We start from the raw sequence: 123849 nt of genomic DNA, 5'->3' as shown, positions 1-123849 counted from the left end.
CTTGTGGAACAGAGTAGTTTCTCTAACATTTTTCTCTTTACAGCTTTTGTTGCTCTTTTCCCTTCAGTTCTTAAAACTTACTGTCCTTTTAGCAACACAACTTGCTGTGTGGGAAGATTTGTTTTGGGTGTCCAGACAGTGCAAGTGCAGTTTAAATGAAATACTGTCCATGCATTCACTTTCTTTCCAAAAACAGAGCAGAGGCCCACCCTAGGCTAATTGCTTTAAGGATCATCTCACTTTGCAGCTTGCTGCTTCAAATACTATGACTTTATGTATTAGCAAATTGTGATTAATCAGTCTCAGATGACAGAAAGATCTTCCTTAGTAAGTGGCAACAAATCCAGCACTAATACTCAGAACTAAGAGAGCTGTGGAATCACGATGTCTTTACTGCAGTGCTGTGTAAAGCCTGTTTTTCACATCTTTAATTTTTAAATTACACACTGTATAGTTAGATAAAACAGCTCTTGTATATCAATTTCCCACATTGTTAAATACAGTCATTGTAATACAAGAATAAGGATTTATCATATGGTTATAAATTACAATGTAAAGAGTATTCCGGTATGTTCTGGAGTGCTGGAATGGCATACGTAGGTGACAAAGATTTGATCCAGAAGTGGAACTTCATTGTGACCAGTGTCTAATTTTAAGTAAAGCCAAATGTTTTTGTGCGTTTGATAGGAAATTCAGAAATAATTTGCTTCAGAAATAATTTGCATTCTGTCGTTATGTAAGAGACAGAGATCGAAACAATTTCCATAATTATCATGCAGAATAGAATACAAATTTTACAATCAGATTGCAACAAAAAAATCATCAACTGTGGTAGCATAATAAACTTCAATATACTCAGCAATTCTGCTAGTATTAATTTTCAACATTTGGTTGTACATTTGTGAACAGCTACAGCTTAAATAGTGAAAATTAAAATTTTAATATATATTTTTAACATTTGAAATGTTTATTTGTATTTTTGATTATCGTGCACAACGCTGTGTTTGTGACTAGCAAATCTTTTCCAGTAGAACAAAATAGACTCTGTTTCCAGCTTTTTAAGGAACTATCCAGGTTTAAAAATAATAATAATAATAACTAAAACTAAACCAAGCTCTGCTCCATTTTAATTTAATTTTTAAAGTATTTTCACTGTATTTTAATTGAAATATCAGGAAAATTCTGAGTTTTCTTTCAACAAAAATCTAAGACCTGATTCTGCTAAAATGATGGCAAAAATAAACCCACCATTGGTTTCACAGGGAGCAAAGTGGGCTTTTTTAATCTGAGGTTTGGGACTCTTTTCAAGTATTCTTCTAAGATCCAGCATGTTTTCTATTAAAATGCATGAAAAAAAAAGCCCTGTGGCATTTTACAGGAATTGGATCAGGCTCTCGATGGTAGAATCAGTTCTATTTATAACTGCCATTGATGTGTGTGAGAGACAGACTCACAACCCAAAGGAGCTGTAAGAAGTGATGGATTTTCAGAGAGGTAAGTCAAGTTGAAATAATTACCAGGGCAAAGAGCAGCTAAGAGTTGTGTGAAACAACCCGTGGCTTTGTAACATTTTGAAAGGCCAACCTCTGTATTTCACTGGCAGAGCAATGTAATTGTGCATCTGTAGATATTTTCATTTCTATAGAAATTCTGTAGATATTTTTCATATCTGTAGATATTTACATTTTCTGTAACAGCTGCATGAGAACCTGTATGCACTAAGGTTCTCGTTAACATTTCTCCTGGCATGGAAATGCTGCTTCCTTTGTTTCTGTATGGGACCTACACTTAGGTAACGCCCTGCTGCACTGCTCCAGTGTTCTAGTAATATAAGCAAAGCTACATGGATGCAAAAACAAGATGCAATGTAATTTTGAATCAGCTCTATGCCAAACAATAGCTAAGTCTAGTAGGATGATTAAGTTGTAGCTCAGTCTTTCTTTCAAGTTTCTCCTGCTATTTTTTTTTTTTTTGGTGTAGCAGTTGATATTTTACTTCACCTATTTTCTTCTTCTGTACTGCATCTTACATCTTTCTGTGGGCCATCCAAGATGTTTAAATACTTTACCTGTACAGTTATTACTGTAATTGCCTTCACATAGGCAATCTAAATACATTTCATGCAGGCAGAAATCTTTCTACTGATTTTGAAAAGAGCTGCAAAGAGCTCTTTTGGATTTCTATTGAAAAGAAATGGATTTCACAGGTATCAGTGTCTCATGTGTTACACATTTGAATGTTCTAAGATTCTTTGTTGGTTTTTTTCATGCTTACAGTTCTATCAAGATGGGTTAGAAGTGTGATATTTCTCATGTTTTCAGTATATCCACTTTTGTCATAGATCTAACACCCTAGAAATATCAACAGGGTTTAGTAATCTTTCATCAGTAAGCCATCTGGAAAAAGCCAACATAAAATGACTGAGCTTTTTGAGAGTACAAATCAATAAACATATTTTCCCAGTAATTAAACATATTTATTTCACATACTTAATAATTTCTGATTAGTTAAAAGTTGGATTAGCTTGCATATTAACAAAAGAAATTCTGACCTTTGCTTTATTGATCTGTTTTTCAGCTTGAAATCTGCTTCCTCCAACATAGCCACAAACAAATTGAATTTTCATATATCCTCACTAAATAATCATATAATCATAGATTGGCTTCGATTTGAGGGGAACTCAAAGCCCACCCCCTCCCACCTTCCTGCCGTGGGCAGGGCTGCCCCCCACCAGCTCAGCTGCCCAGGGCCCCATCCAACCTGGCCTTGAGTGCCTGCAGGGATCGGGCACCCACAGCTTCTCCGGGCAGCTGTGCCAGTGCCTCACCACCCACTGAGTAAAGAATTTTTTCCTAACACCTCACCTAAATCTCCCCTCTTTCCGTTTAAATCCATTCCTCCTTGTCCTATCACTATCAGACCATGTAAAAAGTTGTTTCTTACGGGAACACATTAATGACTTGAAGCAGAGATTCTTGGCTTGTATGTAGTCATATCCAAAGGCTATGTAGGCTATGAATATGTAGGCTTATGTGTAGCCACACTCTTCTCTTTCTTATGATGGCAGGGGGCCTGATCCTAGTGAGAGGAGGAAGAGGTAGTTAACTGTTTTGATGTTGGGCTGAGTTACTGAGGAAGGAAGACAGTGGATTTGTTGGGTCTTGGAAGCAGAAATATGACTGACATAGCAAAAAAGGCATAGAGAAACAAGCATTTGGGGCAGCTGATGCTTTATGGATTAGTGCTATAATATCCACAGTACCTCACCAAGGTTAGGAGGGAACTGATAAAGTGGAAAGGGCTGAAAAGCAGTCATGTGAGTCATGGTGGTAAGAAATGGCCAAACATCAGCCATCGGATGAAAGAGATGCGGTTGAAAGAAACCTACATCAAAAGAAAACCCACTTGTGGTTTCCAGTGGCCATAGGAGATGGTTCTGCTTCTGGAGATCTGCCCCTGTGGCCTCAGTGGTCATGATGAAGAGTGTGGCCCATGAGGCATTAGGAAGATCATACATACTCAGAGAAAGTAAACGGATTTTGCCTCAAAAGATGGTGGCCTACAAGTATTGAATCCACATAACTGATTTCAACATTCTTTTACAATCACATCTGGACAGGATTAATTCTAATAGCCTCTGCTCCTCATGGACATGTTTTAATAATTGAAATTACCTTGTCAGTAATGGATCGTTGTCAAGACACTTAGCAATGACTGCAATACAACTACTCTGATACTGAGACATAACTGCACACGTATTATTCATTTAAAGTTATGAAGTATTACAAATCATATAAAAACACTCACACTTTTGTGTTAAAATACTATGGCTAGTCTATCACCCATGAAATCTCAGCTTGAACTTATTAATACGTGGTAAGATCATAGCAAGTTCATACTCTTCTATCAAGAATGCTGGATTTAACTCAAGGCTTTTTTTCCCCAGTGTTTTTTTTCCCCATTCCCAGGCTTTCTATGGGTTAAGGAACTGTTCTTGCTGCTGCAGCCTTTCCATGAGTCTTCTTTGCTGTGTGTTGGTTGTTCTTTGTATCCTTTTGTTTCTCCACTATGGGGATTTCTTTTGAATCAGGTGTCTCTTCTGTGGCAATAATTTCCTGTACATGTGGCTTAATATCTAATTTGGGAGAAGTAATAAAATTTATATTTACTGTGCTCAGCAACATGGAGGTACGTTCCATTCCTTTTCCAACACCCATTTAAAGACATTCAGTATCACAAATAGTAATTTTCAGAGAGCTAAAGCAAGCCCAAGTATTTATGGTCTCTAATTAGATAAATTAATGGATAGGACCTGCAAAATATGTACACACAGAAATAATTGCTTCTCACGTAAGTAATCGCATTTACAGAACTGCTTGGAAATGTCCAAGTCACCCATGCCAGCAACCAAGAGAAGAAAGAAATGCGGTTAATTACTGCTTCATGCTTTAGCAGCAGGAAGGGGAGGTAATAAGAGTATTAAATGGTCTGTCAGTAATAATATAACATTTTTCAATTTTTTTTTTTGTGCAAATGTATGTAAACAAAAAATATTTGCGCAAAGTATATAAAACAGATATTCTGACAGTGTTGGAATTTAAGCCTGATTTGGAGATAAGATGCTCTACATGAGGGAAATATAACTGTGAAGAATAAATCAATGTCCAAGCAGCAATTATATAAGAGTCTAAAACAAGGGTAAAAATCTGTAATATACAGGATAGCTGAATCACCAGAGACCTTTTTTTTTTCTGCCCTTTCTCTAGACTGGGTGGAAAAATGGTTGCATTTCCAACTTTGACATCGAATACAGAGATATAAAACCAAGAAAGAACAATTCATTGATCCCAAATGGCAGCTATGTGGTCAGAAAAAAAACCCTAAAAACTGGTCGAGAAAATTAAGCCATTTTGGCACCGATGGTCCCTCAATTAGCCTGGCCTATTTTTTTTGACAGTGCTATATATCTAGCTGATAAAAATAATCTCTGTATTTACATGCGCTTTCCTCTGCAATCAGCAATTTGACAGTATTATTACAGTTTAAAAGCTTTTATCATCCAGGTAAGCCAAGATGGTAGCTCAGTGGGACAGGGATTTAAAAGTGTTGATCTAAATCTCACTGGGTTTTATTTAACCTGGCATTTCCTACTTTGCGCTCATTGCCAGTTAAGAGCATGCATGCTGTAGATTGGATTGTTTGGGACCTGAGAGGTAATGATTGGTATCATTGCTATTATCGCATAACATTTAACAATTTTTCCCTTGGAGCAGCTGTCTGTAAAGGTGAAAATGCTCTTACCTTTCTTTTCCTCTTCCTGATGAGGTTTGCTTGTAGCAGTTGTTATTTTCTTTTTAGACACAGTTACATTATTTTGACTTTGTCCTGAGATGCTGACAGCATGCTTAGCTGTGTCAGTCTGGCCTGACACAGAAATCACAATCACCTGAAGCAGAGCAAGAACAAAGTTGCACGAGCAAGAAATAGGGATATGTGACAAATTTTGTTTGAAATCACCATAGCTGAATCTCTGGAAGCAATATGTATAGCAGCAACTGTAATTTCAGGGCACATACACCTTCTGAACCAAAGGGATGCAGAATCCAGATTATCTGGGAGGTGGCCCACTTCTTGTATTACCTTGCAGCTCTGCTGAATGGATAGAGGGAGGCAGACAGATTTTCAATGATGAAGTAGTAGAAACAAGCTACTGCCAAAATACAATCCTTATTTTAGATTGTGCTGATGCTAAGTAATAAACGTCTTGCAAGGAGCAAGTCAGGTTCTTATTTGGGTTTGGAAAGATGGACAAGAGATGAAACATCGTTGCTTTTTATATGTTCTGGGACCAGGACAGAATGACCTACTTTTCATCCTTAGACTGGCTTCAGATCATACTAAGTAAAATTATGAAATAATTTGACATTTCTTCTTTAAACTCAGAAAGTTTTCTGCATCTCCAATTACAGATATTCTCCTGATTGTATTTTGGAAATTAACAATGAATTCATTTTACTTTGAAAGACAGCTACTGTAACTAAATAGTCTGAACTATTTTTAACTGAGATCGTGATTCATTAATGTATATAATTGCACATTTAAGATTGCAAGAATCCCATTAAATATTTGAGTTTGAAATATTTTAGTAGATAAGACAGTGTAATGACCGAATACATTTGCTGTTTATGTGAGATGCTGAAAACACAGTAGTTTTATGTAATTTAATGCTAAAAATCCCTCTGATGTGAAATTAAAGCCAGAAGAAAATAAATTTATACCAGATAGAGGTAGCATGTAGTACCTTTCATGGTACTGGACATTAAGAAATCCCTCACACATCCACTTGGTCTTTATCATTAGCTATGGCTGGCATTAAGCCTCACATGGCAAGGATTTAAGTAAGCATGAGTTATGCAGCACTTATTAGTGTCATCTTCACTGAAACATGGAATCATAGAATCACCAAGCTTGGCAATGACCTCTGAGATCATCTAGTCCGACCCTCCATGTACCACAAATATTACTCATTAAACCATGTCCCTAAGTACCACACCTACCCTTTCCTTAAGCACCTCCAGGGATGGTGACTCAGCCACCTCCATGGGCAGCCTATTCCAATGCCTAGCCACTCTTTTGGAGAAGTTTTTCCTAATATCCAACCTGAATCTCCCCTGCTGCATCTTTAGGCCATTCCCTCTTGTTCTATTGGTATTACCTTTGAGGAGAGGACAACCCCTACCTCGCCACAACCTCCTTTCAGGTTATCGTAGAGGGCTCCCTAAGCCCTCTAAGGGGCTAAATGGACCTAAAAAGGTCTCCCTGAGCCTCCTCCATATTGAACAATCCCAGTTCCCTCAGCTGCTCTCCATTGGATGTGTGCTCCAGACCCCCTACCAGCTTTGTTGCCCTTCTCTGAACATGCTCCAGGGCCTCAATGTCTTTCTTGCAGCAAGGGGCCAAAACTGGACACAGTACTTGTGGTGCAGCCTCACCAGTGCTGTGCACAGAGGCACGATCACCTCTCTGCTCCTGCTGGCAACACTATTTCTGATACAAGCCAGGGTGTCATTGGCCTTCTTGGCCAACTGGGCACACTGCTGGCCCATGTTCATCTGAGCACTGACCAACACCCCCAGGTCCTTTTCCTCTGTGCAGCTTTCCAGCCACTCTGTCCCAAGCCTGTAGCATTGCCTAGAGTTGTTGTGACCAAAATACAGGGTCTCATACTTGGTCTTGTTGAACTTCATCCCACTGGCCTCAGCCCATTGATCCAACTTGTCCAGATTCTTCTGTAAGGCCTTCCTTCTCTTAGGCAGATTGACACTTCCCGCCAACTTGGTGTTGTCTGTAAACTTACTGAGGGTGCTCTCAATCCTCTCATTCAAATCATCAATAAAGATACTGAATAGGATGGGCCCCAATACTGACCCCTGGGGAACACCACTCGTGACCAGTCGCCAGCTGGATTTAACTCCATTCACCTTCACTCTCTGGGCCCAGCCATCCAGCCAGTTCTTTACCCAGCAAAGAGTGTACCTGTCCAAGCCATGGGCTGCTTGCTTCCCTACTGTCAAAGGCTTTGCTAAAGTCCACATCAGTAGCCTTTCCTTCATCCCCCAGGCTGGTCACCTGGTCATAGAAGTAGATGAGTTTGGTCAGGCAGAACCTGCCTTTCATGAACCCATGCTGGCTGAGCCTTATTCTCCTTAGGCCTCCCCTTGTAAAAACATTTTTTGTTGTCCTTTATCACAGTGGCTATGATGAGCTCATGCTGGGCTTTAGCCTTTCTGATTTTCTCCCTGCATATGCTAGCAACTTCCTTATACCCTCCCCAAGTTGCCTGCTCCTTCTTCTGGAAATGCCATTATTGCAGTAAAATAAGTGCCCAGGAAACAGTGCTGTTTCTGCAGTTGCTGTAGTTAAAAATGACAAGGGAAAGTATGTGAAGGGTGCACCCAGATACATCCTTATACAGAACACTGAAAATACATACAGCAGTTCTTTTGCTTTTGATGTGAAGAACTGTGCTATTGTGAGACTATTCTGAAAAGAATTATTAATATGGCACATTATTATCCTAGTTAGCAATTAGGCTGATAACAGCTTATGAGCAGATATCATAGAATCATAGAATGGTTTGGGTTGGAAGGGACCTTTAAGATCATCTAGTTCCAACCCCCCTGCTGTAGGCAGGGACACCTCCCTCTAGACCAGGTTGCTCAAAGCCCCATCCAGCCTGGCCTTGAGTGCTTCCGGGGAGGGGGCATCCACAACCTCACTGGGCAACATGTTCCAATGTCTCACCACCCTCACAGTAAAGGATTTCTTCCTAATATCTACTCTATATCTACCCTACTCCAGTTTAAAACCGTTTCCCTTATCCTGTTGATAAATACCCTTATAAAAAGTCTTACGCATCATATGATAAGTACATATCCAATGGAAGGGAAATAGATACATGTTCCATCGTTATTCCTCAGCTAATAATCAGTGATATTGTTGCAAAATGGCTGACGAGGAGCTTTTAATCTATAGAAGTGTGTTCTGGATCTGGACGAATGGTTCTGAAATATTTTTGGGTCTGGATGAAAGGTTCTGAAATATTTTTGCCTGAAAAAACCTTCCTTTTTTCCAGTTTCCAGTGAAAATTATTTTTGTATTCTCGAAGGATCTTGAAGAAGTATGTTATTTCTGATCTCCAGTGTTAATTATAGATGAAATTATCTGAGGTTTCTGTTTAACAAAGCACTTACCTAACACCCTTCAATCAGAATTCATGATCAGACTCATTGAACTGCATGAAACTACTCCTGTGGCTGAATTGGTAAACATGCCTTGTTGAGTTGAGTTGTAAAGCAGTGAAGGTCTGGACAGAAAAATGTGAAGTGATGCCATCAGGGTTTTGTGGTAAAAGGTTAAGTGAAGATTAATGTGGATCTAAAGGAAAGCTAAAAGTAAATATAGTGGAGAAAGTGGTAAGTTGGTAAGGTGATGTGAACAACCAGGGGAGCTGTGACCTGTAAAACATGACACAGTGAGACAAACTCGTGATAGAATGAAAGAAGTGAATCCATTTATTTGTGAACATAGAGATCATACATTTTTGCAGACACACGCACACATTAGTATTCTGGCCTCCTAAGTCTAGTTTTCATTTATATTACAGTACTTTTACCCCAACTGGGCAGATTAAACAACATTTATGGATGTAACCTACACCCATATTAAGGCCTCTCTAGATTAATACAGCAATACAGAGGGGCCTTAATGTAGACGAAGACCAGCACTAATTTCTCCGTGGTTTGAATTCGCTAACGCATTCCATCTATACTACATTACCAAAGTTGGAACAAATCTAAACTGCTGCTCAAAAATGCCTTGATCATTTTTCAGTCTTTCCATCTATCTTGTCAGTTGCCTCCACTCAAATGTTTCTTCACTCTGTTTGTGTTGGGTCAAACACTCCAGGAACGAGGTAAAATTGTGCGGATGTGTTTACAGCCAGCATGCATTTGGCCTGGGTGAGGATGGCACAACTAGGTTTTGTGAAGTTAGCAGTAAGGAAATATTTAGGAAAGGCACTATTTTCCTTGGCACAATTGAGCACATTAGAAACACAAGTGAAGTGAATGGAAAAATCCAAGGCTACCTGCTAAAACAGAAAGCCGTTTACACACACACTTTATGTCAACATTGTCATCCAAAATCTCCCCCACACTTCTGTTTCTACTCTTAAATTCATGCTTTCTTTTTCTTATCTTCATTATTTTTCTCTTGCTCTTCCTCCGGTATGAACACACTTACAGTGACATCGCTGGTCTCCGTGCCATACTTGTTCTTCACCACAAGGCTGTACTTCCCAGAGTCGAGTGTGGACACAGCAGAAATGGTGAAGCTGACGTTCTTCCCAGATTCGAATTTCAGGATGCAGTTAGCATCTGATACAAATGATTTTTCGTTCTTCAGCCATGAGACTTCTGGGGTAGGATCTCCCCAAACAGTGCAAGACAGATTGAGTGCCTAGAGAAGAAGTACAAAAGGGTTGTATATAAGTCAATAAAGATTCGCTGTGATTTTTGATGCATAATTTTACAGATGTTCCCTCTCCCTGCATTTCTTTTCCTGCTTTTAGTAGATGGATGCGCATCATCATCAGCGATCAAGAGATGGACTGACTTTTGTCAGTCTCCTCTATTATAAAGAAAAAGAAGGAACTCAATTCAAAAACTCCATTACAAAGTTTTCAATATTTTATGCACCTTCTTCTCTTTTCTAATACTGCTTATCAGGGCTTTCTCCATGCATAATGTTTAGTATAAAATCAGATAATACCCGCATTTTTATGTAAGACCAGAAATAAGAATTTGAGGACCTATCAGACAGATTTGTTCAGGTTGAGCTCACTATATATTTGCCATAGAAGTAAAGCAAGCATCTTCTTTTTCGAAATAATAACTAAGGTCAAAGTATCCCTGGAGTATTTTGTTCAGTTCAGGATCTTTTCATAGTATGCCCTCACAGCTCCTCCAACAGGCTTGAATTGTTTCATTCACTCCCATAAAACTGTTTTTTAACTGAAATCAAATAAACTTTACTGTTTCTTTGCTGCACGTGTGAATATTTTGCTTTGATGCTAGTAAGGTTCTAAGCCCCAACATACTGAAGGAACCATCCTTGCAGAGAATCAGTTGTTCAAGAGTTCAGTAGCACACAATGTTCAGATTTCATTTTTTTTGTTGTTGTCAACTGAGAAATACATGTTTGAGAGGCACTGTTACACATGGACTGACAGGATGCTGTTATCTCTTCCTCTGGTCACAGTGCTGTGGGAATATTCTCACTGAGTTTGCCAAAGCAAACATCACATAGAGTCAAATGTGAAAAGTGTTCACATGAAACCTCAGTGGTGCAAATGCCTTTCTCTGGAGCTTTATTTAGGAATGAATCGAGTACCGAACAGTGTATGGGCCCAAACCGAAAATGTTACTCAAAGCAGAATGTAACTTTTTCTCTAGTGGAATTTGAAGGACTTTTACTGCAGAGATAAAGGTGTTCAGTGATACATAAGGAATGGCCATGGCTCCACCTGACTGAAATCAATTTTCTCCTCCGTTTTTCTTAAAGCCTCTTGATAAAAAAAACATCCAAAATAGAAGCAACTGAGAAGGACCCACATCTCGGCAATATATGCTGTCACAATAAAAGGCCAACGTGAGCAATCAATGTCACATGCTACCTTCCCTTCACTTCTCTGCCCCTTATCTGGTAGTGTGACAGTGGAAGATGGGACAGAATAGAGGCATCCAGAAAGCTACTGAAATGAACAGACAGGGTAAAAATGGAGATCTCTATTAAAAATATATATATATTGTACCTTTGAGAACAAAAATCACACTAACATAAATCCCACATCCTCGAAAGATTAAAAAGAAAACAAAAGCGAAGGCAAAATATTTCCTCCACCACCAACGCATATATCTTGGTACTGATGGAAAGACACGTTCTGGTTAAAGCCTGGTGGAAATGGCTTCTATCTGACTTCCTGCAGGACCTATAGTTGATGACAACTTGGGGACTGTGAATGCCTTCTCTTGTAGCCCACTGGTGAGAATGTGGTTTTGATCACTCTATCAGTCCGTCCTTTTGAAAAACATAGGGAAAACAAATGGTTTTACATTTCCCCCTTTTCCTTAACATTCTCAATACAAACATGCCCTCAGCTTCAGTCTCAGCCAGGCACTGCACACGTGTCCCTTACAGTACTCAGTATTTCTTTACTGTGTTCTAGTTTTCTAGCAAGCATGAGATCATCTCTGAGTTGTCCCAGCTGCCACTGCAAGATACTAATGAGCTTATGTCCTCATCCAGACTGCTCTGTTAGTGACATTATGCAAACCTCAGGTGTTTGAAGTGGTGTCAGTACTCCTTAATTCAAAGAGGTTCAGTAGCAAAAGAAAGAGTCATCACTGCTAAGTCATTCCTCAAAATAGCCACATTTTGCTTAACCTTGCATCACTAGCTCCCGTTTGACATTGGTGCTCCTCTTGATGTTCCCAACTCTTATTGCTGATTTTCCAGCAACTACTGTGCAGAGATATATCTTATAATTCACTATGTAGATGGCAAGATCTTTGGTCATGCCAATGTTTTTTTGAAGACAATTAAATGATTATGGCACCTTAGCCAAATGGAAGTGGTTACCCACTGTGACTGTACCTATCTGCTTCAGATTTTCTGTTATTTGGGCAGGAGATGGTCTTTGCTCATGTTCATATCTTTATTAGGACTTATAACATGTCTAGATGTTATGGCATCTATCAGGAAATCTGATCTATCTGAAAAACCCTGTATGAGCAAATGTCACCTCTTTGAACCAGATCTCAGTATTTCAGAGCTCCACACACAAGTTCACAACCTAAATCTGCAGCTGGGGCACATATGCCTGTGCACCTGGAGCAACTAGGTGCTGCAGGTCCTTTGTGCCTCTGCTTGTCTTTTCTGCCTTACCCTGCAGATTATCATGAGTAGGGAACTACAGTGGCAGAGGGAAATGTGTTGCAGTATTTCAGGTACTGCCATTCTCCCTGCATATTAGCATGTATGCACATTCATGGGTAGTTTGGGCAGCGTGTGAGCTAAAGCAGCAAAGTTATGGGAACCTGCTCCCTTCTTCCAGCCTACCTGTGGAGGCTCCAGTCTCCAGCAGAAGGGGAGAATGGGGAGCTAGTGGGCAGAGGAGTGTGATGTACTGCTTCCATGTCTGAAAGAGCACGTCTGTCAGGATCCAAACTCTTCTTGTAAAAATAACCCCCTCTTAGTTTTGATAGAACAGCCACTTAGGTTAATTTGGCTGTCTGTACACAAAACTTGTGCTAGTATTTTCTGTCAGTTAAAATTCCACCCTAACATGAGCTGACACTAAGCCTTTTCCAAATTATATCCCCATGCTGAAGTGCATTTATGTCTGTCAGCGGAAGCCTCTTGGGCCATCTGGAGCACTGTTTGATCAGCTCTGGTAGGTGCCAGTTTGTGCATTCTCACACATACCTTCAGCTCACTTGTAGAAAGCCAGCAAACAGCATCACAATCACAACATTAAGTCTATGATCGAGATATATATATGCTTCAAGTTCAATACAGCAGTACCATTCTGCTCATAGAACTCAGTAGTTATGGCTGAACTTCTATTCAGAATAAGAGCTTGCTATCACCAGTCTTCTGCTACCTCATTTACTCTTTTTCAAAGCCGCGGTGATTGTGCAGTTTGCATAGATTACACAACAGACGCAGAGAATTGCCTTCCCCTTTCTCCGGTGTGTATGCAAGCAATAGGCAGATGAGCCAAAAACACCCAAACAAGCAGTGCTTTCCCCAAACACTCTGTCCTACTCTGTTTCTCAAAAAAATCATCTACAGCATCCAGAACCATCAGGTCAAGGATATTTGTCTCGAGTTTGTGGAATTTTCCATTCACTTATTCAAACATCACAAATGTCCTTGCTTTCAAGGGCAGTGTGTGTCTGGGTAAGATTTTGCAACTCATTTTTTTACAAATTCCCTTTTTGTCAAATTTACACAATTTGCTTTAGTGAGCTTATACTCAGCTTTGATGCTCTTTGGCAGGGAGCTAAACACAATGATAACAAGCACCCAAATTTATTCCCTGCCAAAGCAGGATGAGAAGCTGCACAAGCAGCATTAGCTGAGATTCTGCAAATGCATTCCATTTCTTTCTGTACTCTACCTACCGTCAAAATACTTGTATGAATGCTGCTTGTTTTTACAGCATTCCCTGAGCTGCTAAATCATTCAGTGAAAAGTTTTATCAAATGTTTTACTTTACGATGCCAAGATGCTCAGTGTTCCCTGAATTGTTGTAGCCCGCTATCTGATGGCCACGAATTGCACTGTTAAGAGACTCAGACCAAGATTTTAGATTCTTAACACTTCTGCCCAGCTCACTATCAATTACCTCTAACCCAGCTGAACCGCTGCCAGCTGAAAGTGGAAATATCAGGAAGCTGTTTAGCTGTAGTTGTGATGTTACAGGTTTTCAGCTGCCCTCATATGCCTCACTTTGGTGATCGCCCACAAAGTGGCTGGTCGCCGAGCAGGGGGAGGTGAAGAGCAGATGCTTTTGGTCTCAGTGCTATTGTGCTGCATCTTGTAGAAGCAGAGTGCTGGGGAAACGTTATGGGATTACAAACTGACCTCCTGGGGCATTTAGTCTGTGCCTGAGCAGCGGCACAGCCGTGTTCCCCTGAGAGTGCCTTACAATAATCTTTTTGCTAAACTCTGCTGACATAATCCAGTGTAACACCAGTGCCTTCCGACTTCATTCCCTCTTACGCTGATGAAATAAAGAAAACTTTCTCCTTTGGTCTGGAAGAGAACTGAGTTAGAACAGTTTGCTAGTTTTACACTGTTTTAAAGGCAGACATGATAGGTCTGACTGTAGTGCCATGTTGTGAAAAAGTTATCTCACTCCATCAGGTACAGAATAAGTAGCCATCCTATAAGAAAAAGGGAATTAAAACACTCCCTGGTGTAGCCTATATCAATGGCACCCTGTTAGTAAAAATCTAACTGTGAGACCCGTGTATGAATTTTTAAAGATCTGGTTACATAAGGAGTTTGAATCACAGCTCACATTGTTGTCTCACTTTTATCTAATGCTTAAGAAAAGACGCTGCCCTAAATAAATAAACCCATCTGTGCAAGACCACTGAGTTACGTACAGAAGACGGGGAATGAATAAATAATGTGACAGATTTCATAGATGGAATCTTTAAAAATAAAATAAAGAATATTTTGCTGTCACTGAAAGGCATTCAAGCTGTTTGGCTGTTGGGTAAAGCTTCTTCAGTGAATTCACTGTACCTTGCCTTCCTGGATGGTGACAACATCGGGCAAACCTCCAAGCACCCGGGCGCGATCTGAAAAGAAACGAGCATAATTTTCTTTAGTGTCTTAAAATCAACTGTGTCTCAGATTCTGTTCCCCCTCCAGTTCTTTCCTCTTATCTTATTTATGTACAATTTGTCTCTGATATCTGTGCTGGGAGAGAGCTACTCAGCATTCTTAGCACACCATTTGGAGTTTAGAAACATTCCATTCACAGCAAAAGAAGCGTTAACAGCTGGTGTCAGTCACCTACTGGGCAGAACTAAAGTCCGCCTGGCGAGTCCTGCACATTTTGCCACCAATTCAGTGCTACTTGTGATTACATTCAGAAAATAATAATACTGATTTTTTGAGATCCAGCGCTGTAAACGGTTAGTGGGATAGACGAGAAACGATGTTTTTGAGAAGAAATGAATGGCAGCTACAAAAGTGCTGGAGCTTATGCTTTGATCTAAAAAAGGCATCAGTCTCGGTGACAGCAGTGAAATTTCTCTGCTTTGCATGGATCCGCGTGTAAACAGGATGGGTATCTGGTCTACAGCTTTAAGCTCAAAGTCCCATAGGAATCTTACATAAATACAAATAAGCTGATCACATGCAGGCTTTGATGCACTTATTCTGGGACATGGATTATGTTAGTTATAATCTTGGTGGAGCCTGGCAGAGTAAGGAAGGGACAATAGAGAATATTCTCCTCTAATGCACTCTGTAAAATATGCACTCTGCAGTAAATGACAGCCCAATGGAGCATGACTATGCTGATTTGCCAGCCTCGTATGAATCATACAGAGTTAGAAATGAACTGCCCAGGGCAGGGCTGTTACTGGTCCTTCCCTGCCATCTCAGCTGGGCCTACCAGTAATTGCTGTACTTAGCTTAGCCAAACCCCTTTCTCTTTGGAGTCTATGTCCAGTAAGGAGTTAGCTCCAGTCCATCTACCCATTTTTCTCTGTTTTTCTTAAACTCCAGTTCTGCCTCTGTTTTTATTGAGGTCTGAAAATCATCTACATTGGCAGAACTTTTTGTTTTGTTACATTTTCCCATGGATTTTTCTGTTAACAGGAAAAATATTGACCTTAATAATCCAAATTGAATTCTAATGATTTATGCCTTAAATAATTGCTACATACTTTCGTTTTAAGTGTTGTGTTAGAATTCACATGTATCTAAAAGTGTCAGGAGATGCAGGGATCTGTCTTTAAACTATCCAGAAGCTTCTGCTGCTTTCTTACCCACCTCCATAATGCAGAGCCATTTAACATTTTAGATAGTTCAAAACCAGCCGAGTGATTTCCTCCATCTCAGAAAACAGTGACTTTTGGGCAGAAAACATCCATGAGATATCTCAACAATTGAGGTGATTTTTGGATAAAGCCAACTGGTAAAGAGAGCAAGATCTTAGGCTGGAAATGTCCACACAACCCACATTTATAGTGTCATTAGCTGCAATGTGCAAAATGTTAAATCGCTCTCCTTGCTTCCCCTTGGTGCTAGGCCAACCAGGGTTATGACATGCACATACACGTACACATGCATACATGCCCTCTTTCTCCCAACAGGTAGCCTTCCTGTATAGGGAGAGAACCTTCACAAACCATTTATTGCAATTACGGTCAAAGAAGCCTCACTTACTTTTCTCTGCAATCGCAGCTTGCCTGGATTTAAAGGAAACAAAGAGAAAATTCAATTTCATGTAAGGTTTACTTAGAGTGATTGAAAAATAGATAGCTTGTCTCTTAAACTGCCTTTGATCAGTTAAAGAAAACGCCTCTCATCGTTTGGCAATACTGCTTTTTCTTCATTACCTAACTGTTGCAATGCAGTCACATGCATAACTCCTACAGACTTCTGTAGGACTAGGATTTGCTTCATACTGTATTTTTAGCTCTAGCACAAAACAAACAAATACCATTATTATTTTATGGGTTCCACTGCTGGGTTGCAAAATACTTACTTTAATCTCTGGAACTCGGCAAAGGCTTCGTCAAATGCTTGGTAAAGAGAAAAGTTGATTTTAAAGGGAGGTTCAAACATAGGCCATCACAAATGTTACTTTAAAATGTAGAACTAAATTTAAAATGTAGACATCATTAAAGAAATATTAATATTAACACATGGATTCATGCTGTGATACTGTATAATCTCTACAGAGGTAAATGGTTCAACTAATAAAGGCAGTCTTGTATACGGCAACTATTATACGCACATATGCATGCATAAATACACTTCTTTTTTCTACTAAAAATCAAAATTTAGCTCAAAGACACAGGAGGAGAATGTTAGGTTGAAATTACCTCATGAAACAGAGGAAGTAACCCAAAATATACCACGCTAATGTTATTCAAGCTTTTTTGATCATGTCCTCTTATTAGTAAAAACAATTTTGAGCACACACACCCCAATATATAAATATGCATTTATTTATAAATTATATACTGGGGCTACTGAAGTTCTCGTGTTTTCTTCCCACAACCCAGCAGATTGTCTTCTGCACCTCACTTCACAGACCACTGGCTTATGGATACAAGACATTTACTTTTTCCAAGTGCTTTTCACATCTTCTCTGAAGCACTGAACTGATGGCCATGACCAATTTAAACAGAAAACTCTTGTCTCCTCCATAAATTCAGGCTAAGCTAATGTCACACGGTTGGTCAACATCTCCCACTTTGAAAGGGAAGAAAAAATTTCTTTTTCTCAGAAAGTGGGGATAGAATACAGAAGGAGCGACCTGTAGATGACTGTAAGGTTATTGCCCTTCCACAGGGCTTACAGGCACAAAGCAAAGCTTTAGTGATGGGAAATGCTGGAGATGGGAAGCCAGCCACTCTGAAGCAGATAATCTGCTCCCTGGAATGTGAGAGCTCTCTCAGAGTAAGAGCTTCCATCAGTCAATCAAATTAATTTTATATGTTCCTGAAACATTCCTTCATTGTGCTGATGAAAGGGACCAGCCTTGACATCTCTGAAGAATAAGGAGCCCTATTATATCCATCAAATAAATACAGTAGGAAAGTAACAAAACAAACCTGCCCTTCACTTCCTCTGCCAAATATTACTTGAAAGGAAGAGACAGAGAAGGCATTCAATGCTACAACTTGTGTTTAACATTGCCAATCAATGCCACCAACACATGGGATTTTGTGGGAAAACTCAAAAACTGGGCTGACATCTCAGTAGGCAACTCAGAGTCAAGCTGCAGGCTGGTATTTGGAATATGAAAAAGTCAATTATAATTTATAACTTGAGAGCATAGTATGGGGCAAATGGATGACGCTATCTCAGGGTGCCAAGCTGCAGGCACCTTGCAGAGACCCTACAACCCAAATGGTACCAGGTCTGTAGCAAGTGCCTACTCTACCACAGTGTTATACCCACGTGCAGGTAATATTAACAGTGTGAGCAGCCTACCTTGCCCAGAAAGATCCACTGTCTTTTTGTGTCCAGTTTTGCCATCAAAGAGTTCCATTGTGTATTTGCCTTTGTCTTGTGGAGTTGGCTCATTGATCTGCAGCCAGATCTGTTCTCCAGTGACACCAGTCTTCACTCTGTCCGTATACCTAATCTGGGTATCACTGAAAAATACAAAACAGTGTTACCCCTTTATTTCAGTGGAATATAAACAGGATTTTCTGTGAAAAATGTGTGCAGTTACTAAATGACTTCCAAGGTAGCATAACTTAGCATAAGTTTATTTCTGCTTGGGCACTGCAAAACTATATAAGGCTGTACATACAACAAAACCTCACTTTTGTTACAAGTAGTGTTTGCCTAGTTTGAATGTTTTCTCATGTTCTGCCGTGCTTTGACTTTTACAGTCAAACACATTTTGACATGAGTACATCTTCTTCCACAAAAAAGATCAATTTTTCAGCCTCTTAGCTAGACAGCTAATTGCCTTGGATGAAGGATATGATATTTGTCAAGCAAGCTGTTCGTTTTCTTTTTAACTGATAGCTTTGAATATGCTAGAGAGTCAAAGAGCAATTTGATGCTTTTCAAGAGTAAATTAATTTCTAAACATTACATGGAGAAAAGAGAGAAACTAGAAAGAAAAGTAGGAAAAAAAAAGAGAAAACGAAGAGAGAAAAAGAAACCCAGAACAATTCCTATTTCACTTCCAGTTTTGAAATGTTTGAGACTCCTGGAGATACCGAGTCAAATGGGTGCCAAGAAAGGGGAAAATCTCAAACTGTTACCATGTCCACAGGAAGTGAAGCTGCAAGAATATTAATAATAGATTTAAAGTAAACTGAGTTGTTTACTTCTCCAAGTTTTCCAGTACAAGCTGTTTACGCTGACAGAGAATTCAAAGCTGTCTCATGGATTTGGATACACAACTCCCATTAATTTTATGGGGAGCTGGGCATTCAAGTTCATTTTCAGAGTCTCAGTTCTCCTGTCTGTCCCATTTAGGCGCGTAGAACTCACAGGAGGCCCTGTCTGGATTTTACTACCCCAGGCACATGTTAAAGCTTGCTTTGCCTCCAAAACGTGAACCCATGCATGAAGAGGATGTGCCCTTTTGCCTTGGTTCCTGTGAATTATGGCTTCTAGACAAGCAGGCCTCCAGGCTAGGTATCTTCGAACCAGAGGCACTGATCTCTAACAGAGCTTGCCAGTGCCACAGATTATACATGTGTCACTCCTCAGAACCAGTCCAGAGGAAGAAACAGCTCCCACCCAGGAGGTGGAAGTTCTCTGAAGCAATGCAGCCCTGACTCATGAGGGATGATGGAAAGACAACTGGGCCTAGTCTGTCTCATACGTCTAGCTTCTTTCTGAGTCTACAAACACCAAATCACACTGACTTTTGCAAAGCTTTGGCATACTTACTTGTGCACCCAGCCTACTCTCAGATCTTCCACATAATAGGTGACAAAGGAGTACAGTCTGATGCCCTCAGCTGTGCTCTGGATTTTCAGATCCGTTGCAGATAAAGCTGCAAGAAGAGCACATCTTTATATGCAGCCATTCGCTGAGTGTCACAATGAGTCATTAACCGGAGAAGTGAATTAAATGCTTACCAATCCTTCTGCATACTTCATTCATCAGATCTGCAAAAGCTGTGGAGACAAAATCCATAGACTAAGATTGAGTCTGCAGCTCAATCACAGTCAATCATAGGACAAACACTGCCTCTGAAATAATTTCCCCAGGAGGTTCCAAAAAATAAATCAGATCTACACTTTTAAAAGTATTAGAAATCTAAGTAATGCAGAAATTTGCCTGTTATTCCACAGTTTCCAGACTTTCTTTTACCTTGATGAATACTGCTGCAGCAGAACTAAACTCTGCTCTTTTTTTCCGTATGAATATCCATATTCAGTTGGAATGATAACCCATCTATGTACATTACAACAGACTTGATTTTTCCCCAGCTGCTTGGAAAATTAAGTATAAGTGAAATTTTAAAAGCACAGTGGTGACAATGAGTGGAAAGGTCTCAAAATATATGAATGCAAAAACATAAAAAAGTGAAATCTTATAAAAATATCTAGTTCTATAATTTCTTATGATTGTTGACTTACACTACTGATGAGCCCTGAGGAAACAAGTTCTCATCTAGCTTAGCACTAGTCATCACATTCTCCCAAAATGATACATGCAATAAGGCATATTCAAATACTATTCATACTGAAAAATCTGCATTTTTCTAGTGAGATGATCTTTATGCAGGAGGAAGGAAACCACAGGAAGGTGACGCATGCAGCTGTCTGTATTGCCTTGACCTCACATACGGGCTGCTTGGCTTACAGCATGCAGAAAGGGCTCTGACCTGTGTCCGTAAGCTTTAGCTCACTGGTGTCCTTTCCTCTGTCATCCTTCAGTATAACTTCATAAATTCCAGTGTCTTTCTTAGAAAACTGTAAAAACATTATTCAGAATAGTTTCTGTATAAAAGTCTAGATTTATGTCCTAGCCTATCCTCACCCTGTCCCCATCCCCAAGGAGGTGCCTGATGTCTGAGGCTGCCCTGGTGCCCCCAGTGCCCTCCTCCTGGCTGGGGCTCTGGGATGGGGTCTGGCAGCTGGGCTGTGCCTTGATGGGCTCATGGAAGGACTCATTCTGCACAGGTCTCTGATGCTTATTCCCTTTCTCAGCTAGAAGAACCGAAAGCAAAGAGATTGAGTGGTTAATGCAGGTCAGACCCCACGCCTTGAGACTGAAAATCTCAAGCAAGTCCCTTGGGTAACTTCAAGAGGGTGGTTCCATGAAGGTCAGAGTGAGCAGTACTTCCCAAGTGCAAGTCACAACATAAACATGGTCTTGTTCTGTTGTGAACTGATGCGCAAAGGAAGTATCACACTTATTATCTCTTCTGTCATCATTTCCTGAAAAAATGAATGAACAGTTATAGATAGAAATTTATTTTAGATAAAATTCAGACGCCTCGTGAGTCTTTCCATTTTTAAAACCCACTTCCTCTTTTGATTGTTCTGTTGAAATACCAGATCATATCTTTCATCTGAATTCATAACACTGACTTCAGATGAGGACTAGCAAAGACAGTCACTCACCTCTGATATCAGCAGGGTGCACACACCATCTTTAAAGTCATGTTCTTCGTCTACCATTATCTCCCTGTCATCTTTGTACCACACAATATGCGTTTCCTTCTTAATATTAGCCACCTAAAATGGATGAAAACCATATCCCAGTTATTCTCTGCATTTGGTCAGATGAAACTAGCATTGCATGGATTAGCCTGTTTGAACCCTGGGTCAGCATGAAAGAACAGCTAAAGCTTTGCAACCTGATTGTAATGAGTTACAAGGATGATGTTGGAGACCTCACAGTTAAAATGAAGTCTGCAAGGAGGAAAAGAGAAAAAAGGGTTATCAGCAGCTTCAAGGAGTCCAGTGATCCAGTGAATCCAGCCCAGGGGATTTTGACACACATAAATGGGCAATAATCAGAAAGTCTTCAAATTCACTAAGACTCATCACACCTATTAAGGTCCCTTTTCTTCAGCGAGTGGATGGTTGGATAGATGGCAGACTTGAAGAAAAATGTCTAAGCTATATTCCAAGGTGTTTTATCTGAAATAAGCAGCAAGAGCACAGGGTGTTCTGGTTTTTCTCTGCTTGCAATACCCAGGGGGACATGCAGGGGACTGGATGACAGACCTAGCTCACTGCCTAGAATTGATAGGAGAGCTGTCAGGGCATGACAGCTCTATGGCCCTGAGGCAGGCGCTCTGTATTCCTTCAAAACAAATGTTGTCTTCATACCACTCTGCTCCTGTCCCGGTCCCTCTCTTAAATGACTTAGGAAGCTGTGCAGGAGCATCCAACTTGTCCCCAGTAACTCTGTGGTGATATTCAAAGAGTATGCAACAAAAATAGCTCCCTTGCTGAAGGATCTTTTGCAGAAGCCCTCTCTTTCTATTCCATGCACAGAAACCAATGCCTTGCTGTGTGTTTAGATACTGTGTTTCTGCAAAGAAAGCAGAGCTAACTGACTGTACTGCCAGAGTACAAACAGTTTGGATTTCACCACAGACTTCTTTGTCAGTTATTGAGCTGCTTTGTGCTGGACAGGGAGGTAAGTTTTGCCTAAGTCCCAGATCATCTGCAATCACCCCAGCATGATTAGCACATGAGCTTTCAGAGGCTCTGTCAGTATCCAATATGCAGTTGGGAATCCAAAACCAAAGGTCATCTATCTATTCAGTACTTTCAGCCATCTAAACAGATGCAGATCTAAGTGCTTCTTTGAATTCTGCACTTAGTGTTTTCTTTACTTCTTACCTTACATTTCAACATCACATTACACTCATCAGTAACTTCCCATCCCAGCTGATCCACAAAATGAGGACCTGTTCAAAATCACAAACACATTCTTTTAAAACCACATCAGTGGTATTCATGATACGAAAACAATGACAAATCTGTTTTTCTTAATAAGAATACTGTGATGTTTTAAAATGCTTTTGTTTTTCCCATTTCTCTTCCAAAAGGTAAGCAACTATACAACAGAATAGACTAGATGTCTTTTAAGGGTCCCTTCCAATTCAAATGATTCTATAAAAACATCTATTTCAATTTAGAATATGTTAATATAAACAAACTCTTATACTTAACAAACGAACACTTATGTAATTCTCATGAATATTCTTACTATACCTTGCTTCCTGTGCCACTCTTTTCTCTGGAATTCTGCTTCATCTCGTAGCTTCTTGAATACTGGAAATGAAAACCATTCAACATACATGAGGTTATACGTATTATATGAGTTATTAGTGCAGCATCGTAACCAGTGCAACTCTGTCCCTTGGAGGTCAAACAGAATCCTGTCATGGGGTCATGCCTTCTCAGCAACTTGATGCTGCACATTTTCTACTCAATCTAATAAAGGGAACTTGCAGGGGAGTTGGGTTCGATATCATTGCGTCTGTAGAAAACCAAACCTTGACAGCCTTCAATATTTTACATTCTTGTAACAATTCCCTTTCCTTTGGGCACTTTGGAAGTATCAGTTCACATACACAGTCTGTTCTATTTGAGGCAGACAAGTGCTGTGACATGAACTTTAAATAGTACTAAATCAGGAAAACAGTGGAAAAGTGATAACCACCAACCCTGCTATAACTTTCCTAGCCTACTGCATAACATAGATTCACATACCATCACCGATGAGGACCAGGCTGGACTGATTGGTTGCTTTTCCATCCTGCAGCTGGAAAGTATAAGTCCCTTCATCCTTGTCCTCAAGTCTATCCATAATCATTTCAACAAGGCCAGTACGCTGGTCCACCTTCATCTTATATTTCTTTAGGAAAGGAAAGTAAATTAATAAATAGATACCAGAATCACAGAATATTTGGCAAATATTTTTTCATATCTTCAGGGGAAATTCTGTTTTCTTTGTTCACATTCCCACTATCTCTTTCTCTAGCTCTAAACATAGAACCAAATAAATAAGAAATCTGTTAAAGATGGAAGCACGTGATAGTCCTGCTCTATTATGAGAATTGTGATCTTTTTCATTAGGAAGGCATAGAATTGTATCTCTTTAGAACATTATTGCTTATGAGACATTATTTTAAATTTTTGTACAGAATGCTCTGACTCTCTATCCCCGTAGAATGCTCTATCTAACTATTAGTATTGCAAGAAAAACATGCCATGAGATGTCTTTGGGAGTAACAAGCTCTGCTGCTGGAAACAATGACTTGTGAGTTTTCCCTTGGTGTACTACATTCATCCAAACAGCAAAACAATATGAGAAACGAGCACAAGTAGTCATAGATAAAAGATGCTAGATGATCTGAGCTACTGCAGTGATTCCTTGAAGACCACAGTAGATACTTACCTGTGAGTAAGTAACTACTTACTTCTTTACATTTCAGGACCTTCTGTGGTCCCCACTAGTTAACAGACCATGTGGTACTCGCAAAAGGGACAGGAAGGCATTTAATTACATTTTATGAACTCATTCAGTAGAATTTAGCTGGAGGTCAGAACTATAGACAAAGTCTTTCTAGTGAGTGGTGTTTTCAATGACATGTTATTTCTGATGAAAATACACTAGCATGGAATTCTAATTGGAAGCATAATGGAGATATGGAACTCATTGCTTATAAACATGCAAAAAGGCAATGTAAAGCCTTACCTCTCCATTAAAAATCTCCTTATCATTAAATACAAAGTTAGCCTTTGCATTGCCAGACAGTTTTTCAGCTTGCAACCAGAATCTCACTTCTCCTTTTTCCAGAATTTCTACTGCCAGCTCAGAGGCAAGTGGAATAGCTACAAAGAGAAAGACAAGAATGAAGCATATACTTTTGTGCATAGGAACAACTATTTTCTTCACTTCTTCCTTTCAGCTAACGTACGCAAGGTAACTAGCTTACAACAACTCTTCATATCAGTGGAATGCCTCTCCACCTACATATACACAGGGCAACAGGCAAGATTGAATTGTTTGATCTTTCTATCACTAGGTCTGTACAGAGTTGAAATGTTCACAATTTGAATTGTGCTGGGGTCCCTCCATTCTAACACAAGGCTAAAGGTAAACTGCAAGCATCTCTGCAGAACAGTGTGAGCCTGCGTGGTGCAAACACATCTTTAATGAGTCACTTAACAATGTTGTTGCAAGGCAGTGAACTGACTCATTAGGGAAAAGAAAAAAAAACAAGCACAAACACAGATCAGAAAGTCAGCTGCTGAACTGCAGTTTGGGAGATTTTTGTAAGTAATTCTTGCTGAGTGGGACCTTTATCTCCAGAATTCACTGACTACCACAAAATGCCCCAAATTTCTCCATTAATAATAAACATCTGTTTATTTAGGAATAATGGAAATGCCCATACGCAATTAGCTGTATAAACAGGAAAAAAAATCATGTAAAGAGTACTCTACTATAAACTACAGTCTTTTCTTATTTTGTCCTTGTTCCTGTTTGTAAAAGTACTCAGCATGCTTTCACTTTAACTTTTTGTCAAAATATTTTAATCAGCAACACTGAACAGGGGCATTTAGACTCTGATATCTGGGGATATTTGCTCATTTTATTATTTTCCATCATTTTACCTGTCTTAGTGGACTCTCAGATTTCCAGCAAACTCATATGCATAGGAGCATGCATGCTGTATGTGAACTCTGCCCCAAACTCCACTTTCAAAGCAGTGTAAAGTCTGCCTTGCAAGGGTGTGAGTGTTGAGAGTGCACAAACACATTGCAAAACACCTGATTAAGTGCGTGGTGATGGGTGTCACCCTATACCTCCTCCCATACGAACCCCAGGACAGGGTTTTTCCTAAACTTCACTTATGTAGAAGCCTCGCTACAGGGAGAGGACTGGGATTGGTGTAGTACCTGGCACCTCTCATCTTTCAGTTTTCACCATGCTAATTCAGGTTGGATATTAGGAGAAATTTCTTCTCAGAAAGAGGGGTGATGCTGGCACAGGCTGCCCAGGGAGGTGGTGGAGTCACCATCCCTGGAGGTGTTCAAGAGCCGTGTGGATGTGGCACTGGGGACACGGTCAGTGGGCATAGTGGGGATGGGCTGATGGTTGGACATGATCTTAAGAGTTCTTTCCAACCTTAATGATCCTACATTTCCAAACAACAAGATGCCTTCTGGGGCTGAGCACCACTGCTAAACCCAGGTGGCGGCCACACATGAGGACTCCCTGCATCTTCCTTTCACATGAGCACCCTTTCCATTCCCCTATACCCACCCACACTCATGCTTTTGGTGGCACAGAACACGTCTTTGGTGAATACAAAGTGCCTGGGTGGTGAGGACAAGGGAGGAAAAAAAAAAAGAATGATGAAAAAACACAGAAAACAGTTAAAAATAAGTCCTAGAGGGACAGTGGTACTAAAAGAAACCAGGTTGTGAGTGCGCCCCAGCATGCAAATGGTACTTGTGAAGCTTCCTCCCCTACTGTATTACTTGTGAGAAACAAAAGGAATGTCATATCTTGCATAATTTCTCAGAACAAAAAAACCAGAAATGCTACAGAGCCTGCAGAAGAAACAGGAGGAGGGTGAGAACAGACATCAGGCTGCACTGCTTTTGTCTCACTGTCAGCTCTGTGGCAATGTTAAAGTCCCAGTATGCAATTAACAATGAATATCTTAGTCTAAAAAGGAACAAAATATCTCCAGAACTGCTCAAGAAGGGGCTGAAAGGATGTAAAAGGATTGCATAATACTTTTTTCACTTTTGGGATTCACTTTTGGGAAAAGGCCATTCATTCTCCCATCCAAAGGAATCAGATAGGTCTGTGTAATAGTCCTCCACCAGCAATAGCCTTATTTCAAGATATTTCCATTTTACTAAACACCAGCTGTCTTCAGGGATTTTCCAGCCATCATCTTTTCAAGGTTTCACATCCTATTTGTCTAACATCACAAATTACCACGTGCAGTTGACAGAAAATCCTCAGGCAGATGCTAATGCTAAACTGAAGAGCTGGAATATTTGTTTGCACCCAGCATCAATACACCATTGTGTTCACGGGCAGTTGAGTTCTGCAGGACTGTGTTATCTGAGCAACTCATTTTCCCACAGAGTTACTTGCTGCAGATGTTCCTGAGTAGAAGTTACAATTAAGTGCAGTTGAGAGGTACAAACAAAACAACATGCAAGATCTTACGTTGCATCAGAAATGCCAGCGAGTCATTTTTTTGTCAGGAATTTTTTTGTCAGGGTATTCATCAGATTAATGTTTACAAATATCTAAAGGGAAGTGAGAGGCAAATGGATGAGGCCAAGTACTTTTCAGTGGTGTGTAACGATAGGACAAGGAGCAATGGCCTAAAACTTGAACATAGGAAGTTCCATACAAACGTGCAAAATAATTTCCTTATGGTAAGGGGGACGGAGCACCAGAACAGGTTGCCCAGAGAGGCTGTGGAATCTCTTTCTATGGAGATATTCAAGACTCATCTGGATGCCTACCTGTGCAACCTATTGTAGGGAACTTGCTTTAGCAGGGGGATTGGACTCAATGATCTCTTGAGGTCCCTTCCAGCTCCTGCAATCCTGTGATTATTCAGAGAGATGACCAAAGTTTCATGTTGATCCATAGGAGCTCGTTATTATTTTCCTGGTCTCATAGATAAAGGAAGATATATCGCAACCTATAATTGTAATTGATATTTTTGTAGTGTTCACAGGGCCTAGCATGCCCAAAGCAAGAAGAACAGTTTCCTCCTCTGGTTTTGCCTGCTTCTCCTGGAGGCTCCATGCACAGCTTGAAGTGTACTAACACATAACAACACATAAAACCAAACCCACACTGTGTGTCCCGAGGAACCTATTTTTGTGACATTAGTTATTAACACAGAATATGGCAAAGAGCTGAGTAGAAAAGGGTTGGGGCAAGTAAGGGCGGGTGACAGCAATAAGGTGCTGTGGTGACTCATGCTCAGAAGGAAGATAGGGTTGGGAGGAGCGGGAGTAAACAGGGGATGCTTGTGCTGTCAAAATATGGGGAAGAGCAGAGCTGATACGGAAAAGACCCAGAGGGAAATGATGTGTGCAGAAAGACAGGCAATTTGTGTGGCTGAATTGTGGTGGGGCTAAGAGGCACAATGTGGGCTGGGGTGGCAGAGGTGCTGGCAGCACATACTCAGAGCTGATGGTGTTAAAACCGAGACAAGAGTTTGAGTGTCTGGAACAAAGAAGAGAAGATAGTGGGAGAAGATAAGGCGAGACTTAGGTCTCATCTTGATGTGTATAATAGGACTCTGTCTACAGTGTATTGTTTTCTTCAATTATTGAAGCCACATTCCACTGAAAATAACAAGGTTGTGCCACTGCCAGGATATCACGAAAGTACAAGAAGTCTGTGGACTTGGCAAAAGTATGATCCCAAGTAGCAGAAAAGGTGTGTACATCTCCAGGTAGAACAGGAAAGAGTATGATGAATTTCAGCAGAAAAGTTCTGTATGTATAGATAATTATGTTGTTTGCTCTGTCAACCTTAATTTTAAATTGTTTTAATTCAGTTGAGGTGAAGTTAGAGGGGCAGATATTTTTTCAAATTCAGATGTTCAGATCAGGCTAGGCATTCTGAGTAAGGACAAAAAGTTGCTTTGAAGAAGAAATAAAACCACTAGGATACTTATTTTCAATCTAATATATAGCATATACTTATTATATGCTCAGATCAGTATCCTGAAAAAGAGCAGGAAGAACATCAGCAATACACAAATGCACTGAGTGGAAGAGAAAAATAAAGGAATCGTAGGTTTTCAATTCAAAACCACTTTCATTTGAAAGCAGTCTAGCAAGTTCCCTATCTGATGCTGGCAGGAGCTTTGTGATACATACCCCAGTGCACACAAAACTCTCCCCTACAGACATGTTTGATTCACTTACTTGGGAATTTGTGTTCATGGCTCAGAGCAAGCAGGCGTTTCATTTCTGCAGAAGATATGAAGTAATACATGGATATTATGGATACAAGAAACAGAAAAGCAGGAAGAAACAGAAGTGAAAACAAAACAGGCTTGCTTAGAAGACGCTTCGTGTCTACCTTCTTCATCAATTGTGTAGCCTGATGAAACTCCATCAGTGTCTGTAACAACACAGGAATAAACTCCCAAATCTTCTTCCCCAAGATCCTTAAAGATTGCTTTTGACCTTTGGAAAAGAAAAAAAAAAAAAAGATAAATAGGTAAGACCAGTCTGAGCCAAGCTCCTTTTTAACTTTTGCAACACCAGATTAAAACACCCTTGTATTAGCTTCTGCTCTGACTGCAAGGCAAATACAGGTGTCCTGACCAGAATAAACCAGAGTTGGTCCTACCACGCGTGGTACAAATGGAAATAGCCCAGCCCATGAGGCACCCATGAAACTGAAAGCTGACCAGTTGCCTCTGCTGGAACTACAGCAGAGAACTGGGCGCAAGAGTTGTAACTTCTTCAGGAAGCTGTAGAAGCTCTCAGATAGTGCCAGAAGTATTGGACTTAAAAGCATATTGTCAGGTCTTTGATGAGTGAGGAAGGATACTCTAAGTGCAGGCTGATTGAGCTTTCATATGCAATACCAAGAGTGGTGTGAGCCACTGTTTCTTCCTGTGTGGTTTCTATAACTGGAAGAGCACACAGATACTCCATTAGCGGCACCAGTGCATTTGCCATTTCTTCCTCTTTGAAATATACCTGAAGAAACATATTAGGCTTGTAGAGAATTACGGATGTTACCAAATCAGGCTGTGGTGACATTATCAAAACTGAGTCCTGCTCAGATGATTGTGATGATGTTACACAGTCAAAGCATTTAGCAAGCAGGCAAATAATTTAAGCCTTTGGAGATTACTATAACAGGAACTGGAATACTCTGTCCTGGTTGGCAGGTTATTAGAGGACAGAGCACAGATCTTCTCAGTCTATGCCTAAATGTAACTACAAGTAAATTGCGTAACCAGAAGGCCTGACTCATTCTGTGCAAGCTACAATTTCCTTATGGTCTGCACACAGACTTGCTGACAAACAGCATACTCATGCTGGAGCCTTTTGGTAACAACACAGATATAATTCTTACTGAGGTCATCCATCCAGAAAGCATGGATTGCTGGGGCCTGCTGAGGTTTTTCAAACATGAGATGATTGTTACCACTGAGTGCTCTTACTTTCCGCCTTTGGTATCGATGTCCAGTCGAGAGTCATCCTCAATTGGTTCATAGTTCTTGGACCAAACAAACTTAGAGTTTGGAGACATCTGGTCACATTCAAAGTTCAAGGAAATGACTCCGTCGTCATCCACATTAACCACCACTTCCTTAGTTCCTGAAAGATCAGAACAAGGCAATTCCATTTTCTTAAAGATAACAGCAAATAAGCCTGATTCATAGGGTGGAGTAAGAAGATCCTTTTTTTGTCAGGTGGCACATAAAGTGCTGCAAATATGGACAACATCAATCCTTGACTCCTGACTAGAATTCTCATCCTAACACAAAAAAAAAAGTAAGGAACAGATTAAAAAGCATCATAAATCAACTGATTTACTTGAGCAAGTCTAAGCACCCACGAGACTGTGATATTTTCTCTGGAAAAAAACCTGAAGGGGAAAAAATGCAAGCCTCCAATTCCACTAAGTGCTTGAATTATTAAATACTAATATTTTCTACGCTAAGGGGTAGTAAATGTTTTCATTATGTAGCAAGAGTTTCTCATTCCCTTGTCAAACAAAAGCTCTAAAGGGAATACTGGGTACAAATGTGGAAGTTTGAAAAGGATGCAAAAGAGGAAACAACCAAGCTGCCCAAGCAGCACTCATTTGTGCAGCTGAGGCACATTTCTGGTGACTCTGGCTTCACTCTGGGAGGTTGGCTTAATTGCTGTGCTTGGCATCTGGCCCTGCCGCCATCTGCAGCATTAATGGCGGGCACACAAAGGGTGTGAATATTTGCAATTAGCCGCTAAGTCGCCCACCCTGTTTTGCCAGTACCTGCAGTCCTTGGGCTGGATAAGGTGACCCACTTTGTCCCTAAAAGGCCCTGAGTGAGTCCCAGATCAGGAAGTGGAATGCACCTCCTGCCTGCTCCCTTGCACATCTTGAGGCAGAGGGAATTTTATCTGGGAATCCTGTACCTGTGGCGTTAGCTTTCATTTCAGCAGCTTGTCTGGGAATGCCACTGAAAGCACTGAGAGGTGCTGGAGAACATCCAGCTTCCTCTGAACAGCTCGGAGCAGGGGCTTACATCTGAACAGGGTACTCATGTTGTATTACTGAGTTTAAGACAACACTGGGCTGCCCAGAATGCTAATGGCGTGCTTTCTCACAATGCATTGTATCTTAACGACAGGAACCCTATTCCCGACATGGAAATTAAGCACTTTGTTTTCAGCATAATTCTTAATGAGTCTCAAGTATGCAAGGAGATTTCTGTGTTTCATCATCCCAATACTATACACATCCTCTCCAGCACTGCAAGTAGCTCCTGTAACGACACTTGGTGTACATGCAGCCTTCTTATTCTTTGTAATTTGCCACGACTGTTTAATGAAAGATTAGATTTATATCCTGGTTTGGTCCTGTTATTTACCAGCTCTCACAGGAATGAAGCACAATAAGAACCAGGAGATGATTAATGGGTTCTAAAGTCTACAAATATTTTGTGAGACGGCTGCACATTTTTCAAAATTTTTATAATGCAATTTATTACATGCAAATTCATTGCTTGACATTTCATTAATGCTTAGTTTTCTCTGGATCATTAGCACGTGAATCTTTGGGTGGCAGCTGATGTGATGTGCGAAGAATCACAGCCAGAAGGTACATTTGAAGAGCAGCATCTCTTACATTTGTTTGTAAGATAAAGCAGCAGCATCAAAACACTGGCATTATGGGCACCATCTTGTCCACAGCTAGTCAGAAAAGCTGACTGGGATTAATTTCATTAATTTCTGAGATTTTGTCATAAAACTTCCCAAACATGCTGCTCAAAACTTCTCTCGTTGAGGTTAAACTTGCCTATTGGTTAGCTGAAGGGATTTTGGTGGCTAACTGGGTTTGCGATTAAAGTAAATTTGTAGCATCCACGGGGTTAAATTTTTAGATCTGCTATGGCTTTGGTCATAGCAGCACCTAGGGCAGAGTCAGAAAAATCAGGTAGTTGTAAGTTTATGCTATCTTAGGATGCTTCTGATTGCATTGTGAGAGGCCAGGTGAGCTTCACAGGTGTGGGGACTTCCGGCAGGTTGCCCTGGCTGAAACAGCCCTCACAAGGACCATCTTGCAGTCAAGAATTCACACAAACGTTTAGAAGCCCTCCTGTAAAAATGCTCCACAAAAGCCCCCAGCAAAACTCTTCAGGTAAGGATGAAGGTTAGATCCTGTAATCTGACCCCCAGCGCAGATCAAATTCCTATGCCAAGCTCTCTTGAAGCAATTGATGCAGGGTCAGAATCTAACTTCTGTTTATGCCAATGTGCAAAAGGACTAAGAGCAGATCTGGGAAGGATCAGGGAAGAGATGCAGTCTGCTCCTAGACTTCTCTTGCCTCCTGTGAGATCTGCAAAATCACCCAAGTGATTTTGTCCAAAGGCAAAGTTTTAGCTCAAGACTAGCCTGTGTTGCTGGATTTTCGGTCCTTTTTTTGTTCTTTTTTATGCATGTGGGCTTTTTATTTAGTTGTAAGAGATAACTGTAAAAATGGAATATGGTTTTTAAACAAGGAAAGGATGGAAATTATCGTACCATTCTATTAATACATGTAACTGGATAATGAAAACTGGTACCACTCATTTTAAAACAAGTATTTCCATTCAGGATGTTATTTACTTACATTCTTTGGTTAGAGAGCTCAGTCTCCTGGCAATTGTACATGTTTGCCAACATTCCAGTGACATTCCAGCAGGAATTGTCTAGAGAAATCTTACAATATTTTGTCTCCATCCACGATGTTAATAAAGACGGCATTCATTGGGCAACACCAGAAGATTTGTGGCAATTTTTAAAAACAATATGATTGTTCTTGAGATCTGTGTGGTTTGAGTGAGAAAGCTGAAAGCCTATCCAAGAGATTGCTTTCTGAAAGACGTTTTTTAATGAGCCTTTTGTCATTTCTTAGCACTGTTAAGAAGCTTAGTTTGGTGAATAGTGTATCTGCAGACGTCAGCTCAAAATATGGGTCAAACAGATTTGTATAAGTAAATCATTTTCAACTTCCCTGATTTTCCTGCAATCCATCAGACATCACAACTCTGAACAGCAGCCTGGCTTGCAAAAGGGTCACAGTCCTGAGATTCATCTCCTTCTCTAACTGTGAGGTCCACAAAACAAATATTCTATTCGCATTCATGGTGCCAGATTGAACTTGGGCCTCATAGGACCATGAAAACTGCTGGAAAATCTTTTTTTTTTTCTTTGTTATGACAATCATTTTCAGAACAGTTTACATTCATATATTATTTTAATTGCATGATCAATCCTGTGTTTGGTACATTTAAGTGTTATTATCTTAACAAGTTTTTATAAAAAATCTGATGGATGTTAACCCTTGAGGAAAATAGATTAGTAAAGCTAAAAGTTCAGTACTAATACTGGTTTGATTTTCATTTTAGAAGTGGTTGTTATTGTAGTATCTAAGCTGTTTTCAAGAATAGGCTTCTAAGTCTTGCCTTGCTCTACTTGCAGGTGATGCGAGCAACCCTAATTCTTCAGTGGTTTCTAGATCTGAAATTAGGGCTACTCTATTTTTGAAAGAAAAAAAGAAGATGCAGTCGCTGTGAGAGATGAAGCTGAGATATGGATGGCAGATGAGCAGCAGGATGAGCAATCCTGCTGGCCTTGTCATTCTGATTACAGCCGTCAACATGGTAAGATTTACCCGTAGTGACCCCTTTCATCTCATCATGTAGGGAATTCCCAGGTTCTGATTTTGCTGTCAATTCTTCCAGACTTCTCATGGCCTCTCTTTCCCACCTCTCCAGTCTTTGGTGCTCCTGGCTCCACGCTCCTCCTACTATGAACACTTTTAGGCTGCATCTCCACTACCACCATACCTTCCTTCTACTCTAGCCCAAATCTGTTCTCAACTAAATGTTCTTAGTCCTTCCACAGCTCATGCCTTTCTCTCCTGTTCCAAGCCCTTCTTGCCTACACACTTATCCTCTTTCATCTCCGTATCACAGTCTTGCCCTTTCTCCACCATCCACTCCATCCAGCCCCTCCGTCCCATTCCAGCTTCCCTAATAGTCTTCCCATTCCAAGATTTCTAGTTCCTTTCTGCCTCTGTCTTCAGATATCCTTTTTATCACATTTACAGCCTCACTGGGAGACAATTCAAGTCTTCTTAGGATTAAATTTTTAAAGCATTTATTTTAAATGCTAAGGGTAAAGAGTAATTTCTTCTACCCTTTCCTCAGGTACACTGCATAAATTGAAGAGAAGAGAGAAAAACAAAGGATTTACTATAGGAAGGGCAAAGTCTACCTCTGTAGAGTTTTTGGTTGGGCTGATCTTAGTGGGTCCTCCACTCATGCATTGTTCTGTTGCAATATACATATAATATAACTTTATATTTCTGAACAGGTAGTTATGGTAAGAAAACCTGTCCCAACTTAAAACATATCTGACCAGGCAGTAGGATACAATCTTCAGCTTGTTTCCTGCATAGTGAGAATGTTTGACTTTGAGAGGGGTCAGGTTGTTCATGTGGAGCCTGCGTGCAAACACATCACACAGACAGGCACCTCTTTAAATATGACAAAAAGAGGAAGCATTTCTAACAAACCTGGTCGTGTCTCAGCTACAACAGGATCAGTGATATCTGATGGTTTCCCAACACCAGCCTGGTTTGTTGCCCGCACACGGAAGACATAGCTCACCCCTTCTGTGAGGCCAGCTATCTGCAGGAAGCAAACACATGCATGATTCATTACAAAACACTGATTTTAATTTCACAGTTTTTACAGTACCAGTCTGGATACTTGACAATCATATTTCTTTTCTTTTTTGTTTTGCTCCTTTTCCACTTGGCAAATATTCCTTCCTCTTTTTTTTTTTTTCTTTTCTTTTTTCAGTCCCAGAGAGGCATGACTGATACGTTTGGTTTATGCTTTCCTTGTATGCATAGCTAACATTTAGGCAGTGTCACAGCTGTCACTGATTTATTTATAAAAGGAGTATCGTTATTTGAACGGGATGTTTTTAACTCGTGTCCGGTGACCTCTGGAACAGCACAATCTTTTACTGCAGATAAATTATCAGTAAAATGTCCCAGTCCCACTCCTATAGAACCAGACAGGCAGTTAACTGTATGGATCTAGTTGTACTGTCTTGAGCAATTGCAGTAGCATTGTATCACCTGTAAATGCTCCTTTAAAACATGTGTGAAAAGATCAAACCCTAAAGTGAATTTCTTCCAAATGTTCTGGAAAGCATAGACATAGCAAATTCACTTCAGATGTATCTCTGAAATTGAAATACACTTGATTCCTTATTTAGAAGTCATTCCACAAAATTACGTGACATAACAGTGGGAAATGATTGCGTTTTACTTGTCATTAAATGTGTGGAGAGAGTATTTTGTGTTTGAAAGAACCACATACCACATTATTACAACATCCATTTTTGTGTAATGTTTTTGTGTAGCAATGCTCTTTGAGCTAGGAAATACTAGGGATGCCTCCTGTGTTGTAAGAAGGATATGCAGTTTCAGCACTGTTTCTTTTGTTTTTCTTTTGTCATACCAGATTCTCTTCTAGGTTACTGCCTTGTCTGACTACACAGACCTCATGCATGGGTATCCTAGGCACAGTATAGCCTACTAAGTGTTTCAGTAAATGCTATGTAGGATGATATTATCTATGACTGAATTCCTCAAGATTATACTGTTATATTTGTATTAAATCTTAAACTACTTTACCTTCAAGAATTTCTTTTGAAGTGGCTTCTCGTTGACGCTTCTCCAATGTTCCTCCTTTGCTTCAGTTTCCTTCATATCAATGTAATAACCAGCTATAGGACTACGACCAGTATAAACCGGTTCCTTCCATAATAATACCAAAGAGTCCTTCCTAACTTCTGTGTATGTGACATCGTGAGGTGGCCCTGTAAGGTAAGAGTCAAAATTGGAATTGTGTTATCAAAATAAAGACCAAAGGGATTAATGCATAAGACTTCAAAAACCAAAATCAAACAACAGATCACACACCCAGAGCTGACATAACAGGTGCAGTTCCATTGTATCAGATCTAGATGAGATATGAATACGATCTATACCTAATAAAAGACTAGCCCCCAAAAACAATCCAAGTTTTTGAGATTTAGTATCTTGATCAAATATTTATGAGCAAACAAAATTTACAAATAATCTCCAAAGTTGGGGAAATAAGTTAACTATTAAGCTAATGTGCTGCCTCAAGGACAGTTTTAAAGTCCACTGAAACCAGTGGAGGTTGTTTTCATTAATTTCAAGGCCAAATCTCTGACCTTTCAACACTCATTGAAGTAACATATGATACCTGACACAAGGGTTACGAGGACTCTCTGCCTTCTCCATTAGACAGATTTTTATGTCTACAATTTAAACTAGGGAGCACAGTGACAGACACAGTACAGAAACCAAGCAGTAAAGATAAAGAAAATACAAGCTGTTTGTAAAATGCTACTGGTTACATGGGCATTGCTTAATTTATCAATCTAAGTACATTAAAAGAATGTGATGGAGGCACAGGCCTGGGTATAAACTTCAGTACCCATTGACTGCCCTAGAAACTGAAGACATTGAGAACTTAGATTATCTGTCCCAGAGCACCCTATGGGTGGCAGTAACCCCCATGTCACAGTCAGGATCCTACCAGGTACAGCAATGGTCCATTCTTCACATTTGAAGGGCTTGCTGGGCAGGGAGGGTGTCCCAACCCCAGCCAGGTTAGCAGCAGCCACCTGGAACTGGTACACCATGTTTTCCTTCAGGTTTTCAATCTGCAGATCCAATAAAGTAGTACTTATTAACTTTGGATTAAGGCCGTAGGAGAAAGTCACTATCATCTAACACATGAACATGCGTTTAAGTGCCTGAAGAGATGAAAGCGTTATTGATATCATACATAAGGGAATAACTATCCTGGCTTTCCCTCTAGTCAGTGACATAGCATATGTGAGTGTTCTCAGCATGCTCAGATTTTAAAACTCTAATTCTGTTCTATTGAAAGACACTATGGTAGTCAGGGAGGGAGCAGGATATTGCTCAACAGTTATACTAATCTGTCTCATAATGCACAGCAAGTTCACTTAAGGCAAGAGTTGTCCTTGCAACAGGGTGAAATTCAGTCCTGGCATTCCTTTTCAATTGCAAAGCAGCTCAGCTAGATTGTAGCTAGTGCTGTACTTCTAAACCGGCCTTTAGAACTAATCACAAAACCCAGCTGGCACGGAGCTGGTTCCAGTACCAGCAAGCACTGGGGTAGGTCCACCAAGCCCAGCAGGAATGCCAGTTGTGAGGGCCTGACTTCCAGAAATCCAGCCTATGTCCAGAGGAATTAATTCACAGATGATGGTTGGTGCCAGAAAAACAGACAAGTTTACAAAAAATTGTACAGAGGAGAATTTAATGGAGTTAACTAAATTTTCTTATCCATATGCTTCTCTATTCTTTAGTGAGCTATTTGTTAAATGAGAGGATTTATGTAATACGGTGAACAGAAGGGCATCAGAGCGGTGGACATCGCACTAAATGTATACACAAAACCTCTATGAGCAGACAATTTCCATCACTTTGAGACAAACTCTAGCAAGGAAGCTAGTAGAACAACAAAGTACTTCATGGTACCATAGAATTTCTACAGTATAAGAAGCTGCAGTTTCAAAAACATATTAACCATATGACACAAAACCTCTGTTTTAATACCATCTGTTCAAGTTTTCTGAGGTCACAACTACTTCTAAAATAATGTCTATCACTTGTGTACCACCTTTCAAGCAAAGACAAACCTTATTACGGCATGTTTGCAAGAGAAGACAGCAGAAATATGCACCTTGGATATAAGCCTCTGAAAAATCAATCTGTGCACTGAATTATATTATCATCCTGATCTGTCTTTGACATCTCTTTTGGAAATACAGTTTGCACCCTCAGTAATAGTAGGAGTTGACCTCTTACCCTGTACGCCCTCTCACTAATGGCCTTAATGTTGGCCTCCATCCATTTCCCAGGAACTCCACCAATCACTTCACGGTAGTTCACGTAGTAGCCAGTAATTTCAGTTCCTCCAGTGGCTTTGGGTTGTTTCCATCCTAATACCATGGAGTCCCGAACGCTCTCAAGGACCGTGATGTCATATGGTGGAGATGGAGCAGCTGTTTCAACATGAATAACACATAAGTAGGAAGTAATATCTCAATAGCCAGACAGGCATTTGGTTACCGTATTCAGGTGGCCCCCACCCTGCATTTCCAAGTTAGGAAAATATTTGTACGGCCCAAGGGGAGTTTCGCTGGAATGAGAAATGAAGGATAAAAGCCTCCATAAACCAAACATGAAAATACAGACGGCATAGGAATTAATTTCCAAGATCATTTGGTTTTGAGAAGCAAGCTGATAACACAGTGAAAGAATGTGTTGCAATTGCAGCTCTGATGTAAGTGATAATGAATTGCTTTAAAACAGTGAAAAATGAGGAACAAAAACTAACATTACAAGAAAAGTAAAAAGTTAGAGATGCAATGATTTGTTTTCTTTTGCTGAAAGCGAATCCTTTTTCACACATATAATAACTATTGTAGTTCCTTTTTTTTAATAGGCCCACATTCTTCCCTTCATAGAACGTCAGTTCTCTGTTTATTACAATTATTGTTGTTAAATTTACACACTGTGTAAATTTTATCATTGCACCCTTCATCTTACCTTAACGGAAGTAAGCATGATCATAGGCACTGTAGGCTGACTGGAAATGGAACATGTCCGTTACTGGAACTTACTTTACAAAATGTGCAGCATTATCCACTTTTTTTCCTTAATTATATTTTAACAATACAGAAACCATTAACTTCTCCCAACCCATTTTCTTATAACGCCCTCTCCACATGCATTGGGGAAATATTTGCCCACACTCAGTATATCATGTACCAGTTAAAAGCCCCATTTGTGACCTTCAAGATTTGATGGAAATCTTACATCACATACTTTTGTTTTTGGTATTCTATCACAGCGTTAGCTAGCCCCAGGTGCAGCCCCTGTATTTTGTTTGCTGTTCAGAGTTTTGAACAAGCTTTTCGAATCTTACTTCATGAATCTCCCATGGCTTCGGAAGTGAACTAAATTCATTCACTGGCCAAGTACCAAGACTTAAATGAAATTCAAGCTCCATATTTCTTAGGCATGATGGGTGTTTAGGTGTTGACAACATAAAATGTGATTTTGCCCATGTGTCTTCAGCTTGATAGGTTTCCGTCATTACATATAACCATCAGTCAGAGATATAATGCAATGTTCATTAGCACTGCATCTCAGAGGATAAGCTGTAGCTTAGGCATAAATCCACAAAGGATCTTCATACATCTTTGCACAACGCAGATTTTCATACTTACCATTGTAACCAGATTTTGTTTCCTCCGCACATACGTAACCCAGAAACTAGGTAACAAGTCTCCTAACAGAGAACAAATTTCTGATGTGATGTAGACATACAGTACTGGATATATTAATATATACTCAGACAAGCAATTAAATTAGCAAGTGAGTATACATTTCACTTTCAATAGCCAGTAAGTTTGTGTAATGGTCTCTGATAACAAACATGACATACGCAATGACTTTAATGGAGAGTTGAGTTACTATGAGAGTCATAGGTACTATGACTGCTGGAAGATGCATCACTGGAGAGAACGTTCACTTGTGGTGTGGATGAGTGTAGGTTGCAACCATCCAAAGTGGATGTACCAAAGCAGTGAAAGTTATGTATTTATTAATTCTCACCTATATCTTTCTTCTTTTTCACTTTTTCCATTGTCAAAGGATCCCCAGGTTGAGACTTACTTGCCTGCTTAGCAACAACTTTTTGTGGTACAGATGTGATAGCGTCCTTAACCATTTCTCTCATGTTATTTTCTCCTGTACTCCCCAGTTTGTCAGAGCTACTGGGTAGTGGGTCTCTATTTAATTTAGCATTGCATTTTAGCAAAGCATCTGTGTCAAAGATAGGCTGGGAGGACTCATGCATGCCTTCCCAGCTGGTAGTGCAGTCTGTTAGTCCATCAGCTTTACCACTCAGTTCAGGACACACACCATGAAGCAATCCTCCCCCTATAATTGCCAGAAAACAGTAAAGACATTTTGAATTAGAATACATTATTTTTTCATCATTTATTCAACAGAGCAAAGAAATGCAGACAGTGAACAGTACAGAGAAACCATGATAAATCACAGTTCTTATGGACAAAAAGCTACGCTTGGACTCACAAAAATTTGAAATGCATAGAATACCTCTCAACATCCTCACAAGTTATGTTCTTTTAATAATGTCTAATTTTCAGAGTAGAAGAAATATGGGAAGTTAATGGTAATAGCCATTTTCTATAATTATTATAGTATTAGATCTTCCAAGTCATATTTTGATCCTTTTAAAAAGATCTTACAAAATTGCCTAGAAGCACATCTCTGCTCTAAGGCTGACTTTTGTGATTCTGATATAAATAAGAGTGAGGATGTTGCAGACGCACAATTTGTTCTAGTCCAGTGATCTCATTAATCTGTATGGATTAGTTCAGGCAGTGGCAAACAGTAATAATCCATCAACAGGGGGAGAACACACGGGGTTATAGAAGGTTTGCAAAAAGCACACTACATTTATTATTAGGTTTAGGTGTGAAAACACGTTTCTTAGGAGCTGACTATATATAGGATGGTGTGTGTTAGAGGCGATAAATACCACATTAGAGGATCAGAATGACATTCCTTCTTCCTGGATGACTATGAAGTGTGATTGGCAGTGCCCTCCTACAGCAGTTCACAAGAAACACCTGAAGAAGTCTGAATGGTGAAGGTGAACAGTCTACAAGAGTGCAGTAACTGTGAAAGTGTGGCTGTGACGCGATACATAAGATCTACAGATGAAGTATTATTTGTGGACAGCATTGTAAACCAAAATAATTAGTTACCAACAGATGCTGAAAACATCTTTACTTAAAAAGAAAACACATTTACCATTGAACAAAGCAATAGAAAATAGCTTACCAATGGCTGCTTGCACTTCTATAGGCTCTGAATCCTGGGAAAATTCACTGAGTCCAGCTGCATTAACAGCCCTGACTCTGAAAATGTACTTCTCTCCATTGATGAGCCCATGGCAAATGAATCTAAAACAAACCAGCAAATGAATTCTTAGAATATTATGATGAAAATAAAAATCTTAAGCAGATCTTCCATAAAGTTTATTCTGGTTTCTGAAAATTGAGGTTAAAATATGAACCCAGTAATTATGTGAAGGTCAGAGAAAACAGAACAAAGTATCTAAGAACACAGTTCCTGCAAATAGAATATCTAAACTCATGTATTTTATATATACCCTTTTTTTCCAGTACTCTTTCCCACCTAAGACTATACACGTTCTTGTGTTACAAAAGGCTCTATATTACTTTTGCTGATATATAAGATCCATCCTTCCTAATGGAAACAATGGAAAAATCTGCAGAGATGAGGTCTATATTTGTCTGTGGGACACATTCATGACATAAGTAGAAGACAGCTGTAGCACAAGTTCCTATCGTTCACTTCCAATCAGAAATGAAAAACTGCAGCGTTCACAGAAATTACAGGACATTTAGCAAGAGCCAAAAGTGTCCAAACTTTTATGGCACTTTCTTTGTTCTATAATCTAAGTCAGACAAACTACTTTATTAGTATAGTTTTTCTGCTATATTATATAATGTTTACATTTTTAAAAGTCCTATTTTTTTCAAGTTCTTCACCCTGAAAAAAAACCACAATTCCTTGAGACATAAAATGTTTCTTTTGGGAAAAAAAAAAACCTCATGTTTTGTAAAATGTTTCAACATCTTCCTCTAAAAAATATTTTTCAATATGTACTTTAAGTGTATTTTATTTTTCATGTTCTTTTTATTTTGCTCTACTTCATAATGTTACATTCCATGCTTCCAAGGCTGACATCATGCAATGATGTAAGCAGCAAAAAAATAGCACAGAAAATATAAAACATATTCCAAAAATAAAAATTTTACTTTGGGGAAAAAAAATTAAAACCTGAAATTTTCAGAACAGAACCTTCACTACTCATTCCACCAAACTTTTCCAAAGCATTAGCTTTCACCTGGATATCCACAGAAAGCAAATTTCAAAACATCAAAATGTACTGCATCAAGTAAACTATGAGCTACAGCTAACACTTTGAAATTGTCTCAGTCAGAATACCAGTAGGTAACACACAGCCCATGCCTGTCTATATCATGCATCATGTTGCATAGAATAAAAAGGCAGCGATGGGAACAAAAGCAGTGTAGCTATGTAGCAATATGTAGTAATTCAAATCAGTGCTTTTATTTTTAAGGTGAATAAAGATCACATTTTATATTTTGAAACAAGCAAACAGCATGAAGATTCACCAACACTTGATGTAGCCACAGTATAAATAACAGTAATACATATGAGAGCTTACAATATTGGCACAAGTGGCTTACAAGCATTCATTAACATCTTGATAATTGCAAGTGACAGAGCAGTTAAAAAGTCATATTGTTGGCATGATGTAGTCTACATTTCCTCCTGCCATGCTAGATATACAGGCTGAGAAATGGCTCAGAAATGTTTACAGCAGTCTTCCAGGTGGAGGACTTTGCTTTCAAACACGATGTAGTTCAGTTTTCCATGTTTGTAAGTTCACTCATTCCTCATTGCACCGTTTCTCATCAAACTGATAGATACAATAGCTAGTGAGCTGTTTCTTTTTCTTCATGGCAGTATCTATGTTTCCACCACACCCCTTAACTAATTGCTTTTAATATAAGGTTGATTATAAATTTCTTTTAGACAAGAACCATGTTTTGAAATATGTTTTTATAACATCTTACAAGAGTGTAAGAGTGATTCCAGCCTGCTAGCTACCACAGAACAATTACTACTACAAGTACTACTAATGGCTGAAAACACATGAAAGCAATCAATTTAAAAAAAAATAAAACTGAATAACCATCGGGTGACAACAATCTCCATGTTATAAAATCCATTACCTTGTGCCTTTGACTGGATTGTTGTTGCATGGTTCCCAGTGACCAGATCCAACCACACTTGACTCAATGTAATATCCAACCAGCTCTTTGGCATCTGGGGGTTCTGTCCAAGTGACAACAACTGAGGTATCCGTGTTTCTAGTTGGCATAATACGGCCAGGAGGTTTGGGAATATCTGGGGGAGATAAACATTAATAAATTAATGACCATTCAGAAAAAAATCACAAAACAAAAAATTAAGAGTGACATTCTGCTCCTGATAGTTTTAGCACTGGTAATACACTTTTAACCTCTCAAAAAATTCGTTGTGATCTCAAGCAAGTAATCTGGTACAACATAAGAGGATCAGTACATTCAAGATTTTGGTGAAGAGGTTCCTCACATCTCCATTGCCTATTGTTCAGGGCATTTCCTTCAGCGTATATTTAGATTATTTCTCTATGCTGAATAACTGCACCTGAGATGTGATTTGGAGCTTTCTAAAAGAGAAAGTGTCAGATGCATTTTGAAGAATTTTGTGCAGTGCACAGAAGTAGTCAGAAAGCAATGGCCATATTAAATAGCAAAATGCACCTTAAGTATTTCTTGAAGAGAGCTGTTTTACTCTTCTTAAGGGATGTAGTTTATATAAATCAAACTGAAGTGAAATGAGACCTGGGAATTTGGTTCATATCTGCATTGGTGTTCTGGAAGAAAATGCCAATGTAGACAAAGCTGCTATGTAGCTAACAGACAAGTTACTAATTCTTTGTTGTGGGGAACATCTGGGATTTTTTTCCAGTAGAAATAGTTTTTGCATCCACATAAGTATTAAATCCTTCATGTTTGTTTGATTTGGCAAACAAGGAAGGTTAAACTCTGCTTATGTCTGGGCTCATGTTCAGTACGGTCTCTAAAACAGAGCAGTTTTGTACTTTATTGAGCTGTCATTTTCTTCCACTGTTTGCATCCTTTGTGGTTCTTCATATCATTATTTGCAGCTTAATTCCCTTGGTTTGTATCTGCCATTTGATCCTACATTAAAGGTTCAAAAACCCAATCCAAAATTATCTTAGCTGAAGGGAATAAATCACTGACTGCTCTTCATTTTTGAGTTAGAAGCTGAGCAGCTATCTTCAGGCAAAACAACCACATAGCAAACTGAAAAGATACTATGAAGATAACTTAATACTTATGATCACTCACCAAGTTTGTCATCCACCACGGTGGCTTCAGTTGCTTCTGAAGGCTCACCGATTCCAGCTGAATTGCAACAGCGAACCCGGAAGCAATAGGATTTGCCTTCAGACAAATCAAAAACTGCAAAGCGAGGGGACTTCACAGGGATCTCGGTGTTCACCCTTTGCCAGTCCTCTGTGCCAGCAACACACTGCAGTCAAACCCAGAAACAACATTTCAAACAAAACTCTCTGAACACAGAGTCTAACCTACAAGGCTTTCTACCTGGACCATGAAAGGCATGTCTGCTATGGAGAACAGGGAGTCATGTTCCTGGTTTTAGCCATTCCACTGCATAAGTGCATTTCAAAGCACGTTAATCTGACAGATGTCCAGTCACTACAGAAATCGCACACGCAAGCTTACTGTTTTTAATATACCAAAGCTAAACATCTCTCCACAGCAAGGAATTGACATTTTTAACTGCATTCAGTTCTGCATCTTACAGTCCAGACCACTTTCAATAGAAGTTCTGCATACATTCAGCACCATCCATAGAACAGAACACATTGCTTCTAAATGCCGTTGTGCCACTCCTGAGAATGTTTTTGAGGTGACTTCCAGGAGTAATCAAGACGTGCATTTAATTTGTGAATTGTTTTTATTTCTGTGGCTAGAAGTTCTACTTAACATGGTCACTTACACTGTTAATATTAGTAATTAATTTTTGCCTTATGTTAAAAATAATTTCAAATAACATCCTAGTTTCAGAGAGATTTCAGATTCTCAGAGAAACTTTATCTAAATATGTGACATTAATGTTCAGTATTCTGCATGCAATAGGTTGTCAAAAATCAAAATAGGTTATATTATATGGAAACTCAAAATTAATGTATTCATTCTCTGTAAGTCTGTTCCTAAGTGAAATTCTTTTCTTTAGACCAAATTTCATAAGAGAGATGAAAAATGTGTAATGGAAAGACATTTATGCCTCTCATGATGACAGCTCTAGAGTGATAAGAAAAAGCTTTGACAAAGTATGTTGAAGCCATGAGGTACTAGTAAAAGGGTGATGGTGAAGATATTTCTGGGCCATCAACCATGCAAAAAAGAGCTCAGAAAATAAGGACATTGAAATGAAAAGTGATTCAGTTCTAGAAGATAAATTTTGTCATCTTTGTTGAGGTGGTGAAGTAAAACTGAAAGGTAATGTAGACGATAAACATGGAAAGGCAGCTGGAGAAGCACACCACCCACTGCCTCATGGTGCTCACATCCACTGGTTGGTCTCCAGAAACATTTAGCAAATGTCGATGAATGTCAGTGAGTGCCATTTTTTCCACATGGAGGAATGACACACCTTTGCTTCATACACACTTCCATGTCAGAAGCCGTTCTGTCAGACTGCCCCTCTGCTGCTGTCTGTCACGCGGCAACAACATGTAAGGGAATATTGGTGGGAAGGTTCAACTTCTACTGTCATACTACCAATATCTACCACTGATGTCATCGGCCAACATCATAAAATAGGAGGCACTGCTTTTGTAGCAGCCCTTATACAAATGACATACATACAACTGTGCCTTTGCACTGCACTTTCTCAGTATAGTAGTTTGTCAGCCTACCTACCCTATGGCAGGTCAATGACACCATTCAGGAAAGGATATTACAGTGTGTGACACACTCTGCATCCATTTTTATAAATCCCTGACTTAGTAGTTCATCTTAATCCAGTAATTATGTTGATGAGGTTCTAACCCTACCTTGAAAGTGGAAATGAAATTTCAGCGAAGATAAGGAAGATTGCTACAACATGATTCTGATTTTCTCTGCTTTTACCTTTTCCACAAAGTACATAATACCCTCATGGCCCCGCTGTCCAGGAGGTTTCCAGCTCAGCACAACATAGTTCTTGGTGGCTTCAATAACTTGGAGGTCTGTAGGTGGACCAGGAACGACTCCCTCTGAAAATACATGGGAGAAGAGTAGGAAGTGAAAATGAGTTTGAATTTCTTCACATTTGCATTAGAAACAGCTCTATAATTAAAGTACAGAACAAACATTGATATACCTTAGCACTCAATGTTTTTAGAAAACTTAGTGTTTAAAGTTCTCTAAATACCAGTTTAAAATGTCCTTGGTTTAATGCTAAGCATGTTTGCATATTACATCCTGAATAATGAAACCTCACCTAAGGCTGGAGCTGTTCAAGGCTGAGTGACTCTAAGAACAATTCTAACAACTTTGAGTGTGTGCCAAAGTCCGCTGAACTCACTGGAAGTTTTTCTAGTTACTCAGCCAGGCTTTTATAGGCAAAAGGGCTGTGTTTACCTGCAGGTTCTTCCTCAGTGACAATGATTTGTCCTGTCCAAGGAGCAGAAGGGTGACCTGAAACAGATGCAAGAGAGATCGTGTAAATGAGTCTTCAGGAAGTTTTGAAATAATGAGAAAACCAACAAAACTGTCATTTGCGAGCTTCATATGAGCTCCAGTCTTGGTGACTACTCATTTAGACATACTCAAAGCTAGCTTAAAGCTTAAATATTGAAAGCAGTTCTGCAATCAATATATCAAGAAGCATTTAGTCTACTGAGACATATACTCCTTCCTGAAATTTCTCTGAAGCCACATAGGCGACCAGCAGAGGTATTTGGCTCACTCAGTTCATCTGTTTTAGAGAATTAAATTCCACTTTATTCTTCCTACTCCGTTCATTTAGTTTAACAGCTCACTCATTAAAGGAAGAGCCAAATTCCTGCAGGCTGCTCTTTCTCTCCCTTCAATGCACTTTCCTTCACATTATCAGCTTTTGAAACATGGGTCATTGTCACATACAGAAACTGCTTGGCCTTACTCAACATATCCATGTAATATGGTTTGAGTGGCTTTCTCTGTGCCTTAGCATGGTCATGTTATTGCAGCTATGTATCAAGCTATTAACCAGAACAACACATTTTCAGAGATAATCTTTTCAGCTGCTGTTCTCCACCTCTACATGCTTCACCTTTCGTTGGCTGATTTGCTTTGGAAATGTGAACAAAGATGGAGCAGAGGTTCACGAAAGTAAAGAGGAGGAGATACAATGGGAATATAGGCCACCGAGATGAGACTCCCTCTTTGGAGACAGCTTCCAATCTTCCCAGTGAAAAGATAAAGCCCCCATGACTCAGGTTTCACATGTCTGAGCACAGTATTTCCTTGTGGTGCCAAACCTGCTTCCTCCAGCCTTCTGGTTTTATTCTGAATGAGAACCTTGATCATCTGATTGCTGTCTGTATCTTACAGTGCTGGACACAGTAAGACATGCTAGTTGGGACTGCTGGAGACCTGTAGTTTTGCATACAATGCCCCTTTCACACCGGACCATTTCAAATAGTAAAATTTCAGAGATGAGTAAAATACATGCATTTTAGACATATAATTTTGGCAAATGGGTAGAGAAGGGGATTTTGAAACAAACTCCTCACCAAAGCTTCTGCATCTGGGATATCACCCAGCCACAGGAAAAATATCCTTGGCTTGTAAAATGTTAACTGCCAAGCAGAGAGCTTGGGTTCAATAATCTGTTGGGCTGCCTGATATTTTGCTGATGTTATTGCAAGACTTTGGTCATCACATGGGCTGTGGCACAGAGAGAGGCAATTTGCAGGGGCAGCTCAGCTATTTTGTTGGTTGAACAAAAGCAAGCCTCAGGCAATTTACTCTCCTGTGCCTTTCCCCCTCCTTCCTGCAAGTTCAGAGCGCAGTGCTGCCACCAGCAAAAGCTGTTGGAGCTCTTTCTGCAAAGAGCACTGAGATGATTCCTTCTTGTCAAATGCGCCTCCAAAGAGCATTTTGTTTTTGCATTGCTCCCTCTAGTGGGATTCTGAAGGCTTATGAGCAAACAACTAAGGCTTTTATTATTATTATTATTATTTTTTGAGTTATGACTTCTTAAATCTCTCAGACAAGCTGCAAGAAGGACATCTTACTTCTCAGCCTGGCCCTGTCAGCGGGATCCAGGGCGGCCACAGCCTCTGACACGCGGGATGGTAGGCTAACACCAGCTTTGTTCACTGCTCGGACTCGGAAGATGTAGGAGCGGCCCTCAATCAGACCAGTGACAGGAAAACGAGCAAACTTCACCGGAGTCTCATTGCATTGGGTCCAGTGGGTGGTGCCAACCTCACACCTGAAAAATACAAACAGGACAAGCGGTGCTGGGAAGGGAAAAACACAAGCTCAGGGCACCCAGCCCTCAGAGTTCCACGATTTATTCATGTTCGTTGGTTGGGCATTCCCAGCTTCTTCAGCAGTGTTGTCTGCTGGTGACACAGAAGCAGCTGCAGGAGGGGGGTCAGGGCTGTAGGACCATCTGGGAATGCACTAAATCCCTCGCAGCTGTGCTCCTTCTTTCCTGAACTGAAGAGGGGATATGGGCACAACTCACTTCAAACTGTTCAAACCCTTCAAAGCATGCTCTGGGAGCGTCAGCTTCAGCATATTTGAAGGGATGTGAAATACATGGATCCTCTGCTGTTGCCAGAAGCAGAGTCCATCATCTCTGACCAACTCAGCTCACAGATGTCTGTGACTACAACTGAAGCTGGACGCTCAGCAACAAAGCTCTGAATTCAGGAGCAAATGTAGAATGGAGGTGAACACAAGAGAAAAAGCAAAATGTCCTTTGCCTTGCAGTTGCACTTTGTGATAACATCCCTCAATAGTCTAGTTTTAAAATGAGGCATTATTTTTAAGAGCCTAGTCCTGTCTTTCATTTAGAATTCTTTAATGAATGTCAAAGAGCCAGAGCTTACTAGTGCAGCATAGTTACGGCAACAACCCACACTCATACATCATCAAACCAGGAAAGTTATATTCAAACTGAACCAATGTTCAATATTTGACTGTAGTGATGTTCATTTTTTTTTTTCACAAAACAGTCTCTTCCTTTTATATTTATTAAATTTATATATAGAGGACATAATATATTGGCAAATTTATAAAATACTTCTATACATATATATAACATACACATTTGCATGCATCTAAATAAACCCACAAGAATTCCTTGTTACTAATGACATATTCTGGTACTGAAATTGAAACAAATATTACCAGCTCTGAAAACTTCACTGTTAAGTCATGAAGTACTGATTGCATTTCTTAAATCCCAAACTTCTGGAATCCCCCACTGTGTGACACCTTCCATTTTCATATAGAATCATAGAATCATTAAGGCTGGAAAAGACCACTAAGATCATGTCCAACCATCAACCCACACCCACCAAATCCACTAACCATGTGCCTCAGTGCCACATCCACATGGTTGTTGAACACCTCCAGGGATGGTGACTCCACCACCAGTGCCAGTGCCTCACCACTCTTTCTAAGAAGAAATTTCTCCTAATATCCAACCTTAGCCTCCCCTGGCACAACTTGAGGCCATATTTTTAGAAATACATATTTCCAGATCTTATTGTTGAAGAGAAAAACATGCAAGTGTAACTTGCATTAAGGTTATGAACCTAATTGCTCAAAAAACAACAGCTTGTAAAAGAAATCCAACTTCCTCTGAGATCACGTTTTGCTTTCCGGTACATGGTAAAAGTTTGGCAGCAGGAGGGAGAGCACTGACGTAGGTAGAGCCAATCCTGTGAGCCACTACTACCACAACATCCCAAGGCCTCTTGAGCCTCACAGGAATCAGTGAGGGCTAAGCCACATCTCACAGAGTCATTTCTATGTACTTAAGTGAAGCAGGGCTTTATAATTCCCATTAAAGTTATATCAGGCCCAGCCAGCCTAAACCAAAAAAAGGCATTTTTTTTCTGGCCAGCAGGAAGAGTGAAAACTACAATGACCACTTTACCTCATGCTTTTAAACTTGCTTTTAGGTTTTTGAGTTAGAATGTGCTGCAATACAAATTTTCCACATTGGCAAGCTTGCTGACCTGTCAATGAAGTACCCGAGGATGGGGTTTCCTCCATCAACAGCTGGCTGCTTCCAGGACACAATGACATAATCCTTGTTGGCATCTAAGCACTGCACATCCAGAGGTGCACCAGGGGCTCCTGGGATCTCAGCATCAGCATCTATAAGGATGGAGACACAGGTTTCCTGATATGAAACAGCGGTCTTTCATAATCATTTTCTAAGGACCAAACTCTGTTCCTGCCGAGCCAAGAAAAAGCTTCAAAAACTATTTGTTTTCAAATTGGTGGTGTCTTTTCAGGTTTTGTTTTTTGAAACATTTACAAAAGCGTAACTAGTGACAGCATATTGTAAACATAATCCATCTAGGCATTTTAAATACATATTAGTACCACAGATTCTAATAACGTAGCTGCCAGAGACACAGCCAAAGTGTGTGAAAACTTGGCAGACTGCCTATTTACCTGCAATATTACTTAGGACATTAAGCTGACATTTCGCCTTGCAGTCATGCAACGGCTCAGTCAAAAGATTTTAGGATTTCAGGATACACAACACTGCATTCAAAGAAATGCATTTCACTTCTCTGATCTCACTGCCATACACCTCCACAGAAATACTGACTGGGGAAATACTACCACAGCTCCAACTCCTCCATCAGATCTCATCTGCCCCTACAGTGAGAGCTGGGAGGAAAAAGCATCTTCTCTTCAAACCTTTGTGTCGTTTTTTTTTTCGTTTTGTTTTTTTTTTTTTTTTATTCCTCTGGAATGATCAGCCTTGTTAAACTACTGTTTGCTGGACACTCAGCCACACAACAAAGACATCTGCTGAAGAAAAGACCAATCTGAACACTGGTTTATTTTTCAAATGAATGAAATATATTCACACGTAGTACTTCACTGTTCAGTTTGGGTTGGATATGGGCTAAAAAGGTATCAAAACCTTTTGAAGTTGAATTATACCACAGATTTTGGAATATAAACTTCCTAAGGATGAGCATATTGTTCCTCTCGAGTGTTTGTCACCAACTGACTGCTGGTGTCAAAGGGCCCAGACTCTAACATCAGTTTCTGGACAAATCTTTCCCAAAGCTTAAAAATCAGAGCACAGTGCTGGGCACTAGTAATTACACTGTTTACACAGTCATAATTCAGCTTGTGAGATGTAGCAATTTTCTTGTAGGGCAAAATAACCCTTGCAAGAAGATTATATGAAAGACTTTCAAAGAAGATAGATTGTTTCTCTACAGAACAGGGAGTTTCTACAATTAAAAGTAATGCTATTCAAGCCCTGCTACTTCTAAAGAAGTCCAAAGACAAGACAGATCTACATACCTAAAGAAAAATGTTTTGCTAACAAATGTTATTCTTGCATTCCATCTAAACCCCACACTTTTATAAATATTTGATGCTTCAGGGTGCTACAGCATTTTGTATTACAGTTTATGTCAATTCCAATTTTTTGTGCTTTTGGCTTTCAGAAATAAATGCCTTATATGAGTATTTATCATGCTTGATTAAGTAAAGCAGTAGTCTTCAGAGAAAAAAATAAACAAATGCTTCACTGTGTCTTCCCTTTTAGGCACAGTTGCATCTCATGGAACTTTTGAAGCTGTGCCGAAGTTGTTGAGTCCAGTTGGTCACTACAGCTAACTAGTATAATTTTTTAAACTATCATGCATAGAATAACCAGTCCATTTAACTTAGCAAAATAATAAGAACATTAGGGACAATAACAAGATATCTTCAATGATCTCCCTATGAAAGGCTTGAATTGTCCATATCTCTTGCTTGATAGAACACAAGACACCACGGTCTCTTTTCAAGACAGACTGGGAAATAGCTGAAACAATCAGCATTGCTCATCAGCCTCACTGGTGCTAGGATTTCATCCCTGGCTGCTTACTGATGAAGGCTGACCTGTAGCCATGGTAAGAGGAGCCCATTTTCTCTGAACCTGCCAAGACCTGGTGTTACGAGCCAGATGAGCACTCTGCTCACCTCCATCAACACATGAGGATTTCTATATGTGATGCAAAAAGACAGCTCCTTGCGCTTAAGCAGTTAGCTAAGAGTTTGTACTGAACTTGCCTACAAATTAGGAGGAGCATTGAGGAGTATGCTGGCCAAATGAGACCGTGTGGAGAATGTAGTAGAATATAATTAATCTAATTAGAATTTGGCAAGCAGACCAGTTGGCTTGTAAGATACTTTTGTGAAAGGGATAGCTGGTTCACAGTCAGGTCATACTTTCATTGCTGAAAGTGCTAGAAGATGTAGCAGGAGCAAGGGCGATCATTTATTTATATGGTAGCCCAGTTGAAAACCAGGCAAGGAAAACAATCCCTAATTCTTCTCCTTGCTGCTCAGTCCCGCACACACATTCCAGCACTCTTTCTTCAGGTGATAAAAACATTTGATTCAGTTATATTTTCCAAGCAGGCTGTTATCTCACACAGCTTTGCTAAACTTGGGAACACAGTACCATTCTGAACATGTTCTCAGAGCCAAAGATTTCCAGAGTCTTTTGAATTAGCATTACATGCTTCAGCTGCTTCTAGCAGCTGGGACAGATATAGAGTCAGCATGTAACCTGATAAGCCACTACTCTTCTTAAAGAAATACTTGCTCTAATAGAAATGCAAGGAAGTTTTTCATGGTACAAGCAGACAACACCCAGAGGAACAACATTTTAATTCTGTACTTAAATTAAGGAGTCAGATTTTCTGCTTTTCCTTACAGAATCACAGAAGGGTGAGGTTGGCAGAGCCCTCTGGGTCCATCAGGTCCCATCCCTGTTCCAGCAGGACCACCCAGAGCAGGGGTCCAGGATCATTTCTAGTTGGGCTTTGAATATCTTCAAGGATGGAGACTCCATAGCCTCTCTAGGCAACTTGTACCAGTGTTCAACAACTACCACAGTTAGAAAGTGTTTTCTTAAATTTGAAATGTTAAAATGGACTTTTATTTATTTATTTTTGTCCATTGTCTCTTGTCCTGTCACTAGGTACCACAGAAGTGTCTCACTCTATCCTCATTACTCCTCCCATTAAGCATGTATATATATTGATGAGACACCCTTTTATCCCTCTCCTTCCCATGCAGAACAGACCCAGCTCTCTCAGCCTCACCTCATGTGTCAGACGTTCCTTTCACTTTGCAGCCTTTCACTGGACCTTCTCCAGTATGTCCATGTCTCTCTTGTACGAGGGAGTCCAGTCTTACCAGCACTGAGCAGAAGGGAAGAATCACCTCCCTCCACCCGCTGGTGACCCTCTTCCCAGTGCAGCCCAGAGTGCCACTGGCTTTTACCATAAGGATACATTGCTGGTTCATGTTCACCCTATTGTCCACTACGATCCTAAGAGTCTTTTCTGCAAAGCTGCTTTCCAACCAGTCAGTCCCCAGTCTGCACTGGTGCATGTGGTTATTATTCTCCAGGTGGGAATCTCTATAATTCCCTTCTACTGTATTTTTTTGAGCGTTGTGCATTAGTGGAAACCTCTCAAATGGAGCAGAAACATCTTGATCTGCAGTTCAGCTAGCATGAGATGGTTACAAACATATATTTTTAAGTTACTTTATAGAGTTATCCTTTTGTGATTTATGTTCAGTACTGTTCACAAGCTGAAGCTGAGAAAGAGTGAAGTTATATCAATAACAAAAATTTCGCCCTCAGAATGCCAGTGTGGTTTACAAGCTTTCTAAAATGTGACGCCAAAGCTTGAGGAATGCATTCAGTTTTTCCAAAGATAACAATTGGAAACTATAATGCTAGAATCAATTATATAAAATATTTATATAAATTAATATAATTCATTTTATGTAAGCTATTGTATTGTATAAAATATATAATTATTTTTAATTGGAAAGAAACACCTAAAATGACTGAGATTTACTTTGCCAAAAGGTTTTCCTCATTTCTCCAGCGATGTGGTTCATAAGCCAGTATCCTACCTCGAACAAAGACATAACTACTGTACTCTTCATAGTATTCTCCCATCACCACACGTAGAGTGTAAAGACCTTCGTCTTCCTTGTTCGCATGAGTCAGTGTTAACGAAGCTCTCTCCCCTGTCCAGTGCATCTGGACCCACTTGGATGGTGTAATAAGAACACCTAGAAATTAGAGAATTTCATAATGAGAATTAGCTGAGTGCATTGAGAATGTTGTGCATAGCTTGAAATGGATTGGAAATACACAAGAGACCATCCCTACTGTTCAATTTTCTATCTTCAAAGACAATCATAGATGAAAGCTAACTTTGCTCTCAGAGTTGGAAAGCAACAGCTTTTTGTTGGCTATCGCACAACAGCCTTGTGTAAAAAAAAACTTGAGAAATGTAATAGATAGGAAAATCACGCAGGCTATGTCGATGGGTCACAGAGAAGTTAGAGCTCATGAAAATGGTTTTAGTATTTAAGTTTGTTCAAGAAAGAAAAAAAAAGATGAAAGACATTTTCATAGCCCTTCCTCCATTTTCTAACAGCGGTTTCACTTCAAAATGCTAAGTTTGGAAAATCTTTGAATTAAAAAAGAGAAGCTATTCCTGTTTATAAAACCAATAAAGTATTTGTTAAATCATGACATTCACATATCCTGAAATTAGAAAGATCGACATTGAACAAGTTTAAATTTCTTTTTGTCAAGCGGTCTCACCATTGCGGTACCATTCGATGTCTGGTTTGAAGCGCTTGATATCAGGACTGATGACAACTGTGCAGCCCAGACTCATCGTCTCGCCTTCTCTCCCGAACGTTACCTCAAACTTGTCAATAAATTTGATTTCAAACCTGGAAGCGAAGCCATGTGGGGTAACACCAACTGCAAAAGGGAAAAAAGTCTGGCTGCTTACGTATTCTTTCACTTCATGACAAGAGTAGTAAGCAGTAGTGCCCAGTAATTATCAATATAAGTTCAGGCAAAGTTCAAGATATGAACAGAAACAGCATATATTCAGTATCTGTATTCAGAGTTTCATTCATCCAGAATTTCATTCCAGAATTGCCAAAATTTCAGATTCAGTGTCTTATCATTTTATCATAATGTGTTTATAATTTAAACTTTCTTCTATTTATGAATACTGATTTGTTCAGGTCAAATGTTCTTTAGCTTACACTCCTCTTTTATTTTCCTCTTTAACTCCTTGCTCAATCTCAGTACAGTTATGTGTCCACTCAGTCTTCATATTTTTAGCCTAAGCAGATCTTTTTTCACAAACTTTTAAAATAAAAATGAGCTCTTCACTCCCTCAAGCTTTCAGGTAACCCATGCTTGTTCCTGAATTTACCTTTCCTGATGTTGTATAATCTGAACGACAGAAATGTTTGAGTTGGAAGAGATATTCAAAGGTCATCTAGTCCAACTCCCCTGCAATGAACAGGGATATCTACAGCTAGATTTGAGATGGAATATCCTATGTGCCTTATACCCGTGTCTGGCATAGGTGCTTCCATCATTCTTCTGAAAATAGCTCTGCTGATAATACTTAGGGTCACATTCTCCTTTTTTCACAACTGCCCTATGCTAGTAGCTCACAGTCTTCCTGTGAACAATGCGTATAGATAGATTGGTATCTTTTGTTTCCATTACCAAATGATAAATTCCAAATAATATTGGAAACTCATGGCCTTGCGTTTTGTAATATTATGAGTGACCTTTGTTCTGTTATTTCAGAGCTTCAGCACATACAGGGCATCTCATATGCCTTTGCAGCATATCCCTCATCCTAGTTGTGTTGCTGCAATAAGGTCTTTGGGCCCTTATGGTATTCAGAATACATAAGTTGTTGGATTATTAGCATTTCTGATGGAAGTATCCATGCAGTACTGCAAATCACTTCAAAATGTGAAGCTAGATGTTCAGGTGAAAAAAAAACAGAACCAAAAACCAAACAACAATGATTTTTTCTTAACTTGATACAGCCAGCATATTCAGATTTGCTCCTGGCTATGCGTATTTGCATCACATGTAATCACATAGCAGCAGAGAAGATCTATTGAGTCAGCAGTGTACTGACACACATGCACCCCCTAGCCTTTTTTCCAGGACATGATTTACATATTGCAAGAGGTGAACTGTCTCTCTTTTTGACAGATGTTATTTCACAGCCGAGTGCGATATTAAAATGATGCTTCTTGTACGAACAAATAGTCACAGACCTGGAAGGCAGTGTCGTTTCCCCCTGCAAATTAGATTAACGCCATCTGAAATGGAAGAGCTTAGTACCTAAAGATGACCTGCTCTTTTTTCAAATAACGTTACAAAATATTCTGCCTATTCCTTTGTCATGATGTCACTGCCACAAATGAATGTGTCAAATAAGCGTATATTGCAACTTACGGCTCAGAGGCATTGAAAAAGTCCCAGCACGCAAATGACTTGCATCAATTTCTCCTTTGTACCCTAGATGCACAAAGAGAAAAAGAGCAGTCACTGTCACTGAGGGATAAAGGCTCTCTGAGCCACAGAAATGGAAATGTGCATTAAAAAAAAAAAAAAAGGAAATATTTTGCAAACCTACTCTTTACCACAAGGGAAGCATAAGCCGAAATTTCTCCTTTAACATTCATAGCAGATGCCCGGTACTGAGCAGTGTCATCAAAATCACATCTGAAACGATAGAAATGGTTAGGTTGGACACCCATAACTGCTTGGCATACCCTATCCTATGTTCTAGACCAAAAAACCTTCAGAAATCTGGGTAAAATCTATAAACAAGTAAAAGCTCGGAGATACGCTCTGGACACTGGAAAGGTTATAGCCATTAAGTTTTTGTCAATGTTAAAAAAAAATTTGAAATTTTATTTTTAATGTTAACAATTCTTTTAGAATTGAAATTGAGATAGCAGCAGAAATAGGAAAAAGAATATCTGACAACATTTATCCGTTAACTCAAAGTTTTCTCTAATTTAATCTCTTCTATGGAGATATGCCTAATGCAGAAACTGTAGAAACAGTAAATACAATATTTTCAAAGGGCATCTAATAGTACTTAGATTGTCAAAACTAGATTGTTGCTGATTGTCAAATTAGGTGTTTTTAACACAATATGACTGCAAAAATGTCCTAGTTGGAGGATGAATACTATTAGAGATCTCTTGTGTGTGTGTGTATAAGTGAGGACTCCTCAGTCCTGTTCCTCTTTTCAGTAAGAACCAGGATCTTGCTATATCTGAAAAATAGTTAACTAATAGTTTTACCATGAACTAGATTTTTCTCACATTTAACTGTATTTATGCAGGACAAGTGGAAAAAGTACGTTTCTGAGTCAACAATAAACAAAATATTACTCAGGTAAATTGAACATCCTCTACTGAGGAAAACCAGAACTGCTTCAATATTTAGCAGACAGTGTTAATCTCAGCCGTATAAACTTGATACTTCTTATCCCCAAGAGATATGTCCACGTTTTGCAGGTCTCAATCTATAGCAACATTACAGTTCAAGTTATTTGTTAAATGATCTAATATTCTCTTACGTGCTAATCTCCAGTGAGTGCAACCCATATCGATTTTCAATGGTATATTTGCCAGGGTGAGCCTGTACATCAATGGGAACATTGTTTTTGTACCTGTGGAAAGGCAAAGAAACAATACATCAAAAGTGGAAGAAGATACAAATAATAAAAGGTCACATGGATGGCATTTGAAATACTAGATCAATTTCTGCACATTTCTCCTAGATAAATTATAGTTTATCCTGGGAAGACATTACGTATCTTTCAAAGCTTTGTTTCTCTCTTTCTCTTTCACCTGCCCCATGTGAATTTTATTTTCTAGTTAAAGGAAAAACAGTCTTGAACATAATGAAAATAAGCTTATATTACCATGCATTTCAGGTTGTTACATATTAAAGAATGGAGAATTCACACGAGAAATGTTTCAGTGTTTTCTGAATTGCAAAAAATACACATTCTGCAGTGTCCTTAGCTACTAAGTATTGTGCACATTTGGTTTGGGTTGCATATTTGATCTAGTTTTAAAACCTGCATATTCACAGAAATGCCATTTAAGAAGCTACTGGTTTTATGTTTTTTTTTGTTTGTTTTGTTTTGTTTGTTTGTTTGTTTTGTGGAGTCCTCAAAGCAGACAGAATTAGACTGGTAAAAAAAAATTGCCTTCATGAGAAAGTACATGGCTGCAAGGCATCTGGCAAAAGCTGTGATACCAAAACCAACTTTGCTTTTACATGTGTATGCTACGAGTATTTTCTGGTACAGGTTTATAGCAGAAGTCAGGCAGGAAAGTTTACAGTTCAAAATTCCTGGCAAGTAATTTGAAGGAATGAACCAGTACTGATCAGTAACGAGCTGACTGCTGATTTCAGAATTTATTTGAACATTTACACGAGACTCACAGAGGGAGAATTCAGCAGAAGGTTCTTCATCACCAACCATTGCTTAAAAAAATCACTCATTCTGAACAGTACATGGGGTTACTAGATAAACATTCAAGTTTTGAGAGAGTAGTAGTGACACAGGGTAAATTGGCAAGAGGAGTCTAATAAAGCTAAAAAGTACTGAATATAATTCAGTGTGAAGTTTGACTTGCGGTCCATAAGGAAGGAATGTGCTCTGAGATTGTGCAATCCTTTAGCATAGCTTTCCCCATGCTGTGTGTATGAAGAAAGTGGAAACTCAAAAGATGATAAATAAAAATATTTTCATCTCATACTTCGATATAGCCCAAATAAACCTTTATTTTTCGTAAGTCATAACAGATAGTCAGCCAAAGAGCTTTGCTTCTTCATTTTTGATTTTATCTCACAATTATCCACCCGGAAGCCAGTCTGTTGCCAGTGGCATGCCCCACTTCACCAAACAAATCAGTTATATGTAATTTTATTATTTTTTTTTTTTACCAAAAATACTATGAGTTCGCTACATTCCAAAAGCTGAGCATTGCCTTACAGCACTTTCAGCACTGTGGAATAAAGAATATTTCCCTGCCTACAAATATTTGAGCAGTGTAATACACTGTGATTTATCCAAGCACTAAAGTGAGTGAAAAATCACTCAACGATTTTCATCCTGATCATCCACTCAGTAAAATGTCTATGAAGAGGGAATTGATGCAGGGCAATACCCTCTGTTTTGGACTCCAAACGTGTGCAGATCTACTTGGCTTCATTACAGATCTCCTTCTTCATTATCCTGATCTACAGCACTGTTCCTCTGCTAGTTAATCCATTTGCCACTACTCTTCTGCGCAATGGTGCCCACAGGACTGGCAACATCTGAGCATCTTTATATTCTGTGTACTGTGACAAACAGTTTAGAAAATAGAATAATGTTACCAATTCTTAATGTTTTCCAGTGAATACAAAATCCTGTGGAACAGGACTGGACTTGATCCAAGGGCATCCTTTGGATCCTGTTGGCACTGAAGGCATTTGGTAGCACATGGTGCTAGGCAGAAGCAAGTTTTAACTGAGTAATGCTGGCAGTGAGAAGATTTTGACTTCATCTGTCTTCATTATCAAGTAAGTAAAAAAAAAAAATTGATTCAGTTTTCGCTGATTTATGTTTGTCTATGGAAAGAATAGTGCTCATCTTAGAAGGACCACTTGTTATTTCTGGAAACACAGATTCCAGAAGAGCCAAGTCATTAGCTAATGTTGGACTGCAACCTCCCACTGTCATTACGCACTGATAGTTTATGCTATCTGCTACTGGTTTCAAATGTCCTGGGTTTTCCATAAGCTTCTTCTAAGGGAGTCAGGACAGCTGCAACACACAGTAAGATTTTCTTTAGAGAAAGTCTGTGAAGCTTTGTAATTTATCATGCACAACATGAAAAGGTCTTCATTGCCTATACGAAGAATGACTCTTTGAAAAAACACAACTGACATTTAGTTAGAAATTCTGAATGCAAGCTGACAGAACCAGGTCAGTACGGTTCTGTAACTCTGAGCAAAGACACCTGCTGAAAGGGCTGAATTCATTTTTCCCATTCATAGCCCATGGCAAACTGAAGTCCCTTCAGAATTCAAATGTATTATAAAATAATGCATTAATTTCCACCATCCATATTTAGCACGCAGATGAAAGGGTGGTTCACAGCGAGAGCAAAGGTAAATAACTGACGGCATGGTTTTTAAGCATGTCAGTTTTCAGGACAAGGTGAATCTCAAGCAAAACGCAAATGGTCCTGCTCTTGATTTCTCGGTAAAATTCAGGTTACATAGCTGGATGACAGCCACAAGCATAGCTGACCATTCTTTGTATCCAACAGAGACCAGATCTGAAGTGTTTGTGCTCCTCTAGGAGGAACGTCAAAATAGTGCATTTACAGTTCTTAAGCAACTGGAAATATGTGTCTGTAAAGAGCCTGCTCATTGGTTGTCTACTCTAAGGAAAAACTTCATGAGCATCAGCTCTGGCCTATTAATGTACCTTTTAGTGGTTCTTTTTGTCAAGTCCTGAAATTAAGATTTTTTAAGACCTAAATAAACACAGATTCCATTAAGCAACTCAAGTAATAAATTACAAAATACGATTATTACTTAACATCATGATATAATAGCTGTATTCTTTGTCTCCACAAAAAGAATTTGCACAAGACACATTCCTAATTAAATCTTAACAACAAGCATAGGCTTACTCGTTGTTCATTGTATATACACATCCATATGTTTATACACACATTCTAGAATAACCTTTTAAATTAAAAAGCAAGTACCAAATCTCATTTTATGTTTGAAGAAAACCTGTTATCTATTGTCTTAGCAACTTGACTGTGTGGCATAGAAATAATTAGAAAAATCAGCATAATAAATAGCAAGACTGTAAAGCTTCACAAATCACTGTTAATTAAGCTAAACTAAATTTCGTTCAAGATAAACTTTAACTCAAGAGTCAAATTACACCTTCAGCTATTATAAAGAATGTATTCTGGAGTTCTTACAATAATGACTTGATCCACACATCAAATGAATGGAAAGCTTCCAGCAGACTCCAAAATTTCAGAAGACTTGGCTAATCCTACATCTATCCATAGCATTTGACTTCAAATAATCAGGATATGACCTCTATGAACATCTGGTGTCATGAGATTTCAGTTTCAAGGAGGCTAAGTATATAACTGCTCAGTAGCAGCAAAGCAGCCAAATCTTGTTAATGCTTTGTTTAACAGCATTGATGGACTAAAGAGAAGTACATGGAAAACACTCTTTTGAGGATAGTACTGATGATAAATTACACTGCTGTTTTTCCTTCATCAGAAGACAGAAAGTGTATGTTCAGTGTTTATATGAAAAATATGCATGATACCTGTGTATTGTTGCTACCAAATAATTATTTTGGCCTTTAGTATTTTGCTTCATTTTCGTACACTGTCTCAAAAGGCCAAGGGTGGCCTCTACACCTGTATTTTCAGTCATCTTGTATTTTTACTGGAAAATATGCCACAGATACTGAGGTGACTATCAACATTGGGTATATGGTGACTTTGAGTGACAGCGATACAAACTTACCATGTAACACGGGGCGCTGGCCAGCCAGCCACTGTACAATGAAATTTGACATTTTGCTTTTCCCAGATAGTGTGAGAACGAGGTTCGATAACAAACTCGGGAGGATGTAAAAGTTTATCTTGATTCAACTTTTTGTGAAATGCCTGAGTATCTTCTAGCTGGAAAAAGAAACATCTCATTGTAACCTTCATTACTTACGAGTGCAAAACATTAAAACACAAAATTGTTTTTGAATTTTTAAAAAGCAATTTTCAATCTAAAATCCAGATACGAACACTTAACATCTCACTTGAACACACACACACACACAAAAAAAAATTATATTCAAGAGTTTCTCCTTCTAAAATAACTAGATTTGGGTTAACTACATTTTCCCCACAAAATGATTCTAAATAAAATAATGTTCCACATTTAAATTTGGGTTTTGGTATACATAGTGAAAGGTGAATAAGTCTGAAACTCAGATGTCTTCTGAACTCCTTCTCTAATGCAAGGTAGTGTAAGCCTAGAGCATCTCTGACAGATCTGCTCTCATAACTTTCCTGCTGATGAATCTTCCATTCTCCTTAGGTAACCATTTCACCTGACTATCCTCAGACCTAGAAAAAAATTATCAATATACTACAACTCTTGCTTCGTTCAAACCATTATCAACATTCCAACAGTTTCCAGTACAATCAAATAATTGTCTCCTATGTTTTAATGACAATAATTTTGTTACTACATTCTAGTGCGGCATTTGTTTTTATGCAAGAGTCCTGATTTTAACTGACAATAATTTTGTGACCTATTAGAATCACAGAATTGCTCAGGCTGGAAAGGGCCTTCAAGATCATCAAGTCCAACCACAGCCTAACCATACTACCCTAACTCTAACAACCCACCACTAAATCATGTCCCCGAACACCACATCCAAATGGTTTTTAAACACGTTCAGGGATGGTGACTCAATCACCTCCCTGGGGAGCCTGTTCCAGGGCTTAACAACCCTTTCTGGAAAGAAGTTTTTCCTGATATCCAACCTAAACCTCTCCTGGCACAACTTGAGGCCATTTCCCCTTGTCCTGTCACCTGTCACCAATGAGAAGAGACCAACTCCGCTCTCACTGCAATCACCTTTCAGGTATTTGACGAGAGCAATGAGGTCACCCCTCGGTCTCTTCTTCCCCAGACTAAACAGCCCCAATTCCTTTAGTCTCTCCTCGTAGGGCATGTTCTCCAAGCCCTTCACAAGCCTTGTTGCCCTTCTTTGGACCTGCTCCAGCACCTCAATGTCCTTTCTGTACTGAGGTGCCCAAAACTGAACACAGTACTCCAGATGGGGCCTCACCAATGCTGACTACAGGGGCAGGATGACTTCCCTAGTCCTGCTCACCACACCATTCCTGATCCAAGCCAGGATGCCATTGGCCTTCTTGGCCACCTGGGCACACTTCTGGCTCATATTCGGCTGACTGTCCGTCAGCACACCAAGGTCCCTTTTTGTCAGGGAGCTTCCCAGCTACTCCTTCCCAAGCCTGTAGGGTTGCCTGGGGTTGTTGTGACCTAAGTGCAGAACCCAACACTTGGCCCTACTGAAACTCAAACGGTTTACCTTGGCCCATTGATCCAGTCTATCCAGGTCCCGCTGTAGTGCCTTCCTGTCCTCTGGCAGATCAGTACTCCCTCCCAACTTGGTGTCCTCTTCAAACTTACTGAGGGTGCACTCAATCCCCTCATCAAGACCATTGATAAAGATGTTGAATAGAAGAGGCCCCAGCACAGAGCCCTGGGGGACACAGCTCGTGACCAGCCGCCAACTGGATTTAACTCCACTGACCACAACTCTCTGGGCCTGGCCATCCAGCCTGTGTTTCATCCAGCAGAGCGTATGCCCATCCAAACCATAGGCAGCCAGCTTCTCCATGAGGATGCTGTGGGGGACAGTGCCAAAGGCCTTACTGAAGTCCAGGTAGACCACATCGACAGCCTTACCTTCATCCACTAAGCGGGTCACCTTGTCATAGAACGAAATCAGGTTTGTCAAACAGGATCTACCATTCATAAACCCATGCTGACTGGACCTGATCCCCTGGTTGACCTTTAACTGATCCATGGTGTCTCCTGAGATTATCTGTTCCATAACCTTCTCTGGCACCGAGGTGAGACTGATAGGTCTTGTAGCTACCAGGATCATCTTTCCAGCCCTTCTTGAAGATGGGAGTCACATTTGCTAGTCTCCAGTCAACCAGGACATTCCCTGTCAGCCAGGACTGTCGAAAGATGATGGAGAGCGGCCTGGCAACCACATCCGCCAAATCCCTCAGCACTCTAGGGTGCAATCCATCTGGCCCCATGGACTTGTGAGTGTCCAGCTTTCGGAGCAGGTCCAAAACCATCTTGTGGATTGTACATGGCCTATTCTGTTCCCCATCCCCATCTGCCAGCTCAAGGGGCTGTGTGCCCAGGGCGCAACTAGTCTTACTATTAAAGACTGAGGTGAAGAAAGTATTAAGGTCTATTATAACTCCCAAACCCTTCAGTATATGTACCTGACCAGGCATTCCCCTCTTGCTTACTCTTTTCCTTCTGTGTGTAGTAATTTCTATTTGTTACATTTGACCTTCACTGTTTCTCAGTTTTTCAAGACGATTTTGCATTTTTAACCTTCAAAATGTTTACAGCCTTTCCAACCTCGCATCATGAGGATATTTTAGGAGCATATCGCCAATTCTTCTGCATAGAACATTAATAAATTAGCTAAACAAAGTGTATTTTTATTTAATATATTTTCCCACTCTGGCCATAACGTATTCATAACTACCATCTGAATATTATTTTTTAACAGCTTATGCAAAAATATCAAAGCTACCTAAAATTAGAGATTCAGTTCCAGATGCTGACAATTGCCTCTCTTATTTGCACACTGTAATTAAAACACTGTAATAAACACTTCCGACAAGATTGTCCCCAGACCATAAAATGTCAGGAATTATCCCATCACCTTCTTACTGGCAAGTACTGTCTAGAAACAGCTTTGTGGTTCAGGTGGGGGATGCTGTGCCACTCACATAGGCATCAGCATAGCAAAAAGAGTATTCCCCTGTTGCATTCTGCCTCCCTCTCTTCCAACATTGCTACAGAGTTCCTGATGCCTGATTCTTACCACCTGACACCAAGATAACAAGAGTTGAAGTCACTGAAAATACTTGCACTGAAAATACTTTGGGCATTACTAACATAATTGCTATTGCCCTTAGTATAAATGAGGGCTGTGATGTGAGAGGCGCTTTACAAACACCAAATAAAGAAGACCCACACTGAGTACAGCCTAGGTGTTCATTTCTATTCCTTTACCGTTTTCTTCAGGGCCACGCGCTCTGCAGACTCCCGTATCGCTACTTTCCTTGATTTTTTCTCATGATGTTCCTCTTCAGAAACAGACTTGGCCACCTTGCTGACACTAACTCCTTCACCGGTCGCAAAAAGGTTCCTTCTGGCAACGTAGGCAGCACTCTCTTTAATTCTTTCTTCTTCTGTGTCTGTGATCCCACTGGTGCTTACTTCACTGAAAGAAGGTTTAAAAAGCAGAATCCCATTGGAAAATGCAGAGAATGTATTCCACTTATATTTTCTGTTGTCAGTCAACTACAGTGGATATAAAAATGCCAATGGCCTTTCATAACATATTTCTGCCTTAGGGATCATTAATTTTGTAACAGCCCGAAGGTATTCAAAGCAGAACCATGGAAGGGCACGGAAGAATGACAGCATATTCACTCACTCTTTGGAGTCATGACCATTTTCAATGCCTCTCTGTACAAACATGCCACACAAATTTTCCACTTAACAGTTATTATCTCCATTGCTTTCTTAACAGCTTAGAGCTTTGACTTCCCTCATGTGTACAAACTCTGCCTTTCTGCGTTTCAGGCTACTTCAGTGATCCTTAAACGTATCAATGAGATGATTCTGTTCACACAGGCACATCAGCTCTTCCCAGAAATCTGAGCTGCAGAGATATGACAGAAATTTCTAAAGACAATTTTGAAAACTTGGTTTGATGCATATGAATGTAGTTATCTATATTCAATTTCAGTGAATGGGTGGCATTTTGTTTCAAAGGCAAACTGACATTATTTCCTCCTTGATAACAGCAATTAATTAAGATCTCAGCAACTTCACAGTATCGACCTCAAGGAATAAAACATCTTCTGGGAGCTGATGAATCCTCTAATACAACACTCGGCCTAGTTGTCTGCAGTAATGGTCCCTAGAGGCTTTTGATCAACAGCATTAAATATTTAGTTCTGCTAAGCATTTTTTTCTTGTTATAATATTCCCAGATCAAAGAGAAACATGTTCCCTGCAATGATGCCTTCATCAGAAGCAGCAGTCAGTACCATTTAAGAATTGATTCTGCAGCCACATCTCAGGGGTTTCAACAGAAAATACTTTTTGAACAGAAATAAGATCAAACTCCAAATGACACACACAAATTATTATTTAAGGAGTATCTACCATCTGCAGTTCTTTGGCTTAGACTTAGTGGCTGCAAAGAGTCCCACAATCCATATCAAGTATTTTTAGCACCTATGGCATTACATCAAGTGTTACTATTGGGAATAATGGCTAAAGCTATGTGTTTCAGAAAAATACATATGAATTGAATAACCTGAGTGAGGAATTTTTCTTTTTAAACAGCAGAATCTGATGGTCTGAAAGAGAATGAAATCGCAGAAAGGGTGACACAGTGCTGAAGGTCATCCAGCAGCACAGACAACAGTGCCAATGAACACACGTAGAGCTGACCTTTATAAATAACTATTCCTTGTAAAAGCTATCTGCCCATGGGAAGCCACATGCCCATTTCACAAGGGAATTTGGGAATGACATATAACATGCGCATGATTCAGCTGCTATCTTCCAAACAAAAATAAATATCTGACAGGAATGTGGCATGCAACTTCCACAGCCTTGGCATGTGCTTATGGACATGATGCCAACAGAAAAAAAGCCTAAAACAAGTATCCCAAACATTTCATGCCCTGCTGAGTTGGCATCACATGCCTTTTTTGTATTTTTAAAGTAATAGCAAAAAAAATCTATTTGGGTCACTTCAGTGGCACAAAATCACAGACAACTTCGAGTTGCCATGTGCAAAAAGTGAGACTGATGCCAACAGTAGTGAGATGATGAATAGTACGGTGTAAGAATCTGTTGCTATCTTTTAACGCAGTATCAGCAGGTATCGCACCAACACAAGTCAATGAAACCACACGCTATCACACTGAATTAGATATTATTGTATTCATTGTACAAAAAAAAAGTGAAATAGGAAAAGAAAGGTTGTGATTTACTAAGATCACAGGAGCCTGTATAAAATCTAAGATCATCATCCAGGAGTACAGACATCAGTCAGAATTTCCAGCTATTGACCAACGCTATAAATTTTACTTTTGTAGACTGCGGACAAAATAAAAAGGGAGCATATTAATGTTTGAGAGCATGGGAGACGGATGGAAAAAGCTGAGTAAAGCATATAGGTAGTGAGAAGCCTTGAAAATGCATTGCTGCAAGCTTTGTGTGAGACATATGTATGTATTTCTATCACAGAATATATAGCTGAAACTCCAGAGAAATACTTTAAAAATGCAACAGTGTGCACTTCTGAACATTGGTGGGAACAAAGAGAAGTGAATCTGACATGGAAACATAAAGGACAAGTAAAAAATTATTCCAGGATAGTTGAAAAGAATGAATAAAAACCAGAACTGCTGGCCTCATCACAAAAGCAGGATGCTCAGAAGGCAAAAGCAGTAACGCCTCCCCCTGACAAAGTGGAACTCAGCATCACACAAAAACACAAGTCTGGCCACAAAGCAGGAGTGACATTGTGCCCTGAGTGCTGACCAAGGAGCAGGTATGGGGCACCAACTCCCAGAAACAGTGTAGAAGCATCACATGAAAAACATGCATGGCAGAAGAAAGACAAGTTGGAGAAAGGCTTCTGTTCAACTGCAGGTGGGCAAGAAACTTTTCTCCTGGCCTCAGATCAGAAATCCTTTTTCCATACCCCACCCTGGTGTGGATCAATCTAAATGAATGGCCAGACCTGATCTGTCACAGACTCCTAACAGAATCGTTATGCTATATCCCAAAAAGGACAAGGGAGCCTCCTTGCTCGTGTTAGTTCTGACTTCCACACAAAGTTCACATTCAGCTTTACTGAGGACACTGCTGCAGTAAAACATATTACGTCAGTAGCAGCCATGCAATAAATATCACCGACACGTGAGATCAGCATGAATCATTATAAGGGATTTGAGAAACTACTTGGTTTCATCCCAGGTTTTCCCTCTGCCAGGACAACACATGAGCACGTTGTTTCATTGTTAATATGATTGGTGTGTGGTAGGGGACATTGGATTACAAGCCTATAAACCTCCTGAACAAGCTAAATAACATGGACAACATGCTCATCCAGTTCCCAGTAAGTGGAGTTATAATTATATCAATTTCATAGGAAGTGTCCCTGGTGATATGTTTGAAACAAAGTCCAGACACCTGGATCCATTTGTCCTAGTTCTGGGTGCCCCATGACTGACTTTCTGCCAGTTAGTTAACATATCTTCATCTTTTTAACACCCACGTGAAGTGTAAACAACTGCTTCAAGATCCAGGAAAGGGGAAAAAAAAAAAAAAAGGATTTGTTATTTTAGAATTCATAAATAAAATATCAGAAGTTGTCAAAAAAAGAAAAAATGCACATACCGTCCTGTGAATATTGGTACTGAATAGTCTATGGCTTCATTCTCTTTGTCCTCAGATACCAAATTCTGTTTTGCTCTCTTTGCTTTGGGGCTCATTTTATAGGATTGATCTTCAATCATTAAATTGGAATCTTTCAGTCTGAAATAAAGATGATACTGTTAAATTCAGAAAAAAAAAGCTGTTAAGAAACATTCTAACATAATATTAAAGTACTATTCATTTTTGTTGTCATTTGAAAAGCAAGAAAATACTGTCTTCAATAACAAAATTGTGAAACACAAAACCAAATAAACTTTTTACAAACAAACCATTACAGATACAACACTGATGTTCCTTCATATTAAATCTAAATACAGAGAATAAGCAACATACCTGGTGGCAATGCACATTTAATTGCTTGGTTTGAGACTGGAGAGTTGATAAACGTAGTTTTAGTTCCTAAGACCACAAAGCAATTCCGAAGATTGTATCTGAACTGATGACTTCTACTTTCCTAAAACGCACAGCTCTCAAATTGTCTGGTCTCCAACAAAAATATTGTTGGTAGACAAATACATCCAAAGTAATGATGCTTTTTGGACTCTTCAGAGAAATTATAGGGCAGATTACGGGGCTCAGAAATTGGTGTTTCCATTCCTGGTGCTCTCTCACCCAAGTCCATAGAAAACAGAGAGCTGAGTGAAGTAATGCCATTTAACACAGCACAGGTAGATGGGGAATGAGTGAGTGGGAAGAACAAAAAGCAAAGCAAAGGAGACTTCCACTCCCCACCATCAGGGGAGGACATCTGGGCAGTGAAAAGCATATTCAAGGCAGTCCTATTTGGTTAAAATTGGATTAAGAGCACTCCAAATACCTTCCTCCTTCTCTCCAAATACAACGCAGAATCCTTAACTCCCAGATTTATGTGTTAAAGCTGCAGTATCCTCATGAGCTGCCAGCCTTTTATAAATCTCTGAATTGCCTATTCATCTCTATCTCAGCATTACCAAGAAAATCACATGTGACTTTTGAACTGGAGGTTTGGCAATGATGCGGTACAACCTGACAGCCAACCAGAAATGCACGGAGACAACTCTTTGTCAAGTAAATGGTGAGAAAAAGCAAATGTGACGTTTAATTAGTTTTTGTAAATGAACTGCAATCTGTAAGGAGCATCTGTCCTTTACTTAGCAGTTGACTTTTATTTTTGTCCTAATTTAAAATGGGTTAAACTGGGAATTGTGACTCAGCCATCAGATTGCCTTGGGGCTGAAGCTTTCAGGAGGCCACTTAGCTCCTTGGTTTGTTTCTAGACTGCATAAGATCGTTGTGTTTTGGACTTCAGTTTAAAAGTCAAGAAGTTTCTATTTTCATAAAAGTAGATAAAATGTTATGAAAATGTCATAGAATATCCCAAGTTGGAAGGGACTCATAAGGATCGTCAAATCCGGCTCTGTGTTTTGAGAACTGTTAAATCCAAACCTACTTGTTGTTCCCAAAACAGTGTTTGGGAGCAAGTTCAGATTAATTTTCAGTTTGGGTCCAGATTCTGCACCTATATAGTGAATTAACAGGCAGCATACATAGCAAGTCCTATCACACCCTGCCAGGCCTTCACTGATGTTTTCTTTACATGTTTTCCTCATATCTTTCACTTGTAGCTCTCTAAAATTATTCAAGGAGAGAATAAATTGCTCTTGACTGTTTCTTTTTTCTTAATCAAACACTGCAAGTGGCTGAATCTGAATGCCTCACTTCCATATTTCTATGCCTTCCACAGCCGGCATTGATGAAAATGTTCCCTAAGTCCTTCAGACTGATGTCAGGCATCTCCATCACAGACTGAAAAACTGGGATAGAATTAGGTCTTTATCCTATTCTTATGAGGAATAGGATAAAAATACCACACACGCACAGCTGATTCTCACTCACTGCAGTTTTCTAAGCTATGTGTCTGTGGATCAAGGCACCTTTTGCTGTAGCCACCTGATTATTTTGGCTGGCACAATGAACACACACCTGGCGCGTATGTGCTGGTAACCAGAAAAGAACTCTCCTAGACAGGTTCCCCTCTCTTGTTCTTCAGTTCAAAGGCGCAGCTGCAGTAGGTGTCTTTGTGCTGTCTTCTAAGAGCAAGGGCTGCCCATAGGTACTTTGCTGGGACACGGAACACTTGCCTATCATAGCCACAGGTGCCATCTGTGAGCTGAACAGATCCGTGTAGGGCCTCCAGACATCTGCTTGACTCAGGCTTTCTGACACAACAGTGAACAATTTACTGCAGTCCTCTGCTCTTACAAAAACACAACCTGGACTAAGCAGTATCCCTGTGAGAAGCATTATACTCAACAATGACAAGGGTGCTTTTAGACCAATTCTCTACTCGTTTAAAGCTGATTTTCTCAAGAGTTTAAATAGAGAAATACATCCCTGGAGAAATCTTTCTGGTTTCAAGCAAAGACATGGAGACATTCTGAGCAAGCAGCTGCATCACTGCTATAGCAATAGGCTTACAGCTCATTTATACACGTAAAACAGGTTCAAAAGAAAGTGCCATTTAAGTTTATGACACTATAATGTATTTTGTACTTAATTGTTGCTCTGTGCGAAGAATACTGGGGAAGAAAAGCATGTTCCTTGTTCATTCTCTGCATATCTTTACTGTATACATTCTTACATGCCCCCATTTGTCTCCTTCCCGAGACAAGAGCCCCAGCCCCTTACCTTCTCTAAGCAGAGGGTAACCTCCTTCTACCCCTCTTGTCAATCTCCCATCATTTCCTAGTTTCAGACTTTACTTTTTGGGGCAGGATAATAGCAACTGCACTCAGTATTTCAGCTATGAGAATACCTTGGATTAAGGCACTGACAGAGCATGCTTCCTGCTTTGTTCTCATTTGTTCCCACAGCTGTTCCTGGTCTTCTGATGGCTTTGCATCCACACCAAAGCACCCAGCTGGTGCTTTCAGGAGTAACCAGAATAACTCCAAAACCTTTCTTAGATTTGGAGTGCATAAACCAAAGCTGAGAAGAATAAATTCGAAGTGGAAGAAAATATTCCTCCTTTCCAAACCTTCCTATCATTTGCATCTATTCAGGGTGAGCTACATGGATGAGAGCAGAAATGAATATTCAGATGGACTCTGCATGTGAAAACAAATTGGTCATTACTGCTATCATGAGGTGTATTCCCATGTTTTTCTTTTTTGTTATTATTGTTTCTTCCTGTGCAATACAAAACCAGACCCCGTCTACAACCATTTTTTAGGTAGCCTAAGGGAGGACTCTGCATTCTTGAACTGGTTTCTGAAATCTTGCCCTTTATTTTAAAGTGTTCCAACCTTTTATCTGATATGTGGAACAGAATCTCCCCAGAGGAGAAGGAGCAGTCTATCAGTGCTCTCTGGTTTCACAGGGAGGAACAGTACCATGACCTTTTAACAGCTTTCACCCTCACTTGATCTACCCAGCTAGCACACGTGTACTTTTTCCAGGTCAGATGCTATCTGTGGTGCCTTATCGAGATTGATGACCCAAGCTTAGAGCCCTCCTTTCTTGATGGTTGCGGCATGTTAAAATATCAGCGCCAGCACTTCCTTCATTTCACAGTAGAGTCACTGAATGCATGGAATGAAAGGGGAGCTGGATGGTTATAAATGCTAAAGTACAGGTATCGTCCTGTAGAGATATTGAAAAACAGATAGATAGCCACTATTAGCATTCCCTGTAGCCCAGCAGAGCAACATTACTGTGCAGAGCCTGTGAGATTCCCCAGAAGAGGTTGTGTTTTGATGCCATATCCTCATATATATTCTCATTTATATCTTCTTCAAAATATAGTCAGACTTCAGCATGTATGCACTGCGCTTGTCCCTGTGCCTGAAGAGGCAGGTTTCCCATCCTGCACAAAGAAAGCCTGGGCCTGAGAAATATATCCTAGCAGTGCGTCACAGCACCCCTATTTTGCAGTTACTCCACCACAGCATGAAAAGGCATCTGTAAGCTCATCAACACTGCTAGAAAATCATTATCTTGTCCTTAGGATGCTTTTTTTAATGCCTCTCTCTCACTTTATTCTGCCAGCAGGAAGAGGTGCTGTTGGTATATACCATAGCTGTACCAGGGGAGCTCCACTAGCCGAGAGGCACTTCTCAGGTCCACCTCCTGCAGCTGCTTATTTTCTAGTATGTAATGTTTGAACTTATTCACTATGAGGAAGAGAGGGTGCATTGGCAAACCCAGGAGGAGAGAAAAAAAAATATATAAAAAATGCTTTTTCACAAGAAAGCTCTTTAAATCCAGCTTCTAAAGATAGGATGAGAAGCACGCTGTGGTGACTATACTCACTTTAAGTTGCTGACAGATTTGTCAAGGGCCCAACCAATATCGCTGGCAAAAATCATGCTGTTTCCTAACACGGATTCCACAACAAATGTTTTAAAGGGGAATTGTTTCCACATAGCAGGTTACATTAAAATGATTTCCGTGCTCGGCTGTGGTGTTTGAAAGCCTTCTCCTTAACCCTCACCTATAATAAACCGAAGGATGAGCAGTGCCAACAGGGAGGTCAAGTTCACAGTCTTCTCATGTTTCTTAAAGTGTAATATTTACTCAGCCCTCTCTTGCTCCTGGTTACGTTATTGCTCAGAACAGCATTACTATCTGGCACTGTAATTAATTGCAAGTCAGTAAGATGCCTCTCCTCTCTTTGCTTTGTTCACCTGAATTATGTCCCTGTCTTTTTTGCTATTTCTCCTGAACTACAAATCGATACAAATACCTGAGCCACACCGTTAACCTACACTTTCTCCCTGAGCAAGCCCATTTGGTGTCAGAAAGCTACTCCGTGACACAATTGTCTTCACTTGAAGCTGTCACCCAGGGAAAGTACACATGGAAAAGCAATGAAAGTTTGAGCAAAGGCAAAATACTGAGCTCACAAAAAAAAAAAAAAAAGGGAGAAAAGAAAGAAAAAATAATCAGAACCTCACAGCCCTGCAAGAGCAAGAGGAGCAGCACAGGGCTGGGGTGGCTCCAAGCTGGTGGAGAAGGTGAGGTGTGACGTGGCAACATTTGCTTGGTGAAGCTCAGTTTGTTTTACGAGCCCAGCATTTTACAGCTTTGGCAAATGGTAACCAGCAGAGCTGAAAACCTCCCTCCGCATTTGTTCTTAGCTTTGCCAGCTTTCATTTTTCTCCTCTTGCTTCTTCAAACTGTGGTGGTTTGAAGAAAGCTTGAAATGCAAGGAACAGACAGCCCATCTCATTTTTGTCTTCCTGAAGAAGCAAGCTGCAGCTCCTTCAGGCTGCCAGTGCTTTGGGCATGTTTTCCACTCAGATAACTGGGATTAAGGTCTTGTACGTTACTCAGCCCTGCATCCTTCACCACCGCTTCCCCATGATAAATTTCTCACATAGCACCAACTGCACGTCGGCTTCACCTCTTTATGGACATTCTTTTCTGTGAATGGTTATAGAAATGGATGAGACTCACATTTTGCAGGAGCAGTAAAGCTTAGCAGAAGCTAATTCCAATAAAAATAAGAGGTGGCTTGAATATAAGCTGAGTATTTGAACAGTCTATTTTCCTTTGGGGCTTAGAAAGGTTTATCCACAAAACTATACACCTACAAAACTACTATACATAAATCTAAATGTTAAATCAAATGATAGGCAATAATCAACAGTTATTTGAACAGTTTTATCTAGATTTGGATTTGTGTGTATTCAGGCTTCAAGTAACCACCAGAACTTTAGTTTGGATGCAGCACCTTGATTCAGAGCACTTCAACTTTTTGAAAATTGAAAGCATTTGAAGACTTTTTTTTCCTTCGTTATACCATTCCTTTTATAAGGATGAAATCAGAAAGTGATTTGCCCAGATTATTTTAGTAACACCTTTTGTCTCCACGTTATCCCTTGAAGTGTTTTGAGCTTTGAGGGGAAGACAGCATGAACTTGGGATGAATTACTTTAAATCAGCACCATTTGTACATCTTGAAAATTGCACCAAAATGGCCACCAAGAAGTTGCTTCAGAAACCAAATAAATACCAGAATTGAGGCCATATTAGCCATAAATTTATCTTAAATATTCCCATTCAGACCGACATTCTCCCATGTATTAAGTTTTGTGCAAAAGCAGTTTAAATTTGTAAGTCTAATATCCCAAGATCCTGTCTCTCACAGCAGCACTGAGTTTCCCATACCTCTGGTACAAGGACAGTATCACAGAGAGGCACTGCAGCTGAGACATTCTCATCTCTGGTTGCCAGGACAGCACATGAGATCTGTTGGCAACTTGTGTACTACAGAGCAGCTTGGAAGTAGCACCAAATATACTGTTTCAAAACAAAGGCTATTATGTCAGACAAAGCACCTAGGAAACCTAGAAATGTTCCAAGCTCTCTCTGAGTATAGCTTCAGTACATTAAACAATTAGAGTTCTTCTTGGCAAGAAGATTAGCGTTTCAGAATGAGAATCTAAAAAAACTCAGTCACTGAAGCATCTGTCAATGGGGCTTGGCAGATTTTATTTTTATTTTTTATAACTTCAGGTAATGTTTCCATGTATTGGAACATTCAAAGTTTTCTATGAGAATAGCAAAGCTTCGGGTTAGGGGTAGCAGCAACAAGTAGGCACAGCTGCATCACTGCAGTTTGGGATACTTTCCCCTACCTGACTCTCTCTAGGAACAAAACCCTCAGTCCCACCATCTCCAGTCTGCATCTCTTTATCAGCAGATTATAAATGAGTCTCTTGGTACTTCATAGAGTGGTGAATTATTTATACAGGTGAAATTGTTTCAACAGGAAACACTGGATATTGTCCAGCCCGAGACAGTCAAGTCATTCATCTGGGGTCTAACTGCCTGAAGTTCAATTTCCTGAACAAACTCTGGCAAATGGAATCTTGACCCTGAACTTCCTGAAAGACAAGTGAAGGCTGGAATCACAAGGCATTATTTACTGTGGTACAGGTAGTCTTTCCCTCAGCAGTTATGGCCAGAATTCATATTTATCCAAAATCCTTGGAGAATATTCTGTTTTCAAAATTCAAGTTCTCCAGTGAACAAGTCTCAACTGGTTCCACTAATGATCTCTAAATTTTATATTAATATAATGGAGAGCAGATGTTTTATCTATAATTTGTTGATTAGTTTCTTTATTGCTAACAGCTGCTCTAATCTTACTTTAATGCTCCCCTAACTTCTGAGATACATACATATAAAGTGAGGCTATGATATCTAAAATATTCTGCTAAAGTAATTGCTTGAGCATTATTTATGGCCTTAATTAAATAAAATAATGGCAGCTAAGCATCGCTGTTCTTCTAATGCAAAATAAACACTTTATAGTATTTGAAAATAGTATCTCTCAACCTATTTTCACTGTGAAAATTTCAATTTCTTGACTCAGCACAAAAATGAAAACACTATGCCAAGGCAGAAGTGTTTAATGATATATGAATGTGTCAGCTCAACTTATGCAAACAACCCCAAGTTCTTTTACTGCTTCATCATGGCCAAATAAGAGTCAGCCTCAACCCAAAAGTTCTCTCAGCACTGAATATTAGCTTCAGCTGTCTTAATATGGCAAAACAATTTTGGGGGCTTATGCCCACCCAGCTTAGAGAATTTGTCATCATTCAGCCATGTCAGCCTTGTCAGTCCTGTTTTCATGCTAATCCAAACATTACACGAGTTAGTCCAGCAAACAAAGCTGACCAGAGTTCTTACCAGTCCCAAAGCCAAAGGAAAACACTAAGTCTGGAAAATATATTAACCAGGTCACAGAGCTCATTTGTACTGAAGAACTTGAGAGTTTTGCCCTTCATACCAATGGATATGGTTGGGATACGGTTGCACATTTTTGCTTTAAAATACTGTTTCAAAGACAGATATACTTTTTCCTTACCCAAGACTGTAGGTCTCTGAGCCCAGGCGGTAGGCTGCAGCCAGCTTGTTGATTGATTCAGATCCATGACTATAGGCAGCAGAGCTCTTGCTGAGCGCTTCAGAGTCAAGACTGTAGGCAGCAGATCTCTTACTTTGTGCAGCAGCATGATCATAGGCTGTAGATCCATAGCTGTAGGCTGTTGACTCAAGATTGTGGACTGAAGAGCCATGGCTATATGCTGCTGAAGACTCAAGGCTGAAGTCTGCTGCAGAAGCATGGCGATAGGCTGCAGAACCCCTGGCATAAGCTGTAGATCCTTGAGCATAGACAGCAGATTTGCTCTTTGATTCCTTTTGGTACTGGCTTACAGTTGACTGCAGAGCTTTGTGGCGATACGAACGGTCATAATGGTCATGGTGTCTTTGATAGAAAGGTAAAGACATCATGAATGCCTTCTAATTTTGTTTTCCCTGTGCTTTTCTGAATGTAAATGTAACAGGACAGTCTGAAAAAGATAAAAAAAAAGACTAATGTCAAAGAAACTTCTGATACAGCATGCAAATAGTGCAGAACTTAATACAAACTAACAAGATCTTCAATCTTTAAGCATTAAAAGTAATAAATTTAAGGTTATCATTTTTGATGCTTCTTAAGATTAGTTCATATCTAAGTTTCAAGAAGGTCATGTGTCATTCAACACAAGCAGAAAACCTTGTACTATGGCGTCTGCTCACTTGTAACGGTCTCCTTGTTCTTACCGCAAATTATTGAAGTTTTACATGTTTAACTTCTCCAGTCCACTCCACTTATGAAATTTTGTGTTCAACTTCTTCAGAAGGACTGAAAATATTTTTGTTAAATTAAGAAAAAGAGAGTAAATTAACGAATGATTTAAAATGGTATGAGATTGCTGGAAAACTATTTGATACATTATAAACTGAAATAAAAAATATATAGACATTTCATTCATTTTTGTAATACAATTTTAAAATTCAATTTAATTTACAATTTAAGATTTTAATAATCAATTAAAAATAATAAGAGTGAGGACATCACTTTTTTTTTCATAAACATGCATTATGACCTTTAAATGTCCCATCCAACTCTAAAGATTCTATGATTCTATTGATTATTTTGTATGTGATAATAGAGATTCATTTACAGGGGCTAATCACACTTTTACAGTTTAATCAGGAATACTGTCAGTATGGAATATTTAAAATAACATAGCGCTTCTCAACCTGAACATTCCCTTTTTTAACCTAGAATGTCATACCTCCAGATGATATCCTCTCCTAAGTTTTACTTTGCACAATCACCAATAGTTTTTCTTGCAGTTCCTCACAGGGGGAAATTTGATCAGGCGAGAGGTAGTTCCCCTCCGAAAATGGGATGAGGGTTAAATGCAGAGAGGATTTCCCTTTGTTTTTTCAGCTGGCAGTCCAGCCTTCTTTTGTTTTGCTGTTACTATTAAAACTGATGTTTTCTTCTCTAGCATGAAAAGATGCCTCTACCAATCCATTGTGATAACCATTCTTTTTCTTATCATTGGTCATTTATTTAGCAAAGTCATTAGGCTTACAAAACAGCTAGGATTGTCCCTGATTACGTGATTATGAATAGGAGTAGGCTACAGTGGAAGAACACTGAGAAAAAAAACTGAAAAAGATAAATAAAAAAAGAGATGATTGCTATTGCTTTCTATAGAAATCAGAACAATAGGGAATTTGTTCTACTTCTGGTTTTGTTCATGATGAAACTACTTATCTCATGTTTTAATGTAAAATACACTTAACAGAGCTAAAATGTAACCTTAATTCCATGAAAAGCAATATTTTCTCATGTGTCTTTATGTTTTCAATATTGCAGTCTGGCTTTTACTCTAGTATTTGTTTTAACAGCAAGACAACAAGACAACAAATAGCAAACTGTTCTCTTTGGTAACTGCTCAGGTACCCCACCAGACTAAGGCAAATTATGAAAAAAAATACAAAGTTTCAACTTATTTACAGGGCTCACTCACGGTCTAGGAACTGCTCTTTGCATAACAGATCTGGTCACTCATTCGCAGAAAGTGAACAATAAAGAGAGTCATTCGGGAGTGTTTGAGTGTGTAAAAGAAATTGACCATAGTGAAACAACAACTTCAAGCAAACTAGTTTATCCATTTACTTAATTTCTACCTGAGGAAGGGGGAGGGATGGGAAAGAGCATTGCCGATTGTTCTCTATGGTAAAAAAACTGAGTTCCTTGCTTAATCCTTTATTTGTCCTTTTGGCTTTTTCTTTTTCCTCCACGTAAGTCTAATGAACACCATTTTTCTGTTTAGTATCCTTATTCCTAATTCCTACCAATATTTTTTATTGCTGTTTATTTCACTTTGTTGGCTTTTGGTGGTACATAGTTCCTCTTAAGTTCCTCAGTTTCATAAGATTTCTTCTCCATTTTTTCTTCATTGTTTTTTCTGCCAGGTCCACAGAACAAGGTTAGGGTTTGCAAGCCACTATGATTTTTATTTAGCAAAGTTGAGGTGCACAGATGAGTCCTGTTTTGCGCACTGGAAGGGACAGAGCATGAGAGCATCCTTTTGTCTTCCTTCAGTAGAGTACTGCAATTGCATCTCTTCATCTTCTCCAGTTTTACTTTCAGCATTGTCTGGGTACAACAGCCACAGTGCTAACACCCATTCAGTCCTGTTGCACAGGAACTTCCCCAGCTTTCCGGGATGCAAAGTAGGGAAAGTGATCCAAAAGTATAACACTTCATGTATTGTCAATTAGAGACATTAAATGAGGCATTTCAATTTACATCTTATCAGAGTGAAAAAAAAAAAAACAAAAAAACAACCAAGCTTAAGAACTTCAAGTCAGCATATTAGACTGTATAAAGGCAACTTCTGAACACGAAACCTGTGGGCTTCACTATCCTCAGAAGTAAAAGAAGTATACCTAGGAGTAAGAACCAAGTAAGACACAAGCTGAACAAGCAGTCATTTCTCCTAGCTCAAATCAAAGGCCAACTCTTACTGACATAATGTAAGAAGAATTTCCTTTTATAGGTGTTTCATCATCTTACCAGTTATGTTTCGTATTTCCTCTGGAACATCGAGCATTACTCACAGGTATGGGTCATTTAGTGACATCAGTCTGACAAGATATAGTAGTGCTACATTTGTGGGGATGACAAATTTTGAACCTTGTACGAATTTTGCTCCTATGTGGAGCACTGTCTGGTAATCTGATTGACTCCCATCTCTTTAAATTTTATAGAATCCATACCACCTGTACCTACACTAACCAGCCCTTTTTTACTATGAGGGCAGCACACCCTCTCAAGAGCTGTGTAGAGTTTTGTAACTGCAGAGCCAGGCCTAAAAATATAGAAGACATAGTTAGATGAATATGCTGATTTTGGAGCTATATGTTAGCAGCTGTTGAACTGAATTTTCAGAATGACATCTGAGCAGACAGGCAGTTCTATACTTGCTTGTAGGCTGTAAATACACATCAAGGGAAGCAAATTATTGGCAATGCCTCTTGCATGATTTACTATCTGTAATTCTTTAAAGATCTGCTTCATTAATCAGTGAAAAACAGTGAAATAGGAAAAAAACAGAAACATAAGTTTAAAAAGTTTATAAGATTTCCTTCAGCTCAGTCAATGGTGTTCCATCTCCTTTTCAAATCACAAGACGTCCTTTGCAACTAGAAAATATTTAGATTATTTACACATTCTCTAATCACAAAGGAAGTAACACAACAGGTTCCTGCTCTGCCTTAGTAGTCTATGCTTCATTTGAGGGCACTATAAGAATATGCTGGGATAGCTGATTTGATAAGTGAACCCTTGCGCTACTTTGCTTTGTTCCACAGTCGAGCCTTCAGATTTCTTCAGTGCCAAGCCACAACTTCCTCAAATAACTGTTGATTTGAGAAGATTAAAGGCAGCTACTATCAACTCAGCATTACAGATTCAAATTAAAAATAGCTGAACACATAAAACCTTCTGCCGTAAAGAAACACTTACCGGGGCCCAGATGAACAACAGGAAATGGAAGAGCTCTGAAATGGATGAACAACAGAAACATATAGCAACGATGAATGCAGCAAAGACAGAGGTAGACAGGACCAGGGGTAAGGACTGGACTTGAATGTCCAGAACAAAAATAATGCCTGCAGTCAGTGGAATGTCAGAGCCCCAGGCCAGACCTTTTATGGCCAGGAGGGTGATAAATATAGCAGCAAAGAGGGAGAGAGACAGAGACAGATACTGATACCCTGTGCTATCTCTGTGCAAACACATGATGACAGCAGTGTCAGAATGAGAGTTCTCCCTTTTAAGTATCCTCCATAAAAATCAGCGTAAAACGAGTATACCAATTCAAAGTTATTTCTAGGATTTTTTTCCATAGTTAAAGCAGACTTAGGAAACCAAAAAGTGCATCAAGTCATGAGCCAGAAAGTAGGAAACATCAATTTCTATACTGACCTTTGCCATGGCAAGAGAATGCGAATGTTTTATGAATTCTTTCCACATTTTTTAATGCCATGCCACAGTGCATGTAGCATAGATATTTCAGCTTAATGACAGACAACCTGTTGTAGTAGTTAGGAGCAAAACTCTATGAAGCATTACAATTCAATGAAAATGTACTTTCTTTGGTCTGTTGACAAGTTGTTACATTTTTATCGTTTTATTTAAATAAAATACTAAGCTAAGAACATGATCTCATAATGCATATAAATAGATATAACTAATACAACTCTAACACCCAACTTTTTGTTTCTGAATTAAACAGTGTTATCTCTAGGGATAATTAAGTGTCTTTACCTTCAGGTTGGATATTAGGAAAAATCTCAGCAAGAGAGATAATGCATTGGAATAGGCTGTCCAGGGATGGTGGAGTCACCATCCTTCAAGATAGTCAAGAAACCCTAAGTTCTGCTACAGCCACTTCCACCACACAACACAATGGAAAGCCTTCCAGATCCTCCTCTTCTGCTGTGGCCCTGTCTGTGAAATTACATGCAGAAGGTCTGAACGAGCTGTTCCAGGATTTCCAGGCTCACTGGTACCCTCTTCGTGACCTCACCTGCCTTGGTTCCACCTAAAATCTATTTGTTCCTCCACTAGCTACTTGTTCCCTGTGCAGGTGCTACCTCCTGCCTTGTGCTGCATCATGGACTAAGTTCACACAGTTTGTCATCTTCCAAACTGGGAGCTGCTCAGTTACATTAACCCCATTGGCTTCCAGTCTTTGTTCCTGAGCCCAGGAAGTTAGAGGCGGCAAAAAGTATTATAGCCATACAAACAGGAAACTGGCTGGATGAAGAACTGGAACTCATCCTCCCCAGAATTTTGTGCCAATAGCAACTCTACTGGTCTGAGTTTGGGCTACAAGATTTATTTTTAATTAGAGAAGATAAAGAACTTAGTGAATGGAATCCTGAATTTGGTTACAGTCTTCTGAGCCATGACTTCCCAGTGGATTATTTGCACTGGCATATTAAAAGACTTAATGACATGCCAATTGCTTCAGAAAATTTCAGAGGGAGATGTAGAGAAAACAATTAAACATCTTGTCTCTCTGTTCTCATTGCAGTAGAATAAGTGTAGATCAGAGGTGTGATGTGAAAATCTAAACAATGTTTTCAGTGTTTTTCCAGGTACTATAGGACTACATAGTGGAACTTTTCAGATTCTGTGCTGAGTCTGTTTAATCTACAAAAATGAATTTCAGTATGGCAGTAAAATCTTTTGTGTTCTTTAATTAAACTCACACTTGAATTTACACTGTTTTACCTGCTTACAAAAGTGAGATAAATATCCACAGCTGATTTTAAGTCACTTAACTCCTAATGGAATATCAAAGTGTGCTTCAAACCACTTGGAGCTCTGTAAGTCTCAGAATCCCTGTAGTACTGTGTATCCACATATATTTAGTCACATCAGTCCTGGGAGAGACTTCTCAGAAATTTTAGTTCAGTTTTCTATTAATTAGTATCACATAGTGCCATGGATCTATTTGTTTTTCTGAATGGTTAAGCTGAAGGAAGAATTCAGAACTTGACACAGCAGAGAAAATAGCTTTTTAGGCTGTCTGGTTAAGTTTTAAGAGCTCCAGCATCTTGTAGCTCTGGGTATTTAACTGAATTCCATAACATCCAAGTTCATCTCTTTCAACAGTCTAGAGCTGTGAACAAAACTAGCAAAATAGTTTTTTGGAAGGCAGAGTTTTTGAGCATATATATTGTCTTCTGGAATTCATTTTCGGACTATTGCCCTCAAAAGACATTTTTCTCCAGAAAAATAAATCCCTCTCAGAAGAAGATGCATTATTCTCCTTTATAGAATCATTACAGTTGGAAAAGACCTCTAAGATCATCTAGTCCAACGATCCACCAATATTGCCTCCTAAACCACGTTACTTAGTAACACATCTACACATTTCTTGAACGCCTCCAGGGACAGTGACACCACCACCTGCCTGGGCAGCCTGTGCCAGTGCCTAATCACTCTTTCAGAGAAGCTTTTCTTAGTATGTATCTTAAACCTCCCCCTGGTGCAACTTGAGGCTATCTCCTCTCATCCTATCACTGTTACCTGGGTGAAGAGGCTGATCCTCACCTCACCACAATCTCCCTTCAGTTAGTTGTAGAGAGCGATAAGGTCTCCCCTGAGTTTCCTCTTCTCCAGACTTGAACAATCCCAGCTCCCTCAGCTGCTTCCCATAAGACTTGTGCTCCAGACCCTTCACAGATTCATTGCCCTTCTCTAGACACACTCCAGTGCCTCAATACTTTTCTTGTAGCAAGGGGCCCAAAACTGAACACAGTACTCAAGGTGCAGCCTAACCAGTGCTGAATACAGCAGCACGATCACCTCCCTGCTCCTGCTGGCAACACCATTTCTGATATAAGCCAGGATGCCATTGGCTGCCTTGGTTACCTGGGCACATTGCCGGCTCATGTTGAGCCAAGTGCTAACACCCCTTTTTCCTCCATGCATTATACCCTAACTAGCAGTCTTTGTAACTGTAATGCAAAAGCATAGCAATGACAGCAGAGCAGCAAGGTCCCAGGCTGCAGCAATTGAGGATTTGCTCAAATGCAGCAGCCACAGAAACAAAGGAAAGATACATATCTTCAGAAGGACTCCAATAGGCAGGGATCTCTAACAAGATACCCTTACCTCCCCCTGCCAACCCTTAAATGAGGTCTGGGAAGGGGTGGATCTTGGCTCCACTCCTTCTGGTTACTGAGGTGCATTGCATGTACCTGAGTTCCTCTGGGTTGGCCCTGCCTTTCCACCAGGTGCTCAATCACTGTTTCAAGTTGTGACTTAGCATTTCGCTACAGTAACATGCTGAGGACAAGGGAGATCTGCGTTCATTTATCTTTAGTCATGAGAAGGTCTTAATCTCCAAGTAAAGTCAGTTTCTGTTTCTGCTTATTCTCTGCATCACCCCTAGTTCATGCATTTCACACAGAGTCAGACTTGTAACAGAAGGGAATACAAGCAGCTTTCTGCAGCTTAAGGATCTAGCCTCGCACCTGGAAGCCAAAGTGCAGGACAATTTCTTCTTGATGAAGATAGAAGCTACAACCAAAGTTTCCCATTGTGCTGATTAGAGAGTTTAACCTCACTTACCTCAAGACCAGACTGGAGAAAGAGGAGAATGCTGCTATTTCCTCCACCCTTGAACAGACTGGCCAGAACACGTAGACACATAACAGGAAGGACCAGGGAGACATTCCAAACACAGATAACCCAAACGCAGAAAACTCAACTGGGGCAAAATATTTGAATTCTTGCCATTCAGTTACACAGCTTTTTGTAGGTAATATATTTTAAAAAATGAGCTAAGTAGCTTGTCTGGGATATTGGCCAAGTAGAGGGGCAGCAGGATAGGGCTAACAGCCAGGACCTAGGTACCATGGCCCCCAGGAAAACCCAGCCCCCATAGCACTCTGACACTCAGGTTTCATACTGACCATCTTCCCCTTTCATGTTATAAAAGGTCCTTATAGCCACCCAATTTCATTACAAGGAAAATGAATAGATAATATGTCACTCAATTTCAAGCCACTATTACAATTATACATAGCAACTGGCCTCAAGTATTACAGTAATGATTGCCACAGTAATTCAGCCATAGATAACACAAATTTACCACCCAGTATGCGATATCAGCTTTCATTTCCCTTGTCCTCACATTGATAGATGAAATAGCTTTGAATCAATCAAGTGTTTCCATTAAAGGAAAGGGTAGTGGTGGAGTCTTAACAGAAAAAGAATGGTTTTATCTATCACACTGGAAATAATTTCCAGCATACTAATTAAGCTGAACAAAATTTCAAGGAAGATGTGCGTCAGAAATTTACAAATTGATTGTTTTAGTCAATGCTCCCTGTGGGACAGAGATGTGATTTAAAACACAAAAAAACAATTATGAATGAAAAAATCGTTCAGAAGCTGAGAGTGTGGTGGAAAATGTTGTACTGAAGACAAAGAGAGCAAAACAGACTGGAGTTCAGTATTTGAAGAACAGAAGGTGATGCACTTAAGAAACTGAGATTATAAAGATTCAGTGGGTGAAGGGACAAATCAGAAATAATTCTAGAAGTAATTTGCTTTGTGGTACCTAGTTCAGGATCAATATCATAAGCTGTAGGACCAAATGATTTTGAGACAATTGCCAAACCCAGCAGGTCTTTTTATAAATATTTAGACAGGTAATCAAATGATTTGAATATGTTTTTCAGTTGCAGAAATGGATTAATTCTGCTTTTAGCATGACAGGCTGGTCTTGTTTCTCAATCCATGCTGTAGGATACATTTCCTGCATTCAAAAAAGCTCAGATTTGGAGACTTAACAAAAGGGAACCACATCAGCTAAAATATGATACTTCAAAGACTGGAAAACGTATGAACTTTCTAGACAAGATCATTCCAGTTTTCTCACTGACAGTGGCCAGCACTACAGTTCAGGAAAAGATGCAAGAGACCACATACTGGAGAGTTTTGAAATATCCTTTCCAAGAGGATGTTTCTCTGTTAAGCATTTGTTGCTTAACAGAAGTTTTATAATCTTGTAAATCATCGCCCTAAGGGACATGGTTTAGTGACAGGTCTCGGTAGGTCAAGTTGACAGCTGAACTTGATCCTGAAGCTCTTTTTCAATCTACATGATTCTACAGTTCTACGACTTATAGGAGAAATTGCAGTGGCTTAACAAAGTCCTTTATTAAAAATAAAGTTAAGATTTGGAATAGCACTCTATGGTTTAGAGTAAAACTTCAGCATGTGGTATAATGTTAGTCCTAAAATGAGAGTTTAACTTTTACTGGCTCTCTGAAAATCAGTCTGCATTTGGTTACTTTATAAGCTGTCAAAAGTTACCAGTTCCCATCTGTGTTTTTCTTGCTATAGCTTGTTCCTGGCTTTCTACCAGAGGCTGTCAATGTCCTATTAGCACATACGTGCTCATTTCTTGGAAATATCCTCCAGCAGGGCATGTAGGCCAGGTGACAGCAGTCTTCTTCTAGAGTGTTTGGAAAGGAGCAGAGAACCACAACCTCATTTCTAATGACTGGGATTCAGAACTCAGCATTTTATAGCTGAAGAAAGCCATAAGGTTAAACAACAGCAGCAAGAAAATGGGAATCCTAATCTAGCAAATACAACTCTTCCAAGTCATTTAAACACACTAAATTTCCAAAGTACTCCCCCAGAATACTGGACTTGTGGTGAAAAATAATTACTTCTGGATGTGTTATCTACACCTCTTTTCCAGCATCTGAGCTGCAGTGAGTTTGAGCGGGAAACATGCGCCATATGGGTTGCAGATGTGCTCAAACCCCACGGGCTGCTGTGGCTCCCAAGGGAATGACAGTGGGAAAAAGGAAAGAAATCTCTGTCACTAGAGGTGGGGGAAATAGGAGGGGATACAAAAAGGGCCTATAGGGAAGGTGGCTTCAGCCTCCACAAGCAGCTGGCTTAGAAAGCAGAACATCTCTTTTTCCTCACAACAGCTATCACAGAGTGTAGATTAATCAAGACAGATTTCAATAACTGAATCCAGCATCAGTGATGGTGTAGCCCTAGCAACACACAGCTCAGCATACGACCTTTTTACCCACTTTTTACTGAGCTAATCACGGTGGAGTGAGTTTTTCAATCAGCCCTTATCTCTGTGATGCTGCAAGAGTGTGCACAGGTAGCAGAAACAAACCAGTTACTCTAAAGCTCTTGCAGACATATTTCCAGATGTTGGCCATGTGGACATAACCTTAACTAACCTGGCCAACAGGTTGAGGGAAGTGATTCTGCCCCTCTACTCTGCTCTCATGAGACCCCATCTGGTGTACTGCATCCAGTTCTAGGCTCCCCAGTACAAGAAGAACATTGAGCTATTGGAGCAGGTCCAGAGGAGGGCCATAAAGATGATCGAAGGGCTGAAGCATCTCTCCTACAGGGGCAGGCTGAGACAGCTGGGGCTCTTCAACCTCGAAAATAGAAGGCTCCAGGGGGACCTTCCAGTGTCCTTCCAGTACCTGAAGGGGGCCTGCAGGAAAGCTGGATAAGGACTTTTTATAAGGGCAGGTAACAACAGAATGAGGGGAAATGGCTTTAAACTGGAAGAGGGAAGATTTAGACTAGTTATTGGGAAGAAATCCTTTACTGTGAGGGTGGTGAGAGATGAGCTCTGTGGAGAAGGACCTGAGGGTCCTGGTGGACAATGGGTTGGCCATGAGCCAGGAGTGTGCTCTTGTGGCCAAGAAGGCCAATGGGATCCTGGGGTGCATTAACAAGAATGTGGCCAGCAGGTCAAGGGAGGTGATCCTCCCCCTCTACTCTGCCCTGGTGAGGCCCCATTTAGATTACTATGCCCAGTTCTGGGCTCCTCAGTTCAAAAACGACAGTGATCTCCCAGAAGGAGTCCAGCAGAGGGACACAAAGATGATAAAGGGCGTGAAGCGTGTCCCATATGAGGAAAGGCTGAATAACCTGGGCCTGTACTGCCTGGGGAAAAGAAGACTGAGAAGGGATCTGATAAACGTTTATAAGTATCTAAAGGGAGGTGAGAGGCAAATGGATGAGGCCAGGCTCTTCTTGGTGGTGTATAGCAATAGGCCAAGGAGCAATGGCCTAAAACTTGAACATAGGAAATTCCATACAAACATGTGGAAGAACTTCTTTATGGTAAGGGGGATGGAGCATTGGAACAGGTTGCCCAGAGAGGCTGTGGAATCTCTTCCTATGGAGATATTCAAGACTCATCTGGATGCCTACCTGTGTGACCTATTGCAGGGTATCTGCTATAGCAGGGGTGTTGGACTCAGTGACCTCTTGAGGTCTCTTCCAAACCCTGCAATTCTGTGATTCTGTGGTGAGACACTGGAACAGGTTGCCCACAGAGGTTGTGGATGCTCCCTCCCTGGAGGTGTTCAAGGCCAGGCTGGATGGGCCTTTGAGCAACCTGATCTAGTGGGTGGTATCCCCACCTATAGCAGGAGTGTTGGAATTACATGACCTTAAAGGTCTCTTCCAACTCAAACTATTTTATGATTCTATGATTTTTTCAGCACAAGAGCTTGAGGTCATGCTGTCAAAGAGGTGAATGTTTCCCAGCGGCTCAATTTCTGAGACCTTAAATAAGGTCTGAGATATAATATGGCAAGAACAAGCTACATAGCAACAATTTTTGTTGTGCAAAGTACCATTGGATGTATAGCCTGACTCACTTTGTGTACTCAGATTATCATCTACAGTATTTTTCATTTAGTATTTCAGTCACTTTAAATTGATGTTAAAAACAAATTGTCCAGTTGAGATAAAAATCTTTCTGTTAAAAACCATTGGCCTGTTGCACACCAACTATTTTGGTTCTTTTCCCCTCTTTGTCACTGATGAACCTTTGTGTGGAAATGTTTGAAGATTCTATATGTGCTCATAATTTGATAAGAATCTTTAATACGAATTGATTCAGAGTATGCAAATTGTTAAGTGGAAACATTCTCTCACTCACTCTCTTTTTTTTCCCCAACTCTAATGATGATTACTATTGCTTTGCATAAAATACTACATAGCTGTGGAAACTGAAGAAATAAAAGACTCAAGTTCCTGTGTGAAGTCATTTGTCAAAAATATTCCATATGCTGATGTGATATCAAAGAAGAACCACTTTAAGATATATACATCTCCCAGTTGTTTTATGTTTTAGTATTACTCCTTTTCACCTTTATTTATGATTCTGGATATTTTAGTCATGGTATTTTCCTACATCAAAACTTTTCCAGATATTATCTGTCATGGCCATCTTAGCTTAACTGGAATTCCTTGTATGTTTTAAACTGGAATCTTTTGTATTTTAACGGTCCCTTTTTTTTTTTTAACTAATTTTATGATTTTTTTACATTAAAAAGTCAGAATAGTGGGCCATAAAGAATCTCTTTTTTTGCCCTCTGGGAAAAAAGGCAGGAAGGCTACAAATATAAATCAAGTTTATCTTATATCATTTTTATTTTAAATGATCTTTTCTTCAAAAACATCAAAGGTCAGTCCAGCAGACAAAGAAAACAACTTCATGTGGAACCTAAAAGAAAACTCAGCTGGAACATAATGGCTTGCAAAAGGAAAAACTGATATTCTTCATGCCTGTGGATCAAGTTCTTGCTGGCTTTTCTGAAGTACTGAGTAAACATGGGTTGGAGGAGCCCTGCTGGCAGCTCTCACAGATGAGAAACTGTCAAGTGCAGCTGGTAGGGCTGAAGCAAAAACATCCTGAGCAACAGATAAAAAACTGACCCTCAAGGATGTGATTAACTTCCCAATCGTTCATGCTTTCCAAAAAAATAAACTCATCTAATGACTGTGGCAAAAAAACCCAATTTGCTGCCCCACTTGGTAATTCAGTACTGCTCCCATTGCCAAACCATAGGAATTACGGAAATATTCCCAGTCTGTAACCATCATCCCTCATGTTACCTGCTCTATTCAAATTCAACGTTATAATCAAAACATTTTGTTTCATATTTCTTCCCTTTTTAGAGAGGTTTTTGTCAATATTCTATGCTCTTCCTTTATTCTTGTTTCTCTTTTTCCTCTTTCCCAAGAGTATTTTGCTCCTCATGGGATAGTTGTGCTTTACTGCACTAAACACTGATTTCTAAATATTCCTTATACCATAGTGACCTGCTATATAAAACAATGCACCACCAGCAGCAGAATTTCTAAATCTAACTCTGCTTCACTTGTGGTTTTCAATCACACTTAGCCCTAATGAGTCTGAATTGTGTGTAGTATAAGATCAGACTTTTAAGCTACTCTAACCAGCTTGCATGCCTGAACTAAAATAAGAGTGGTCATTATTTTTGTTGGACTATATTTACATATTTGGAACAATAGTCAATTGCTGAGAAATTCATCACTTGTCTTAAGCAGATAAAGTCTTTTTTGGAAAAAAAAAAACAAGCTTGTTTATAAGCAAAGAACTGCAGAAATTAGTCAAATATTTAAGTAAGATGGGATTGGTTTTGCTAGATAGAGCACGTGTCCCATCGTTCTATTGTGTTCTTTCAATTTGCCATTATCTCAGTCTAATTCGACTTTTGTTTGTAGAAATTTGCATACAGCACATCTGAATGGCAATTTAAATCTACAGTGAGAATCAAAGGATCACAAAACAATTCTGGTTGGAAGGGCTCCTGGAGGAACCTTCCTCTTGTTGAAACCCCAGCACAAAGCAGTGCTGGCTATGAGATTCGGCAGTGATTGTGCAGGGCTTTGTTGAGTGGGGCCTTGAAACCCTCCAGCAATGAAGACCACGCAATCTCCATGCACAGCCTGCCCTGGTCTTTGGCTATTCTAACAGCTGGGAGGCAGCATCCAGAGGTGCTGTCTGACTGTACCTTTAGTTAATAATATCCGCAATTTCCTTCGCCCAGCTACAGACTGTTTAATCCAGGCAGGGTGCTAGGAGCTCTCCCAGGCTGTAGGGGAAAGTCACATCCAACAGGCTTTTACCCACCTTACTCTTCTTTTCCCTCCCATGTCTATTACCACAGAGACTGAGGCAAATAGCCCCTATTTCCCTTCAGGAAACTGAAGGAGAGCAGCACTGTTCCTCCATGCCTTGGTCCCAACTGTGCAAACATCGCTTCTGCATTCCTCTCACCACAGAACATCATCTAACATCATGCATGAATTCAGCCTGGCTGCTAGTGCCAGAGGGGAGGCTTTTCCTAAGGTAAAAACTGACATTTGCGTTGCTGCCAGGAAGGAGGCCTGCTAGGCTGTCACGAGGCTCACAGAGTTACAAACACTGAATATTAGCAGGCATGTGATGCCCAGAATCATGGGCAGGTCTTCAGCTGCATGTCCAGACAGAGGGTGAGAACATGAGAAGGTGGCAGTAATCGTTCCATTAATCTTCAGAATACTGCATCTCCTAATTACATGTATAATTAATAGATCCATATTCTGAATGTAAGCTAGGACTAGCTAATCAAGCACGTTTACTTCTATATCTCAGTGAAAACTGCTGAAAGCAATTTTGTTATTCACAATGTTTAGCAAGCACAGCAATGCCTTCTTCCAAGTATCAGATACAACTGTAACAGCATTTTACTGAAAATAACTTTACAGTAATGAGCAAACAGAAACCAACTATTCACAAAGGTATTTGTTTTCAGTTCTCAGCACAAATTCTTAAAACAAGCTTGCAATGTCAAATTGATCTTCAAATTTAAGCAATTTTACCTAGGGGAAGCAATTACCCAGAAAAGACTTCTCTTAAGAATCCCAAAATGCTTCAAGGAAGAAAGACTACACGTCAGTGTGTTATTATTCAAGATTGTAGTGCTATGATTTCTGTCCTTCAGTTTTGCTGCTGGAGGTGGAAAGTGACAAGGAGATGCAACATCAGAGGCAAGTATTTACAAGACTGACTCGAGAATATAATGATGAAAATATATTTCAAACTCCAGTCATCTGGTTTAGGTCAAATTTTCAAACCTTAAAATCCTGCTCCATAATTGGTTTTGTAACTTTTCCTTTCTTTTGTCTCTCCTTTCCTTGTAAAACAATTAAACTGAGATGTTTCTAAAGTGCATTTCCAAACTGTTTGATACTTAATGCTTTCAAGTCACGACCAATTTCTTGCTGCACATCTACGTTTTCTGGAAAAGCTTTCCTGATAGCGTGTTCAGTAGAGCAGATCTGTCCCTGTTCAGTGCCAATGTTACCCTCACAGGGTAACACTGGACTGCAGCTGTTGCAATCTAACCCTCCACAAGTGGAAGGCTGGTAACATCCTTGCTTTGTCTGAGTTGTTCCTGCATTCTAGCACATTCTTTTTGGACACAAAACATCTCTGATTCTTTGATTCTAGCGTCTTCATATACACTTCTCTTATGATTAGCACTAGCTGTCTCCAGTTCAAGAAGTTAGATAGACACCAGCATCATGACTTTTGTCCCTGAACCGTTCTGATAAATGCATTATAAAAATCTCTGCCTGCATACACCCCTACCATTTGATCTCCACTGCTGGAAGTAAGCTGGCAGTAGAGTGGAAAAGACCCTTCTGCCCAAGTGCTTTCTGCTTTTGAACTGCTTACAATAACAGTTCCTCCAGCACTCGTATCCCATGAATTAAAACAGGTTGGATGAGTAATTCCGTTCCAGAGAACACATGGAAGGTTGCGTCTCTTGCAGATAGACATGCACAGTACATGATCCTAAAATGCCTGCTAACATAACTGCAACACAATCTCTTTATCACAAGAGATGCCTCACCCCGTGGCCTGTTAGGCTGCTAACTCCGACAGATACAATTCCTAATCTTTATATCTCTCCTGAGAAAAACAATGGAAGGGAGATAGTCTCTCAATTATTATCTCTATATACACACACTCTTAAGATGAATTAGGAACACTCGTATAGATAAAGGCATAATTATTGTAGAAACAATTAGAACAGTGATATGGACACACAACACGCAAAGTTATGAGGTAAAGTTAGAAGAATGTGGATCTGTTTTTGTTCATGTGATTCACTGTTCTGTAAAGCCGATGCCAACCCAAGGACTAAATGTGCACGGCAGAAAATGTAGGGTGTCTTTGTTTGCTATTCATAGCCACATGGAAAAACAGAGGAAGCATTTGTCCGCTCGATGTGCTTTATTTCCTACGAGATGGTCCAAACTGGAGCCCATCTGTTGACCATCCATCACCTACTACCAGTTCTTTGAAGCTCAGCCACAGTTACTATATTTGCTCTTGCAAAAAAGATTTCTTTTATAGAAATGTCACTTTAGCTCTGGCCAAAGTCCAAAGAAAATTAAAGTTCGCTACAATGGTGAGTTCAAACGGAATGGTTCAAGTCTATTTTCATATTATGTGGTTTTAGGAACTAAAACTCGGGGTTACTTAACTTGCAGAGCCTGCAAAGTTTCCATTTCTGACGGGATTTTGTGAAAGATCTTTGCAATTAATCCACACCGGGAGGGAAATGGAAATATTTTAGGACCAGGAAAATATTATTCTTAAAGACTTTTGCCATTATTTACTTGTATTTATCTATGTTTCATGCAGAAATGTTTTTTTTTATCAAGCCATACAGAGGCACCTTGGAATTTTTAATACATTTATTTGTCATTATCCCTGCCGGTCTGAAAGCATCATTGAAATAAAAAGCCTATGGAAAAATGTTAATTAAGTGTACCACACCACTATAAAGTTTCCATCAAAAAGCAAAAAAAATACCTAGAACCACATGTTTGGGGTGCCTCCATGGAAAGGTGCGTGCTGCTCCAGTAGAGCTCACAAGTAGCAAGCTGAATCCTCAGCTGTGGGCTCAAAGCATTGGGCTTGTCCAGGAATAGCCCTGCAAAATATATTAGTGGCTTCCTGATTCAGGGATGATTTTCTGCTGCCCTTCTGCATCTGCTTAAAATTTAACTCATTTGTAATCATTCTCTGGGGACTGTTACACTGGGTAAATGCAGTGAAAATATTCTCTCCCTTAATGCTAGCAGAGATTTGCAATCGAGTGCAGCTGTGTAATGTGTGCTGGAGGGTAATAACAGCTGATGAGACCCAGAAATTCCTAGAGGAGCAATTCAGTTTCTTGCTGCCATCTGGCCTCCTGAACCCACTGTTTGTCCCAGCAAGGAGGTACCTCTCCAGTCCAGTGTGAGAGCAGTAGGAAACCCAGCCTTTCTGGTTGATCAGCAAGGAAGTGAGAGCTCCATGTTTCTCCCTGTAGCCGTTCCATGCTGCGCAGTGAGGGCTGGGCTACAGGGGCTGGTGGGAAGAGCGGGACAAGGCTTCAAAACTTTCAGTGGGAAAAGGGGAGCTTGTCCTTTTCTATTCCTCACAATGGTTATGAGGGAGGAAAAAGGGAAAAGAGAAACTAATTACATCTATCAGATATCCCAGTTAAGCCTTTTGGGGGGTATGGTCTCAGGGGAGGATTGTCTATTATTAGCTGTTCTGCAATACCATAGAATCATTGAACAGCCGAGGTTGGAAGGAAGCTCAGAAAATCATGCGGTCCAACCTTCCGTGGGAAAAGAGAGCCTAGATGAGGCTATCTAGCACCCTGACCAACAGTGTCTTGAAAACCTCCAGTAATGGGAATTCCACCATGTCCCTGGAGAGGCTGTTCCAATCGATTGCTCTCACTGCAAAAAAAATTATTTCTTAGATGAGGATTAAACACCCTGGTGGCACTTGTACTCGCTGTCCCTTATCCTCTCTATGTGAAGAGAGAGCCTCTGTCCACTTTGTAGCCTCTATTTAAATACCAAATACTGTGGAGAGGTCCCTCCTGTGCCCTGAGGGTGAAAAGTCTCAACTCTTTCAGGCTTTCCTCACAGGGAAGTTCTCCAGCCTTTGAGCACTTTTCTGGCCCTCCTTTGGGCCCTCTCCAGTCTGTCTGCGTCTTCCTCGAATTGTGAGGACAAGACCTGGATGCAGTTCTCCACATGTGCTTAGTACAGTGGGATGATGACATTTCCCTCTGCTAGTAATGCCCCTGTGGATGCTGCCCAGGATCTGATTTGCCTTCCTTGCTGCAGAGGTACACTGCTCATTCAAGTTCAGAGAGAAGTAATACAAGAGCACTAAACTTTAACATTTGAATTTCTAGAGTGACTACAAAACAGTTTTTTTGATTCTGCTCACCATTTGCAACCAGCTCCTGTTCATCACTATCACTCCAGAGCCGCAGTGCACTGCGTCAGATTACAGTTTGGGGTGCAGTGTTTGGAAAATGATTATGCTGTCCCTTATCCCCACTTTCAGTGGGAGCAGTTGGGTCATGTTACACATGCCATTTCACCTTATCTCTTGGCTGCTGGTCCTAAGGCTGCGTTCATGCATAAAAATGGCCAGAGACTTAATACTTTGTTTTCTGAAGTGAGATTTCATTTTAAAAGGCACAAAAGTGGTTCTCTAAACAGCGGCTTTTGAGACATTCTTCCAGCTCATCAAGGGAAAAATCGCATTTCCTTTAATACTTGGCAATGGGAAGCTCAGTATCCTGGGCACAAGAGAAAATCCAGATCATGTTCCGTGGGACAGGCTTGCAAATATGGTAATTTGAACATATTTGGATTTAAAAGCATTTATATCTTCCACCAATTTTTCACTGAGGCACAGTTTTAACACAGTCTTTCAAGAACATTCGTTAACTGAATGGGACAAAATTGAACAGAAGTATAGCTCTTGGGAACACCTAACAGAGGAAGCCAGTTCTCTCTGAGGAGGACTTTCTTAGTGCAGTGCTACTGTAAGAAGGATAGCTGCGATGGCAGTGCCAATTAACACCGTGAGATCCTACTATGGCTCCTGTGTGAACCATCTGCATTAATTTGCAACACACCAGGGAGAGAAGCAGATAGTCCTAACCCTAACATCAAAATTCACATGTTCCTAAGACAGGTAGAAATGAACTAGCAAGCAGCCTACAGAAAGACGGTGAACATAGAGCTTCGTGAAGCTGGGTTTAGTTGGTGGTGTTCATTTGCCCATTTTTTTCACTGTGGTTTGTTCATTTGTTCAATGCTGTCCATGTGTCCATTTCACCAATGCTTGCTGAAAATTCATAAACTATGAATTCCCCTTGGCCGTCAGGTTTAAATGAAACTCACCCCAAACCTCATTTTTTCCTCATGCTTTGTTTTTTGATCTTTTTTTTTTTTTTTTTGGCTTACTCTAGACTATTTGTTTTCCTATACTTCCCAAGCACTTGGGTATTTTATTCAACACAGATTTATTCAAAATTTCCTCCTGGCCTGCTCTAAATTCAATCCAGACTCACAGGAAGGTCTGCAAACCTCATTTGAGCTGCAGGTCAGCTCTGACACACTGCATTTCCCCAAGTACCCCTCCTGAAAACAATTAGACTAATTTTGTTAAACAAGAATAAAATATAATTAACATAAGAGTTGTTGATTGCCATGATGTTGCTGCTGTATTTGTTTGAAATACCATAAATCCATCCCCCATCCTCCCCAAAAATGAGCTGTTCATAAAATGAACACACACTGACTCATCCAGCCCATACTGAAACCAGAGAAGCTGCTTAATGTTTCATTACAGGTGAAAACGCGATGTCATGTTTCACATAGTGTTATGAAAACTAAGTTCCCAGAGAAGCTTCTGAGACACCCAGAGCTTCGAGACACTTCTTTAGTTTTTTTACTTAGAAGTTGTTAACAGCAGCGAAGGAGACCAAAGAAGCCCTATTAGTGTAAGGTAGATTATCATTTTGAGGAATTTCTGTTCATAGGAGAAAAAATGGTTGTTTCAGACATTTGAAGAACACAGAAGAATTCTAAGTGTCCTCTCCAGGAGCCCACATAGGGATTTTTCCACTTTATTTCATAGAATCATAGAACCACATTATGGTTTGGGTTGGACAGACCCTAAAGCCCACCCAGCTCCAATCCGTGCTGTGGGCAGGGCTGCCCCCCACCAGCTCAGCTGCCCAGGGCCTCATCCAACCTGGCCTTGAGCGCCTCCAGGGATGGGGCACCATAGCTTCTCTGGGCATCTGTGCCAGTGCCTCACCACCCCATGTAAAGAATTTCTTCCTCATATTTAGAATCATAGAATTATAGAATCGCTAAGGTTGGAAAAGACCTCCAAGATCATCCAATCCAACCGTCCACCATATTTAAACTAAGTTTCCCTTCTTTTAGTTTATATCCATTTCCCCTTGTCCTATCACTTTTAGACCACGCAAAAAGTCGTCAGTCTCCCCACTATTTGTAAGATCCCTTTATGTACTACAAGGTTGCAGTGAGGTCTCACTGGAGCCTTCTCTTCTCCAGGCTGAACAAGCCAAGCTGCCTCAACCTTTCTTCGTAGGAGAGGTGCTCCAGCCCTCTAAGCTTGAAACCTTTCCTACACCACAATACAATTTAGTCCAACGAGGATTCATTCCGTTTCACAGTGCCCCCTCCCGTGCGTGTTCCAGCAGCCCTGCCCGCCTCGCGGCCCCCTGACCAACTCCGGGGCTCCCCTTGGTGGCGGCAGCCGGTATCGGCCGGAGCCCGGCTGAGAGGCAAACGGCCAGCACCAGGTCCTCTGAGGCCAGGTATTTGGTGTACGTGCACGGTGCTGCGTTTGCTGTGCACTCTCTTTGTCCTGGGCCAGGCAAGGAGCAGAAAGGTAGAAGACAGCTGCTAGAAGTAAAACAGACATCAAGCTCCTTCCTTTTACTTCCAGTTGCTTGCAGTTCCCGGGACATCACTTGACTCATTAGGCTCAGCGACAGAACCAAGCCTCATCCCCAGACAGAAAGACAAACCTCATTCACATGTAATGCAAGAGTACAAAATGAGAATGAGATGCCTTTGAGAGATTCGAAAGAAACAAACATTACAGAGTTGCTCAAACTGAAAATGTTGATCAAGGCGGGAAAAAAAATACTTAGAAGATAGAACTCTCTGGAAAAAAAAAAAAAAAAGGAAGATAAATATAAGATCTGATGTTACACAGCATAACATAAATAGGCTGTATTTTTAACCACTATTTTGCAATTATTTGCTGTTCAGCAAGATCAGAGGACTAACGATATAGATAGGCATAGACATAGACACAGACAGACAGACACAGACATAGGATGTTGACTCTGTAGGAGACAGACCAACTTTTTACATGATTTGATAGTGACAGGACAAGGAAGAATGGTTTTATAATAAAAGAGGAGAGATTTATATTAGATGTCAGGGCAAAAATTTTCACTCAGAAAGTAGTAAGGCACTGGCACAGCTGCCCAGAGAAGCTGTGGTGCCACATCCCTGGAGGCGCTCAAGGCCAGGTTGGATGGGGCCCTGGGCAGCTGAGCTGGTGGGGAGCAGCCCTGCCCACGGCAGGGAGTGAGACTGGGTGGGCTCTGAGGTCCCTTCCAACCCAGGCCATTCTGTGATTCTATGATTCTATGTCATAGCCTGCATCAGTGCTCTTTTTGAACCCTTCAGACTTTCGGCCATTTCTCTTTCATGCTGTCATTCATGGCCTCATGTTGTGCAAGAATGGCAGCTCGGGTTCAGCAGCGCTTTTTGTTTGGTTTGTTTTCAAGTGCACTGATGTCACTTTGCATGTTCAAAATGTTTATTTAGTTCAGCTGTGGAAATGGTTGTTGGGATGTCCCCCAAGACTGGGACATCCATCCGAGTTGTGCAAGAAGTAAGCAAACAAGGACAAAGCAACCCAGCTTGCATGAAGAATGCAGCAGTGCCTGCAGCTTCTCCATTGGCACAGCCTCATGGGCCAGGGAAGCAGAGGGCCACATTCCCACCTGGCCTCAGCTGGAGCTGCACTGCTTAACCAACTGTCATCTTTGTCCCTCAAAACCACCACAGGTGTTCTCATGCAGATGGCCCACTACATAAGAGGGACCCAGTGGTTCCAGCCACGCTGTACTCAATGAGATTATTCTCTGACACAGAAGTGACAGCAACCTAGAAGGAATAGTTTAACTCTAGCACGTATTCAAGACTAAGTTTACAAGCAGCCCTGGAAAACTTTCCCCTCTAGGGACCTCTGGCCTCTGAAAAATCAGGTAAGTCATGTTAAGGTAGATTTTGATATTACTGAAGTACCCAAAGACTGGAAGCTGACTGGACTTTTGAAAATGTGAAAGTTTCCAAATCCCACTGAAGATAGGCCCCTGAACTACTAACCTTATTGAAATACTTTTTACATTCCCAATTGCATCTTTAGCCTTGATGCAGCACTGGTTGTCTCGCTCGCTCATTTCCATAAAATGGAACTCATAGAATCATAAAGTCATAGAATCATTAAGGTTGGAAAAGATTACTAAAATCATCTTGTCCAACCGTCCACCTACCACCAATATTGCCCGCTAACCATGTCCCTCAGTGCCACAACTCTACCTTTCTTGAGCACCTCCAGGGACAGTGACCCCTCCACCTCCCTGAGCAGCCTGTTCCAGTGCCTGACCACTCTTTCTGAGAATAAATTTTTCCTAATATCCAACGTGAGTCTTCCCTGGCACCACTGGAGGTCATCACCTCTTACCCTTATCACTAATTACATGGGAGAAGAGGCCTTGCCACAACCCCCTTTCAGGTCATTGTGGGGAGCTATAAGACTCCCTGTAACTTTTTTATAGGGCTTCTATAAAGTCTAAAGAAGTTTGATGAGAGCTATTGAGAATTTTACAAACAAATAATGTATTTGTTTATAACTGATTAATTAGTATTTGTGGCAACAATTGCTCTCCTTGAGTTGATATTATTGCTGTCTGTGTTTCTTAAAGATGTTTGGGATCTTGTGACTCTGAATTCCACCATACTTCCCCAAATTGAAAGTTACGTGCATTTTCCTATTAAGAGAAAGATTCAGGAAAAAAATATTGTGAAAGGCCAATGGCAATGAAACAAACATGGCTATGGTACATTAGGCTATAGTCTGAAGTCCTCTGTGGTGCGTCTATTACGTATTGCTCATGATGTTAATATTTAGCACGAGTGCTGCATGGTGTAAGCGCTACTCATACCCAGGCACTTCAGATACAGACCACAGGTATTCCTATATCTTTACACACTCGTAACTGCTAGGCACAGGGTAAGCTGGTTGCCAGCTGTACTACACCACCCTGGCTATACAGCTGAGAATATTGATTTTTCTGTCAGGAATCAGACCTCAGAGCCCCACGCTAGGCAACCACCTCGCCCTCCTCCCACAGGAGGGGCCGCAGGGCGCGGCGGGACACTGAAGGGACGTGACGGCCCGCCCCACCAGCAGGAAACTCCCGCCGTTGCCTTACAAGGGCAGACGCGGCTCTGCCTCCGCCCCCACGCCCTGGAATGCGGTGACAGCACCGCGCTGCACCAAGACTGCCCTCAGCGCGGGGGGGGAGCGGATAGAGAAAGGGCTCTCGGCCTTCAAAGGACCGCAGTGAGATCAGCGAGACACCGAGTGCAAGCGCGTCATGAAATCCCTTCGTGCTGTGCCGCGCCGCTGTGAAGCGACGGACCCCGCGGGCTCCCTCCTCTCCGGCGGGGATGGTCTCGCCCGCGCTTTCCTTCCTGTGCGCCGGTTGGGCGGTGGCCGCTTGCCGTCCGGAAGTGCCGCATCCGCCGATTCGCATCGTCGCGCTCTGACACGGTTCTGCCGCTGCCGCCAGGTGAGGCCGCAAGGGCAGTGGGGGTTTCGGGCAGCCCACGAGGGGTGGCTGGGAGCGGGGCCTGCTGTCAGGCTGGGGGCTGAGGCTGAGGCTGAACGCGGCGCTGCTGAGCCCTTCTGCGTGTGCAGGTGTGCTGCTGTGGGCAGGGCTGCCGGGCGACCGGTGGCCTGTCAGCCTCGCAGCCCATCTCCGGCCGTTTCCTCGTCGCTGCTGGAGCAGGGGGAGGGCTGGTTTGCCAGCTTGTATAGCTGGAAAAGCTTGGGATATCTGAGGGAAGCTGTGTGTGCTTTTTTGCCTATGTTTTGGAATAATTATGGCTACAACAAATCTGCTAGGGACAATCTTCCATAACTTCTTCATAGGTAAGCTTAGGGGGTGTAGGATAGAGAGTGGACAGTGGGGTGGACTGAGAAGTGGCTGCCTGGCAGAGCTCAGAGGGCTGTGATCAGCAGCACAGTGTGGTTGAGGCCTGTAGCTAGTGGCGTTCTCCAGGGGTCAGTATTGGGTCCAGTCTTCTTTAACATCATCATCTGTTGCCTGGATGAAAAGATAAGAGTGCACTCTCAGCAAGTTTGCTGACGATGTGAAGCTGAGAGGAGTGGCTGACACACGAGAAGGTTGTGCTGCCATTCAGCGGAGCAGAACTGGATCTGGATCAGCAAGGGCAAGCCCAGAGTCCTACATCTGGGGAAGGAATAACTGCGTGCATCAGAACAGGTTGGGAGCTGACCTGCTGGAAGGGAGCTCTGCAGAGAAGGTCCTGCACATGCTTGTATACAAAGGGTTGGCTGTGAGCCAGCAGTACGCCCTTGTGGTCAAGAAGGCCAGTGGGATCCTGGGGTGCATTAACAAGAATGTGGCCAGCAGGTCAAGGGAGGTGATCCTCCCCCTCTACTCTGCCCTGCTGAGGCCACATTTAGAATACTGTGTACAGTTCTGGACTCCTTGGTTCAAGAAAGACAGGTAATTTCTGGAGAAAGTCTGGCAGAGGGCCACAGGGATGTTGAGGAGCTTAGAGCGTCTTATGAGAAAAGGCTGAGAGACCTGGGGCTGTTCAGCCTAGAGGAGAGAGGGCTAAGGTGGAATCTTATCACTGCTTATAAATATATTTGTGAAGGGCGGGAGTCAAGTGGTTAGGGCCAGGCTCTTTTTGGTGGTGCTCAGCAACTGGACAAGGAGCAGTGGGCACAAACTGGAATACAGGAACTTCCATCTGAACACGAGGAAAACTCCTTTCCTGTAAGAGTGACAGAGCACTGAAACAGGCCCAGAGAGATTCTGCAGTCTTCTCTGGATGTATTCAGAGCCCACCTGGATGCTTTCCTGTGCAACTTGCTGAAAGGGTACTTGCCTTAATGGTGGGCTGGACTGGGTGTTCTCCAGAGGTCCCTTCCAACTTCTACAATTCTGTGATTTTTGTGGTTTTCACTCTACCCTGCAAATGGAGGTTTTGTTCAGTCATGAAAACGAGCTATAACAGCAGGTTTTACAATGCATACAGCAAGTGGTCAGGAATTCTTATTAAGAAAGAAAGTATTGAGGTGGCCTTCAACACTAGGTTTGCTAACAAAGTGCTTTGGAGAGGTGCAGTCTGGTGTTTGTGGAGCTTTGCCACAGAGCTGCTGTGGAGTGTGCTGGGCTTTTTGTCTCTTCCAGACTCCCCCCAAGCCCTGTGAGCTGACAGGCTGTGCCTGATGCTGTAATCAGCTGCATGGATAGAACTTGGGAGCCAGCTTTGAGGATGACTTTTGAGCTTGATGATTGAAAAGAAGGTGGCTGTTATATCCTAGAGTAATAAAGTTCTGAAATAAGTGTTATAATAAAAGTCATGGCTAAGTTTTAAAAAGAGACTTTATTAGCGGCTGTGTTTGGTTTTATTTTGAATGATAGGCATTCACCATCATTATAAAGAAAATGCTGAAAACACTAGGCTGTTTTCTGCAGCGTAACTTTTGGTCGCAGCCTCTCAACAGATCCAGCCTCTGTTACCATTAATGGGATGTCAAGTTTTATTATTGCCTGGCTCAAGCTGTTTACTTGCTCAGCTTTATCTCCTTCTGGGGTTTATCTTTTCCCCAGAGGGGAGGAGCATAAGATGACTTCCATTGTTTCTGTAGCTTGATGTCCATTGCCTGCCTAAGCTGGAAGTGCTGCTACTGCCTCTCCAGTTCAGTATATGCAGTGTACCGACTTGTTTAGGAAGATTTTTACACATGAATAAAAGTTGCTGGAAATAGCTTATGTCTTTCAGGCAAGATCTTATATCAGATGTTTCTCAGTTTCCAAATTAAGGCCCAGACAGATCTATGTTCTGTATTAAACAGGCAAAACCATGTGTGTCATGACTTGTGCTATCCAGTGTGAAGTATATCCATTCTTTTTGTCTACTGATATTCTTCTGTTTCCAGTCTGAACTTATCCTACCTCACTTCCAATAGTATGATTTATTTTTTTTATTTTTAGTAAATGATCCAGTGGGTTTGTCAGATGAAGTCCTATTCTCTCCCAGATTAGTGAGTCTTGTGCTTGACTCGGATGGAGTTCTCATTCACTGTCATTCACTGCTGTACACACAGAGATAATGCTAAGCACAAGCGCTTGGAACCTTTTCCATCGCAAGTTGATCTTTTTGGCTGGCTGAATTGGCGGCCTTGTTTTTTCTGAACACGTTCCAATTTATCACCCTGTTTCTAATGGAATTTCCCAGAGCTGCGTGCAGGTCTATTTCAGGCATAGTGGCACCAATCCTATGAGGTGTTTCTCCATACACAGGCTGACACTCAAAGATCTCTGAGTGCAAGAGTCATGCTCTCTCTATTCTCTGTGGCCGCCTCCCAAATGTGGCATAGAGAAACTTAAAAAATAGCTTATAAAGTAAAACATTTTTTGTCTACTTTTTGTAGCTTTGAGGATCTTGCCTGTTCATTATTTCAGAAAACAGTTACTAGTGGATGTTGTTTTGGACAGAGGAGCTTTTTATCAGTTATTCGGAGTTTAATGGTAACTTGTATGCGTGTTTTTGCTGAAGGTAGGAAAGACTGAAGTTGCACGCAGCTCTTGACTACAGCTTGCAAGTGAACTCCCTTTATTGTCAGCCGTCTTCACTGGTATCTAGATGTCAGCAGGTCATATTTATTTGCTGAAATGTTGGAGGCCAGGCGTTTCGGATAGCTTGCGGTCAGTGAATGTAATGCAGAGAACCTCAGTGTTGCCGGCTGATGCACAGTTGCATTTCATCAGCTATTTTTAGTTTGGGACATAATGGTTCATTTTGTACGTCAGAAGGACGTTGTGTATCAACCTAAGATTTAAAAGCATGGAAGTAGCAGAGGAGATCAGTAGCACTCTTTGTAGACGTGCGGGGAAGGACATAACTATGGAATATCCTTTTCTGATCCAGATGCCTGGTGCTGCATGCCATGTATCTGACACGAAGCAAGGTAAAATGCCTTTAAAAATTAAATAAAATCTAAAGGTTTGTCTATGTATTAGATGGACTGACCACGTAAGAGAGCTGCTCTGCTTATTGTGCTTCTTTTTAAAGATGAAGTCAATTTAGTGAGCTCAGTGTTGCTTTTCAGCAGTCTAGCAGAAAATGTAGTAACTTGTGAGCAGAATGTTGGCATTTCTTGTGACTAGAAGTGATGCTTAAATTCCTTCTCTCTCAGGACAGTTGTTGCAAATACTTTATGTAAAATTCAAAATCAAGGAGGGGAGGTGTCTGGTTAAGGTAAAACTTAACTTTGTGGGTTATTTGCATTAAATAAAACTGTGGTCTTTTATTATGCCTGAACTAAGGCCTAGATGTGTACAGGACTTCTCAAAACAATAGTAAACCAGGCTTACCTTATTCTGGTCCCTAGCAATACTGAGGTCCTTGTGCTCACTTCTCAGTGTGCAAGTCACCTCTTCATATTTGTATTATCAGTAAGAGTTGACTGCTAGATGCGTATCTTCCTACCTAAATAGAAGCAGTTAGCTTGAAAGCCTCACTTCTAGCCAAGTGATATTAATGTAAGCACAGGCAAGCTACTACTTGTGAGCTGTCAGATGAAGAAGCTAAAGGGAGACAGTGAAATTCATGTACTTGTGGTATATAGAACAGCTTAAAGGTTTATGCAAATATTGAAATGTTTTTAAAAGTTGATAATTTAAAAGAAACAATCTTCGGACTTGAAGAACTATTATGTCATTAATTTTAAAAAGAAGAAAGTATCCTGGCATTTGCATACGTATTCTGTAATGGTTCAACTGCATAAGAGAATAGCAATGTAGGGCTTTTGAACCAAGTCAGTATCCTTTTTCTAACATGATCCTCTAGCTCACTTGGAAAGAACTCCAGTAGAACTGGCTTGGCTGATCTTTGTTCCAGCACCCTGACCCCAGTGTGGGTCAACAACCTTCCCAAAAACATCAGTCTGTCATCAGGGTCATTCGGCGTCAGGAGACCTTACTGCTCCCTCCACAGCAGTTATTCTAATAAAATAGTGTTCAGACTCTAAAATACATTTTTGTCTCCTAAATGTAATTTATCTGACTTGCTTGATATATTTAACAGCTAAATAACTATGTTGAGGTTAGCAGACCCCCATGTCCTTTGTGGTACGTCAATGATGCTTCCTAACCTGCTAAACAGGTCATCTTAATTTCTGTAGGAAGCAGATGGGGTACTGAATCAAAAATAGAAGCACTCGGTGAGCTTGATTTCGAGAACTAAGATTTGCTTTATCTTTAATGTAGCATGCTGTTGATTTGAAGTATTATCTCTCTGAGTCCTGAAATATAGCAGGAGACAGTAAAATAAGTTTGTGTTTCTTGGTATTTGACTATAATGTGGATTTCAATTTCCCTTTATTCATCTCTCCTCCTAAGTTCTTTTAGTGTGATTAATTAAGTCCAAATTTTGGTTGTGTTTGTCTCCCTAGAGCCAACAGCCAACATGTCTAGCAAAAGGGCAAAGACGAAGACCACCAAGAAGCGCCCTCAGCGCGCCACTTCCAATGTATTTGCAATGTTTGATCAGTCACAGATTCAAGAATTCAAGGAGGCTTTCAACATGATTGATCAGAACAGGGATGGCTTCATTGACAAGGAGGACTTGCACGACATGCTTGCCTCCCTCGGTAACGTCCCTCGTCTCTTTAGTTATCAAACGTGTTGGTGCTATTGTAATTAAAACACTGCGTTTGGGATTGCTTATGAGAGGTGTCTTGGTTTGTATTATGCTATGCAGATAATTCTTATTTATTTTTTAGTTTGAGGCTAAACCAAGAATCCTTTTATTTGTAGGAAAGAATCCAACGGATGAATACCTGGATGCCATGATGAACGAGGCTCCGGGCCCCATCAACTTCACAATGTTCCTCACAATGTTTGGGGAGAAGCTAAATGGCACCGATCCGGAAGATGTCATCAGGAATGCTTTTGCTTGCTTTGACGAAGAAGCAACAGGTATGTGGGTGAAATAACAGTGTAGTGATAAATACTTGTGTTCAAAGAAGCAGTGTTTGATTTTTTTTTTTTTACTATGAAAATTCTGATTTCTGCAAGCTAAAAATTATGCTGCGTTTCCTCAGCAGCTGAAATTACCTTTTTGAGCACTGAAACACTTAAAATCCTAAACTCCTAGTTCTTCAGATTTCTTGTTCAGGATGCAGAAAATGTTAGTTGGGAACTATGGTCTTAATTTCTTAACTTTAACTTCAATTTAGCAGCTTTTGTTGGGGGAGTCATCCTTGTTTTCAAAGCTGGGATAGTTTTTCATAAAACTTGTTCTCTGTTAGCAACATGTATCCATATTCCCTCTGTTCACTTGCACTTAAAGGAGAAGAAAATTAATGCAAGTGAAAGCTAGTAATTGGAGTGTTGATGAAAGAAAGGAACCACAGCTCATATAAGGCTGCTTGTTTAATAAACAGTGCCAAAGATGCGTACTTTGTAACCTTTCTAGTAAATGTGAGTTTGGCCAATAATTTAAAATCAATTTGAAATCTTTCAAACTTCCCTGTGTTTTATGCACATGTTGAACACTGGTAGTCGCTTTCCATCCTTTTTTTTTTTTAAGTGATTTTTTTCATGAGGAATGTTCAAGGCAAATCCTCCATTGTGCAAAATATATAGCTGTTACAGTGCTCTCAGTACTACAGACAGTTTAGCCCTCTCACTGGGCAGAAGGTCCAATATGAGCACCAACAAACTTGTCGGTTCTTTGTAACAACACAAGCAAGTCATGAAATGACCTTTACTTGAAATAGTGAGACCATGCAAATTAACTAAAAGGCTTGACTTGACTGAATGCATGTAATTATTTGGCAGTTAGAGTAATGGGCTTTAATAGCTTTGTTTGCGTGTGGCAACAAAGACTAGGGTTTTTTGTGGTTTTTAATTAAAACAAAGAATTCAGAAGAAATTATCATGCGACTCTTAGGAGATAAATGTCAAAACTTTCTTTCTTGTTTCCTCTTCTATCACATTCTAGGGTTTATTCAAGAAGACTACCTGCGGGAGCTGCTGACCACGATGGGAGACAGGTTCACAGATGAAGAGGTAGATGAGCTCTACAGAGAGGCACCAATCGACAAAAAGGGCAATTTCAACTACATTGAATTCACACGCATCCTTAAACATGGAGCAAAAGACAAGGATGACTGAGCAAATCCCTGCATTCCTGCAGATTCTCTCTACTTTACACTTATGTTTATTTTTGAGGGAGTTTTCCTGGTAGAACTTGTTGCATGCATTTAGCTTTACAACTTTTGCCTTTCTTAATGTATTTATCTATTCTGGGCCATTTAGGCACAACTGCACCTGTGTAATCAGACTGGAAGTGGGGAAAATATTGTAAGGAAAAGGATATAGGGACAAAGATCAGTGAACTTTTGGAGTCCAGGAAAATAATCTCAATGTTTTTGGTTTAGCTGGATTTTTACATTTTTTGTAATAAATGCCATTTTGAAATAAAGTTTGCTATATAGATTAAAAAAAAATACCTCATTCTTTTGTTAAGAGAGAAATTTCAATTATGCATTTACAAATGCAAGCATGTTAATCATATTTTACTAGCAGTTGCAAATCATGCTGGAAAACATGATGCTTACGGTGCTTTGCTTTCTGCTGCATAGTTATGGAATGTGTAGCGTACATGCAGTACATGCTGATATTTGAAAATTCAGCTGTGTAAATTTTATCTCAGGTTTTTGAAGTGGAATCTGACTCATGTGAGTAGTTAGCCAAAGACACATTTAGAGAAGACTGTTAAAATTGCCTAATAGCCAGCAGAGAGCACTTACGATTCTGAAGTAGCTATCTTGCCTAGTTTTTTTTTTTCCTTTCCATATTGACATTTTTATTAGCAATAATTTCATGTCAAAGTTTGCATTCCTGTTCAAATTTTTCTACTGGCAATACGTGAGAATTAGCCATATTTTTTTTCCTTCTACTGAAGAAAGCTTGCACAAAGGAAATCTATGAGCTAGTGTCTGTGCTGGCAGTAGTTAACGGCAATGCTTGTCCAGAAAACCTACATAAAGGCTTCTTGTTCTGCAGATAACGCCTTTGAGAATGACAGCAAAGTAGTTCTGAGAATTAACTTGGCAAAACCATATCCACAGTAAAGCCCTTTCACTTCTTAAATGATCATGAATTTTCTTCATTTACCTTCATGCTGAATGAATCTTTCTTGCCTGAAAGCCAAACAAAAACAGCTGTGTCTTAAATACCAAGAAAAGAGAGTTCATTCTCTCAGGTCTCAGAATGACCACACCCTTCCATTTGCTTTATTTTCTTGACACCTTCAAGCTAAAAGGTGGAGGGGGAATTTATCTTGCCAACATATTTACCAATTGAAGTTATGATCTCTTGTCAAAAAACTATTCCCTGAGCTATTTCACCTTACTTAAATGACCCAAAAGAATAGCAACTTTAGCTAAGGGGCTTGTAAAGGCTGAGCCAGCATGAAATACCCCCAGGGTGCAAATGGTTGTCCAGTTTCCTGTGTGGTATGGAAGGCTTGCTTTCTTTTCTGGTTTGTGTTGACATTGTGGCAGTTCTTGAAGATGCTCTGGCTCTAACTTCCTAGTTAAGTTAGTATTACAAAGTACACTCAGTAAGGATACTTTGGTATTCATTCCTGGGTGGCTTCTTACACTTCTATGCTTAATTATAGTCAGTTTTCAACTGCTGCTTTCCTGTTTTTGTTTTATCTGCTACCTGCCACTTTGCCTCAGTTTCTTTCTTCCTCCCACCCAGACTATGTGCTTCGCTATGCTACCTTAGACTGCCGCAGGTGCTCTTTGTCTCAAAAGATTGTTTTTCAGCTATCTCCCTCCTCTTGAGTATGGTTGCTATGATGTTTCTCCTTAGAATGCCTGAAAGATTCTACCAACAGCTGGTTTATTTTGTTTGCTTTTTTTTCAAAAGGCAGTTTTGTGTCAAAATTTTCACCTACAGTGCCCTTGTTACAGAGTTAAGTGTTGAGATGAAGGAAACGTATTGTTGAAATGTTGCTATGTAATATTAAACTACGGAGTAGCTAGGCTGTCACTTTAGACCAATCTTGTCATTCAATATTGTGTGTACGTGTAAGCAGCCTGCGTTAAGGATAGACCTTCATATTTTGGTGTGTTTTTTTTCCACGGGCTAAATGGCTTAAGATTTGGAGGATCTGTTTTCTCCTCCTCTATCAGAAACAGTGAGTCTCAGAACCATTATTTTCCTGCTCTCATCATCTCAATAAATTTTAGGTGTTGGTGTGCTAGACTTGGTAATCAGCAAACAAACTACCTGGATTTTTCTGGCTGGACATAAGTTTTGAAATAGCAATTTTAAAATTCTAAATAAAACCTGCGTAAGAGGGAACCTATTATTCTCCTTGAAAGGAATTTGTTAACCTAAAATCTGCTGCTCTTAATTTTTCAAGAGCCAGCCAAAATGGAGAGTATGGCTGCTTTGTTTCTTGTTGCGGTGTGTGGCTGTTGTGCTATTGGCCAGTTTCTCTGGCTATCTAGGGGTGGCTACAGGGAAATGTATTAATTGTGAGGATACTCACTCAGGAAGACATGTTATTAAGGGAGAATTTCCAAGCATGATCAAGTGTAACTAATACTGACCATTCATAGCCACATTTCCCTACTGTCCTTGTTGTTTTAGAGGAGACCAGTCGACTTGCAACTGGGTGCAAAATTCTTAACCACTGGAAGGCCATGAACAAATCCAGCTAAGAGACCATATAAGAATGTCAGATGCATTTTGTAGCTAGGCAGCAAGGAATGCTGAGACAGCTGAGGTTGCATGCCTAGGGCTGGAGGGATGTGTCATCAATAATCCGCTTCCAAAAATAAAAATAACTTTGGTTGTTGAAACAGCTTTAAGATTTTGATGATTAAAACTTAACGTTTTTGCAGTCAAAATTTTGGAATCTAATCATTTCTCCATTGTGGCTCATATATAATGGGCTTCCAACCTCTATGCCAGACTGAGATTATGATGAAAAACTATCTTCTTAGGCCGATGCACAGAATGAACAGTCTTAAATCTTGATGTATGGTACCCTGTGAAACACTGTTGAAAAGCAGTGATTTCTTACATGATCTGTTTACGCTGCTCGAAGGCTATATCCACAAGGGTCAAACAGAAGTTGGAGAGTGATAGTAGCTACATGAGAAAAAGCCAAAAAGGACTCTGCGTGAAGTGCTGCCAGTGTATGCTTGCTTGCTTTTCTTCCTCTCTGTTGCTGAGATACTTGCAATATGCAGCATTTTGAATGCTCAGGGATACGCTTGTTTTTGTTCTTTTATTATGCTTCTAAGCAAGTAAACCATGTATTAGCACAGTCATCACATAACAAGCATTCACAAAACGAAGTCAGCTGAAAAGACTAGCTTAGCAACAGACTGATGTCACAGAGGTAGTATACTTACACAGGGAGGTAAGGATCTGTTTCGCTACTGATCTAAGAACTATCTTTAGATTGCATTCTCGTTCCTAGGATCACTGGTATATGTTAAGGAATGAAACACGCCCCATCCTGGTACAGGCCTTTAGCACCGTACCCATTGCGTTTGTTCTGAAAGCTGGAAAATACTTGAAATCTTGTAAAATGTTTCTCATGACCAGGGCCTTTTCTTGTCAGTAATGTTACTGATGTATTATCTGATACATTCCTGGGGAGCTGCAAAAGGCAATGAATAGCTCTTACTACACTGAAGGCATTAAGACAGTCTTAAGTCCAAAGAACGTGTGAGTAACAATGAAAGCAGAGGCAAGGACATTTTAGATAGCAGCAGTTAATCTGCCATTGGTATTGTTTGTGTACCCATGCTCCTATTTTGGTGTGTTCACTTAATTTTTCAAACTCTGCTGTCATTTTTAGATATCCTCCTACTTGAGAGAAGTGATTCAGCACGATGGTAGCAAACTGTGTGATCTTAGGAACAGGATTGCTGGTGCCAGTGCAGAGGCAAAGAGAAGGCAGTAAATGTTTCTCAAATGCAGCTTAAAAATAAGTTATGATAAAGGTGAAAAGGAATACTGGAAAAAAAATTTCCACATGGCTCATATTTATTGACTCAAATAGAAATCACTGTTTTCCTGACTTTTTATATTAGATTAGATGAGAAAACTTCTTGCTGTGAAGACTAGAAGTGGCAGCACGTGGCTATCTTCCTGTTTTCTCCTCTAGTTCACAGGCCTGTATGAGTTCCCAGCTCCCTGGGACCACTTTGTCCTGCTGGGAGCAAACTCATTTGCTGAGGGCAGACAAAGCACACAGCTTGCTGGGGTAGCACATCCTTTGGGAATCCCTGTGCTAAACCTTTTAAAAAATAATCACTACTGTAAATGTTGGCAATGCAGAAATAATTATTGCCAAGGGAAGTTTTCAAACCAAATGTAGAATATTCCCTAGAAAAGACCATACATAGCAGGCATTGCATCACAGGGCTTAAGAGGTCATGCATTTTGAGTGAATGTCATTCAGACTTTGAGCTCAACTTGGGCTAAAGGGCTTATGGTTAAATGGGGTTACGTCAGGCTGGTGGCCAGTCACTAGTGGGGTTCCATGGGGCTCCATTTCACAGCCAGTTCTCTTTAGTGTTTTCATCAATGGCCTGGATGCAGGACTTGAATGCACACTAAGTTTACAGACAACACTAAATTAAGAGCTACTGACCCCTTGAGGCTGGAGAGGCCTTGCAGAGAGATCTTGACAAATGGGAGGGCTGGGCAATCGCCAACCACATGAAGTTCAATAAGAGCAAGTCCTGGCTGGATTCTATACATGGGATGGGGCAGCCCTGGATATATATACAGACTGGGGGACGAGAGGCTGGAGAGCAGCCTGGCAGAAAGGGATCTAGGGATTCTGGTTGATAGAAAGTTGAACAAGAGTCAGCAGTGTGCCCCAGAAGCCAAAAGGGCTGAAAGAGGTGCATCACACCCAGCACTGCCATCTGGGAGAGGGAAGGGATTGTCCTGCTGTGCTCTGTGCTCTGCAGTCTCATCTCGAGCACTGTGTGCAGCTTTGGGAACCACAATGTAAGAAGGGCATAAAACTATTAGAGAGTGTCCAAAGGAGGGCTATGAAGATGGCAAAGGGTGTAGAAGGGCAACATGTATGCAGAGCAGCGGAGGTTCCTGGGTTTGCTCAGCCCAGAACAGAGGAGCTGAGGGGAGGCCTCGTGGCGGCTGCAGCTCCTCACAAGGAGCAGAGGGGCAGCGCTGAGCTCTGCTCTCTGTGACAGCGACAGGGCCCGAGGGAACGGCATGAAGCTGTGTCAGGGGAGGGGCAGCTGGGGGGTTAGGGAAAGGTTCTGCACCAGAGGGCGGTGGGCATGGAACAGGCTGCCCAGGGCAGTTGGCATGGTCCCAAGCAGCCCAAGTTCAAGGAGAGTTTGGAAAATGCTCTCGTAGGGTTTGGATTTTTGGTGCTCCTTTGTGAACAAAAAGTTAGACTCCATGATCCTTGTGGGTCCCTTCCAACTCAGGATATTCTTTTATCCTAGTAGCTCTAGCAGAAGATGTTCACATGTTCCTTGGAAGCATGTGATTAACAGCAGGACAGGAAATCAAAATGCCTCCCGGAAAATCCCAACAGCCAGCTACATGTAGTCTCCTTCACCATATGGTGGTGATTCATCTCCTTTGTAAACCAGTGCTGTCCTTTGATCAAGCCTGAAGGGCAGTTACAAATACTACAGGATTAGGCAGGTGAAGTCTAACTTGAGTGTGCCTAAGGAAGCAGTCAGTATGTGGCAGCAGCATTCCCTTTAGAATTCTTGTCAGCTGTCTCTGCTCCATTTTGCTAAACTTATTTAATCTTTAAATTGTAATTTCCTCACTTTGACTATTTTTAGGTATCAATGTGTGCAACCTCACTAAATATTGAACTACTTTTTCTGTTGTTGCTTTTTGCCGTTTCTGTTTTGGCTTGTGAAAGTTGCAGATTTCTCTCTTTGGGAGTTACAGTAATTTACAGCCTTTGTCTAACATTGTCAAGTGAGTGCGTGTAAACTGGGGACAGCAAGCCTGGTCTTAGTACTTGCTAAAATAGAGCTGGCATCAGACAAGAGTAACTTGAGCCTTGACTTTGCATTGTATCTAACAGGCACTGATATATATATATTTCCCTCTGTGAAATTCCTCTTCCTTAGTTGTGAGCTAATCATCTCTAAAGCAAGAGGTCTTACACTGTCAACACATTATCAGCCCACAAGTAGCATGTTGATTTTGAAATTGGAACACTGGCCAACAAAGCTTTATAAGCATCAGCTAATAAGAAAACTGATAACAATTTACTTCTTATGCCAAACAGCTGACTAAACGTGCTCCTTCTTGTTTTCTGGGTGTTTTAAAATACCATGTGAGGCCTTTGGCCAAGCACTGAACAAATTTCATTTTCTTCCTTATTTGTACATAAACTTTGTCAAATAGACACACACGCTGTTTGAACATGAGAGGCCACATAGGCACGTGCTTTGGTTTAGCAGAATCCATGACACGTGTCTGAAAGACTGGAGGTGTCAATCTCTTCCCACTAATACCTTAACAACACTTGTTTATTTTGCATTTCATGTACAAACACTGTGCAATCATGGTGTCTGGCAACACTTTTGCTGAAAACAACTGCAAAAAGGTGCAGGGGGAGCACAAGTATGTGGCTAAATTATTGCAACTTGCCAGCTGGGATAAAAAACAAGGGACTTACAGAAGAAACAGCAAGACAGTGAATTCTTTCTCATAAAGAACAGGTAGGAAGGGACGAGCATCCAGCAGATATCACAGCCCAAAATGTACTTTCAACTTTTTTTTTTCTATTGTTTGTATATTAAGAACTTTGGATTTGTGAATGTAAAACGGGCAAAGTGTTCAGCTCTGCTGAGTTCAGTCCCTCCACATTCCATCAGCTACACTTCAGTCCTCACTCAAACAGTGATCAAACTGCAGTCTTAAATAAATATTTTTCTCCTGTTTTACAACATTTAACAAAGATTGACTGCATTTTATATACATTCCATTACATTTATCTGCCTTGTCCTTTGCCTTGATATATCACTGTCATATGATGCTCTCCAGACTTTCCACTCTCACAGATCGTCAAGGGTTACTAAAGAGCACATCTGGCTTGGGGTATCTTACCTCCCCATGAGCCAAAAATAGCAGAGGTTGGGAAAGGTTCAGGGAGGATATCATATACTTCCTCAGTTCTTTGTTAAATATCTGCATATGACCATCGCTTCTGGCTCTCCCCTTGAACACAGGCTAAAAACACTGCCTGCTCTCTCCCCTCCGAAGAGAAGATTGGGTATAGAGAAAGGAATTTTAAAAACAAAACCAAAATGAACAAATGAACTGATTATTCCAATTTTCACAGGGGGAAAAACAGAGGCATGGGGTGATAGATTGAACAGAAAACAAAAGAAACAACAACAACAATAATAATAAAAAGACAAAAGTCTTTCCAGGGATCTTGTGAGGAGACCTCACAACATCTATCGTCTATTGAAGGCATTCAAGGAGACAGTAGAACTTAAGAATTAAATACATTATTTTGAAAGATTTTCCACAGTCCAAGGAAAATAAGTGTAGGAAGGCATCTCAACAGTGTGAAAGTAACTGACCGTTTTAGGCTGACAGGATGGGAAAATTTTATACATTTTGCTTAGAGGTTTTTTTTCTGAAACGTGACACAAATGAGAAAGAGCATGGGAGTGATGAAGGAAAAGGGGTAAGAAGAAAATTGAAGGAGTATTTTAAAAAGTTTTAAGAAAAGGTTAATTCCTGTTCTGCATGTGTCTCCGGGAAATTATGCGGTACTGAGAAATAAACAAGCTGCTGGCATACGTTTTTGGAGGTGGCAGCTAAGCACTTTTCCCGCAGCCCACAGACGCGCGCTGTTTGGAAACAAAGCTGTCGCTAGGTGGCACTGCTTCCCGGGGCCGCGCTCGGCCACACCAGCGTCCTCCCATGACCAGCCCTGCTAGTTCAAACCTGAGGGGAGGCCTCATGGCGGCTGGAGCTCCTCACAGGGAGCGGAGCGGCAGCGCTGAACTCTGCTCTCTGGTGACAGTGACAGGGCCCGAGGGAACGGCATGGAGCTGTGTCAGGGCAGGGGCAGGTGGGGGTTAGGGACAGGGTCTGCACCAGTCGGCGGTGGGCAGGGGACAGACTGCCCTGGGCAGTGGGCACAGCCCCAAGTGCCCGAGTTCAAGGAGCGTTTGAACAGTGCTCTCAGACATAGGGTTTGGATTTTGCGTGGTCTGTGTGGAGCCAGGGGTTGGACTCTATGATCCTTGTAGGCTCCTTCCAACTTGAAATATTCTGTGATTCTGATGATTCATACTCAGAAAATTGTCCCTGGCAGAGTCACGCGCTCCGAAACCAGCCTGTAAGGCAGCAGGTGGGCAGATTACAGCCACTCTGACATGCTGCTCCAGCAACAGCCGGGCACATGCAGTCACAGTGAACAGCGAGCCTTGTTTCATCAGGATAGCATAAACTGGAGAACAAAAGCTTTGAGAGCAAGAGGCAGCCAGTTTAATCACTCCACTGATCTCATACCGAGCAAGTAATAGTATCTTATCTGTTCTCACATCTTTGGAAGTTAAATACTGGGAACAACATACAGGTTGACAGGTTTCACATAACACCTTTTTAATAGAACAAAAAATCCAATACAGAGCAGTATGCTTGCAACACTGGTTCAATTTAAAGTAACTGATGGAAGGATTTTAGATTAAGATATGAAGTAACTATTTTCATAATTAAATTTCAACACATAGTTCAGTTGTTCAAGATTATCATGGATTATTTTAATAACTCTGGTATTGTCTTGGTGTCTCTAACTCTTTTCTGCCCACTCACACTTTGCATATAATTACTATGAAACTATGAGCCATACCTGGTGAGCACAGGGTATTTTTTCCCAGTTTTTCCAGAAGCATGCTCTTGATTCATCAAAGTTGAGTACCACTGCATCTTCTAGCTAGTTTTAGAAAAGTGATGTTAAAATTCATCAGGGAAGTAGTCTTAGTAATTAATTAGGTAACTTCTCAGACCTCACGATGTAGCTCTTCTGTGAAGGAGGAAGAAATATGGGCCTTCCAGCAATTAATGTCTCACTCCAAATCTGGAACCACAGTTTCCAGACGATGTATTATCGAATCATAGAATCATTTGAGTTGGAAGGGACCCTTAAAGGCCATCTAGTCCAACCCCACTGCAATGAACAGGGACACCTATAGCTAGGTCAAGCTGCTCAGAGCGCCATCCAGCCTGACCTTGAGTGTCTCCAGGGATGGGGCACCCACCACCTCTCTGGGCAACCTGTCCCAGTGCCTCACCACCCTGTTAAAAACTTCTTCCTTAAAAACTTCTTCCTTATATCCAATCTAAATCTCCACTCTTTTAGTTTGAAACCATTTCCCCTTGTCCTCTCACAACAGACCCTGGTAAAGAGTGTGTCCCCCTCTTTCTCATAGCCCGTAAACCATTGACACCCCCTTTAAGTACTGAAAGGCCAAGTATTAACTTCAGCATGTACAGCGCCCAAACTTAATCCACCAACATCTGCAAGCGCAATGGGAAACTCCAGCAGGAACTTATTTTTTCTCCCCCTTTTCCTTTTTAGTTACCATTTACTAAGACGCTGATTGTATACCAGCAAAGCTTCCAACAGTAAGAAAAGGGATAAGGAATGGCAAGCTGACAGCGCAGCTCTCCAAACTGGCAATATTTCACATTCTTTTACGTCTTAAAACAACAGTGTTATGGAGTCCGAGTGACTACATGGACCTCAAACCTGCACAATGTGCATAAGCACCGTGCTTAGAAAGATTCCAAAACCAGAGAGGCGTCTGGCTCAGGGGCTACACGTGAATGCTTGAAGTCACTCTCAGGACGAGCAAGCACTTCAGTATGCAGGCACGACGCCCCCCCGCAGCCACCTCCTGCCCCGGCCGCCCCCGACCGGGAACGCGGCGCCCCGCCCCGGCTGCACCACCGCGCCGCTCCCGGGGGGGAACAGGCAACTGCGGGGCCGCCCCGAGGCGGCCGTCCCGGAGGCTGTGATCGCTGAGGAAGCCCACGCTGCTCCGCGCTCTCTCCTGGCCGCCCCCCGCCCCTCCCTTGGCCTCTGGGCCCGCGGCCCGCCGCCCGCCTCCACCCACCGCCGGCAGGGCGATGGTTTCTCCAGGAAGCGCCGGGGCTGCCTCCGCTTCCTCCGCCGCCGTCGCACCGAGGAGCTGCGGCAGCCGCTAGGGTGAGGCTGGGGCCAGGCTGGGGCCGGGGGACCGCTGGGGTAGCTGTGGTGAGGGGCGGGGGCGTTGCAACTACTGCTGTCTGCAGAGCAGTCCGCAGAATTTTCCTAGCATCGAGGTGTTTTTTTTGTTTGTTTGTTTGTTTTAAATAATAGAAGGCAAGGCAAAGGCCCCCTATTATACAAAATAGTAACTGCTTACTGCTGTGAGGTGCCATGCATTGGCACTTCAGACTTTGTTCAGGTGAACCAAGTTCGAGTTCTCTTTCCCCTGCTCTCAGATATTGCGCACACGCATATCCATAGAGTTATTTCACGAGCTCAACAACAGCTTTCAAAACCTCGCTTTCTCATTTAGGCTTGAGATCAGACTACCATTCTTGTAGACAGATGCATTAAGAAGGGAACCGAGACAAAAGCTGTTCCTTCTCAGAGTGAAAGGTACGTACAACTTAATCTTTTAGTGACTTTTTTTTCTTGTTTTGGTCTGCCTTGTTCTATTTCCTGCTTCTCCTTTGACCTTCTTGGTTAAGGAAATACGTTCTGATGAGAGGAAACGGAAGGGTGTTAGAGGTACTTTCTGACTCTGAACATTAACATTAAAGCTTAAAATTTAGTACATTCTTCTGAAGTCCTAACTCTGATCTTATTCTATTTACTTTTCTTTTAGTATCCAAAAGTCAACATGTCTAGCAAAAAAGCAAAGACGAAGACCACCAAGAAGCGCCCTCAGCGCGCCACTTCCAATGTATTTGCAATGTTCGATCAGTCACAGATTCAAGAATTCAAGGAGGCCTTCAACATGATTGATCAGAACAGGGATGGCTTCATTGACAAGGAGGACTTGCACGACATGCTTGCCTCCCTCGGTAACGTCCCTCGTCTCTTTAGTTATCAAACGTGTTGGTGCTATTGTAATTAAAACACTGCGTTTGGGATTGCTTATGAGAGGTGTCTTGGTTTGTATTATGCTATGCAGATAATTCTTATTTATTTTTTAGTTTGAGGCTAAACCAAGAATCCTTTTATTTGTAGGAAAGAATCCAACGGATGAATACCTGGATGCCATGATGAACGAGGCTCCGGGCCCCATCAACTTCACAATGTTCCTCACAATGTTTGGGGAGAAGCTAAATGGCACCGATCCGGAAGATGTCATCAGGAATGCTTTTGCTTGCTTTGACGAAGAAGCAACAGGTATGTGGGTGAAACGCAGCTGCTTTGGGGTACTCGATGGGTCATATGTGATTTTTATGGCATTTAAAAGGTAGTAGATGTGAAATCTGTAATGCAACTGAGTTTGTCCTTCCTCTGCAGTAGGTTTGAGATATATCTGAATCTTTGATGTATTTAATATTTGAAGATAGGTGATCCAGAGTATGCAAACTTTTTCTTCTGACCCCTCATCTTGCCTAGTGTGTCTCAGGCTGTGATGACAAATACCCTGCGTCATGCCCTCACGCCCAGCTCAGTTGTTTTAAGGTTGCAGGAAGGACTGTAGCCTTAGTGATTTACAGATATAACCAGGGTGGGGTCTAGAAGACAGAAATGGCATTGAATAGACTGGCATAGCAAGTGAGGGGGAAGAAGAAAATGCAGAGTTCACTTTTATGTATCAAGCTTTCAAGGCTGTGTCTGTAATCATGAAGTTAGCGTTCATGCTTGTGTTTGTTTATTAAGACGGGACAATGTTCTGGAGAACTGTGTAGCAACCAGAGATTAATCCTAAGGTTATTCTGTGGAAACACAGTATCAGGACTTTGACATGTTGTGAACGTGCCCTGCTAGCGCTGCTTCTGCACTACAGATGTCACTGCGCCTATAACTTTTCTCGCAGTGGTCTGCTGCAGTGCTGCAGTCTTAATTTGTGGATGTGCGCTCTGAACCTTTCAAAGGATATTAGTCCATTTCAAGCAGCTATTTTCTGTCCGTGTATTTTTAGCACCTTTTGCCTTTTCAAAGCGCTTTCCCTTCCTGTTGGGTTGTAGGTAAACAGGCTTTCTGCTGGTAAGGCCTTTTCAAATGTTAATTGACTTCCTCCCTCTCGAGGGAAATCTCTTTACCATCTCCTGGAGAAGGAAGTTTTGTTAGTAGGTTATTTTCTCTCCCCAGGTAGTCTGACTCACTGTGCTACAAGGCTTTTTTGTGTGCACCAGAACATGAGCCTGTGAATTAGGGTATAAAGAAAATGATAGTGCCGCCAGTTCTTTTGAACAGTGACCTTCTGTGTCTACGTAGATAGCACGTTACTAGTTCAGGCCCCCACGTACCGATAAGATTGATTTCTTTCATCTTTAAACTCAGTGATAAACCTCTTAGTCTAGTCCTGGGATAATTTGAAGATGATTCCACAGTATTTTTATTGTCTTCTTATTTTTCTTTCTTTAAATGTAATAATCTCCATGTGTCTGTGTTGTGCACCCGATTTCCTGTTCTGCATCCATGCAGTTCTTCTGAAGCAGAACAATAAAAATCAGATCCTCTTGGTGAGGATAAAGGAGTTGGACTTGGTTTTACTTACTTTTCCTATATTGACAATGTTGTTGTTTATATTACTTCAGCATCACTGTCACATAAAACAGTAGTACCATGGAATTAGCATGAAAGCTTATATCTCTCTTCATTTAGTATAACTTGCTTTCTGCTCTTTGATCCTGTATTGTCATCTGTTTTGTGCTGTCTAACAAAGGGTAAATCTTAAGTTTTACTTCATTGATTTATTACTCTCTATCTATATTGAAACCATATGAGAGCTTGTTTTAGGGGGGATGGGAAGGCTACTTACTTTATGATTCTATGCTGCTAAGACTTCTAGTGTATGCCTCCTCTGGCAACCCGGTGTGGTGTTTAAACACCTAACCTCCTCAGACAAAAGCAGTTAAGTCCTTGAGGCTAAACTTGCAGCACCAAAGGCCTTGCATTCTTTGTATACTAATCCTTATGTCATCTCTCATCACTATTTGGTCTCTGTCCGGCTGTTGAAGGAAAAAGACTAATGCCGTTAGGTTTTTTGTTGTTGGTTTTGCCCCCCTTTACTCACACCTGCAAAGAGACAACTGCAAAATTTGAGCCAATTAAGACAGGCCTGGCTAATGGAACATTCTCCTCCCAATTTTAAAGGAGAACGTTGTTGTTGGCCTTCTTCATTTGGAGGCATTAATCAAGAGCTGGTCTACCTATGCTAGGATATGATGCTATTTTAACATATTTAACATATGTTGTAACATGTGTTTGTGGGGTTTTTTTTCTGTGCTGCTTCCCCACAGCGCAGACCAACCTCCTGGTTACTTATCATGCTCCTTGACTGCCTTTTGGTTCCCTGACTCCCTATTTGGTTTGCTCTCTAATGAACTTTGTTTGTTTAAGTTATACAACTCTCTTTCCAAAGCAGAACTTATTTTTATCACATCCTGACTGATTCTGCATAAGTCACTGTTGATGTCTACTAATGGTTTCCAACTGTTCTGCCCAGTGTACATATTGGAATGTTCTTCTACCTCTGTTCTTCTACTGATTTTTCTCCAATTCGAGTTCAGTAACTGATTTCTTTCTCAAAGGATTGTGCATGTAAAGGCATGATGGGTCTTATTTCAACCTTAAGCAGCCCCTGCATTCTCATGTCTGTTTTTTGACTATCTTTTCTGCCCCTGCCTCCCCATGGCATGCATTCTGCCTCTTCCTAGGTTAATTTACTCAGTCCCGTCTTAAAATCTGTTCTGCTATAAAATCCTTCCCTGGATGCTTGCCTGCAGCTCTCTGTACCCACACAGCTCACCTCCAGTGACAGAATCATGCAGCACTGATGAGCCAACCAGTGGTTATTTGGTCCCCACAGGAAACTAGTTAATAAAGGACGCACAAATCTATCTAATTCCATCAAGAAAAGATGTAATTCCTTTCAGAGAAGAGCTTGTATAATGAAGGTTAGCGATGACTGTATTCCTACTTTAGGATCTTGTCTTTCCACTTTGAGCTGATAAGATCAATACATGGAAACAGACCACATAATATCAGGCCTTCTTTAAAAAAAAAAAAACATACAAAATGCATCAGACTTCTCCCCCCCACCCCCTTCATTCAAAGAACTGCGCATTTTATGTGCTGTATTAGATAATTGCACATCTGTGGGGCTTTCTTAACGTTCACCATGCTGCTTTCGAAGACCTGCTAGGAAACAACTTCCATTTTGTCTTTCTCTATATGTTGCATTCTAGGGTTTATTCAAGAAGACTACCTGCGGGAGCTGCTGACCACGATGGGAGACAGGTTCACAGATGAAGAGGTAGACGAGCTCTACAGAGAGGCACCAATCGACAAAAAGGGCAATTTCAACTACATTGAATTCACACGCATCCTTAAACATGGAGCAAAAGACAAGGATGACTGAGCAAATCCCTGCATACCTGTAGCTTTTTGTTTTTTGCTTTTTTTTTTCCCTCCCCCTTGGGACCTTTTTTTTTTTTTTTTTTTTTTTCTTGTTGGGACCCTTTGCATACATTTTTGGCATTTCAGCTTTGGCCTCTGTAGACTGTGGGACTGCTCAGGCACACCTGCACTCTTGCAGTAAGACTGGAAATGTGCAGGGAGAGAGGACGGCTTAGAGTGATAGAGGTTTAGGAACAAAGATTTGGGGTGGGGAGGCACATAAAAATGTCGGTGTTACTCATTCCAGCTAGATTTTTGCAGTTTATGGTAACTTTTTCAATAAAACACCGCTGTATTAAATATGTCATTAAACAGTTTCATGCTAGAAGTGGGCTGTTTATCTAATCATTTCTGTAAATATTTTTGCAGCGGTATATGGTCCTGGTGTTATCTATTTTTGCCTTAAAAATGAAGCGTAAGTCACTTAGGCCTACTGAATTTGTAGGTCAGTGACTGAGTACTTCATTTCCTACTGTGAGCATATACAATGAAGAAATTCACATCCTTCACATTTTAGTACATTGTAAATTAATGAGTTTTGTCCTAGACTTGCACATTAAAATTTTAAAATCCTATGGGTGTAATTGAGATGGTATTTCACTATTATCTTAACTGCTTTGTTTCTTGACACTGAGTACAATATTAATACTGCTTTTTAAACTTACATGGTGAATCCTAGTGCTTTCTGTAAAATAAAAAAAGTCTATGTAGGAGCAGAGTGTTTGAGTAATGCCTCTTACCACACCTGTGGCGCCAACAATACAGAATTCATTATATTTTGTTGCAGCAATTTTTTTTCTTTCTTCCTTCTATCTTTTCTCAAAGCATGGGGAGAATGGGGCTGGAGGAAGAAGAAAGGGGTACTGCTTCTGTGCTGTTCATACATTATCCTTGCATTCCAAATGAAACAATATATGTTTTTATGGCTTCTTCTGACTACAGCGCTTTGAGTGTGTGAAGAAAAGGCGTTCTTCTCTGTTCCATTTCTCATACCCTATAGCTGATGTGGTATGGAATGCATAGCAGGCTGGCACAACACTCTCAAGCAGCTTTGCCATAATGTGAATATTGTGGTTCTGTTTATTTGGTCTTTAGAGAAATAGTGACCAAAGTGATCGCATGACAGTGCTTCTGTTACTTCTAGGAATTCAACTGTTATCCCTTTTGAGTTTAGGTTACAAAATCAAGAAATATTACTTGGCTGGGAGTGTTTTGCTGTTTCTTTGTAGGCTGCTTTTGTAAACTGAATTTCATTAGAGCACAGTGACTGGGTTAGAAATACACTGTACTTCCACAAGTAACCTGCCGGAACCATTTTCACCTTTTAGCGTATCCTGGTGAAATTATGAATGTAAAAGATAGGATGGAAATGATGTTCCCATAGTGTGTCCTGTTTCACGTACAATTCCAGCACAGTGAAGTGCACAGTTAAGGAAATGTCTCTTGGTATTAGAAAGCCATGTGAAAATGTGTGTGCTTATGCATGTATTTTATTAGAATAAATACATCTTGAACGAGTCAAAACTTTCAAACCAGTAGGAATGCTGCAGAGTGCAGCTGCAGCAGAGTTTGTCCAAAGGTGTGCGCTGCCCTCATGGCATGAAGTGCCTTGAGTTCAGACTTAGACGTAGTAGAATTTCCCCACCTATTTTCCCCAGGAGCACTTGAAAGTCTGTGTAGCTCCAGGACTTCTGTCAGTGGTGTTACAACAAATGCACGCTGGCTCTCACAATACTTACTTGTTCACTTGATCAATTTTAAGTGGGATTAGATGGAGTGGTTATTAAGATTATAGCTCTTTACTGGTGCTCTTGATCATATAAAATGGCAGTAGTCGTAGATCCATAGTACAAGTAGAACATTGTAGAAACCACCACTTGGTTGTTGAAAAGTATATTGGTAGAATTACTGAGTCCTTGACACAGTTCTTGGTGTAGAAGGGCATGTAGAATACTATGATAGAGGACTTTGTATTTTTTAGGAAAGTGACTTTGTACATTTGTAAATGGGTGGGCTTATTTTGATCAAAAACATCATTCATTATCACACTAATATCTTCTTTTAATCTGTGAACTGTGAATAATGTGGTGTTCAGCGTTAGGAAATGCCCTGACTTGGTTCTGTCTTGGATAAACTGTTCTTTGGATATTTATCATCCTCTGTGGCTATGACAGAGGTGTGCTCCTTGTGCCATGTATTTTTTAATGGACCTTGCAACCTCTTTGAGAAGATGCTTCAGAGTTTCTTCTACCTTTGTCCCAACTTTATGGATAATAGGAACTATCTGGACACATAGGGCACGTAGGCTGCGAACTGTCGGCCTACAAGAAAAATGCAGAAGGCCGTGAAAAACAACACGGAGAAAGGGCTCAAAACACTTCTGGAGGAGATGGAAGAAGCCTAAATGCTTCAAGACTAAATGCTCTCTCAGTTGCCGCCTTTCTACCGAAAACGATTACATTTGGAAGGGGCGGAGTTAGCAAGCTTGAAAAAGAGCTTTCGTAAATGACCCCTGAAGGAAGCAGGCCGGGAACTTGTGGCCGATATCCAAATCCATCAGTAGGTGGCATAGCAGCTCCTAGCACCGGCTCAGCTGAAGGGCGAATGGCCCGCGATGCAATTTTTTTTTAATTGGTTTGGGTTTCGTCTGTTTGTTTTCAGTCCTGAAGAGCTCCTTTGACGCAGCGTACAGAAGAAAACATGGTCAGTTCCCACAGAAGCTCTGCTCCTAGCACGACAAGGACTAACGCTGCTG

The 123849-nt window shown here is 40.6% G+C and overlaps 3 protein-coding genes across 5 annotated transcripts; 2 read left to right on the top strand and 1 right to left on the bottom strand.

Moving 5' to 3' along the window:
- Window positions 9049-76748, bottom strand: MYOM1 (myomesin 1). Of its 3 annotated transcripts, none has more exons than XM_021388584.1 (37): window positions 76269-76748; window positions 68372-68509; window positions 64955-65165; window positions 61619-61776; window positions 57624-57716; window positions 56667-56755; window positions 56486-56548; window positions 54803-54967; window positions 54100-54261; window positions 50160-50301; window positions 48198-48397; window positions 46558-46614; window positions 46066-46190; window positions 44254-44437; window positions 43069-43243; window positions 41060-41181; window positions 39803-40129; window positions 37988-38184; window positions 36684-36810; window positions 35750-35934; window positions 34616-34730; window positions 30008-30164; window positions 28909-29015; window positions 28752-28796; window positions 24523-24659; window positions 23535-23679; window positions 23034-23093; window positions 22659-22726; window positions 21426-21539; window positions 20684-20771; window positions 19932-19970; window positions 19741-19846; window positions 18316-18479; window positions 16859-16895; window positions 16537-16559; window positions 14881-14936; window positions 9049-10020 (listed from the first exon to the last, which is right to left on the bottom strand). In XM_021388584.1, exons 1-37 carry the CDS (start codon window positions 76694-76696, stop codon window positions 9739-9741), a joined length of 5091 nt encoding a protein of 1696 aa, XP_021244259.1. In that variant the 5' UTR covers window positions 76697-76748; the 3' UTR covers window positions 9049-9738. The 3 variants fall into 3 exon arrangements, with proteins under 3 accessions (XP_021244259.1, XP_021244260.1, XP_021244261.1); XM_021388585.1 differs by lacking the exon at window positions 76269-76748 and adding an exon at window positions 71078-71236; XM_021388586.1 differs by lacking the exons at window positions 9049-10020; window positions 14881-14936; window positions 16537-16559; ... (1 more) ...; window positions 18316-18479; window positions 20684-20771.
- LOC110394232 (myosin regulatory light chain 2, smooth muscle minor isoform) lies at window positions 99763-106570 on the top strand. Its single transcript, XM_021387992.1, has 4 exons — window positions 99763-99919; window positions 104845-105042; window positions 105209-105370; window positions 106398-106570. Exons 2-4 carry the CDS (start codon window positions 104859-104861, stop codon window positions 106568-106570), a joined length of 519 nt encoding a protein of 172 aa, XP_021243667.1. The 5' UTR covers window positions 99763-99919; window positions 104845-104858.
- On the top strand, window positions 116520-121812 carry LOC110394311 (myosin regulatory light chain 2, smooth muscle minor isoform-like). Its single transcript, XM_021388092.1, has 5 exons — window positions 116520-116672; window positions 117028-117110; window positions 117340-117538; window positions 117705-117866; window positions 120884-121812. The coding sequence occupies exons 3-5, from the start codon at window positions 117355-117357 to the stop codon at window positions 121054-121056; spliced, it is 519 nt and encodes a 172-aa protein (XP_021243767.1). The 5' UTR covers window positions 116520-116672; window positions 117028-117110; window positions 117340-117354; the 3' UTR covers window positions 121057-121812.

The sequence above is a fragment of the Numida meleagris genome, chromosome 2, assembly GCF_002078875.1.
Source record: "Numida meleagris isolate 19003 breed g44 Domestic line chromosome 2, NumMel1.0, whole genome shotgun sequence".
Lineage (NCBI taxonomy): Eukaryota > Metazoa > Chordata > Aves > Galliformes > Numididae > Numida > Numida meleagris.
This window is presented reverse-complemented; position numbering and strand designations above follow the sequence as displayed.

Coding starts and splice junctions, on each gene's coding strand:
- MYOM1 (XM_021388584.1), bottom strand. CDS start 76,696: ATGATGTCTTTACCTTTCTATCAAAGACACCATGACCATTATGACCGT. Junction 54,968..56,485: donor TTTTTCAATGCCTCTGAGCC/GTAAGTTGCAAT, acceptor TCCCTTTTGCAG/TTGGTGTTACCCCACATGGC. Junction 29,016..30,007: donor ATCGATACCAAAGGCGGAAA/GTAAGAGCACTC, acceptor TCTTTTCCAAAG/GTCAAAAGCAATCTTTAAGG.
- LOC110394232 (XM_021387992.1), top strand. CDS start 104,859: ATGTCTAGCAAAAGGGCAAAGACGAAGACCACCAAGAAGCGCCCTCAG. Junction 105,043..105,208: donor CGACATGCTTGCCTCCCTCG/GTAACGTCCCTC, acceptor TTTTATTTGTAG/GAAAGAATCCAACGGATGAA. Junction 105,371..106,397: donor CTTTGACGAAGAAGCAACAG/GTATGTGGGTGA, acceptor ATCACATTCTAG/GGTTTATTCAAGAAGACTAC.
- LOC110394311 (XM_021388092.1), top strand. CDS start 117,355: ATGTCTAGCAAAAAAGCAAAGACGAAGACCACCAAGAAGCGCCCTCAG. Junction 117,539..117,704: donor CGACATGCTTGCCTCCCTCG/GTAACGTCCCTC, acceptor TTTTATTTGTAG/GAAAGAATCCAACGGATGAA. Junction 117,867..120,883: donor CTTTGACGAAGAAGCAACAG/GTATGTGGGTGA, acceptor GTTGCATTCTAG/GGTTTATTCAAGAAGACTAC.